Source organism: Cibotium barometz, chromosome 17 (genome assembly GCF_041138505.1).
Source record: "Cibotium barometz isolate CiBa-2024 chromosome 17, ASM4113850v1, whole genome shotgun sequence".
Lineage (NCBI taxonomy): Eukaryota > Viridiplantae > Streptophyta > Polypodiopsida > Cyatheales > Cibotiaceae > Cibotium > Cibotium barometz.
This window is the reverse complement of record NC_141062.1, coordinates 50,575,019-50,680,480: the sequence shown is the minus strand read 5'-3', so window position 1 is coordinate 50,680,480 and position 105,462 is coordinate 50,575,019. Positions and strand designations below refer to the sequence as shown.

At 43.7% G+C, this 105,462-nt stretch overlaps 1 protein-coding gene across 6 annotated transcripts; it reads left to right on the top strand.

Annotated features, from left to right (window-relative positions):
* The first annotated feature begins 34,166 nt into the window (after positions 1–34,166).
* On the top strand, positions 34,167–89,148 carry LOC147630144 (uncharacterized). 6 transcript variants are annotated; one of them, XM_086811766.1, is made up of 6 exons: positions 34,167–34,769; positions 79,622–79,789; positions 80,186–80,428; positions 87,826–87,982; positions 88,383–88,472; positions 88,582–89,148. In XM_086811766.1, the coding sequence occupies exons 1-5, from the start codon at positions 34,282–34,284 to the stop codon at positions 88,434–88,436; spliced, it is 1,110 nt and encodes a 369-aa protein (XP_086667892.1). In that variant the 5' UTR covers positions 34,167–34,281; the 3' UTR covers positions 88,437–88,472; positions 88,582–89,148. The 6 variants fall into 6 exon arrangements, with proteins under 6 accessions (XP_086667892.1, XP_086667891.1, XP_086667893.1 ...); XM_086811770.1 differs by adding an exon at positions 79,049–79,287 and having other exon boundaries at positions 34,547–34,684; positions 88,383–89,148; XM_086811769.1 differs by adding an exon at positions 79,049–79,287 and having other exon boundaries at positions 34,631–34,769; positions 88,383–89,148.
* The last annotated feature ends 16,314 nt before the right edge of the window (positions 89,149–105,462 follow it).

Genomic DNA, 105,462 nt, shown 5'->3' with positions numbered 1-105,462 from the left:
TTTCTAGGTTAAAGATTACTGATGTGGCTAGAAGTACTTGGAGGAATTATGTTGAATCCAACCATCTTAATTAAGACTAGATGTAATAGGAGGACATGCAAAACTACCTTCATCAACGATTTCCCCCTAGGTTTCAAGAAGAAAAGACAAATGAGTTCTTAGAGCTATTCCAGAATGGCAAACCTATTGAAGCATATCACTAGTCTATGCAAGTCTTGTTAGGTATGATCCAGGGTGACGGTACTCTTCTTCATTGGTTCGTCACAAGATTAGATCCTCCATTGGACAAATTGGTGAAGAATCCAAAGCCCTCATCTCTATAGTTGAAGTAGTTAGTATGGTAAAAGATTTTGCATAGTACTTTCCCAAAGAAATGGACAAGCAAAAACCCTTTTTGCCTTCTCCCTTAAATAGAGCTTCTTTAAATCTCGGCGTACCTAAGTCTAGGCGGAATAAAGGTCCAGATTGGAGCCAAATGTCATAAGCTAGTGGACCTAGAGGTTAGGACTCTTTTCCTAAATGATGGCATATTTTAATTCCAACTCAGAAAAGAATGCAAGTGCCATAAATGCTAGCAACTGGGAGAGTTCATGAATGATTAGCCCAATGCTCAGTTGATGTCACCTATCCGGTTCCTTCTACCCCAGGATCTCATTTCCAAAAGCCTGCGATCTCAATCTAGAGTAACTAGGAATCTCCCCCTCAGAATTTGAAATTAGAGGAGGTACATTCAGCCCAACTATCTCTTCCAATGTTGTGAGGTAGCTGACTAGGAGGAAGACGAGAGAGGAAAAATTCATGCCTAGGATTGAGTACCAAGGATAAAACTGCCGGGTCTTAATGATTTAGACCCCTGCAATTTCCAAGGTAAAGATTTTAAGCTTTTGGTTAATTCAGGCAGCAGTCATTCTTTTATTTCACCAAGATGCATGCCTATCTGGTTCCTTCTACCCTAAGATATCATTTTTTGAAGCCTATGATCTCAACCTAGTGTAACTAAGGATCTCCCCCAGTGGAAAATAGAGGAGGCCTGTTCTAGACCAACTAGCTACTTCTAATGCTATGATAGTTATTGGACTAGGAGGAAGAAGAGAGGAAAAAATCATGCACGGTTGAGAACTAAGGAAAAAACTGGCAGTTCTCAATGATTCAAACCCTTGCCAATTTCCAAGGTAAAGGTTTTAAGCTTTTGGTTGATTTAGGTAACAATCATTTTTTTCGCAAGATGCATGCAGAAGTCAGTAATCAATAAGAAGCAGTCTAAACCAATGTAATTGGCAAGTGGAAAAGTTCTTTTCACACACATCGTGAGACAGATATAATTTAGTTTTCCTTGAATCCTAATGTAGATTCAAATCCTTGCCCTTAGATGTGTATGATGATTCCCTTGGAATGGATTGGCTCATGCAAACTCAAGCTAATATTTATTATCACAAAGGGACCATGTTCTTTTTAGATCTCCACGAGAACAAGGTGCAAGGGACAAGAGTAACTAGAACTCCTGCCTTGTGAGATTCCTCCCCAGCCTCTCAAGATGTCCAGCATCTTCCCTTGTAATCAAATCCCTCTTCAGAAATATAAAAGATCTTGTTTCTAGAGAGAGAAAATATTCTAGAGAGAGGTTATTCAGATTTTGAATATTTTTGGATGAAAAAATATATCTTCTTATTAAAATAAGTTCCCTTGAAACAGAAGTTCAAAAAGATTTTCAGAAGGTGCATTAGAAATCAAGTATAATCTGTTCAAGAGGCCTTATCCTAGGGGTCCAGATTTTTTGAAAATTTTAAATTAAGGTTTTGAGGGACCAATCAGATTCATCCAAATGTGTGGAGAAGATAAATAGAAGAAATAAAGAAAATCCTCCCAAAAATGAGTAAATACTCACATAAGATGAAGAGTGGACTAAGGACCAAAGGAAATACTAAAAAAATAGATTTTTGACACCTCACAATGGGAATTCCCCGCTCATGAAGGAGGCGCCTATTTCACATGTGTGGTGGAGTTTTAAATTATCAAAAATTGAGATATTTCATCTCTCCTCTCTCCTAATTCAAGTCTAGTTCCAAAAAGTAAGCTAAACTGACCCAAAAATGGTCAAAAATTGACCAAACTGATCTAGAAAATTCTAGAATCAATTTGCTTGGTTAGGAGCTCATTTTTCCTATAAATAGAAGCCTCCCCCTTTGTTGAAGCTTAATAGTGTTTTATGCACTGTTACTCTACTCCTCCCAAGAGCCAAGAACTGTGAATTTCTTAATATCAAGCCAAAGGAAAGCTCCCAAAATTCATGTAAGTTAGAAATCTTATATTTTTCTTTATTCTTTTAATGGTTTTCTAATTTTTATTTTGTTTGAAATGATAAATGGATGCTATGCCTTGTTGGAAAGGCTTTTCCCCTCTCTCATTCTTAAAATCAGCCCTTCTTTATCCTAGTTAAGTAATCTAATTGTTGGAATTAAACTTTTCATATTGTTTCTTTTTTAAAAGTGAAAATTGATTAGTTTAGAGTGCTTAAAACCATTTGGGGATAATTTTTAGGTAATTTTAAGATAGGAAAAATTGAAAAACGGTCAGGTTATGGCAAATTTTTCTAAAATTTTGTGAAATAAGTTTCATCTTTTATTATTCTAAAAGAATAATTCCTATTGTTTGTGTATTCTAAAAGTGTCATTTTCATTCTATGCATAGAAAAATGCATAGTAGAAATATATTTATTCTAAAAGTGTTATTTCCATTAGATTTAAATTCTATGCATATTGGTTAATTTTTTATTATAAAAGAGTGATTTTCATTAGATATAAATTCTATGCATGGAAAGATGCATATTGGTTATTTTTATTATTATAAAAGAGTGATTTTCATTAGATATAAATTCTATACATATAAAGATGCATATTGGTTATTTTTTTATTATAAAAGAGTGATTTTCATTAGATATAAATTCTATGCATAGAAAGATGCATGTTGATTAATTTTTTAATTATAAAAGTGTTACTTTAATCAATATTGATTTTTATACATAAATAGATGCATAAAAGAATATTTTTTATCATAAAGTATTACTTTCCTTAAAATGTTTTTTTATGTATAAATATATGCACAAAAGAATATTTTTTTATTATAAAAGTATTACTTTCATCAAAATGGATTTTTTTACATAAATAGATGCATAAAAGAATAATTTTTATTATAAAGTGTTACTTTCACCAATATTGATTTTTATGCATAAATAGATGCATAAAAGAATATTTTTTAATTATAAAAGTGTTACTTTCATCAAAATGGATTTTTATGCATAAATAGATGCATAAAAGAATTTCTTTTAAATAAAAGTATTACTTTCATCATTATTGATTTTTATGCATAAAATGATGCATAAAAGATTTTTTTTATAAAAGTGTTACTTTCATCATTATTGATTTTTATGCATAAAATGATGCATAAAAGAATTTTTTATTATAAAAGTATTATTTTCATCATTATTGATTTTTATGCATAAAATGATGCATAAAAGAATTTTTTAAATTATAAAAGTGTTACTTTCATCATTATTGATTTTTATGCATCAAATGATGCATTTTTTTTAAAAAAATTATAAAAGTGTTACTTTCATCATTATTATTATTTATGCATAAAATGATGCATAAAAGAATTTTTTAAATTATAAAAGTGTTACTTTCATCATTATTGATTTTTATGCATAAAATGATGCATAAAAGATTTTTTTTTATTATAAAAGTGTTACATTCATCAAAATGGATTTTTATGCATAAATAGATGCATACAAAATTTTTATATCAAAATAAGAGTTCTATTTAATCCTTGTTTAAATCCCATGAATATGGGTAAATGAATTAAGTAAATACTATGTAAAAGAAAATTTTACCGTTTCATATTCTTTAGGATGGTAATGAGAAAATTCAGAAAAACTATCGAAGTTGGAATTTTAGATAAATGACTAATTTATTCCTCATAGGAATTTGTGTTTAGTTTTGAATTTAGTAAAGTAGTAATTGAATTATTACCTTCGAGAACGATAGATCAGGGAGAACCTTTCCAGACTCAAACCCTGAATCAGACTATGACCAAGACATAACTCCTTCGTCAGTTTCAAGAATAGACGATGTGACCAGTTCAATAATCTACACTCAAATCACCCACCGAATCTGAAACTAAGTTGAGACCTTTGATTTTGATCTGAGGATCAAGAAATCAGAATTCGAGGAATTCTGCTTGGGAATCCAGACCTGTGATCTAGAAGTCTTGGGATACGGAATTAAGATATACTCATTGTATTCAAAAGAAAATCAAAACTGAAAACTTCCATAGAAACCCTGTTTTCTTAAAGGACTGTCTTACGCCAGAATGTTGGAGGGAGCATTTGGTATATGTGTGTTCTAAGGGAAGTTCGGTTGCAACAGTTGGCAGGGAGTGTTCAAAGGACGGCTCACGCGGCAAAAACCTGCCCGGGTCTCGACCAGCCTGGGTATGGTGTACAATGGTGTGCTTCCAGTGTACGATGGGCAAGGGCCGATGAAGTGGTCCCTGAGTGAAGTGCCAGGACACCTAAGGAGGATCCTGGAGAGTTCTGACCAGGAGATGCATGGGCTCGCGGTGCCGAGGACACCCATGCGTATGTCGTGGAAGATATATATGTATGATGACGAGAAACTTATTGTAATCTGTTTTACTGGATCTCGTTGTGCTGACCTGCTGGTCTCAACAGAGAGTCCAGAGTGATACTGTTTTGTGAGAAACAAGGATTGAATAGAAATTTTGAGTTGTGACATTTGTACCCAGTAATTGTTTGTCAATTAATTGTTTTATAAATTAAAGTTTAAAGAGGAGTGTGTGAGTATCTGTATTCTAAAGCAAAAGTTAAGAAAGGCTTTCAATTATGGGTGGGTGAGTACTTGTTTAGTTCTACTATTCCAGTGGTTGGGCGGTGGCTAACCCATGGGCCGGATGGGGTTAGGTTGGAATCAGTAGAGTTTTAATAATAAAATTGATTAATAAGATTACACTTAGTTTTCGAATAGTTAAATAATGACTTGAAGACTTCTCAAATGAATAGATCAACGGATGTGCATAATTCAATTAGGAAAAAAGCGTTGATTCCTTCAAGTTAAGTCTGTTATAGTTTCCCTTCTATTTGGTTTATTCAGATGAAGGTTAGATCAGTCTTGACTTCCTTAGAAAAAATTGTTAAGAAATTCAAAATGGTGGAATCGTCCCCGCTTTCCAGGCATGGGAAATTTTCCTGGTTTCGGTTTTCGGAATGACTACCAGCTTAGTCTCATGCCCAGACATTCGAGGGCGAGGCCTCGAGTGGGAAACCCTGCTCCGCACAAGAGGGAGCTGCTTCCATTGCCAGCAATCGGGAATCCGGTGCGCGGAGGGGGCAGTGGGATCTCACAGTTGGTATTAGAGCGCTGTTGTAAATTTACATAACAGCAGCATAAATTGCTTAAAATTTTTAAAGTAAATCTCGAAAATAATGTTTTCGCTTGTTAATATTATGTTGAAGGAACTTCAAAAATTGAAAACTCATAAATTTATTTGAAAATTTATAGATGGATACCCCGAATCTATCTGGCATTCCTGAACTCTCCCAGAGTTTGGATATGATAGCCTTTGCATTCGTCCACCTCATCAACTTTGCTACAACGCGAGTAAGCAGAGTGAGACGCACGTCATTTTGAGAGTCTTTACTTTCCTGATCCTCTTGAGCAACGTCGGTATATGTGGTTCTATGGAGGGACGATGTATTATTGTCAGTACTACCAGTCAGCATCAGAGGCTCAGGCAAAATATTTTCTTGGCCATGATTCTGATAAGGCTAGGGCTTGTTCAGCATGTGCAACTCTTTGATCATTCACCCAAGAATTTCTGAACTTCATGCCGAGTTTTTTGGCTTCTTAGCCGCTTTATCCCTAGAGATAGAATTTTAGCACCTCTTTCTGTAATGAATCGTGTGTACCATGGCATGTCTCCTTCGCAATTTCGCTTCTTTATGCGTATACGATTGAGGCAATGATTTTGGGAGCCGTGATGCTCTATGTATATATCAAAATTTTTTGATAATAAACGATGTTTTGTAAAAAAATTCTAAATTTTTTTCATGATTATGAACATGGTTAATAAAATTATCAAAGTAAATCTTGTTTTATGATATATGATGAAATAATTATCTATTTAAAGAATAAATCACAAAAATTAAATAATCATAAATCTGTTGTCAAAGTTAAGTTGACGAAAATCTTGTTTTGTCAGAGTCATGAGGCGCACGGCCCGTGCAAGGCAACCAGATCCTCTACTGATGAAGAGTTAGATCTAGATGTTCGAAAAGCCTTGCACAGATCCCAACCTAGTCCCTTCAAGGGTGAAGGGGAACATTTAGGTGAAGTAGTGGAAAAGTGGATTGAGGCAATGGAGGAATACTTTGATGTAACTCGCTACAATGAGAGAAGCAAGATGGCTCTTGCCAGGTTAAAGATTATGGAAACGGCCAGGGTCGCTTGGAGGAATCATTGACCGTCTTGACCGGAATACCCAGACCTAGACCAATCTTAAAGCTTACCGTCAATTCTCCGTCATTCATACTCCAGCTAAGTATCAGGGTAAGCCTTTTAAGTTTTTGATTGATTCAGGCAGTACTCATTCTTTCATTTCCCGTTGATGCTTGCGTTAGTCTTAGATCAGAAATCAGGGAAACCTATGCAAGTTGAATTGGTAAGTGGGAAGATTCTTTTCGCTCAGCTTGAGACAGATCGTATTCAGTTCAATCTAGATGGGAATTTAACTAACTGTCAGTTCGGAGTTATACCTTTGGGAGTTTTCGATGGGATCCTTGAAAAATGGATTGGCTCCACAAAAATCAAGCTGACATTCACTATCATAATGGAACCATTTCCTTCCATGACCTTCACGGAAACAAGGTTCAAGGAACCGGAATTTCAGGATCCCCTAGTCTGCAGTTAGTAAAAGCTTCTAAGTTACTAAAAAGACTTAGAAAGAAGCAGCGCATTTATCTTGTCACCGATAGACTCAAAATTAAAAGCTAAAGAACCTGAATGGTTAAGTGATTATGATGATTTATTCCCAACAGAGCTAACAGAGATGCCTCCAATTCGGGAAGTAGATCATGTGATAGAATTGACCCCTGGAGCTTAGCCCCAGTAGCCTTGCGCATGTACAAAATGCCAGTTCCTAAAGCCATCGAACTCAAGGAACAACTTAGATAGCTCGTGGAACAAGGGTTTGTAAGACCCAGTGTTTCACCTTGGGGTGCGCTAGTTCTCTTTGAGAAAAAGAAAGATGGAACGCTAAGACTCTGTGTGGACTACATAGGCCTTAATCAGCTGACAGTTAAGAATAAGTATCCTATCCCCAGAATTGATGAGCTTCTGGACAGGCTAAGTGGAGCCCTGATCTTCTCAAAGATAGATCTCAAATTAGGATATCATCAGATCAGGATTAATGAGCAAGATATCCCGAAGACAGCCATCAATACTCCGTATGGGCATTATGAATTCACTGTCATGCCGTTTGGATTGGCAAATGCCCCAGCTACATTCAGTCGCTTAATGCAGGACATTCTCAGAGAATACTTGGATGATTTTATTCTTGTTTTCTTTGATGATATTCTGATTTACTCAAAGAATGCAGCTGACCATGAAGCTCATGTCAAAAAAGTTCTTGAGATTCTAAGGAAGCACCAACTCTTTGCAAAAAAGAGCAAATGCACTTTCTCTGCCGACCATGTTAAATACTTGGGCTTTCTGGTATCAAAAGATGGAATTTCTCCAGATTCCACAAAAGTCCAAGTAGTTATCGATTGGCCTGAACCCAAGACAGTGAAAGAAGTCATAGGATTCTTGGGATTGACTGGTTGGTATAGAATTTTTATACCAAAGTATGCTCTCATAGCTTCCCCCCGACAAATCTTCTCAAGAAGAATATCCCGTTTCAATGGTCTGCCAGGTGCCAGAGTGCTTTTGATATGCTAAAGACCGCCTTGGTAACCAATCCCGTTCTAAAGCTGCCAGATTTCTCTCTACCCTTTGAGGTAGTAACTGTTGCCAGTGGTTTTGCCCTGGGAGGTGCACTCATGCAGGAAGGTCATGCAGTGACCTATGAATCTTGAAAACTCTGAACGCATGAGAGGAATTATGCTGTCCACGACCTGGAACTACTTTTAGTAGTATATGCCCTGAAGTTGTGGAGACATTACCTACTGGGTCAAAGATTCACTTTGATGACAGATCATCAAAGCTTAAAGTGGATCTTCACTCAGAAGGATCTCAACATGCGCCAGAGAAGGTGGATGCAGACCCTGCAGGAATTTGATTTTGAAATCAAGTACCACCCAGGCAAAGAAAATGTGGTAGCATATGCCCTCAGCAGAAAAGCCTCCTTGCTTGCAATTACTGTAGTGTCAAGTCCTTTGATTATTGAAGCAAGAGAGAAGATCATGTAGGATAGATTCTTTGGCCCTATTGCTACCCTACTTATGCAGGAAAGCAAAACTCCAGAGGAGTTGAACTGAGTTCAAAGGTACAGCCTGGATGATGGAATTATGTATTATAATCGTAGGCTATGCATTCCTAATGATGAGGGAACTAAGGGTCAAATTCTAAATGAAGCCCATGTCAGCCTTATTGCAGGACATCCAGGTTTCATCAAAACCCACATGTCTGTAAAGAAAAGCTTCTTTTGGCCTGGTCTAAAAAAGGATGTACTTAATCATATACGTCAATGTCTGACCTATCAGAAAGTCAAGGCCGAGAGAGTAAAAATGCCTGGGAAGTTACATCCATTAGACATCTCCCAGATGAAGTGGGAATGCATCAGTATGGATTTTATTACTGAATTACCTTCAGTGCAATCAGGTTACAACTCCATCTTCGTGGTAGTTGATAGACTAAGCAAAGTTGCCCATCTGATTCTAGTACAAGAAACCTACACTGCAGTTGATGTGGCCAACGTGTTCCTCAAAGAAGTCTTCAAATTTCATGGCCTACCCAGAAGAATAGTAAGTGATCGAGATCCCAAATTCACATCAAGATTCTGGACTACATTTTTTGAAGCAGTAGGAACTTTCTTAGATCTCTCAGCACAGCTTACCACCCTGAAACCAATGGTCAAACTGAAAGGGTGAACCAAAGTAATCGAAGATATACTTCGGTCATGCTATGGTAGGGAACCCAAGAAGTGGCTAAGCCATCTGCACCTAGTCGAGTTTGCCTACAATGCTTCTTATCACAGAAGTATTGGGATGAGCCCTTTCAAAGCTCTGTATGGACAAGATTTCTTAACTCCATTAACTTGGTCCGACCCATTGATTAGGATCGAGATGTCCAGATAGATGCTTGACGACATGGAGCAGCAGATGCAGGCAATTTGCAAAGATATAAAAGCTATCCCAGGATAGACAGAAGCGGTATGCAGATAAGAATGGGACAGATAGAAAATTCAAAGAAGCAGATATAGTCTTCATTCGAGTACGCCCCAAAAGAACTTCTCTATCTCTTGGAAAGTACAAGAAGTTATCCCCCAGATATTGTGGGCCATATCTGATTACAAAGAAAGTAGGTGACTTAGCCTACGAGCTTCTTCTACCTCCTCATCTCAAAGTACATAATGTATTTCATGTCAGCCTTCTTAAAAAGTATATACCAAGCCCGAATCATGTGCTTGATAATGAAATCTTAACTTCTTCAAAACCCAAGGGCAGATGGAACTCCAACTTGAAGAAATCCTTGATGTTCGAGAAATAATTCTCAAGAATAAAATTCTAAGAGAACTATTGGTCAAATGGAATTTGGGGATAATTTTTAAGTAATTTTAAGATAGGAAAAATTGAAAAACGGTCAGCCATACAAAGGAGGTTATGGCAAAATTTTCTAAAATTTTGTGAAATAAGTTTCATCTTTTATTATTCTAAAAGAATAATCCCTATTGTTTGTGTATTCTAAAAGTGTCATTTTTATTCTATGCATAGAAAAATGCATAGTAGAAATATATTTATTCTAAAATTGTTATTTCCATTAGATTTAAACTCTATGCATAGAAAGATGCATATTGGTTAATTTTTTTATTATAAAAGAGTGATTGTCATTAGATATAAATTCTATGCATGGAAAGATGCATATTGGATATTTTTTATTATTATAAAAGAGTGATTTTCATTAGATATGAATTCTATGCATAGAATTCATATCTAATGAATATCACTCTTTTATAATAAAAAATATCACTCTTTTATAATAAAAAAATAACCAATATGCATCTTTCCATTATAAAAGAGTGATTTTCATTAGATATAAATTCTATGCATAGAATTCATATCTAATGAATATCACTCTTTTATAATAAAAAATATCACTCTTTTATAATAAAAAAATAACCAATATGCATCATTCTTTTCATCAAAATGGATTTTTATGCATAAATAGATGCATAAAAGAATATTCTTTTATTATAAAAGTATTACTTTCATCAAAATGGATTTTTATGCATAAATAGAAGCATAAAAGAATAATTTTTATTATAACAGTGTTAATTTCATCAATATTGATTTTTATGCATAAATAGATGCATAAAAGAATATTTTTTTATTATAAAGTGTTACTTTCATCAAAATGGATTTTTATGCATAAATAGATGCATAAAAGAATATTTTTTATTATAAAAGTGTTTCATCATTATTGATTTTTATGCATAAAATGATGCATAAAAGAATTTTTTTAATAAAAGTGTTACTTTTATCATTATTGATTTTTATGGATAAAAGAATTTTTTTAATTATAAAAGTGTTACTTTCATCATTATTGATTTTTATGCATAAAAGATTTTTTTTTAATAAAAGTGTTACTTTTTCACATCCATTCACATCATCCCACATCTATGCTTAATGAGAAGTCTATGCTAAATTATTTTGGGCTTTCGTAAAGTAGTAATTGAATTATTACCTTCGAGAAAGATAGATCAGGGAGAACCTTTCCAGACTCAAACCCTGAATCAGACTATGACCAAGACATAACTTCTTAGTGACCAGTTCAGTAATTTACACTCAAATCACCCACTAAATCTTAAACTAAGTTGAGACCTTTGATTTTGATCTGAGGATCAAGAATTCAGAATTCGAGGAATTCTGCTTGGGAATCTAGACCTGTGATCTAGAAGACTTGGGATACGGAATTAAGATATACTCATTGTATTCAAAAGAAAATCAAAACTGAAAACTTGCATAGAAACCCTGTTTTCTTAAAGGACTGTCTTACACCAGAATGCTGGAGGGAGAATTTGGTATATGTGTGTTCTAAGGGAAGTTTGGTTGCAACAGCTGGCGGGGAGTGTTCAAAGGATGGCTCACGCGGCAAAAACCTGTCCAGGTCTTGACCAGCCTGGGTATGGTGTAAAATGGTGTGCTTCTGGTGTACGATGGGCAAGGGCCGATGAAGCGGTCCCTGAGTGAAGTGCCAGGACACCTAAGGAGGATCCTGAAGAGTTCTGACCAAGAGATGCACGGGCTCGCGGTCCCGAGGACACCCATGCGTATGTCATGGAAGATATATATGTATGATGACGAGAAACTAATTATAATCTGTTACTCGATCTTGTTGCTGACCTGCTGGTCTCAACAGAGAGTCCAAAGTGATACTGTTTTGTGAGAAACAAGGATTGAATGGAAATTTTGAGTTGTGACATTTGTACCCAGTAATTGTTTGTCAATGGATTGTTTTATAAATTAAAGTTTAAAGAGAAGTGTGTGAGTATCTGTATTCTAAAGAAAAAGTTAAGAAAGGCTTTCAATTATGGGAGGGTGAGTACTTATTTGGTTCTACTATTCCAGTGGTTGGGCGGTGGCTAGCCCATGGGCCGGATGGGGTTAGGCTGGAATCAGTAGAGTTTTAATAATAAAATTGATTAATAAGATTACGCTTAGTTTTCGAATAGTTAAATAATAACCTGAAGACTTCTCAAATAAATAGATCAATGGATGTGCCTAATTCAATTAGGAAAAAAGCGTTGATTCCTTCAAGTTAAGTCTATTATAGTTTCACTTCTATTTAGTTTATTCAGATGAAGGTTAGATTAGTCTTGACTTCGTTTTAGAAAAATTCGTTTAAGAAATTCAAAATGGTGGAATCGTCCCCGCTTTCCAAGCATGGGAAATTTTCATGGTTTCGATTTTCGGAATGACCACCAGCTTAGTCTCATGCTCGAACATTCAAGGGTGAGGCCCTGAGTGGGAAACCCTGCCCCGCGCAAGAGGGAGCTGCTTCCACTGCCAGCAAATCGGGAATCTGGTGCGCGGAGGGGGCAGTGGGATCTCACATGCCCTACCATTAGAGGAAGGTTGAGATGTTCTAGGGACCCTTTAAGAGGTGTCGTGAAGGTGTTAACTTACTTTGACTCGTCACTCTCATTGTATATTTCTATAGGTATAATAGCTTATGATGTGACTTCTAAACTTATTATTACTTATAAGATATGATTTGTAAGATTCATACTCATCGTTACTTTTTATGTATATCTTAGTCATTTTCATACTTTTTGATAAATTAAAATTCAAATTTAAAACTTTTAAATCCTTTCACCTTGTTTCTTCTCCCTTCTCCCTTCTCCTTCCTCTCCTCCCCCTCCCTCCCTCGCTCCCTCCCCACCCACCCTTCCTCCTCCCCTCTTCCCATCCTACACTTGCTACCCCTCCTCTACATCCTACACTTGCTACCCCTCCTCCTCCCATCCTACACTTGCTACCCCTCCTCTACACGTTTCCCTCATGCATGCTCGTACCCCACAACTACACCTATGCCTCTCCTCTCATCTATATCTTCCACATCACTAACTAAGGCTTTTCCTCGTGCCACATTTCTTCCATTTAATCTGGACACTTTCATGAAGCTTTTTCTTGTGTGATTTCTCTCCTCTATTTTCACATCACTCATCTAAAGCATTTCCTTCCGTAGCTTCTCCTCTTTGCATTTTACATGCTCTCCTAAACTTTTCATGCCATTTTTCATCCCTTGAGACTAATCCCAAGATTCTTATCTCCCTTACTATGCAAAATGCCTCTCCAAAATCTCACTAACAAGCCTCCTAAATTTAGGTTGTATGTAGATCGTGAATATGAGTACACAAGCCTTCGAAGCTAGAGGTGGTCATATTTACACAAATATCGACTTGGAAAGCATGCAAGCAGATAATAGGAAGAGCATTGATTTGTGGACAAATGGTAGGATTTACCCAATGGGTCCTCTGTCAGCTGCTTCATGCCCTTTCAAAATTGCTTCTATGTTTTTTGGGTGATGGCGTCAATGGCCTTCTTGGATACTATCAAAGCCTACATTTCTTTGCTGTAGGTGAAGCCCAAAGAAGGTTACAAGCATAGAATTAAATTCTATTGAATCAGCAAACAATCAAAGTAATGCACATACATGTTGCGGAGATTACTACTAGAATAAAGGCAATGGAAAGAGAACACTATCATGGAGAAAATATTAAAGCATTGGACACTTTGATAAAGTTTAGCTATGTAACAACGTTGCAAAGAGAACAGCCCAAAATCTTCAAAAACACCTAGAAAACTTAAAGAATATGCCAGTGGAATATAGAGAGAGAAAAACAAAGTAGCAAGTGGTAGTACATTCAACATTAAGTGGCACTTGGCAAGTGATCTGAAGACACTGAGGTGCATGCATGGATGTAAATATGGGTCAAACTCAAAATTTGCATGCCTGTATGTTGCCACACTAGAGTTGAAGATGAAAAAGGAGAAAACAAAGTTGATGCAAAGAAGTAGGAAAAGAAAGGAATGAATGTAAAGCAGAAGGGCAAGAAATTGGGGAACACAAAGGCAAGGCAAAGCACATGCACCAAATGGGCAATTGGGATCAAGAGCTACAATCAAAGTGTTACCCCAGATCGACATGCAATTGATAAAGACTAGGACCCAATTCTTGATATCCCTCTTTGTCGTGTCTATCCATGTATGCTACATGCAAGGCTTAGGATACTAGACAAGCTTCTCATGTTGCACGTCAACTATGCATGGAACATGGAGCCAAAAGAGAGACGTGGGGAGTCTATTACCAAACTAGAGGAGATTTTGTCAAAATTGGGCTTGCACGGAAGATCAATTAAATTCAAAAAGGATGCTAAGATGTCTAGGCAAAGACAATATTATGCTTGCATGGGAACATAATGCATATAAGGAATACCCAACACTCATTGTTTGTTAGAATAGTTATTGTAACTCTCAATCCATATCTCACATGGTTCTCAATCATTGAGTTCCATAAAGGTCACCCACCACCATATGGATATCCACCACTCATTGTTTTGTAGAATAGCTACATAAATCTCAATCCATATCTCACATGGTTCTTAATCATTGAGTTCCATAAAGGTCTTCCACACGACCATATGGATATCCATGTCTTAACTAGTTAGGAAGTCCAATACTATGAAGTCTATAACCACCTGAACTTATTTCCCATCTTCATAAACTACCTATCTACTCCCACCTGAACTTATTTCCCATCTTCATAAACTACCTATCTACTCCCACCCATAGATCTTTAGAGTGACTAATTTCATAATGAAAATAGTCAAAATTGAAGTTGTTGACCACCATCAAATGCCCTCAAGGATGATTAGAAATTTAAAGTTTTATTCTAAAATCTCATGTGAAGCATTTTTATAATGCTCTCAATGGAAAGTCTTCTCCAACTCAAGTGGTCATCTCCAACCTAAAAACACCTACAAGTCAAAGTGTTTCCTATGGAGTCTACAAGATACATGAACCAAGCTCCAAGTCTAGAGTTAATATTCCACAGAGATATCTCATTCTTGGCCACAACATATATATTGGAGCAAGAACCTTTGTTCATGTCATCAAGGTTCAAATTTTGAAGTTTCATTTAGAGATTTCATGTATGCGATGCGACAAAAAACATGATAAATGGTGATCACATAATCACTAGAGAAATGTATACTACCATGAAAGCATCTTGTTTTTGCACATCACTATGTAGTAGTATTGTTGGACCACTCTTACACTAATAAGGCATAAACACAAATCTATGGTCATTTACAAATATAAATATTTCAATGGAGGCCACCTTGAAAACCTTTAATGATATCTACACTGTAAGGTTTTCAAAATATTCAAAAAGAAATATACAACCTCGAGTACTTCAAAAAATTCATCTTTGACATAATTGATGGTATGACATAAAATAGAGTATGACATAAAATAGAGTATGTGCATGATAAAATATTTTACACTATGACATGCATGTTAATTAATATCATGCTCTACTAAGTCAAATGGTGTATATGCTGGGTGAAAGAAAATACACTGAACGTGAAACACATAAGAAAAAAGAACTTGATGCAAAACAAAATTTGAAACTAATGTCATCTACCCACTTGTGCTCTCCAACAAGGATATTTAATAGTGATCTATGTAGACTTTAGACAAAGGATGTCATGCACATACAAGGGTGTACAAAATAGTGCAAGTAGATCTAAGCTATTGATGTCAATATGACTAATTAAGACTACCAAACTAGTCTTCACATAGTATAAAGGAGTTATATTGTAGTTCTACAAGTGCTCCATATGGACCAAACAGGCCATATCATTCGAATGGGACATGATCAATATGAGGTCATCTATGCAAAACGCTTTTTTAAATATTTTTAAAGTCTCCCTCAACGGCTGGGGAAAAGAAGCCCATTTGACGCTTTAAATGTTATTTTTTAAAATCTCCCTCACGGCTGGGGAAAAGAAGCCATGTTTTATGGTTTACATAATGCTTTGTGTAATGCATAATGATTTGTATTTAATGAGCTGCATATACATGTTATCCTGCTAGATGGAGCCTCTCAATCTTGAAAAGAGAATAGCGTGTCCATGCATGCGATGTAAGTACCAAATCTTTCTCTCTCCTAGTTGAGGATAATTGTATCTAAGCTAGTGCATCCTTTATTTAAGGTTAATTAGGTACTCGAGTGGCCCCTTGGCTATACAATGGCATGTGTTCCTTAACTGTGGCACCAAAATTTTGTTAGATCAATCATTATGACTGCACAAATGTCTTTCTCAAGGTTTATGGTCACTAGCCACATAGGGAGCTACAATATTATGGTGGTGGGCTAGACAAATCCTAAGATAGTCCATCAAATCTACATGTTCTTCCCGATTCTAACTATCTTGCAAACTCAGGGGATTGGTGAAAGCACCACAACCTCCCTAGTCTTCCACACTTTCTCCATCTATCCACTCTAATTAACAACTATTTTATCCTCGAAATCTTTATGTATGAGTGCTCAATATTCCTAAGAATCCTAGAATTGAGGTCCACTAGAGTTTTTGTTTTGTTTTGTTTTGTTTTTTTTTTGCCTTGCAACAATTTGAGTGAGTGGTGTGAACATGAATCATGATGTGAATGTGAAGGATGATGTGGCATTCACATGTTATAATTTATGATGTGCCACTCATAACTATGAATATAACAATGTGGTGTTCAAGTGAATATAAATGGAGATATGACATTCATAAATGTGAATAAGGTGAACACTCATTACCGGAGTTTGCAATGTAGCACTCATGGAGGAGGGATCACTCTTTTCTCAAAAGGGAGAATCCACCATAGCTAGGATTAGTGAAATTTATAGTGATTAAAAAATGATTAATTTAATTATTATTTTCCATTTTCACTTATATACATGGCTACCTCTTTCAACACTTAAAGTGTCCATGGGCATGGCCAACCTATTCCCTAACTCTTGACTGTTTGACATACCCTTATTCTTGGCCTTGAGCCTAAATAGACATGAGAATTTTCACTTTGTTACAAATCATCCCCACCCATGAGGTTTCATCTTGGAAACCATAGATGTATGTGTGCACTCACATGAATGGAGACTATTAGCAAAGACTCATGTCAAGTTTCAAGCTCGAGCTTGAATCATATATGTGTTGGAGACAAAAGGACATATTTATGGCTCTAAACAACGCATTATTTCCTCCAAACATATCCAAACACATGTATCCTGATACTATATAAGTGTTATAAGTCTTCCATACACTATGCATCCATCTCAAGTGAATATAGGGCTATCCCCAAAGTGCATTACTAGGAAATTCCAGTAAGCTAGTTCACTGTTTTCACTCCCCATTTGAGTTTTCAAATGCATTCAACAACCCTTCATAACCTTCCAATATAGAGGTGGGTTGCCATGAAGCTTCTTCATTAGGTAACCCTCACCATTTGACTAGACATTCCACCAATGTTTGGTTGTGAAGGACCCTTTCTCTTGTGTCCAAAATCATCTCTGGCACATAATTATTTCCTCCTCATTCATTGCAGGTATATCATCACACACAAGCACTTCTGGCCGAAGGGAAGCTTTTAGATCTGATACATGAAACACATCATGGATCTTTGTAGTTGGTATTTCCAATTGATATGCAATTGCACCAACATGCCTCAAAACCTTGTATGACCCATGATATCGGTAAGCTAGCTTGGTATTGGTGTTACCCTTAAGAGAACCATATCTCATCTTTGGGATCCTTAAGAAAACCCAATCCCCTTCCTTGAATTCCAATGATCTCCTATGGGCATTTTCATAGTGCATCATTCTTTCTTGAGCTTAACTCATATTAGCCTTGGATTATTGTAAGAGTGCATCCATGTTTTCCATCTCTTTCTTTACATTAGGATTCACTCCTTCTTCTTTTGAATCATCATTGGCACATTCAATTTATAACCATATAGTGCCTCATAAGGTTACATGCCAATGTTTTCATGATAGAGCAAATTCGGCAAGTGGCAACCATTCATCCCATACACCTTGTGTATCATGGCAATAATGCCTCAAATAAGTCTCCACCCACTTATTAACCCTTTTTGTTTTCCCATTGGTCTCGAGATGATAAGCCATGCTAGGTGTCAAAATAGTCCCCACCATGATCTTAAATAAAGTTTTCCAAAATGAAGTCATGAACTTGACATCACAATCGCTCACAATTTGTTGTGGTACACCATGCAACTTGAACACATGATCCACAAACTACTTTGCAACCATAAATACTGAAAAATTTGACCTTAGAAGGAATGAAGTGTGCTACTTTTGGCATGCAGACCACAACCATGTATATGCTATCCCATTCCCTCCTTGTCTAGGGTAGAGCTTCGTGTGATGAAATCCATAGAAATGTGCATATATTTGCCCTGACGAATAGGCAAAAGGTTGAAGAAAACCACTAGGCTTATGTGTGGAATCCTTGTTTTGTTGGCATGGTAGACAACTAGTCACAAAAGCATGCATATCCTTCCACATACCCTTCCAAATAAAAACCTTTCACACTTTGTTAAAGGTCTTAAATAGCCCCATGTGCCCCGAAAATGAGAAGAGTGCAGTTCTTCCAACACCCTTTTCTTGTAGCTTGATGTAGGCCATTATGAAGCTTGTAATGTGGCAATTCTTCATGGGAACCATACTATAATTTTTGCCATAATGATACCACTTCCTCATCCAAAAGATACTCGTCTTGTATCTCCAAGATCCAATCTTTATACATCATTTGAATTTCCATCAATGAACATGCCCAAATGTGTGACAATGCATCCATCCTTTCCCTTCATGTAAGAGATCTCAAAGTCATAATTTTGTAGAGTGGCTACTCGCCTTCTTTGTTTAAGAGAAATTTTTTTGAAGAACAAGAAGTATTAGAGGAATCTATGATCACTTTGACAAAGAAATGGATCCCATACAAATAATCATGCCATTTATTATTGGCAAGAAGTATTGCCAACATTTCTTGATCATAGACATGCATACCATCTCCTTATCATTTAACTTTCAGTTATCAGATACAATCAATCCATGTTCTTAGAAAAAAATAACCCCAACACCTCTTCCACATGCATTGGCTTGTACCATGAATGGTTTTGTGAAGTTTAGGCATACAAGAAAAGTGGCTGATGTGAGAATTCCTTTGAGCTCCTCAAAGCTCTTGTTGGCAATAGTGTCCCAAAATAAAGCCTCCTTCTTAAGCTCATATGTAATAAGAGGAGCAACAATATATGCATGTCTTGATAAATCTCCTATAGAATGAAGATAAGCACAATACCCTATCGATTGATTATTCTTAGGATCAACCTTTTCTCAAAATATGTCCAAGATATTCAACTTCTTGTGACATGAATGAACATTTACTCTTCTTTGCATACAATTTGTTAGCCCTTAAAGCATCCAAAACACCCCTTACATGTCTCAAGTACTCCTTCTCACTCTTTCTATAGATTAAGAGGCCATCAAAGAACACACGCACCCACTTATAAAAGGAAGGCATGAAGCATTTTGTTCATTAATGCTTGAAATGTGACCAGTGCATTACAAAATCCAAACCGCATGACCAAGTAATGATAAAGGCCTCTTTCGGTATTGAAAGCCATTTTATGCTCATCGCCCTCTTTGAGCCTCAATTGATGATATCTCAACCTCAAGTCAATCTTCGACAAGTAGCATGTACCCTTCAACTCATCAAGTAAATCATCAATTTGTGGTATAGGGAATCTATTCTTGTTTGTTGACTTGTTTAGATCCCTATAATCCACACACATCCAAAAAGTGCCATCTTTCTTCTTGACTAAAAACATGGGAGATGCAAAGGGTGATTAAATAGGAGTGACCCATCCCATATCAATGAGCTCTTGTACTTGCTTTTCCACTTCATCTTTTTCAACCTTTAATAAGGTGGTTTTTTGATGGGCTTAGTATGTGGCTCAAGTTCTATCCCATGATCCACCTCTCTCTTTGCTGGCAAAGCACTTAGGCATTTGGAATATGTCTTCATACTCCTTGAGAAACCTCTTCATATCTTCATGCATTACCTTGCCCTTATCAATATTGTATTATTCCTTACAAAGATGTAACATATATATGCATCCAACAATCTTTAGCTCCCTCTTAAGTTGTGCAAAATTAATCAACTTCATCCTTAGATATGGGTTTCGGTCAATGTGATATCTTCATTCCCATGCATAAAACTCATGTATCCAAGCTATAAATTCATTGTTGTGAAAAACCCAGGAGTAGCCAACAAATTATATCTCAATCTCTAAATTGTTAAATACTCAAGAGTAGCCAATCAATCACATCCCAATACAATATCAATGGAACTCATGTCCAATACAAGTAAATCAGCCTTGCAAGTGTAATCACTTGTGAGTATCAAACTCACATCTTTGCATACCAATGTGCAATCCATCTTTGCCCCATTAGCCACTTGAACTTCATGCCACTATAGGCCGTATTATGAGATTGCTTTTATAGATTTTATGTTGATGTCAATATTTAAATTTTTAGCTACATAAGTTATAGTAATATTTTTAGGCATAGCATAGCCATACATAGCCATACATAGCCATATTTAGCTTTGCACCACATAGCCAGAAAATTCATACTAAAAATGGGGTTATGTGAGCACTACAATTTTAGCTTACAAATTTTCAAGTTCATCTTCTCTAAAATATATGGTTCCAAAAATATATATTGCAATGTCTATCCCTTCCTTAAAAAAAAGTTGCTTCATCATCGTGTTTTCCTCTTTATCACCATCACCACCATTGTCGTCCATAGATTCATGATCATGATGTTGTTAATATTAATTTCTATGATTCTATACATCTTTAACTTCATTTGTTGGCAGCTTCAAGGCAATCCTCATACTCATCCACATCATTTTTTATACCTTTTGGTGAGGATCATGCTTAATTTCATCTTCTTGGATTTAAAACCTTCCAATGATCCTTGTACCATTTGTCACCACACTTGAACACGACCCCTTATTCTTTAAGTTGTTGATACAAACTTCACCAATTACCTTGATCTTGTTGGCTCCTTTAGCATCAACGTGCTTCCTATCAACATTTGAAGGTCTAGGAAGAGATGTACAAAATTTAAAATTTTCTCTCTCGCATCTTCCATAAACGGTAGGGAATCTAGGAGGCCCAGTATGAGGTGCAACACCAATTGAAGGTTTGAACATGGATGGAGTGTTCGAATCAACCCTTGCTCCCAAGCTGCCCTTACATGTGCATATTTTTTCTCATAAATTTTTGCAAGTAGCATGGCCTCCTTTTGATGGTGCCGAGTCTTTTAGCATCCACATCAACTCTAATACTGTTTAACCCTTTTATGAACTTCCTCAATTTAAACACCTCACCCAAGCCTTTCACATGTAGAAAACATTATGAACTTATGCACATAGACCTTTACATTACCCACTTCAGTGAGATCATCCCATTTCTCCACCATCCTATATTTTCTTAGGGGCTGAAATGAATGTACGTCTCATTTCATTCTTGATATCCACCCATGTAGTGATCATGTACCCATGAGCATTTAAGTGCCACCACCATGCATGAGTATATCCCTCCAAAATGAAATGTAGCAAATAACACTTTGGCTCAATCACTAACTAAGCTCGACGTAAAGATCCATCTTGTCGATCCATTCTTCAAATTCTTCATTAGAAGAGCCTTCACCTTTGAACTTTGTATAGGTATTTTTTCTTTTATCCCTTTAAACTCATCCCCATCAACTCTATGATGCTTATGTGATCTTGCATGACTAGCCTTAAACTCATTAAAGTGATGACTAGCCATAGGTGGTACCTTTCATGTTCTATGCACAATTGGCTTATCCCAAGCTAAAACCCTTGCCCTTATTGAGGTTTCTTCCTTGCATCATAGCTTGTTGCATAGGCATTCCATACATGTTTTTCCCACCATGATGTGTTGATTATGAAGGTATTCTTTTTTCCCATGTGTAAAGCCATGATGACTATGGGCAAAAGGCAAACTAGCTTGTAGTGCATTTGATCCATTCATGTGGCTTGCATCCATGAGCTTGTGTCTCGCTAACTTGCATTTTTTTAATTTATAGGCATGCATTATTGGTTCACCCAACATCTCCTTGCCTCTACTCCACTCTTGTTTCAAGTTAGAGACGACTCCATCTTGGATCTCTTTGCCCCATGCATAAAACTTGTCAACCATAAATTGAAATCTTTTCTATTTTAACATTTTTAGAAAAGTCAACTATGCCCATGACCAACCAAATACTAATGGATCAAGGAGTTCAATGACTCTTCTTGATACTCTAAGGTCAACTATGCCCATGACCAACCAAATACTAATGGATCAAGGAGTTCAATGACTCTTCTTGATACTCTAAGGGAGTACTCTCAGGATATGTAAACACTTTGACAAGGTACAAAATAGGCAATGACTAAATTAGGATAGCAAACGGTATCAAAATTAGGGGCTTGATAGCTCTAGACATAGCCCTTAGAGAATACTAAAGCTATATAAACACTCACAAATAAGCCCCAACCATTTTTTAATTGAATTGGGGTTTTGCATTCTTGTAAAACATAGTCAGTGTGCATCCCAATTAAATTTGCCAATATTCCAATGTATTAAAAATGTTATCTAGTAAACTTAGATATGTATTTAAGCAACCCAAACACAATCCATAAGCACCATGTATGTACTATGGAGGAGGAGGGCTCACTCTTCTTCTTCTCAAAAGGGAGAAGCCACCATAGCTAGGATTAGTGAACTATAATTATGATTAGTAAATGATTAGTTTCATTATTATTTTCCATTTTCACTTATATACAACATGGTTACTCCTTTCACACTACACTTAAAAGTGTCCACGGGTATGTGTTGTGCTTGGCAGTGCAGTAGCAGCGGAAGGGTCAGTGGCAGTTGGCGAAGCAGTCAACCCACAATGCACGACGTGAGCACCACATGTGTAGAGTCGATGGACTATAACCAACTTGGAGCCATTACCAAGATCAAGAAGGCACAACTTAAAAGAGTGATCAACTATTACAGAAAAGAGAGATGAATGAGGAGAGTGTACTAGTGTGTTTGTGTGTAGATTCATGGTTCGTGTACTATAGTGTAGCCTTGTAAGCTTATAATGTTAATTGACTGTCATATCATGGAGCTTGTAATGTGTCAGTCTTACAAATGTCTTCTGTCTCACTTTGTAATACGTCTGCAATGGAACAAAAGGCACACTTGTTATTACTCTTCCTTTTTGTGTCAATTGTTACTCTTTAGTGAATGATTATGTTGTGGTTCTGCTTATGTGTACATGCTAAGTGAGAGATGAGTGAGGAAGGAAGTGATGCATGTTCACTGCACTCAAGCCTTCCCACGATAGAGAAGTCCAAAAAAGCATTCCCCCCGCAACCACTTTAAAATTGGTGTTTGAACCCTGAACCTGTGCAGGAGTCTTCATGTCTCCCATGGAATTGCCTAACTAGTCTGCCACACCACCAGACTGCTATCTAGCCATTCCGCTTATAGAGAAATTAGCAAGAAACACCTGGCAATCTTGTTATGGGGAAGTCACAACAAACTTCTCGGTGTAGCAGTCACCATTAGGCAAGGGTAAGAGGGATTTGAAGCAGACACACGGTGAAATCACAGTATGGAGGGAACCTTATGGAAAACTCAACATGAAGAGCTTCTCATCACACAACCCAGCCACATTCAAGCATGCCATCCTCATATCCAAGAAGCTAGAAGAGCTGAAAAGCAATGCCTCCCAAAAGACCCTCTAGGAAGCATGCAGCTGGGAGTACTTCCTCATATCCAAGAAGCTAGAAGAGCTGAAAAGCAATGCCTCCCAAAAGACCCTCTAGGAAGCATGCAGCTGGGAGTACTTCACATCATTAAAAGAAGACAGTGTAGAAATATCCGCTAACCCACACAAGAAAGAGGAAGCTTCAAAACTTAGATACAATTTGGACCAAGAAAAGGAGTGCCAAGAAAGAGAGGCCACACACACTCCTAATTTGGAAAACCCACGAAGGGAGGAGAAACCAAACCAACAAGAAAAACCACAAGTGTACCCTTAGAGAAGTGTCAAGGGAGCCATGGTGTCACTAGCCAAAAATTTCTCGGTGTTTTCAGGCGATAAAGGGGAAGATGCAAACCTGCATGTGAGGAGGTTTGAGGTGGAAAGTGACTAGACCTCGGAATTTAGAAGAACCAGAGTTAAGTGCAATTTGCAGGGATGCCTTCATGAAATACCTTCAAGGACAAAGCAATGGAGTGGGTATCAAGATATCAGGACAACCACTTCTAGACCTATGAAGAAGTCATGATTGCTTTTCTCAGAAGATTCTGCAAGATCAAATCTATAACTCACCTCTATGATCAAATGAGAGAGCTACGTCAAGAGGAAATGGATATGGAAGCTTATGCAACAAAGCTATTGAGCTTGAGGTAGAGAGTGGCAGAGCAGACTTGACCCTCGATGCAAATTATTGCTGACTAGTTTGTCCAAGGGCTTAAGCCGGACATTCATGCAGCGGTTAGCACAAAGCAAGTGGAAACTAAAGAAGAATTTTAGGAATTGGCGGAGTTAGCTAAAAGGGAAGAAAAAAGAAGTCGAGAAAAGAGACAAAAAAGGAAGCCCAGGAAGAGTGTCACCACAAAGAAGATTATTCAAGCGACTCTTCACAAGACACTCGAGTGGCAGTAGCAAAAAAGAAAGACAAAAAGAAGAAGTCCGAAAAGGTACATGCAAGTTCTGGAGAATTAATGCATGGTACAAGAAATGAAAAAGGGTAAAGGAAGGAATTTTCAAAAAAATGTGTTCTGCTCATAATGCAAAAACAAGAAGGCCACCTTAAAGCACGGTACCTCCAACTTGTTCAGTCTATAACATGTACAACCACAGTACATGGAGCTGTAGGTACAACAAGAAAAATGGAGCTCCCATGGTGAATAACATAGAGGGAGCATAAAGAAGACCTCCTAGAAGGGGAAGGTTTGGGAATAGAGGTCGTGGAAATATTTCTACAAGAAGAAACCAAGGAAGTTTCAGAGGAACCACTAATTTCACATGCTGTTATTACCAACATCCCGAACATACCAAAGCGAAATGTGCCATGAAGAAAAAACATGACAAAGAAAGACAAACAGAATTGATGTAGCTCAAGGAGAATCTGCCAAGTGCCAACATGATGCAGGCAAAAGACATGCAATTGGAGGTGCACAACATCTTAGCAGTAAACAAGGGCTAAGGCAAAACGAGTCTAAGGTGGTGATAACTCTAATTGGTGGTCAAGACTCACCAAAAAGCCATAAAAAGGTAGCTGTGGATTGGGAACAATAGGAAAAAGTGAGAACCAAACTGCAAAGGAAATAGAAAAATCTCTAAGCATATCAAGAGACATGACACCTTCCACCGATCTTGCATTTGGTTGTTCCTCATCTTGCATTTGGTTGTTCCTCATCTTTATCTTATCAGTTGACTTGGTTGGATCTACTGCATCTTCTTGTTGCAGCTATGCTCGATTCTTTCCTTTTCTCCTTCTCTAGCCTTTTCTTGGATGCATTTATGTAGTGCCTTGGTTTCCTGCAATAATAACACTTGCCCTTTTTTTTAAAGGCTTATCGCCTTCTTTCTCTACATCCTTACCAAAGGATTCTAATTTTGGCTTATAGCCCACCATGCGAAGAAGCTTTACCTTTGCCTTTTTTATTCGCAACAAAAGCTTGGTCACCAATTTGCATAACACGTCTGTTTTGCCTAGACTGCTTTTCTTGCAAGAGTATCGAAACCAGCTCATCAAATGTAAGGGCATTTGGATTTCCCTTCATCATGAGTCTAAGGGTAAAACTTTGATAAGGGTAGAGGTAAAACTTTGATAAGAATCCAGAAATGCATTGAGAACTGTGGGCACCAATGTACTATCAGGATATATCTCATCCACACTAGTAAGCTGCTCCTTAAAATCTTTGATCTTGGTTAAAAAGTTATCCATTGAGTCTTCCTCATTCATGTGTTCAGACTCCAATTGTTTGCGGAAGATATGCAACACGTGCTTCATTGTGCACCTAGTATAATGCAGCAAGTGCATTCCATGCCTGTTTTGAAGTCTTACATGATCGAATATGAGGAATAATGCCTCGCTTCTTAGAAAGTGCAAGCAATGCATGTGTGTGTGCATCTCTTCCATCCCATCCCATTTGAGCAGCAGTGGGCGGTACTGGTGGTGTATGTGGAGGAGCCACATTTGTATCAGATTCTACTTCAGATGTACTTACAACACTTGGTTGCACTAGTACTTGTGAAACAGGACGAGTTTCACTACCACTGACCACATTCCAAAGGCCTTTAGCAACCAATACATGCCTCATCATATAGGATCACAATGGGTAGTTAGTCCCATCAAGTTTGTCCTTAGTAGACAACATGTTGAATATATCACTACTGCCAGCCATGAATTTCTACCAAATCCAAAATCTTTCAACACACTGCTGTGCAAGTATTTAGCATTCACTGACCTTGGATGGCTACCAACTCTGACTAAATCACCTGCAACGTGTATGAAAAATAACACAAAGTAGAGAATAGAGTGTTATTGGCGAAAGCATGATGGCAGATGTTGTTGAAGACACTGTAGATGCTACTGCACACCAAATCTTTGTCGCTACATAGCCTAAACACCCAAAATCGAGTAGAACCAATCCAAAATGACACCTCTCTAGAACGTCTGCAAAAACCTTGCGGTGCCCATAACGCACCCGAATCACATCGCGAACCCTGAAAACCTTGTATACATCATATACAGATCACTATAATATATACCTTCTTCTCCTAAGAGGGTATCTCAATTGGAGACAGAAAAACAGGGTCGTGAGGAAGGAGGCAGACTACTAGATCAAGTGTCAAGGAAGATAGCTCTAATACCAATTGTTGGAATTATGGTTAGGGTTGCAACAATGCACACACACAAGATAGAGAAGCTTGAGAGCACATAAACTCACTAGATTAGAATGAGCAAATGTGTGCCAGATAGAAAAGATAAGTACACACCCCAAAATGAGTAGATAAGAGGGTGAACATATGCACTGGGGAAAAAATCTCCTAGTGAGGGAAAAAGTGCTCCAGAGTTCCTAAGTGTGTTCTCACACATCACTACCAGATAATGCTACATCTCCATCCTGATAGAGAGAGTCTGGGATGCGGGCACATGGTACACCCTTCTCGCTTCCAAGTTCCTTGATGCATAAGACAACCAGGTAATGCTCTGATTTGGTAGTACCTAGCAAGATGGCAATAGATCCTCCTCTATCCAAGCCCCAGTCATCCATATAAAATCTATCCAACCGTGCAAAGATGCATCCATCCTCCCTTCTACGGTTATGCCATGAGTAAGAAAAGGAATTAGGCCTCCTCTGGAAATCATCCTCTGTCCAAGAATCCCTTCCATAGAAGTAAAGTACAAATCTCTCCCAAGGATGCTCTCTCCAAGGGGTGTGTTCCACCCTCACTGCCTGCCATAGAAACAAAGTACAAATCTCTCCCAAGGAGGCTCTCTTCAAGGGGCATGTTCTACCCTCATGGCCGCCCTTTTTTTTGGCTGCTCAAACATATTGAAGTCTCCTTTAACAATCCAATGATCAGCTAGGGGTAGAAGATCTGTGATGGTGCCCTAGAGGGCCACCCTCTCTCCTCGTACATTAGGCGCATAGATATTCAAGATACCCAGCTTCAGTCCCTCCTGCATAACCATAATCCACTGTACCCTAGCGGGTATGATAACACCATGGCCAATAACAAGAGGCAAAAGTGATGCTGACATTGGGATGCATACCCCACCTTTGGTCCTTTGTGCACACGAGACCAAAAAATGTGTCCAAAGAGGATCTTACCAGTTTTACCACATTGAAACATATCCAATTTGTGCTCCTACAGAAGCAGCACATTCATACGTTCACCTATAATGGTAAGGTGGAGCCGATCCTTAACAAGGTGTTTCCTACTACGCATGGGAAGTCTCCCTAGACCATGCACATTGCATGAGATAATCCTCATGGTAAAGTAAGGTTTTTGGATTCGGACCTAAGCAAACACTTGGCCGGAGTCTAGACCTACCTCTCGTAATGCTGTAGAAGGGGATAATCCTTGGAGCATAGTCCAATGTTAGTATGTTCACTCTGTCATAGACTCTGCACACAGTCTTTGCATACGTGTGCAATGCATGGGTGCCCTACGGGACACCATGACCCGAATCTTGCTACACATCTTACAAGGCCTCATAAGATGGCAACATGTCATGTTGTGTATCCATACCAAGTGCATCCTGCATATTTTCCATTCCAAACAAGGAGGACTCAACATAGTCATTCTACCATGATGTAATATCCTTATGTGAGGATGACTATGCAAACTCATCATTGTGACCCAATACATCATCTCTATGTACATTGTCTTTGTGTGAAGGATCCATCTTGAATTGCCCCAGCATTCCCTCCTGGAGGTTGGATGTGAGAGACGACCCACCACTCCTAGCAAAAAGGATGGCTGAGGTGGAGCAATAGGCTATGTCACTTGGGGAGTGTGTTTGCACCGTCTCTTACGACCCTTAAACCTAGAGCAATCTTGCGCAAAGTGGCCCACCTAGTGGACAGACCCGGATCAGGTCTGCCATACATCTCCATACATTGCTTCAAGGGACCATTAGGTACCAGAAGCAACTCAAAGGGCTCACTGTCACAAGCCAACACCATAACCTTGGGAAGAGTATCAACCAAGGCAAAAGTGGGAAAACTTGGGATGGTGGGCACCTATAAGACCAGCCCAAAGGCTACCCCAATGGCCTCCAACAATGGACAATAAGCATGAGGAAGACCTTAGAATCTGAGTGTGATAGGGTAACGACAGTTCCGATCTTCTTCAACAACAGGGTTGAAGTATCTAGTGTGAGGTAGGAAGAAAATCTTCCTTGGGCCCAAAGGGAAGGGTTTGCCCTTGAGCACTTTCAAGGCTACCTCCTCTGCGTTAAAGTCTACTTGGAAGAATCCTCCCCCAAGTAGCCTCACATCTTTAAAGTGGAGTGCGGAGTTGGAAGGCAACGCCACTAGTACCTAGTCTCATAGGCCTATATACAGGAGGGGTGAGAGCCAAATATTTTTCCAATGAGGGTCATCTTGGGGTCTTTCTCAATTTCGGTGAAGAGGAACTCAAGCTCGTCTTGTGAAAAATGATGGTTCGCCTAGTCGGAGGAGGTTGATTAGCCATGATGCTAATTATACTAAAAGGCCAACTTGAAACCTATTAAAGAAAATTCCGTACTTGAGCACGGTGGAGGAAGGGAAGCACGAAGAGAAAGGGGATGGAGGGGAGGGCAAGAACTGGCAGTGAGACAGTAGCAATGGCGAGTAGTAAAGAGGCAAGCGGAAGAATGGCGGGCAGTAGGGCAGGAGCAAGGTGGTGAAGGAAAGGTTGGATGGGGGGCAAGATGATGGTGAAGGGCAAGGTGAGATGAAGGCATGAAGGAGGAGGGGTGCACAACAAAGAAGGGGATGGTGAGCAGGAGGTGAGGGTAGGCATGATGTGTGTGCACAACAAAGAAGGGGAGGCGGACAAGAGGAGAAGAGAGTAGGGAGGAGGGGAGCGGGAGGTGAGGGTAGGCATGATGTGTGTGCACAACAAAGAAGGGGAGGCAGACAAGAGGAGAAGAGAGTAGGGAGGAGGGGAGCGGGGTGAATGGAAACTAGAGAGGAGGGGAGGTGAAGAGAATAGCAGGCAGTGCACAAGGGGGGCAGTACGGGGAGCTGCAATTCGATTGCACAGTCAAATCGCGTATTCCTTTGTTCAAGTGGTTCTTGACCCATGAGGAAGAACTTAGAAGTGATTTTCATGATTTCTCCCTCTAGATCATTCTAATCATGACCTAGAATGTGAACACCTATGAAAACCACACTTGTGACAAAGAGCAAGCTCAGGTCATCATCGTCCCTCATCCATTGAGGCTACTGACAAGGTCAACTAGATGTCACACTCAAGATGATGATTGATTATATAGAAGAACAGCATTTGGGAGGATTATGATTGATGACACATTGATAATTGGATGGCCATTATCTAAAGACGGTAGCGTATGAAAAACACAAATGATTTCTCCCTCTAGATCATTCTAATCATGATCTAGACTGTGAAAACCTATGTACCACACGTGATCTAGAATGTGAACACCTGTGTACCACACTCATGATGATGAGGAGCAAGCTCAAGTCATCAACATCGTCCCTCGTCTATTGTGGCATTGACAAGGTCAACTAGATGTTGCACTCAAGATGATTATTGATTATTTGGGAGAATAGCATTGGATAGGATTATGATTGATGACATGTGTCATAGAGTATTTATGCCCCAAAGAGCTAGATTTGGACCCTAGGGTGAGGCCATATGTGTCTGGATGGTTAAGAGATTCCTCAAGTAGGTTTGGATCTTGCCAATTAGGGTACATGTAAGTGTGGGATGATATACCCATATTGAACCACACTAAGGGTAAAGGGAGATCCTCTTTAGACAACACACTATCATTAGGTTGAGAAGCTCAAATGGGTGCCCAAATGAACTCAAATGGGTAAGGAGTCTATGTCAAGATCATCAATTCCTTGATAAATCCTCATTTTCCCATCCTCTCATGTAAGTTTTGATACACTTTTTATTAAAAAAAAAATTTGGAGGATGTCATAGCGATGGAACAATCTATCTTAAGTGTGCAAGGTTGTGGATGGACTTTTGTGTGAAATAATGTGTGGTTGGTTGTGGATTGGTGGACTAAATTTTGTTAATAAAGTAGAAAGGAGGTGAATTGACCTCCTCTAGGCTCTCTCTCACACACATTGAATTTTGTCAATACATTACAAAGGAGGTGAATTGACTGTTTTTCCTCCCACCCAATAACTCCAAAGAGACCATGCTCTTGTATACTAAAAGAACTTTTCACTTGAATAGTGAACTTTTGTCACATCAATATATTACAAAGGAGCTCGGGGGGTGCACTACTAGAAAACCCTAGGTATCATGTGCGTTCAAGAGGTATTTAAAAAACCCCTTAACTAAAATTTTCCCCCCAATAAAACAACCCCTCTTTACTTATGAACTAAATGATTTTTTTCTAAAATTGAATTAAAAAACCCCTCCTATTAATGTAATTGTGTTAATTTTTCTCAATGTATCTAATTAAAAAACCCCTCCTGTTAATGTATCTAATTAAAAAACCCCTCCTGTTAATGTAATTTTTCTCAATGTATCTAATTAAAAAACCCCTCCTATTAATGTAATTGTGTTAGTTTTTCTCAATGTATCTAATTAAAAAACCCCTCTTGTTGAACTCACGTGGTACACTAACATTTTTTGAGTTGAGCCCCCGAGCAAAGGAGGTGAATTGATTATTTTCCTCTCACCCAATAAGTCCAAAGAGACTAGGCTCTTGTATACTAAAAGAACTTTTCACTTAAATGGTGAACTTTTGTCAATACATTACAAAGGAGTGAATTGATTGTTTTTCCTCCCACACCCAATAACTCTAAAGAGACTAGGCTTTTGTATACTAAAAGAAATTTTCAATTGAATCGTGAAAAACCTTTAGCTCTAAAAGTTGGAAGCATATTTTAACTATTTTTAATAATTTGAATGTATATAGTTGAAATTTTAAAACAATCAACTCGAAAAATTTAATGCATTTTCTAAATTTAAGAGGTCAGGTTAAACTAAACCGTATTTTTTTTCTCGCACATCGGTTGGCTACTAGGCGCATGCGCGTGAGACCTCTCTTTCATTGACTTTTATCAATAAATTAATGAGGAGGTGATTTGGCTTCTTCAGGACTCAACAAAGAGAGGCGAATTGACTTTTTATGTGTGCCTCTCCTCCTATATCTCTCTCTCTTTAATAAATTAGAAAGGAGGTGAAAAGATCATTCTCTTTCTTCCATGAGCTGATTGAATTTTTCACGAAGTGATGGCTCTCCTTGACTCTCTCTCTCTCTCTCTCTCTCTTTGTGGGCTCTTTGGCTACGACATAAAAACAATTCTTCTTTTCTTTCTTCTAACTCACATGTATGGCCCATGGTGTGTTCACATGGCCTTAGGGTTCATTATTTATTTACATGTCACAGAGCCCATGGCTGATTGCCTAATTAATGTGTTCCATGAGCTGATTGAATTTTTCAAGTCAAGTGACGGTTCTCCTTGAGTCCTTTATAGTCGGCCTTGTGTGTGTGTGTGTGTGTGTGTGTGTGTGTGTGTGTGTGTGTGTGTGTGTGTGTGTGTGTGTGTGTGTGTGCGTGCGCTCTTTGGAGAGTCTCCTATACGGCATAAAAACAATTCTTCTTCTCTTTCTTCTAACTCACGTATATGGCCCATGGTGTGTTCACATGGCCTTAGGGTTCATTATTTATTTACATGTCCGAGAGCCCATGGTGGCTGATTGCCAAATTAATGTGTTCCCCTTTATTACATGAATTGACTTTTTTGTGTGTGCCTCTCCTCTCTCTCTCTCTCTCTCTCTCTCTCTCTCTCTCTCTCTCTCTCTCTCTCTCTCTCTCTCTCTCTCTCTCTCTCTCTCTCTCTCTCTCGTATATGCCCTCGTATTTTTTTTGTCGCACATCGGTTGGCTACTAGGTGCATGCGCGTGAGACCTCTCTTTCATTGACTTTTATTAATAAATTAATGAGGAGGTGAATTGGCTTCTTCAGAACTCAACAAAGAGAGGCGAATTGACTTTTTATGTGTGCCTCTCCTATATCTCTCTCTCTTTAATAAATTAGAAAGGAGGTAAAAAGATCATTCTCTTTCTTTCATGAGCTGATTGAATTTTTCAAGAAGTGATGGTTCTCCTTGACTCTCTCTCTCTCTCTCTCTCTCTCTCTCTCTCTCTCTCTCTCTCTCTCTCTCTCTCTCTCTCTCTGTGGGCTCTTTGGAGAGTCTCCTATGGCATAAAAACAATTCTTCTTCTCTTTCTTCTAACTCACATGTATGGCCCATGGTGTGTTCACATGGCCTTAGGGTTCATTATTTATTTACATGTCACGGAGCCCATGGCTGATTGCCTAATTAATGTGTTCCATGAGTTGATTGAATTTTTCAAGTCAAGTGATGGTTCTCCTTGAGTCCTTTATAGTCGGCCTTCTCTCTCTCTCTCCCTCTCTCTCTCTCTCTCTGTGGGCTCTTTGGAGAGTCTCCTATACGGCATAAAAACAATTCTTCTTCTCTTTCATCTAACTCACGTATATGGCCCATGGTGTGTTCACATGGCCTTAGGGTTCATTATTTATTTACATGTCCGGGAGCCCATGGCTGATTGCCCAATTAATGTGTTCCCCTTTATTACACGAATTGACTTTTTGTGTGTGCCTCTCCTATCTCTCTCTCTCTCTCTCTGTCTCTCTCTCTCGTACATGCCCTCGTGTTGCATTCTACCAACGTTAATACCTCTCTCTCCCGTAGTGTGTGTGTGTGTGTAATAAAAGAGGACCCTCGCACTACCTTTTTTCCACCCACAAGTGGGGTAGATTGGCTAGGCGAGGGCCCTTATAAAGGCCATGATCCACCCGAGTTCAAGTCCCACCGTTGGTCGTATATGCCCTCGTGTTGCATTCTACCGACATTAATACCTCTCTCTCTCTCTCTCTCTCTCTCTCTCTCTCTCTCTCTCAGAAAGGAGGTGAAAAGACGAGCGAATTTTTCAAGAAGTGACGGTTCTCCTCGAGTCCTTTATAGTTGGCATTCAAACAATTCTTCTTTGTTTTCTTATCTCTCAACCTTGCCCACGATGAGCTATGGCTCCCATCCAGTAATTCCAAAGGGACTAGACTCTTGTATACTAAAATAACTTTTCACTTGAATGATGAACTTTTGTTAATACATTACAAAGGAGGTGAATTGACTGTTTTTCCTCCCACCCAATAACCCCAAAGAGACTAGGCTCTTGTATATTAAAAGAACTTTAAATAATTTGAATGTATAAATATACTCAAAATTTTAAAACAATCAACTGTAAAATTTGAATGCAACTTTTAAATTTAAGGGGTTGAGAAAACTAAACCGGTTTTCTTTTTCCTGGCTACTAGGGTGTGTGTGAGACCTCTCTTTCACTAACTTTTATGAGTAAATTACCGAGGAGGTAAATTGACATCTAACAAAGGGATGTGTCAGTATGTCCATTTCCTCAATAAATAAATAAATAAATAAAATCCCTCGCAATAAAAAGTGTGCCTCTCCTATATCTGAATAAAGTGAAGAGACCATTGTCTTTCATCCATCACTGATTGGGTGGTGAGCTGATTTCTCCGTGAGCGTCGACCTTCTTAACCTCTCTGGGTTCTTGTTGACGGTCTTCTTCTCTCTGAACCTTGCCCACGATGAGCTATGGCTCCTTGCTGTTCTCCTCCCCACCGCCCACACCACCACCCCACTTCCCCGACCCAACCACACCCCTGGACTGCGTGGTGGTGGCTCTGATCGCCGTGGGCGGCTTCATGATGCTGCTGGGCAACATCGTCATCCTGTGCAACAAGAACTACCGGCCCATCAAAACGAAGAGCGTGCCGTTGACGCTTCTGAGCTCGCTGGGGGGTCTCATATGGATCGTGGCAACCATTGTTGTGAACGATCACTTCGCCAGGCACCGAGGGTCCGGGCTGGGCGTTTGCCTACTCTGGACCTACTGGCTCCAGGCCTGCCTTGGCTTCGCCCTCTGGCTGAACTGCCTCACCCTCCGCCTCATCATCCTCTACCGCATCTTCATTTGCAAGAGTGACACCCGTAAGTACGATTACCCTCTTCTCGTTCCCTTTCTCCTTCCCGCCATCGTCTTCTGCATCGTCGCCTCTGTCAAGAAGGGAATGAAGTAAGCGCCTCCCCTACTTCGATACAAATTTCTCTTCTTCTTCTTCTTCTTCTTCAAAAAAGAGTTTAATTATTGCTATTATACTGTACTAGAAGAGTTAGGGCTCGATGGATGGCTTGTGAGGGAGAAAAAATTCTGACCTCAAGGAATCTATAGAACAGTGTCTGTCATATAGGTGGTCATTGTAAACTCCTTCCAAACTGTGGTAAACAATACTATGTGTCTGGGCTGTTGCATGGTGTATAGAGGGCTGCTTGGGGCTACCCAAAGGAGGCATGAGCTGATGTTACTAAGATAGCTCCCAAGGGATGCAGGGTGATGGGACTCCATGACACAGCTTTGTTCTAGAGTCTGCGCCGATGTAGAAAGCAAGCAAGGCCTCCTAAACTCGAAGTTGGGCTGGGTGTTCTTTTGGAGTCTGTGGTTGGGGTGCGTGGTATGGACGGGAGGAACAGGATTTACCTTTATTTACATGCTGGGAGACTATAAACTTATATTTCTTTCCTAAAACCAGGCTTGCATCTAGAGTGGGTGGTTTGAACCCATTGACAAGACAATCAATCAAAAAACAAAGGTTTCTCGTTGGCTATCTTTGTCCTCTTGAAGTTGGATTGCTAACTTTCATGAAACTTAGTGACCGTCTCCTTTTCTAATCCTGTATTAAACTTCCAATGCCATATATAATCCGATGGAAGATATCTACTTTTCACCAGCGCTACAAAAATCATTCCAGCTGTATTCTACCTTAGTATTTTTTGCCTATTGTTTCCATGTCACAAATACGGAAGCGTGTACACAGAAAATCTTATCCCATACATAACATCATGGCATAATACATAAGCATCTGACAATACATAATCATGCTTTGAGACCACAGAAACAACAATATGAAAACCTGCACAAGACAGCACTAGGGGCTGAAGCCTAGCTGCTTTTTGGCTTCTCCCTAGCATCATGGGCTGCCCACCTTGAGTAATGGCCAAGTTTCATTAAAAACTAGTCCAATTGATGTGAACACTTTATAAACTGTCCACCCAAACTTAAGTATGTGAACACTTTATAATTTATTTGCCCAAATTTAAGTGTATGTGAACACTTGCACTCATAAACCTTAGTATAATAAAATATAAGCTTTAAATTGAGTTTGGGGTCACTTCCCACTTGCAAAACACATAAGACCAGTGCCTCAGTCCCAAACAGGTGTGTACACATGCGTCCACAGGTTTGCAGGCGTCCCCGGAGCCCATGGACAATCACAAGAAAAAATACCAGGCATTGTCCAGGCAGCTAAGACAAGTCATTCGTGCATGTCAAAACACACACAAATGCTTTATGCACAATATTCTGGATTCCATCTCCCAACTTATTGATCTTGTACAGAACTCGTCTCGGGCACCGCCCTTACAAGTATAAAGCTCACCAGGGTGTCCACCCTTCTATGAGACTTCATCAGCATGCAAGGAACTCTCACCAGGGTATCTACCCTTCCACATGTACTCAGCCATGCCAGGAACTCACATAATATAATATTAGAAGATATTTGTGTGTGTATGTGGAGGATCTCATATGGGTCGTGGCAACCATTGTTGTGAACGACCACTTCGCCAAGCATGGAGGGTCCGGGCTGGGCGTTTGCTCACTATGGACCTACTGGCTCCAGGTCTACCTTGGCTTCGCCCTCTGGCTCAACTGCCTCACCCTCCGTCTCATCATCCCCAACTGCATCTTCATTTGCAAGCGTGACACCTGTAAGTACGATTGCCGTCTTCTCGTTCCCTTTCTCCTGCCCGCCATCGTCTTCTGCATCGTCGCCTCTGTCAAGAAGGAAATGAAGTAAGCACCTCCCCTACTTTGATACATATTTCTCCTTATGTTTTTTCTTTTCAAAAAATAAATGAGTTTAATTAGTACTATTATACTGTACTAGAAGAGTTCGGGTTCGAATCCAAGACTTATAAGTCCACAGGCCGAGGGGGTTACCAGTCGGTCTTTTTTTATTATAAAAAGACTTCAGAGCTCCCTAGTGGATGGCTTGTGAGGGAGAAAAAATTATGACCTCAAGGAAGGATTGGCGATCCATAGAACAATGTGTGTCATATAGGTGGTCATTGTAAACTCCTTCCAAAGTGTGGTAAACAATACTATGTGTTTGGGCTGTTGCATGGTGTATAGGGGGCTGCTTGGGGCTACCCAAAGGAGACATGAGCTGATGTTATTAAGATAGCTCCCAAGGGATGGAGGGTGATGGGACTCGATGACACAGCTTTGTTCTACAGCTTGCGCCATGTAGAAAGCAAGCAAGGCCTCCTAAATTCGGAGTTGGGCTGGGTGTTCTTTTGGAGTTTGTGGTTGGGGTGCGTGGTATGGACGGGAGGAATAGGACTGACCTTTATTTACATGCCGGGAGACTATAAACTTATATTTCTCTCCTAAAACCAAGCTTGCATCTAGAGTGCGTGGTTTGAACCCATTGACAAGACAATCAATCAAAAAACAAAGGTTTCTTGTTGGCTATCTTTGTCCTCTTGAAGTTGGATTGCTAACTTTCATGAAACTTAGTGATTGTCTCCTTTTCTAATCCTGTATTCATCTTCCAATGCCATATACAATCCAACGGAAGATATCTACTTTTCACCAGCGCTACAAAAATCATTCCGGTTGTATTCTACCTTCCTGAGGAGGTGGCATTCTTTGCCTATTGTTTCCACCAGGTGACTGCATAACCCACCTTGTAGATTGAGGCATTGAGTACCTTGGCCTTCTTCGAAGTCTTCACCGTGGTGTAGTAGGATTCAACTTGACCGAGCTAGCTTTCCTCCCCCTCCCTTTCGTGTTGTAGAGAATGTGTGGAAAGTGACATTATCTAAGGAATCATGCAAAGGAGTTCGGTTGTGGATGGGATCCTTGCAACGCATGGTTTTTCAAAAATGCAATTTTACCATGCATGTCTTGTCAGAGGGTCTTGCGGAAGCAATTAATAAAACACACTTAATTAGTGAAAATGAACATTAAGACAGCAATTAACATGCACACGACATCGCACGATGTCCCAATGGCTAGGTCTGCTTCCCCTTCTTGTGAAATATTTGCTTTACTAATATAAGAATAGGAAGCTATTACGTACCTAGTGTTAATCCTCGGGATTAGTGGCCTAATCCGGCAAGGGTAGGACAAAGCATGCTAATACGGATGGCTAAGGTTGTTATTAATAAATCCATGTGTACTGGCTATTCATAACAGGATGGATATTTATAGCAACAATCAGCACTATATAAGTGAAATATGGGTTATTATTGTCATCACCTCACTATTGGTTAGAGTTCAACCAAGACTTTAGCCATGCATGCAGCAGAGCATAGATCAGCATGCCAAAGGCCTCTATGGGGGATAGACTTGCATGGATTTGTGGTAGTTCGAAGCATAGAACCTACGGTTAGGAGGTGAGCTAACCCACACCCCCTCTTAGGGGTTTTGTACTAATCACTTGTGTTCTGTATTTAGGAGATCCGTGGGGTTGTAACACTTGGTATCAGAGCAACCTAAATGCAGAAGGTATCGCGATGCATGGAAGGTTCCCGTAAGCTTTTCTGGCTTGCTTTCCATGGATTCGCAAGAACCAGGTATTCTCTACGCTCAACGCTTGCTAGAGTCCCACCAATTATTGGTACCTCAGCTACTAGGGGCCCAAGCCCAAGCCCAAGCCCAAGCCCAAGCCCAAGCACCACCTTAGTCCAAGCCTAACTCGGACCCTGGGTGCTGGCGGGGGAATATGACCGCTTATTCCCTCAGCAACCTACTGAGAATCATTGGTTATGCACGCAGCATACTCCAGACAAATACGAATCTAACACAGAGACAAACGCAGCACACAGATCACTGAAAACTACTGGACTAACTGCTTAATAAACAGTGCAAGAGCACAATAACTTAATAGATAACTCTAATGATAACTTAACAGATAACTCTAACGACCATAACATATGAAGTGTAAATGAATACACAAAGACGTAACAAGAAGACGAATGTACAAGAGAGAGAGAGAGAGAGAACAAAAAGAATGGTCTTTCTTATATCAACCCAAAAAGGAAAACGATACTATCGGCAGCCAGTCTTTACAAAGCTCAGGATCCATCCTTTTATACTGCCTGCTTGTAGTCTCGTCAGTACTATGATAAGATGTGTCGGTTGGGTGTTAAGGAAGCAATGTTCTTGTAATAAAGTACTTTAGCTACCATTCGGCTGGCCCTTGACATTTGGCGGCGCTGACATGCGACTATTCAGCTGCTAGTGCGGCGCTGGCCGGCGGCTCAGGTTAGCCTACGGCTAACACTTGGCACACCCGGTGGGTCGGATTCCCAATCCAACGACTCGAACCCACAAGGTTGTCGTCTTCTGGATGTTAGATGCCTTTTAGCTTCTAGGTGAGTTCTGATCACAACTAGTGGAGGCGTTGCTGTTGACCTCTGGTTTGACACTTTTAGTGGCCGAATCTTGAATGCTGTGGTAGCAGGCACATCTGGGTTCTTTATGTGGAAGAGTGGATCCGGAAGGCGGAGGATGACGAACGCCTTCCACGAGATGAATTCTGGCGATTGATTCTCGGAAGCAGACTTCCGGAAGAAAAATTACGGGGTAGTACTGGCTTCTTTCCAGCGTGCTTGCCTTGAGTTCCTTGGTGTGGGTGAGGATCTCGATGGTGCCGTGCTTGTCGGTTTGTTGCTTCTCTTTGTAGGGCATTATCATGGTGATTAGCCGGTCATGTAGGTGATCATAGTTCTTCTAGAGAGCCGTGGAATAATCCTTCAGCACCTCCAACAGTTGCAGCCTTCCTATGTTGATAGGTGTCTACGGATTTAGTGGTGGCAGGTTCTGTCGAGATATCGCCTCTTCCGCTGCTTTTGCCGCTTTCCTAACTTCACCACTTACTTCAGAGTGCAAAGTGGTGCTCTGAAGTGAGGATGGCTCTGCCTCTTCTAGTGATATTCCAGCTACATCGGCTAGCAGCGCAGATATGGAGCATTGGCACGCAGCGGTTGAAAATTCTTGATGAGACTGCGTCATGTCACTCAGCACTTGAGGCGAATCTTTCATGATTGTTTGGAGAGGGGCAATGTCATGATGGTGATGGATGCTCAGGTAGTGGATTGGTGGTGCTGTCGCCTTAATGAAGGGATTCAGTGGCATCGGTGCGTGGTAGGGTCACAAGCGGTAGTCGTTGACTGGCTTCTGGAAACGTTTGCCGTTGAGTGTGCCGAGAATGAAGATGCAGTCATAGAATTTTTTGACCATCCAGAATGGTCCTGTTCATCGGAGCTTCAGTTTTTCGGGATGGGGACTAAAATAATAGGACCGGATCTTCTTTCTTGAACATTCGGAACTTGGAGTGGCGGTCGACCCATTTTTTTCTTCTTTTCTGGATGATTGTGGTGACGAAAAAACTCTCGAAGCATGCTTCATCCAGCGCAAGGAGCTGATGCAGGCGACGTTGCAGGGACTCTTCCGGGCTTAACTTTTCAGCAATGGCATTGCGGAGACTTGGTACTAGGTATTCCATTGGTACGACTGCTTTTGTGCCATATACTAGTTTGAATGGGGTCATTCCGGTTGAGATCTTGTAGGCTGTGCGGAATGCCCTTAAAGCGGAATACAACTTTTCATCCCAGTCATTGCGATTTTGATTGACCAACTTTGTGAGGATCTGCCTGAGGATTTTGTTGGTCGACTTAGCTTGACTGTTGGCTTGCGGATAGTACATTGTGGAGCGTTTATGAATGATGAGATGTTGGGTGACCAGTTCTTTGATGACATCATTGTGACAAAGTGCTTGCCTTGGTCACTAATCAACTCGATTGGGCATCCGAAACGAGTGATTATCATCTCATAGAGGAATTTGGCAGTAGATTGTGCTGTATTATTCCGGAGAGCACGGGCTTCTATCCATTTGGTGCTGTAGTCTGTAGCCACCAAGATGTACTTGTGAAACGGGTTGGGGGCTTAAATGGGTCAACAAAGTTGAGGCCCCATTTTTGGAATGGTTCTAGGGGGAGGATTGGGTTGTGTGGCATCCTGTCTTTATTTGTTGGCTGGCCGAGACGTTGGCATACGTCACACTGTTTGGCTCATTTGTAGGCATCACCAAGTATTGTCGGCCACCAGAGTCCTACTTGGAGGATTTTCCTTCCTGTGATTTCTCCGGCGAAGTATCCTCCACTAATTCCATGGTGAGCTTCTTTAAGGACAACTTCCTGCTCTCATGTGGTGGGATACACCTCTGGAGGATTATGTTAATTCCTTTCTTGTATAGCTAGCCGGCTATGACTTGGAAGTGCCGGTTGCGGATTGCAATCTGCTTCCGCTGGAAAGATTATCCTCCATCAGACTTGTCACAACAAATGTTAGCATTTCATCATACCATGTCTGGGGATGGGAATGATTGTGTCAGTTATGAACAGCTCAACATCCGGTAGGTCATTTGCTACTCTGCTTGGGGCTTCTCCGGACTCCAGTCGGGATAGATAATCTACCACTGTATGATTTTCACTTGGGGTGTGCACTATTGTGAACTCAAATTCCTGAAGTATTAGTAGCCATCTATGTAGTTTTCTTGCTAGACTCTGCTTACCCATCAAATACAGCAAGGCGGAGTGATCCACATGAAAGGTAAACTTATTGCCCAGTAAGTAGTGTTGAAATTTGGTGACTGAGTAGATCATGCCAAGGCGGAGTGATCCACATGAAAGGTAAACTTATTGCCCAGTAAGTAGTGTTGAAATTTGGTGACTGAGTAGATCATGCCAAGGGCTTCTCTGTGTGTGGTTGAGTAGTTCCGCTTAGCATTAGAGAGCCTTTGACTGGCGTAGTAGACAGGCCGGAACCATTTCTTGTTGGCCTCTTGCATCAAAACACTACCAATTGCCACATCAGAGGCATCCACAAAGACATGAAAGGGCAGTTCCCAGTTTGGGGGTTGGACAACAGGTGCTTCTGACAGCATGATCTTGAGATGCCGGAACACGATGTCGCATTCCGGTGTCCAGTTGAAATTTGCCTGCCTCAATTGCTTGGTCAGAGGTGTTTTGATCTGCACCATCTTTGATTTAAGAGGGTTGCTACATGGGCGAGGTATCTGCCCATTCGGCTGTGCCATCTGACTTGCCCCAAAATAATCTTCTCAGCTCTCTCTCATTTGTTGGAGTTGGGGCTTTCCGGATCACCTCGACCTTGGCCGGGTCGATTGCTATTCCTTCCTTGGAAATGATGTGATCTAATAGCATTCCGCTTTGGAAAGCAAAGGCACATTTGGCTGGGTTCAGGCTTAATTTGGAGAGTCTGCATTTGGCCAAGCACAGCTATAGGTGCATCAAATGTTGAGATGTTTTGCCAAAAACACTAAAGTCATCAATGAATACCCGCATGAAGGTGTTCCTAGACCATGCATTGAAATGTGGCGGGAGCATTCTTGAGGCCAAAGGTCATGACGTTTGATGCAAAGGCTCCCCATTCTGTGATGAAAACAATTTTCTCCTGATCTCCTGGGGGCATTTGAACTTGATTATATCCACTGAACCCATCTAGGAATGAGTACATCTCATGGCTTGCCACAACATCAAGCATGGAATTTGTGAACGGCAAGGGAAAAGGATCTGAGATGGTTGCTGCATTCAGCTTCCAGTAATCTATACAAACTCTCAACTTTTGGTTTTTCTTGGGCACAATCACGATTGGGGACAACCATGTCGCTTGATCAATCGGATATATGAATCTGACTTGTAGGAGCTTATCTATTTCTTCCTTCACCCTTTTGGCATAGTTTGGGTTCATCCGGTATCTTTGTTGTCGGATGGGGATGGCATCTTCCTTTAGATTGATCCGGTGTTGGTAGAAGCTGGGATCAATCCCTTTTACCTCGGGATAGCTCCATGCAAACACATCTTTGAAGGAAGTGAGCAACACTCGGACTTCCTCTCGGAACTCAGTGTCCATCTTGGCACTGACCCGGACCATCTTGGGGTCATTATTAGTTCCGAGGTTCATTTCCATCAATTCATCCTCTTTGACCCTCTTGGAGTGCTTGAGATCTTTGTCAAAAGTCTTTTCTGTTGCAATGAGTTACTGTAGGCTCGGAGTAGTGCCTTCCTCGGCTAGAGCCTTATAAAAATCTTCTGCTTTATCCGGACTATGTCCTTCTGTCCAAGGAGTGGATTGATCCTTGGGAACCTTATCCTTGTGCAGATTGCTTGGTCGATATCTGTCCATTATCCGGACTACAACCTCAAATAGGCTGATCAAATTAGCATTCTGCTAGAGATACTCCTCCTCATCAAGGTCTAGCCCTTCCAGTATGTTGACTCCTTCGGCTATTTCTGGTAGGGGTGGTTTCTCCACCTTCCACCTACTGGCGACAGAGATCTCTATTTCCACGCCGGATAGTAATCATATCCGTGTCCCAATCTTGTTTGATCCGTGCTTGGCGGAGCCAGGGTTTGCCGAGCAACATTGGATAAGCGCCTTTGATATCCTCCATCCGGAGCATCACAACTGCTATCTGGAAATTGTATCTAGATACCTCCAGTGTGAGCTTGCGGATTAATCCGAGTGGCTGCACTTGCCGCTGATCCGCCATTTCGACAACAAATGGCGCGGGCTCCCATCTGCTCAACCCGAGCATGCGGCATGTTGTATCTGATAGGATATTGACTCTAGAACCACCATCCAGCAGAACTTCTGCTATATCCACTCCGGCCAACTTGACCTAAATCATTGGGATGGCTTCATCGTAAATGGGGGCTTCCCTTGGTGGGGTATTTGCCTTCTCAATATTCAGGGCTTCTAGCGGCTACAAGGGTGGCGTTTCCTCTCCCTGAGGTTTCAAGCGACCTATCAGATGCTCCTTGAAACTCGGCACCAGTGTGAGTAATTGTTCCATCGACATGTGTATTGGCTGCCGCTTCAGATCTTCCAATAGATTGTACGACTGGTGTTTTGCTTCTATGAGCTTTCTTGGGTAATCCATCCACTTCTGTGCTTTCGCACATTCTTCTAGCCCTGGTGTCTCTGCACCTTTCATTGGCCGTTTCATTTTGACTGGCGAGAGGACACTTTGCCTTCTTCTTCCGGGCGCATTTCCAGAAAATTGAATTGTGATTCCGGCCGACAAATTGGCATCTACCTTTCCAGGTTCTTTTTCCATAGCGCCTCTCTGGCCTGCTGCTCCTCCACCCAAGCAGATACTTCCATCCGGACTTTGTGTTGTTCCTGCCGGTGACCTCTTTCTGCTTTCCCTTCTTATCCGAGGTCAGTTCTTGCACCGCCTCCGGAGTCTTGGGTTGCATGGATCTATTGACCGCCATGGTTGATGATTCGGCCGCTTGTGTGATTGGCCAGGGTACTGTTTGCTCGTTCAGAGCTTGGATTTCCACCGCATTGGAAATGGGCGTACTCATACTGAGCAACCCAAAGAGCGGCACTCTTCTGGAGTGTGGGAACGAAGGCACCCTTTTTAAGGTGTTGGTCAATCGGGCGAGGTACATTCACACACCAAGCGGTGTCGAACATCAGGATGTGAGCATCTGCATCATCCGAGGATTTCTCGGAAAATTTGGGGTACTTTACGTTGACAGCTGGTCGTTGCATCATGTTGTGGTTAGCGGAGGCGGCAAGGTTGCGGGGGTGGTGGTGGTGGAGGTGGTATGAACAGTGGTAGTGAGGTCGGGGTAGTAGGGGTGAGTGGTTCTTCTTCTGAGTGGGATGTGGGTTGTTTTGGTTCAGATACAGTGGGTTGGTCTTCAGGGTTGGCGAACAAGAATTGCCGATCTTGGTTGCGCTCCAAGTAGCACCTTTCATAGGTAGCAAGCGAAATGGCAACAACAAGAAACAACAAAAAGCATTGTGGTCGCCGAAGTGTTGGTGGGGGAATATGACTGCTTATTCCTTGAGCAACCTATTGAGAATCACTGGTTATGCATGCAGCATACACCAGAAAAATATAAATCTAACACAGAGACAAATGCAGCACACAGATCACTGAAAACTATTGGATTGACCGCTTAATAAACAGTGCAAGAGCACGATAACTCTAACGGCCATAACATATGAAGCTTAAATGAATACCCAAAGACGTAATAGGAAGACGAATGTACAAGAGAGAGAGAGAGAGCAAAAAGAACGGTCTTGTGCTTTGGTACTTGCGTGGCACTTTGGACTTTGGCATCTTCTATGGCCAAGGGTTCACTCTTCTGGGATGGTTTGATTCAGATTGGGCTGGACATCCGGATACTTGGCGTTTGACCACTGGTTGTGTTTTTTCCTTGGGTCGGGAGCCATTTCATGGAGCAGTAAAAAGCAGTCTACTGTGGCGCTTTCATCTACCGAGGCGGAGTATCATGTAGGTTGTTATGTTGCGTGTGAGGCGATTTGGTGGTGGAGATTATTGGGAGAACTTGGATTTCCTTCTACCGGATCTACTCTTCTTTGGTGTGACAATCAGAGTTGCATTGCCATCGCCAAGAACCCTTTATTTCATGCTTGTACGAAATACATTGAGATTTAGTATCACTATGTTCGTGAACGGGTTCTTGTTGGAGATTTGCGTTTGGAGTAATGTCCTTCAGCAGAGAATGCAACAGGTTTGTTCACCAAGCCGGTGTTTCAGGCTTCCTTGGCTCCTCATCTTCGGCTTCTCGGAGTTTGTTCAACATCTGGTGCTGAGAGGGGGTGTTAGCATATTCATCCCCATATTCTGGCCATATTTGATCCTTTTTATGGCCCTCGGTTGTGGGCTGGCCACCCTTTCCCCCCTATTTCTCCTATTTTTCTTGGTATTTTTCCCAGGTCGGGTGATCATGTCCAGCCGGCCAGCTCCTTATGCTCTAGTCGGCCAGCCCTTCTTACTTATAAATAGGTGGGCTGGCCTTTCCCCTTTTCATTCATGGTGTGTGGTTCATGTGTTGACACACTCTCACCTTTTGTGTCCTTCACTTATGAGACTAGTCTATCTCTTGCTCGGGATTGCTTTCATTGCAATATATTTAGCTTATTAGCTTCATCTCTCTCTCTCTCTCTCTCGCACTCTCAGTTCAGCACACTCTAGTGCTCATCTTGCTTCCGCTCTGTGTACTCTTTCAAGTAGATCTTTGTTTTTGGAGCGGAACAATTTGAGTTTTCCTTCACGATTCCTTCACGATTCCTTCAGGATATTTTCCCTCATGAGGGGGACTCTATGGGCTATACACACCCACGATGGGTAGCCATAGGTGGAAGGAGAGTTTTTTTTTTCTCCCGAGAAAAGATCCTTTCATTAGTTATTAAAAAAAATGCCCACTGGGCTATCAAACCCTCTCCTGCTCATAAGAAGGTAGAGCAGAGAGCCAATCAAGGCAGCTAGGGAGACTCTCCCTAGGTGCAAAAAAGTACAAATAACTGAGAGGCTATATCATACAATAGGAGGGGGGAAAATCCAAACAGGTGGCCTGTAGTGCCAGTGGGGGGTACCCGCGTGTAGAGTATAGAAGGGGCCGCTGCGCCAAGTGGTGTGGAAGGCCTGGCGCCGCAAGATCACTCGATCCGAGTCGCCTCGGATGCGGTCATACTGTCCTCGCAGGGTGTGAATCAACTCCTGCCAGATCCCCCGAACAGTCTCTGCTGGTGGCTCCAGTCTCCCCTCAAAGGCCCTGAAACAACGGGCTCTCCGGGTGAACCATATGGTGAGGCTGCTGAGGAGCTCCCATCGTAGATCCCTCTCGTGTTTCCAGCCGGCGGACGAGAAATCCGGTGAAGGAACAACCATATGGTGAGGTTGCTGAGGAGCTCCCATCATAAATCCCTCTCCTGTGTCCAGCCGGCGGGCGAGGTTGGCCCCTAATGAATCTGATGGCCTGGCTGTCCTGCTCCGTCTCGTATCCCAGAGCAAGCCCTGACGAAGTCGACCAAGCAGCGGCTCCCCACGTATACATGCCCTCTGGAGAGGGGGGCCAAAATGCACAGCATCCTCAGCCAAATCTGTTGCCCCTGTGGACAGTCCCATAGGCAATGTCTCTGTGTCTCCAATGGGTGGCCGCATCGGACGCAGGCCAACGAAAGGCCACTGTAGACAAGCCAGAGCCCCTGTGGGCAACCAGCCACCACTGGAAAGTCGAGATCCTGCATGCCTGTCGGCTAGCCCAGAGCCTGGTCCAAAAATCCTCGAGGAACTCCTGGGAGAGTCCCTGTAGCCGCCAATGCTCCGATGCAGCTGGAGAGACCATCCTCCTCGCAGTCAAAATATGCCTGCCCAACCGAACAGTGTACTGGAAAAAGGTGATCTTTGTGGCCTCGGGGGATGCATAAGGATCATGCCACTTGTACTCGCCAGGGTCCCACTGGAGCCGGGCCAAGGGGCGCGCAGCATATGCCCATATGTGCCAATCAGAGTCCACATCTGCAGGGTCTGGATCAATATGCCACTTCCGAGAAGCGGCGGCCACAACCCGTATCCTCTGAAAGATGCACTCTGCAACCAAAGGCGACTCCGCCTCCACTCTCTGAAGTCTGCCCTCATCCTGTATCTCATAGTAGAGGCATCTACCATCCTCAGTGCAAGCTCTGACAGCAATCAGGATCTCCAACTGTGTAAAGGCTCCCATCCACCGTGGGGCCGCTGGCTCGAAAGGCGTGAACCACTCCTCAGTGAGTGCCTCCTGAATGTCATCCCTCATAATCAGCCCCCCTCTGAAGTGACTCAGCCTCTCCGCCTGGATCTCCTCCGAGAGACTGCAAAAGGCCTGCCAATCTCCAAAACTGTGTGCTGGGCCTGCCGCCAATGGTCCCCAGGCTAGAGGAGGCCGAGAACCCAGCATATGACCCTGCTCTGTGTGTACCGCAGGGCTCCAGATGAGCGGTTGTCTGGCCCGCTCCTCATCACAAGTGGGAGGTCTCTGAGAAAGCCCCGGTCTCAGCAGCTCCCAAGCTCGCAGGATGCTCAAGGCAAATCTGTCCTCCCATCCTCTACTGAGGCCTGTCCTCCTCATCTCTATGAAGATCCACCGTATCTCTAGTGCCCAAGTGCCCCCTGCTGGGGGAGCTGTCACCATTTGGCCACCCAAATGGTTCACTCTTGCTTTCACACTATGTACATATTGGATTGGTGTCCATGGCTTATGGAATATGCCTATGCAGGTGATTGACACGTGTCATGCTGTATAGTTGGATATGATATTCCGCTGGGACTTGATGTTATCATGCCCGGAATATCTGGAGGACTTGGCTTTCCGCTGGGACTTGTGCCTTTGTGTACATGCCCGGAAACGCCTGGAGGACTTGGCTTTCCGGTGGGACTTGTGCCTTTGTGTACATGCCCGGAAACGCCTGGAGGATTGGCTTTTCACTGGGTCTGGTATCGCATATACTTGCCTGGAAACGCCTGGTCTTATATGGTTTCATGAACGGGAATTGCTCATGCCAATGCTGCATTGCATAGCATCTTTATGTGCTTGCCTGCAAATGAAATTGCATGCTGTTTTCATGCCTGCATGACCTATGTGTAGTTCCGGGCTAGGGGACGCCCGCCCGTGAACCGTGCGTGTGAAACTGTCTGCTGACATGGTTGTGTGGCATGTGAACAGGTGGTAAGTATTACCCAATCTAGGCTCAAATAGCCCTTAGGACTTAGCCAATATTTATAAGTGAGTGCGTTCCCACTTCATTAAAGTTTGGGCGCCCAAAAGTCACTTATAAATTATAACCGCTTCCAAGTTCACACTCACTGAAGTCCCGAGGCGGACAAGACTCAATGTCCAGGACCTGATCCTCCCTTTTTACTCATAAATGGGCATCTCCCCATGTCCCTTCACCTGATTGGACCCCAATTCACTTACTTATTAAGAGAAATTCGTGTTTTCTCTTCATGAGGATTTTTGGAGGCTGAAAACTCTGTTTTTCCACCATTTCTCTCCATTTCCAAGCTCTACATAGCCATACCCAACTTGCTAGGGTGTTTTCCAAGCTTCCAAGAGTGTTTCCAAGTGCTAATCACTCTCCTACTCACTCCCAATGACTGAAATTCAGCAAAACAGCTCTCATTTTTGCTGTAATTTCTGGTCTTTTTGCTGAAAACCCTAATTTCAGCCTTCCTTTCTCAAGTTGAACCATAGGGGAAGCTTTCCCAAGGTTCCCTTCATCCTCTTGAAGACTTTTGTCGCGAAGGATTGCGGCAAATCGAAGATATCAACACTTCTAAAGCTTCCAACGCGAAGGCTTCCGCTTGCAACTACTTCTATGAAGACTGGTAAGCTAATTGGACAATGTGTTGTCATTACTTACTCAGTAGAAGGGCAGGACTCCTTGTTTAGCCGCCCTGTGTAGTATTTCTCTTGTCCTATGTGCTCTTGAAGATGTTGCTACCTTGCTTGGTAGAACATAGAGCCAATGGTAGAGAATATGGGCACTGAAGTCGGGCCGGGCATCAAGGCAGCTCCTTGGTGATATACATCGACATACCATTGTTTTCTAAATGCTGAATTTCATATGCATTGGCATGGAGGATTTGGCAATGGATGCCCGTGAAGCTATGTATTGAATTTCTCCAATAGTAATACAATTTACTCAAGGGAGGGGTCGGCCGTTCCGGCTCATTGTGTGCCTCTTGTCAATTCAGCAATTTACTTCTTGTATTTGAGCAAGTGTCCTTCAAATCTTAGTGTATTTAAGTGTATTGATTAGCATTGTGTTCAACCAAGTTACATTGGTATCAGAGCATACGGTTCTCTTTCACTTCTATCGTGAGAGACGATCACCGTGAACACTAGCTATCTCTACACTTAGAACATTATGGACAGCCATACAATGAATGTTGGAGATGCTAATACAAGAGGCAGGGACAATGAAATGCATGCCTCCAATGCTTTACAGGATGAACAAACTCATGTGGTGCACAATAGGGAACATGAATATGTGGGACAGCCGTCTCGTGGCAAAGAGAAGATGCAAGAAGAAGAGTCGATAGTCTTGAGGGCTGAACTTACTCGTATGCAGGCTCTTCTCCAAGCACAACAAGAAGAATTGAATCTCTATCGCCGCGAGGATCCATTGGTACATGACAGTTTGAAGACCAAGAGAGCTGAATCTTATATGGATCATGCAATGGCAATGATTGCTCAAGAGTTGCACATGCAACCAAGGGATGCAGCACGTGCATACTTGGCTCGTACCGAGGATGCCTATGCAGAAAAGGCAACCATCCCACATGTCTTGGAATCCCCACAAGTGCCCGAACAAGAAGTTATGTCTAAGAGGATGAATCTCCATGCTATGGGAGAGGAACAATCAGTGACTTCACGCCATGCAGGAATATCTCATGTAGCCCGTGAAGGATACAATGTTTATGGCAGTGGTCAAAATGTATGTCAAATGCCATTGCCGGCTGAAAATGTACATGCACAACACATGCAACATGGGCTGCAATTTTCTGTTGGTGCAGGTATTCCGCGTATCTCTCATGCCACTCATGCCTTCGAGTGTGCTCGTGAGGGAGAAGCTATGGCTGAAAATGTATCAATGCATGTTGAGGGGCCAGCCATGCCTCATGCTTACAGGGCACATGTATCTATGCCTTATGCATCACCTTTTGGTCCAAAAATGATGCCAGTCACAGGAGTTGTCCCAATGGACAAACATGGGGGAAAACATGTTGAGATGCACACACATGCATCAAAGTCTCGTGACTTCAAAGCCGGAGACAAATCTGTGAAGTTTGACACATATCATGGAGAGTATGATGCATCAAAGGCACTTGCTTTTATTGCCCAGTTTGATATTGCTTTCAGTGATGAGGATTTCACTCAGAAATCCATGATCCGGCATGTAAGCATGTTCATGAAAGGCACTGCTGCCCATTGGTGGCTCACGGAGAAGCTCTCACCGAATCCTGTTAGATCATGGGAAGAGTTCAAGGAGAGGTTCTATGCTCAATTCTTGCCTCCCAATGCATTGAATGAGATAACAATGAAGTGGGATTGGGTAAAGCAAAATGAGGGGGAATCGGTAAATGCATATGTACAAAAGTTTTGGAAAGTGCTCTTGGAGGTGTCTCCATTTATGCATGTCACCGAGGCGGAAAGGAAGAGAAGGTTTCAATCGGGATTGCAATCCGTGTACAAAGCGGGATTACAAATGTATCCTGGTCATACCTTACACCAATTAATCGCAGCCGCCACCGCCACCGAGCAATTGGAACTCAAATTGAGTCGATCCAATAAGGCTAAACCCTCATTTCAAGGCAAAGAGAGGGCTGTCCAAAACCTGCAAAATGATGGACAGCCACCTAAAAGGGACCAAAACTAAGCCAAATCAGGTTCAAAAGCTGAAAATAAGTTTGCTAAAAAGCGCCCTTATAAGCCGGCAAACTTTGGTCTTAGTGCTGAGAAGAAGGAGCAATATATGCGTGAAGGCAAATGCTTTACTTTTGGCAGCACTGAGCACATGGCAAGAGCATGCCCAAATAAGAAGAGCATAAAGCTCATTTGGCTATTGTTTTTGAAGAGCTCCGTAAGCATAAACTCTTCATAAATGCAAAGAAGAGTGAGTTCTTCTTGTCAGAGATACATTATCTTGGGCATATTGTGTCCAAAGATGGAGTGCGAATGGATCCTGCAAAGATTGATGCAATTCGGAATTGGCCCGAATTGAGTTCAGTGCATGAGATCCGCAGTTTTCTTGGATTATGCTCTTACTACCGCAGGTTCATTCGGCACTTTGCATGGATTGCTTCTCCTTTGCATGATTTGACAAAGAAGAAGGCCGTGTTCAAATGGACTAATGTAGAGAGAGATGCATTCCTCAAATTGAAAGATGCAACTACTCATGGTCCAGTGTTGATCGTTCCGGATTTGCAAAAGCCTTTTTGTGTGGAATGTGATGCATCTGGAAATTGCATAGGGGCTGTCTTTAATCAAGAGGGACATGCCGTGGCTTATGAGAGTCGTAGATTGCATGATGCAGAGCTATCTCTTGGCATTTATGAGAAAGAGCTCTTGGCTGTAATTCATGCACTTACTATATGGAAACATTACCTTCTTGGGGCTGATTTCACTGTGAAGACAGATCACCAAAGTTTGAGGTATTTTCTTACTCAAACTAAGTTGTCAGAGAAGCATATGAGGATGGCCAATTTCCTCTCTATGTTTCATTTTCAGATCTTGCACACCCCAGGAAAGAAGAATGTAGTGGCCGATGCATTGTCACGAAAGCCGTATGTAGCAGCTATCTCGGTTGCCTCTCATGGGGACTTGTCTACCATGCGTGATTTGTATCATGCGGATGCTGATTTTGCCATTATTTGGGCTGATTTGATGGCTGGTCATGCACATGCCTCATATGTGATCAAAGAGGGTTATCTCATGAAAGATAATTGCCTATGTGTAGTGTCTGACATGAGGCAAAAGGTTTTGGATGAGTGCCATGCTCCTCCATATGCTGGTCATAGAGGCATAATGCCTACTACGCACATGATTGAGCGGTATTTCTTTTGGCCAGGTATGCGGAAGGACATAGAGGCACATGTACGTGCATGTATCACCTGTCAAAAGGTCAAATTTGACAGGCAAAAGGCACCAGGTTTGCTTCAGCCATTGCCTATTCCCACGCAGCCATGGGAAAGTATTACAATGGATTTCATTATGGACTTGCCACGTACCCAACAGGGTAATGATGCAATTTGGACAATTGTGGACAGGTTTAGCAAGCAAGCTCATTTCTTGCCGGTCAAAAAGACCATCAAAGCTGAGCATATGGTTAAAATATATCTTGCACAAGTGTTCAAACATCATGGAATGCCGAAGTCCATTGTGGGGGATAGAGATCCCAGGACTACAAGTCTCTTTTGGCGGGCCTTATTTGATAATATGGGCACCAAATTGGACTTCTCATCAGCTTATCACCCTCAAACGGATGGGCAAAGTGAGGCTGCAAATTCAGCCGTATTGGATCTCTTGAAATGTTATGTGGCGGATCAGAAGTCTTCTTGGGAGAAGTACTTACCGCTTGTGGAATTTGCATACAACAACACGGTGCATGCATCTACGGGAAAGGCCCCGTTTGAGATTGTTTATGGTAAGGTGGTTTTGCCACCCATCCTTCGCACAAAGGATGAGATATTTGCAGCTGATGAGTATGTAAGAGACTTGGATATTGCTTTTGCTCAAGTGCGGACAGCCATTGCAAGGTCACAAGACAAGCATAAAAAGGCTGCCGACAAGCATAGAAGGCAATTGGATGTTAAAGAGAATGATTGGGTATTGCTGAAATTTGAGAAAGCAAGACTTGCAAAGAGGCCTGGCAAAGAGGGTGCATATCCTAAGCTTGCAACCAGGTACTATGGACCTTTTCGAGTGATCGAGAAGATCAATGAAGTGGCTTTCAGATTGGCATTACCTAGTCATTGGCACATACACAATGCTTTTCATGTGAGTCTCCTTCGCAAGTATGTAGGGCCGGAGCCCAGTGAAATGGTCATTGAGGATCCACCAGAAGTGGATGAGCTTGAAGAGATCTTGCAGCCAGAGCAGATTGTGTATCACAAGGAACGCAAGCTTGCTGCAGGCAAAGTTGTGAGGCGTTACCTTGTGAAGTTTAAGAACTATCTTCCCATTGATGCTAAATGGGTAGATGAAGAGTTCTTCAAAGATTGCCCGCATGTGCTTCAGACATATTTGGATGCATTTCAGTTGCGGACAACTGTTTAGAAGCGGGGGGGAATGTCACCATTTGGCCACCCAAATGGTTCACTCTTGCTTTCACACTATGTACATATTGGATTGGTGTCCATGGCTTATGGAATATGCCTATGCAGGTGATTGACACGTGTCATGCTGTATAGTTGGATATGATATTCCGCTGGGACTTGATGTTATCATGCCCGGAATATCTGGAGGACTTGGCTTTCCGCTGGGACTTGTGCCTTTGTGTACATGCCCGGAAACGCCTGGAGGACTTGGCTTTCCGCTGGGACTTGTGCCTTTGTGTACATGCCCGGAAACGCCTGGAGGATTGGCTTTTCACTGGGTCTGGTATCGCATATACTTGCCTGGAAACGCCTGGTCTTATATGGTTTCATGAACGGGAATTGCTCATGCCAATGCTGCATTGCATAGCATCTTTATGTGCTTGCCTGCAAATGAAATTGCATGCTGTTTTCATGCCTGCATGACCTATGTGTAGTTCCGGGCTAGGGGACGCCCGCCCGTGAACCGTGCGTGTGAAACTGTCTGCTGACATGGTTGTGTGGCATGTGAACAGGTGGTAAGTATTACCCAATCTAGGCTCAAATAGCCCTTAGGACTTAGCCAATATTTATAAGTGAGTGCGTTCCCACTTCATTAAAGTTTGGGCGCCCAAAAGTCACTTATAAATTATGACCGCTTCCAAGTTCACACTCACTGAAGTCCCGAGGCGGACAAGACTCAATGTCCAGGACCTGATCCTCCCTTTTTACTCATAAATGGGCATCTCCCCATGTCCCTTCACCTGATTGGACCCCAATTCACTTACTTATTAAGAGAAATTCGTGTTTTCTCTTCATGAGGATTTTTGGAGGCTGAAAACTCTGTTTTTCCACCATTTCTCTCCATTTCCAAGCTCTACATAGCCATACCCAACTTGCTAGGGTGTTTTCCAAGCTTCCAAGAGTGTTTCCAAGTGCTAATCACTCTCCTACTCACTCCCAATGACTGAAATTCAGCAAAACAGCTCTCATTTTTGCTGTAATTTCTGGTCTTTTTGCTGAAAACCCTAATTTCAGCCTTCCTTTCTCAAGTTGAACCATAGGGGAAGCTTTCCCAAGGTTCCCTTCATCCTCTTGAAGACTTTTGTCGCGAAGGATTGCGGCAAATCGAAGATATCAACACTTCTAAAGCTTCCAACGCGAAGGCTTCCGCTTGCAACAACTTCTATGAAGACTGGTAAGCTAATTGGACAATGTGTTGTCATTACTTACTCAGTAGAAGGGCAGGACTCCTTGTTTAGCCGCCCTGTGTAGTATTTCTCTTGTCCTATGTGCTCTTGAAGATGTTGCTACCTTGCTTGGTAGAACATAGAGCCAATGGTAGAGAATATGGGCACTGAAGTCGGGCCGGGCATCAAGGCAGCTCCTTGGTGATCTACATCGACATACCATTGTTTTCTAAATGCTGAATTTCATATGCATTGGCATGGAGGATTTGGCAATGGATGCCCGTGAAGCTATGTATTGAATTTCTCCAATAGTAATACAATTTACTCAAGGGAGGGGTCGGCCGTTCCGGCTCATTGTGTGCCTCTTGTCAATTCAGCAATTTACTTCTTGTATTTGAGCAAGTGTCCTTCAAATCTTAGTGTATTTAAGTGTATTGATTAGCATTGTGTTCAACCAAGTTTCAGGAGCTCTAGCTTGCACCCGCTGAAATAGAAGCTCCTTCCAAGGCTCAACGCCTGGAAGCAGCCCCCGAACAATAAGCTTCCCCAACAAGGCTCTACTTTGATCAGCTGGATCTATAATGCCCAAGCCCCCCTGGGCCAGCGGAAGAGTAATAACTGCCCAAGCAACCTTAGCCCGGGCTGGCTGACCATCCCGCCCCAGACCAAAGAAAGTTCCTGATCAGCCTTTGTACCTGGCTGATGCAAGAGCTCGAGAAGATCCAGCAAGACGTGATGTACCACATAGTCGCTAAAAGCACCTGATTTGTCACCACCACCCTCCCAGCCAAGGATAGCCGAGCTGTACTCCAATATAAAAGCTTCTTCCGAATGCTCAGAAGAAGCGGGGCAATCTGCTGCTCAGGTGACAAATCAAGTCCAATCTGGCATCCCAGATACCGCACTGCTGTGCCAGGAGGAATCCATCTAAAACCCGGGTCTGGGCTCCATGCCGGAGCGAGAGCGCTACTGATCCAAAAAGTCACTGTCTTGCGCCAATTGATCAATGCTCCCGAAGCCACACCAAAAACTTGTAGCCACTGCTCTGCCCTCTGTAGATTGGCCTCCTGGCCATGCAAAAACAATCCCGTGTCATCAGCAAACTCAGAATCGAGCAGGTCCTCACCTCGTACTGGGAGCTGGAGTCCTCTCAAACCAACCTCCTCTGCTGTCAGATACATGCTCATAGCCTCTGCAAAGAAGAGAAAAAGGAACGGGGCGAGAGGGCATCCTTGACGGACTGGGTCAACTCAAAACTCGGCCCTCGTCCTCCTGCCATCAACACCTGGCTACGAGTTGTGGAATATAGAGCCGCCACTCCTCGAATCCAGTCTGGCTCAAAACCCAAGCGAAGCATAGTGCCCTCTAGGAAACCCCAATCGACTCTATCGTATGCCTTCTCAAAATCGAGAAGCATCACGACCAAGTCCTCACCGAGAAATCTAGCTCGGGCCGTCGCCTCCTAGAAGGTGAAAATGTTGTCAAGGATACTGCGCTCCTTGACGAATCCTGTCTGGGTAGCATGAATCAACTCCCGAAGGAAGGGCTCGATCCTCAAACTCAAGGCCTTTGCTAGGACCTTGTAGACAGTATTGAGGATCGTTATAGGCCTCCAATGCCGAATATCATCTGACACTCCCTCCCCCTTGGGAATAAGAAAGATCAAGCCCTCTGAAAAGCTCTATGGCATCACCCCAGTGTCCAAAACATATTGAAAGCCCCTGCGGAGGCCTGGCCCCAAAAGGTCCCAATAGCGTATAAAAAAGGCAGGCGTCAATCCGTCCTCCCCAGGGCAACTATGACGCGGAAGGACCCTCAAAGCCTCAACAAGCTCATCCTCTGAAAGGGGCTCACCCAAAACTGTGCGCATACGATCTGTGACCCTCCTCTGCACATGGGCCCACACAGTCTGTCTGCAAGCATCACGTGCCTCCGTGGCTGGCTCCACTGAAAGCAGGTCTCTATAAAACTCAGTGGCAATGGCTCTAATCTCCCCGGGCTCAGTGGCTAACGATCCGTCCTGCCTCCTGAGGTGGCGTACTCCTGCTCGAGCATGGCGGGGTCCGGTAATCTCAAAAAACTCTCCAGTCACTCTATCACCAAGCTGCGTCCATTGAGAGGCCTGGCGATGATAGTAGAACTCATGTCTCTGCTCCTCTGCCTCTCTAACCTCCTGGCGTGCCTGGCTCAGCTGGGACGCTGGAGCGAAGCAAGGCTACGTCTCAAGCGACGCTCCCGCTCTCGTGTCTCTCCCAGCCGTGTCAAGGCTGTAGCGTGCAAAAAAGAGCTGAGCTCGATGAGTCCCTGGGCACACTGGCCTACTGCATCCAGGTCAGAGCTCTGGCTATCATGCCATATCCTCTCAATGTCCTCAAAAAGACTGGGATCTGTAAGTATCCTCTCTGGGATCCTCAACTGCAAGCTGGTCTCCCGTGTCCTCTCCTCAAGTGTCAAAGTAACTGGCGCATGGTCTGCAAAAGAGGTGCCAGGAGAATGCCAACGGAGCCACCACGCTCCCCGAACCTATCGCCCACATAGAAGCGATCAATCCGTGATAGATTAGTCCCTCCCTGCCGGCGATCCGACCGAGAAAAACCAAGACTGTCCTGGGAGCGGGAGAAAGTCCATGCTGCCATGCATCAGTGATCCGCAGTGTCATACAAAATCGCTCCCAAGCTGCAAGCTGCGTGCCGTGCACTGTAACATGACGGCCTCCCACACTATCGGCCGGGTCCTCAAGCATGTTGAAGTCTCCCCCGACACACCAATGTGCGGCCTGGGGCAATGCATCTGTAACAAGGGTCTAGAACTCTGCTCTGGCACTAGCATGGTTGGGCGCATAGACATTGAGCACACCAAAGTGCTCATCGTGCATCCTTAGAATAACATACTGTGCTCTACCAGGCACAATGACCCCGCGATCCACAATGGCCTGCCGCCATACATCCGCAATGACCATACATACTCCTCCCTGCCCACCCAAGGGGCCAAAACCTACAGACCAAAATGTGTCCCATCTACCAGGCATCACCGAACCATATCTCCGAATCGTGCTCTCACTCAAATGGTGCTCCTGCATCATCAGAATATCAATACTGCCCCCAACCAGGCATCTCTGAAGCTCCTGCCTCAAGCAACCACGATAACGTACATAGTGTGCGCCGCCAAGGCCATGTACATTCCATGAGATGATCCTCATGGATGACCTGCCGAGGTAGAGGCTGTCTCAGCCATACGGCGGGCCTTTGCAAGCGGCTTGGATGGAGAGTAGTCCCCATCCGAGCGGCTACGAATCTGCCCACCCGGTGTGCTGCAAGAGTCTCGGACCAGGCGCCAGTGGCTGTGTCCCATGGCGACTGCCTCCCGCTCAGAGAGAGAAACCTCATGTATGCATACATAGCCAGGGTCTCGTGCTAGGTCTGCCACTATGCGAACCACCAAATGTCGAATCCCGGAGGCATCCGCACTCCCGGTATCAAAGAAATGTGCCAACTCCCAGAGTCGGCCTATCACGTTTGTCATCTCCAGATCGCTCACATGGTGAGAAAACTCAGAGTCTTCAAAATACTAAGAGCGAGATCCAGAGTCCACTCCCGGTCGCTAGTGCCGCAGAGAGGGAAGGAGAAGGCCACCGCTGAATCAAGTGCCTCCTCCCCTCGGGCCGGAGGTATCACCACATGAACTCTGATGGGTGCTGGCTCATGGGGGCCTCCGCTCCAAAAAGGCATGTGAAGGAGTAGTCGAAAGCCTCCGAGCGCTGTCTAGTGTCGAGACTACTCAGCTGACTGCGAGTGAAGCACGAATCGGCATGGTAGGTCTCCTCTGCGGTGCTCGAGCAAGGTCGGTGTTCAATGCCCGCCGGACTGCAGGTGAGCGCCAGGGTACTGGCAGTGCCTCCCGGGGAGCTGAGGCGAGCGGAGGGGGAGGGAGGGGGGGAGAAGGGGGTGGGGAAGGAGCCGCTGAAAAAGCAGGAGCGGGAGCGGGAACGGGAGGAGGCGAAGGTGGAAGCGAGGCGGGAGGGGGGGACGGGGGAGGGGGGGTGGGGGCGAGGGGGGGGGGTGCTGGCATCTCCTAATCCTCAGTCTGCGCTGGGGTCTCCTCCTGGAGGGGAGCAAAGCTGTTCCTCACTGGAACCCAGTGATGCTGAGGCTGTGACTGCTACTGCGTCGGTCTCTGGGCATGCTGCTGTGGCTGTCTCCCTCTACGGCCCCCCTGTCCAGGCTGCCAATCCAAGGTCTCTGTGGGCTGAGCAGGTGTCCCGGAGGCTGCCTACCGAGCCGCATCTGTGGGCGGGCCATCGGGGGTCCGCTGCTGCGGTGAAGGTCGGGGTCTCCTGCGAGGGCAGGCCTTGGCCAGGTGGCCGACCTGCCTGCATATAAAACACTGGTTCGGGAGCCCCGAAAACTCCACTCTCTGATCGATCCATCCCCCCCCTATCCTGAATGACCTTCGGAAGGGAGGAGATGTCAGGAACCAAAACTTTGACCGAAGGCAGGCCAGCTGCTCTAGCCACCACTGAAGCTGCTGTGGGACTAGTCTCAAGCACCGAGCCCACCAATGATCCTATCCTAGAAAGGAGCGAAAGGTACTCGCGGGCGGAGTCCAGGAAAGCAAACTGTGACATGGAATAGGCGCTCTCCCTGCTCGGTTGCTGCTAGGTCGAAACCATGCTGCCAAGGTCTGAAGAAGGCCCGAGCGCCCCTAATGTCAAGGGGACTCATGGCTAGGACTTGGGCCACGCTCTAGGTTGTCTCGAACTCAATCTGGTAGTGTCCGCGGCCCAGTAACTGAACGTCCAGGATCTTGCCCACATCTGCAAGAAGATCTCGGATCTCCCCTCTGTTGGGGCGAGTGCCAACTATATGGCAGATGGTGGAATGTGCCTGGAGGCGTTCCACCTATGCGGCGAGGCTCGCTTCCTCTTCTGGCGAAAGAGAAAGCCTGATGGGGGTATCCTCAGGGGCGGGCGAGGGGGCTGCGGAAGAGTCCCTCTGAGGTGGGGTGGGAGGAACCTCCATTAGAGTCTGAAGCTGAGTCGAGGGCGAAGCGAAAAACGGAGGGTCTTGCAAGAACCGAGCTGCACAAAAAAGGCGGAGCGGGGAGGGAAAGAGGGGGAGGGGTGGAAGACAGAGGGCAAGGGGCGGAAGACAGAGGGGGGCGGAAGTAACAGAGGGGGAGGGGCAGAAGGCAGAGGCGGAGGAAAAAGGGGGGGCAGCGGGGAACGAAAGGGGGGGGCGGGGAAAGCGCGAAAGGGGGGGGAGGGCTGTCAGAATATGCAGCGGAAATGATAACCAAACTTGGGTAGACAAGAGCAAGTAGACTGTAGAAAATAAACAGCACAAGAAACACAGAGAGATAGGTGTGTAAACTCTTCTCTATACACAAGATCCCGAGAAAACTGAATGAGAAAGTGGTGGGGACAAGGGGCCTATATATACATCTCTGGAAGAGCAGTCGGCCAGCACATGAAGTGCCCACGACTGCTGAAAATGGTCCCACGACTGCATAAATGCAGTCGGCCAGCAGACAGGTGCCCACGACTGAGGAACTCCAGTCGGCCAGCAGCCCAGTAGCCCACGACTGATAAACATGCAGTCGGCCAGCACTGGAGTGCTCCTGGCATCCTCTGGCAACCCTCCCCACCACTAGGAAAAATGGGAAAAAATAGGGAAAAATACGGGGAGTGTGGAAAAATGATAAAACACCTTATACAGGGCGGGCACACCCACAACAGAGGCCCTGGTGTATGAATATAGACAGGAGATGACTTCTAACACCCCCTCTCAGCTCCTGGCTGTGAAACCAACCCAAGGGAGCTGGAGTGCCGCCTGAGCGTAGCCTGAGGTAGAGACTTCGTGAAGAGGTCCGCCGCATTGTCCTCCGTCGAACAATAAAGTAGCAAGATGTCACCAGCCAAGATCTTCTCACGTACAAAGTGATACTGTATCTCTATATGCTTGGTCCGGGCATGGAAAACCGGGTTTCGAGCAATAGCTATACAACTCTGGTTATCGCACTGGATGACTGTGGGCTCCCTCTGTGGAAACCCAATCTCGCCTAGCAGCCTCCGCAGCCATACAACCTCACAAGCAGCACCACAAGCAGCCCGATACTCTACCTCTGTCGAAGAAAGGGAAATAGTTGGCTGCCTCTTGCTGCTCCAAGAAACTGCTCCTGAGCCGAGGGTAAAACTGTATCCTGAAGTAGATCTCCTCGTGTCTGGATCTCCTCCCCAATCTGAGTCACTCCAGCCTTGGAGCTTGACTCCATTCCCTCCTGTGTAAAAGAGTCCCAGATCCTTCGTACTCTGCAGATACCGCAAGATCCGCAATCCTGCGTCCCAATGAGACTTCAATGGCGTCTGCATAAAAGAGCTCAATAGCCCCACGGAGAAGCTCAAGTCCAATTTGGTGTTCAGCAACCAGATCAATGAACCAACCAACTTCCGGTACAGCGAGGCATCAACTGGCTCACAAGGATCTGTAACGGTTAACTTTGTGTTCGGGTCCATCGGTGAGGTAATAGGCTTGCAGTTCTCCATCCCAAAGGCCTCAAGCAACTCATGAATATACTGCTGCTGAGAGACGAAAAACCCCCTCTGGGTTTGCCAGATCTCCAATCCCAAGAAGAAGTGGAGTAAGCCTAAATCGGTCATCTCAAACTCCTTTGACAAGGCAGCCTTCGTCACTCCAATGTGCTCCACATGACCGCCGGTGAGAATGAGATCATCCACATAAAGGATGATAAGTGTGACCATGCCGCGTTCCCGAAAGAGATACAGGTTCGGATCTGCAAAACCGATCTTTGAAATCCAGTCCGAATAAAGAAGGAATCAATCTTCTAATTCCAAGCCCTGGGAGCCTGCTTAAGACCATACAAGGCCTTACGTAACCTGTAAACCATCCCTTCCGATCCTGGAACAATAAAGCCGGGAGGCTGCTCAACGTACACCTCCTCCTGCAGGTCACCATTAAGGAACGCAGATTTTACATCCATCTGATACACGGGCCACCTTTGAGAAGAAGCAAGGGCAAGAACGGTCCGAATCGTGGACATCCGCGCTGTCGGTGCAAAGGTATCCTCGTAGTCGATGCCTGGCCGCTGAGCATAACCTTTAGCCACAAGCCTGGCTTTGTGTTTGTCCACCGATCCATCAGACGCGTATTTGGTCTTAAAGACCCATTTGACACCAATGACTGACCGCTTCGACGGCCTCGGTACCAACTCCCAAGTGTTGTTCTTCTCGATGGCATCAAGTTCCACCTGCATGGCTTTCCTCCAAGTATCCTGTGAAAGGGCTTCCTTTACGGAAGTGGGCTCTTTGTCCCGCATAATACGAGACATCAAGGCATAGTTCACCTGAAGAAGCTCCGCCGTGTTGCTTTTATCTCGGACTCGATGTGATCTTCGAGGGCCGTCCTCTGTGGTCCACTCGGAGGGTAGCTCCGTGACACCTGACTCCCGTAGGGTGTCTAACAACCACCTAGGTACTCGAACAGATCGTGGAGCCTCCTGTGGTCGCGGGGGCTCAATTCCAGCTGCGGGCTCAACCTCCTGTGATGACTGAGGTGGATCAACTGGAATGTAAGACTGGGGATCATCATCAGACTCCTCTGGATCTCCAAGAAGTGGCGGCTCCTCGACAGTGGATGCTGGAACATGCTCGTCAAAGACCACATCCCGGCTGACAACAATCTCGTTCCTCTCTGGATCATACAACCTGTATCCCTTGGAAAGAGAGTTATACCCCACAAATACCAGCTTGCGGGACTTGGAGTCAAGCTTCCCCCTCTGCTTCTTCGGAATATGTACATACGCGTCACTCCCAAAGACACGGAAGTGCGAGACATCAGGTTTCCTGCCAAAGTATGCCTCAAATGGAGTCATATGGGGTACAGAAGTCGTCGGAGAGCGGTTAATGGTATGGACAGCCGTTGCCACAGCCTCACCCCAAAGTGGACGAGGAAGATCACGATGCTCCAGCATGGTCCTCGCCATCTCCACCACAGTCCTGTTCTTACGTTCAACAACTCCATTCTCCGAAGGCGATCCGGTATTGGCCAATTCCCTTTTGATGCCATGATCTGCACAAAACCTGAAAAATACAGTCGAGGAGAATTCACCTCCTTTATCAGCCCTGAGAGTCTTAACCTGATATCCAGACTCTGTCTCCACCATCACGTGCCAATCCTTGAACCGAGCAAAAGCCTGGTCCTTCTGGGAAAGAAAGTAGACCCACGTGAATCTGGTACAATCATCAACAAGCAGCATGAAGTAGAGAGATCCTCCCAAGGATGGTATCTGCTGTGGTCCACACAAGTCAGTGTGAATCAACTCCAATGGTTTCGAAGCCCGCCTGGAAGCCTGCTTCGGAAAGGATTCCCTGTGCTGCTTACCACGTATGCAAGAGCTGCAACGCCCTTGCCTACTACCAACATCTGGCAAGCCAACCACCATCTGGTCTCGGAAGGCGCGCCTCAAAGCATCCACATTTAAGTGGCCAAAACGAAAGTGCCACAAATCTCCGACCTGAGAACCTGTCAATGAGGAGTGCAGAGAGCTTGTAGATGCCATTCTCCACACCGCCTTCCCAAACAACTTTACCAGTCTCACGGTCCCTTAGAGCAAATGAATGCTCCTCAAATTCCACCCGAAAGCCAGTCTTGCATACCTCATGCACTGACAGAAGATGAAAACCCAGAGCAGGGACATAAAGAACACGGGAAGCATGCTTGCCCCCCTTGCTGTCGGGAATAATCTCCTCCGGCCGGTGTTTCACCCCGATGATAATAAAATCAGCAAGGTCATATGACTCCAGAACCGACTCCATCATGACCTTCTAGATGCCGTAATTGGACCCGTCCAACTGACGATCCATTGGGAACGTGGGGAGAGTCGGAATCTTCACGTGCTTCTCAGCCATCTCTAGTAAATCTGCCATCGCGGAGAGTAACCTGAAAAGGGTGGGTGGGTGGGGAAAAAAAAATCTGAAAACTTGCAAGTGGCTGTCCAGCACCTTCGCCCGCCTTCCTCTTGCACCTTCTCTTCCTGTTCAGCCCGAAACAGTCCACCAATCAGCAGCCTAACGCTCCCCCTCTTGCTCAGAAAAACGCCCAAGATCTGTCTAGAGCCTAGGGCTCTGATACCATGTCAGAATATGCAGCGGAAATGATAACCAAACTTGGGTAGACAAGAGCAAGTAGACTGCAGAAAATAAACAGCACAAGAAACACAGAGAGATAGGTGTGTAAACTCTTCTCTATACACAAGATCCCGAGAAAACTGAATGAGAAAGTGGTGGGGGCAAGGGGCCTATATATACATCCCTGGAAGAGCAGTGGCCAGCACATGAAGTGCCCACGACTGCTGAAAATGGTCCCACGACTGCATAAATGCAGTCGGCCAGCAGACAGGTGCCCATGACTGAGGAACTCCAGTCGGCCAGCAGCCCAGTAGCCCACGACGACTGATAAACATGCAGTCGACCAGCACTGGAGTGCTCCTGGCATCCTCTGGCAACCCTCCCCACCGCTAGGAAAAATGGGAAAAAATAGGGAAAAATACGGGGAGTGTGGAAAAATGATAAAACACCTTATACAGGGCGGGCACACCCACAACAGAGGCCCTGGTGTATGAATATAGACAGGAGATGACTTCTAACAAGGGCGGGGGCAGGCGGGGGGGGGGTGTGACGCGGAGGAAGGGGGGGGAGCGGGGGGCGCGAAGGAGACGGGGCAGGCGGGCAGGGGGCGACGGGCGCGAAAGGGAGGGCGGGGGGCGCGAGAAGCATAGGGGCGCGGAGGGGGGGGGTGCGAGCAGGCGGGGAGAGGCAGTCACGAGGGCGGGGAGGGGGGGTGCGAGCAGGCGGCAGCTCGAGCACGCAGGGGGGGGGGGGGGCGCGAAAGCTTCAGCGAGCGATACTAGAGATAGATACTTCACTTCTGCATCAGGTGGAAGGAGAGTTGCTTGAGTATGTAGCGAGAAGTAGATTTCTTGACAGCCTCTTGATTTGTATGTGCTCGTAATGCCTTAGCTGAACAACTTGGACCATAATTCTCCTTGATTATCCAGTATCATGCATAGTCACTGTTTCATCATTTCGAAACCTATGAAACGTTTCTAAATAACCTTGAAACCTCTTGGTCAGGAAGTTTCGGGAAATTTTTTTTTCACATTTTTTTCATCTCTTTTTGTTTTTTTTTCCCACTTTTTTTCCTTGAGTAGATCTTTTTGTAGTAGCAACTTGGTGCCCATGGACCCTTTGCTTCCTCCCCCTCTTCTTCTCCTTCCTCCCTTCTTACACTTTCTCTCCCATAATTTCAATCCCACATTCTACAATTCCTAGCCGAAACAAAAATGACAATACCTGGAATGTGTGGAATAACACTATATTCTAGTGGTTCCGAAAGATATATCTATCTATCTATCTACCTATATATTTGTGTGTGTGCGTGTGTATGTATAAATATATGTATATAATTTTTTTGAAACCTGCGGTTTTTTTAGCGATAGACGGAAAAAACCTCCAAAACCTTCGAAACTTTAGTACATGATATCTGCCAGATTATAGTTTTGGATATTTGAGTGGGTCCAGTTGTACATGGGTGATTTGGTTTTGGGTAAAATCCCTGACCTGTAGAGAAGAATTTATTGAAGAGACCATTGACTTCGGAGACCTGACAGCCTTCTTTGGCTGGTCTTGCCAAGGTAACCTTGAGTTTGTTTAGATGAACTCTTGGATTCTGATGTACTTCGGTGTTTATTCCATGACTCATGTATTGCAAAGTGGGAACTCGCATCTTTTGTGGGGATCCTAGTGATTGCGGACTACTTGGTGTGAACGAGGAGAGGATGCGAAGAATGGATAGCATGACTTCGATAGTGCTATGTATAGTATGCACTTATCTAATTTTATTTGGCCGGCAGAATTGTCATGATCAATAGTTCCTTCTGTTAGAAGTCATCTCCTGTCTTTATCAGACACCAGGGCTGTTGTGGGTGTGCCCGCCCTGTATAGGTGTTTTATCATTTTTCCTCACTCCCCGTATTTTTTCCCCATTTTTCCCTGTTTTTCCAGGGTGTGGGAGGCAGTGTAGGACCTGTCGGATGTACCAGATGCTGGCCGACTGGTCACAGGCAGTCCCAGTTGCTCCGTGCTGTTGGCCGACTGCACACGAGTGATGGCCGACTTTGATATGCTGGCCGACTGCTGTATTTTCAGGTCATGGGCATTTCAGGTCCAGTCGGCTGTCCATCTACTAGCCGACTGCACTCATGGGGCCATATAAATAGGCCCCATTGCCTCCACATTGTATTCATTCGGTTTTCCTCGGGATCTTGTGTATAGAGAAGAGTTATACGCCTATCTCTCTCCTTCTCTTGTGCTGTCTATTTTCTGCACTCTACTTGCTCTTGTGGTCTCAAGTTTGGTTATCATTTTCGCTGCGTATTTTGACATGGTATCAGAGCCCTAGGCTCTTGATAGATCTTGGGAGTTTTCTGAGCCAAAGGGGGATAGTTACGTTGCTGATTGGTGGACTGTTTGGACTGTTCGGGAAGAGAAGTTGCAAGAGGAAGGCGGGCTAAAGTGCTGGACAGCCACTTGCAGGTTTAGAGTTTTTTTTCCCCACCCACCCACCCTTTTCAGTTACATCCCCGCGATGGCATATTTGTTAGAGCTGGCTGAGAAGCATGTGAAGATCCCGACTCTCCCCACGTTCCTAGTGGACCGTCAATTGGACGGGAACAATTACGGCATCTGGAAGGTGATTCTGTGCTGGAGTCATATGACCTTGCTGATTTCATCGTTATCGGGGTTCCAAGGCCGGAAGCAGAGGAAGGGGAGTTACTGTCGATGAAGAAGGACCGAGAGGCACAGGCACAGATGTGGGATCGTGTCAACGCCAGGGTCCGGTCATTTATTTTCCTCAATTGCACACCACAAGTAATCAATCACGTAAAGCACATGACGCTGGCCAGAGGCATATGGCAGCACTTGGCTTCTCTTTATAACAGGGTATCACCCATGAAGAGGATCTCCTTGGAAGTGCAGATGCGGGTTATGAACCTTGCAAAGTCATCGACGATGCGGGAGCACATTAACAAGCTGTAGGCTCTTTAGCAGGAAGTCCTCCAGGCTGGGAAGGAGATATCATCTGAAGACATGGCCATTACTTTGCTGTCCCACTTGCCTGCTCAGTATTCCGCTTTCTACTCCTCTTTGATTACGAGTGGCAGGCTCAGCATCATTACTTGGGAGGAGCTTGTGCCCATGGTCTTGGACCAGAAGGAACGTTTCACGAACCCTCCCCACAGCGGAGGTTCGGAGGCCTTAACTGGCCAACGGTCGAAAGGCCGGAATAACAACAAGGGCAAAGGGAAGGCTTCACCGGAGAAGTCTTCTGAGAAGAAGCCCGACACAGAACGAGAGAAGCTGAAGGCCGAACGATCCTGCAATGATTGTGGCGAGGAAGGCCACTATTGGAGGAAGTGTCCTAAGCGGACTGGGAAGAGTGCTGATTCTTCAGCCTCAGCTGCAAAGACTCCTGCATTTGTGCACTTAGAGATGATGAACTCCGATGCTTCATCGTCTTCGAGCGAGGAGGCAGTTGGCTTCAGCGCGAAGGATACTCGGGAATGGATTCTTGACAGTGGTGCTTCCAAGCGGCACATGACTCCGTCCTGTGATTTCTTTTTGGATCTGAAACGGCAGTCAGGTCGCATTTTTATTGGCGACAACTCCACTATTCCGATACACAGTGAGGGCCGGATGGAGATTATTCCCGACGGCAAGGGGGGCAAGCATGCTTCCTGCGTCCTTGCGCTGGGTTTTCATCTTCTGTCAGTGCATGAAGTATGCAAGACTGGCTTTCGAGTGGAATTTGAGGAGCATTCAGTTGCTCTACGGGACCGTGAGACTGGCCAGGTTGTTTGGGAAGGCGGTGTGGAGAATGGTATCTACAAGCTCTCTGCACTCTCCTCGTTGACAGGTTCTTAGGTCGGAGATCTGTGGCACTTTCGTTTTGGCCACTTAAATGTGGACGCACTGCGGCGAGCTTTGCAGACCAGATGGTGGTTGGCTTGCCAGATGTTGGCAGTAGGCAAGGATGTTGCAGTTCTTGCATACGTGGTAAGTAGCACAGGAAGCAGGCTTCAGGGGGGCTTCGAAACCGTTGGAGTTGATTCACATTGACTTGTGTGGACCTCAGCAGACACCATCATTGGGAGGATCTCTCTATTTTATGCTGCTTGTTGATGACTGTACCAGATTCACGTGGGTCTACTTTCTTTCACAGAAGGACCAAGCTTCTGCGAGAAAGAGTCTAGATTGCAGGTAAAGACTCTCAGGGCTGACAAAGGGGGTGAATTCTCCTCGACTGTATTTCTCAGTTTTTGTGCAGACCATGGCATCAAGAGAGAACTGGCCAATACCGGATCGCCTTCAGAGAATGGAGTTGTAGAACGCAAGAACAGGACTGTGGTGGAGATGGCGAGGACCATGCTGCTGGAGCATCGTGATCTTCCTCGTCCACTTTGGGGAGAGGTTGTGGCAACGGTTGTCCATACCCTCAACCGGTCTCCAACGACTTCAGTACCTAATATGACTCCGTTTGAGGCATACTTTGGCAGGAAACCTGATGTCTCGCACTTCCGTGTTTTTGGGAGTGATGCGTATGTACATATTCCGAAGAAGCAGAGGGGGAAACTTGACTCCAAGTCCCACAAGCTTATATTCGTGGGGTGTAATTCTCTTTCCAAGGGATACAGATTGTATGATCTAGACAGGAATGAGATTGTTGTCAGTCGGGATGTGGTCTTTGATGAGCATGTTCCAGTATCCACTGTCGCGAGGAGCTGCCACTTCTTGGAGATCCAGAAGAGTCTGATGAGATGATTCCCAGACCATTGCTCCAGTTGATCACCCTCAGTCAACACAGGAGGTTGAACCCGCAGATGGAGTAGAGCCCCCGCAACAGCAGGAGGCTCGACGATCTGTTCGAGTACTAGGTGGTTGTTGGGCACCCTTCGGGAGTCAGGTGTCACGGAGTTACCCTCCGAGTGGACCACAGAGGACGGCCCTCGAAGATCACACAGAGTCCGAGACAAAAGCAATACAGCGGAGCTTCTTAAGGTAAACTATGCTCTGATGTCTCGTATTATGCGAGACAAGGAGCCCACTTTTGTCAAGGAAGCCCTCTCACAAGATACTTGGAGGAAAGCCATGCAAGTGGAACTTGATGCCATCGAGAAGAACAACACATGGGAGTTGGTACCGAGGCCGTCGAAACGGTCAGTCATTGGTGTCAAATGGGTCTTTAAGACCAAATATGCGTTAGACGGGTCGGTGGACAAACACAAAGCCAGACTTGTGGCTAAAGGTTATGCTCAGCGGCCAAGCATCGACTACGAGAATACCTTTGCACCGACAGCACGGATGTCCACGATTCGGACCGTTCTTGCCCTTGCTTCTTTCCAGAGGTGGCCCGTTTATCAAATGGATGTAAAATTTGCGTTCCTCAATGGTGACCTGCAGGAGGAGGTGTATGTTGAGCAGCCTCTAGGCTTTGTTGTTCCAGGATCAGAAGGGATGGTTTACAGGTTACATAAGGCCTTGTATGGTCTTATGCAAGCTCCCAGGGCTTGGAATCAGAAGATTGATTCCTTCTTTGTTCGGACTGGATTTCAGAGATCGGTTGCAGATCCTAACCTGTATCTCTTTCAAGAACGCGGCATGGTTACGATTATCATCCTTTATGTGGATGATCTCATTCTCACCGGCGGTCATGTGGAGCACATTAGCGTGACGAAGGCTGCCTTGCCAAAGGAGTTTGAGATGACCGACTTAGGCTTACTCCACTTCTTTTTGGGATTGGAGATCTGGCAGACCCAGAGGGGGTTTTTTGTCTCTCAGCAGCGGTATGTTCATGAGTTGCTTGAGGCCTTTGGGATGGAGAACTGCAAGCCTATTACTTCGCCGATGGACCCAAACACAAAGTTAACCGTTAATGATCCTTGTGAGCCAGTTGATGTCTCGCAGTATCGGAAGTTGGTTGGTTCATTGATCTGGTTGCTGAACACCAGATTGGACTTGAGCTTCTCCGTGGGGCTGTTGAGCTCTTTTATGCAGACGCCATTGAAGTCTCATTAGGACGCAGGATTGCGGATCTTGCGGTATCTGCAAAGTACCAAGGATCTAGGACAGCAGACTCCAAGGTTGGAGTGACTCAGATTGGGGAGGAGATCCAGACACGAGGAGATCTACTTCAGGTTACAGTTTTACCCTCGGCTCAGGAGCAGTTTCTTGGAGCAGTAAGAGGCAGCCAACTATTGCCCTATCTTCGACAGAGGCAGAGTACCGGGCTGCTTGTAGTGCTGCTTGCGAGGTTGTGTGGTTGCGGAGGCTGCTAGGCGAGATTGGGTTTCCACATGAGGCCACAGCCATCCAGTGCGATAACCAGAGTTGTATAGCTATTGCTCGGAACCCGGTCTTCCATGCCCAGACCAAGCACCTAGAGATACAGTATCACTTTGTACGTGAGAAGATCCTGGCTGGTGACATCTTGCTACTTTATTGTTCGACGGAGGACAATGCGGCGGACCTCTTCATGAAGTCTCTACCTCAGGCTATGCTCAGGCGGCACTCCAGCTCCCTTGGGTTGATTTCACAGCTAGGAGCTGAGAGGGGTTGTTAGAAGTCATCTCTTGTCTTTATCAAACACCACGGCCTCTGTTGTGGGTGTGCCCGCCCTGTATAGGTGTTTTATCATTTTTCCTCACTCCCGTATTTTTTTCCAAATTTTTCCCGATTTTTCCAGGGTGTGGGAGGCAGTGTAGGACTTGTCGGCTGTACCAGATGCTGGCTGACTGGTCACAGGCAGTCCTAGTTGCTCCCTGCTGCTTGCCGACTGCACACGAGTGATGGCCGACTTTGATATGCTGGCCGACTGCTGTATTTTCAGGTCGTGGGCATTTCAGGTCCAGTCGGCTGTCCATCTACTGGCCGACTGCACTCATGGGGCCATATAAATAGGCCCCATTGCCCCCACATTGTATTCATTCAGTTTTCCTCGAGATCTTGTGTATAGAGAAGAGTTATACGCCTATCTCTCTCCTTCTCTTGTGCTGTCTATTTTCTGCATTCTACTTGCTCTTATGGTCTCAAGTTTGGTTATCATTTCCGCTGCGTATTTTGACACCTTCGTGCATCCAAGAATAACATTGGTTAGTCGTGGATAGATAGACGTCGATTGGGAAGCCTTGGCGAATGAATTTCGTCAGACATTTGCCAATTCATGTGTGTCACAACCGAGTGCTAGTGACGAGATTTGTGACTACTTATAGTTACTTATTACTTTCCTGTGTGATAATTGCTTTTGGCTATTTTCGAATTACCACCAGGACCCTTTAGATCATGTATTTGATTGAGCACATTTCTTGGATGTAGTGCACAAGATCATAGGAACGGTTTATTCAGTCATCTTTTGATAGAGAGTTTCCCGCTTCAAGCTAGGGATTTATTGTAACTTCATGTGGGTAGTTATTTTTTGATGAGTTCGACTCACGAGGGACCATGGATAACTTATTTTTGTCATTAGTATGGCGAGGATGGGCTGTTGTGCCATATTTTCCTTGACGTGCACTAGGGTTTGTTGGAAATTATTTCATCCCCAGATGGACTTTCCCATGCACATTCATGCTTGTATCAGGCTCCATAGGAAGCCTTGCATATGCATCTAGGCACTACATATTTTTTTGCCTATTTTTAGGCATCATTTCAGCATTTTTATGCATTGTTTGCCAATCCTTTGTTGATTTTCTACTGGCCGACCAGCTCCTCTCCCACCTATATAAAGGTGGCTAGGCTTAGCCTCATTCTTAGATCTTGTTTGAGCTTCTGCAATGATAGGCAACACCTACGGGACCTCCCTCGTGCTGCTCCACGTCATGTACAACCTTTTCATGTGATACTCAGCAGTGATCTTCTTTTCTCTTTTTATGCTTGTTATCCATACATAGTGTTTCAGTTTTTTGCAGTAGTTCTTTGTGGGTATCATTGCATAGTACCCATTCTTTCAGGGTTACCAGTGATGAATGATACGGAAGCAAAGGTCGAGATAACACCTAAAAGAAAATATTTTTTACAGCTAAAAGTGGAGGAGCTAGAAAAGGGAGAAGTAAACCACCTCTATAAGGAGAATGAGCTAGAGGAAACAGTCCTCGAGCTTAAAGACAAACAATGACCTCCGCCAAAAGCTCAAGAAAGTTGAACCGTAGATGGCATCATATGCAAAAAAAGCCACCAAAATTGTTGACCACACTATACAAATGATCAGAAATGTGGAACAAATAATAGAGGCAGATAGTAGTAATGTAACTATTTGGCCCTCCTAGCTCTATTTCACATGATAGAACCCTTGCCTAGACACTAGATAGGTGGAAGAAGGCATGGGAGTCTTGGTCAAAAAAGCAAAAAGTCAAACTATGTTGACCATGAGAGCTGAGGGCACCATTGGAAAGAGGAGACTCAGCTAGATCAAAAATCTAAAAGCCGCTTTTCCAAAAAGCAGCTCCAGGGCCAAAAAGCAAGGCCCTGAAGCTAGAAAAGTATAAATCAAGAACTTTGGGCCGTATTTGATTATTATTGAAATAATAAAAAGACAAAAGACAAAAGCAAAGCAAAAGCAATGTTTAGCAAAAAGCAAGGACCCCTTTCAAGTATAAAAGATGTGTCGACCTCTTTGAATGATATAGATCAATTGTGTGGAGAACAAGGAGAGTATCATCGCCACCATCTTCTTCAGGCCCTCCGACAGCTCCTCCACCGTGTTGCCGTTTTTCAGCGCCTTGATCCGCCATGCGCTGCCTGTCGACGCCTTGCTTTGCCCATTGCCATTGGTTGCATTGCCCAACAGCACCAATGTTGCGTTTTCCTCAGCTGCCCAGCAACGTCGCGCCACTTGCTGCCCGTGAGCGTCGCGCTGCCTACTACTTTGAGCACTGCACCGCCTAGACTTGCTACGCTAGGGTCTAGTGCCCCTCCACGCCATCAAATCTATGCCTGTGTTACCTGGCGTCGCCTCTGTTACGCTTGCCGTCCTTGAGTTTTGCTGCCTACGCTGCCTCTTCCAGCTCAGTCACCAACGCTAGCAGCACTTACGCCACCAGCACCAGTGCCGCTAGCAATGCCTGAGCTTTACCATCTACAGCTAACTTGGCCGCTTCTACAAAGAGCCGCCATCCAGTTTTGAAAGAACCATTTGGAACTAGACTTGGACTTGAGTTTGGAACTGGACTTGGACTTGGAACTAGACTTGGATTTGGATTTGGATTTGGTCTTGGAACTTGGACATTGGATTCGTTGGATTTAGATTTGGATATTGGATCTGGTACTAGCCTGGTGAGAGTTTCTTGTGGGTCCATCCCCGTGGTGTGCTCGGCATCAGAGATCTTGTGTCTCTATATCGACTTGGATTCTACTTCAACATATTTGTTTGTTTTGTATTCATTGATTGTATTGATCTTGGCTAGCGTGCCCGTGGATTGTTCCTGAATAGTTTCCTAAAAGGGGGCGGGGCCTGTTCCCCGCTTAGTGTGGTGTACTGTGCAAGAACCCTATTCCCTTCTCTCTCTCCCCTCTCTCTCTTTATATCTTTATCTCTTGGACACATGGTTGAGTCTGTCACGGCACGCCCCGCTGGGCTTACAAGTAATGCCACCTCTACCTCTTTATTAGTCATTCCTTTGATAAGGACAACTAGCTATTGAAGGCAGAACCATCGAGTGTGCCAAGTATTGAGATTCATAGGATCCACCGTTTCTTGAAGTGCCCTCGGACCTCATGAAGGTCATCGGACCACCACCTAGCCCCTAACAGACTCCGGTATTGCCAATCCGTCCACATGGCCGACTCCATAATGCCACTTGTTTTGGCGTCCGCCCATGTGCCCAGTACCTTATACGTTCAATCTGTTAGGATCTTAGATGTAACCGACATGCACAGATGTATAAGAATGACCTGTGTGGACTTCGATGGGGTTTTTTAGTTAGAGAGAAGCAAATTCTCACTCACTCACAAAGTGTATTTTCAAATAGTATAATGTACATCAATTCTCTTGTAGCGTTGTATTAACAGATAATAGTATAGATATGTATCTACTTTAACTTTGTAACCTTCTTTCACTACATTTGCATAGTCTCTTCAAGTAATCTATCAAATACTTCCATGGGCAGCATAGGGTCATCACTTTTGAGCTTTTGGAAAGGCTTTAATATCTTGAAGTGGACAATGGGCAATTGGCTTTCTTGTAAGTCATTCCTTTGCCCCTTCAATGAAATTAACCAAATCTTAAACACCTAAGGGTGGTGTGATATCACTATTAGAAAGGTATAATAAAGATTTTTCTCCATAGGGAAGACATACTTCCCAAGCTTCTTCATGGTTTTCCTCTCCTCCGTCAGGAGCTAGTTGGATTTGATTATTTGATTGAGGAAGACACTAGATGAGTCACTAGCAATCTATGGTTTGAAATCACTGTGAGCTTCCTAAGAGGGAGGCTACACTTTGCATGAACAAGGAGGTGATCTTCAATCTTACAAATATTATTCCAAGTTTTTGTGGAAGAGTAGTTTGCCAAGATATAAATCCAGTCCACTCGGAGTCATCAGGCTCTGAGAGTAAATTCATACTCCGGGCTCTTTTTACTATTCATCAACTTGTTGACTAAAGCGGTCAATCTATTGTCTGAAACTTCTATCCAAGACCTCGACCCATTGGGTGAGTTTTCCATGTTTTTTCATTCAATTTTAATGTCTAGTCATCCTTGTGGTTGTAGATGTGATCGGTGTCCTAATTAAGAACTAGCCTTGCATCCCTCATATAAAGCCTCCCAAGGATCATATTGTATGACTCTCTTTTCAGGAAGTCCATTACCACGAATGAGTGGTGAAAACACAAACCAAAGGTCTTGATCTTGATGTCTTGGGGATTCCCATATGTTTTAGTGTTCTCATTTGGCAAGTTTTACCATAAGACTTGTGTCTATGAGTGTTCTCGTTAGCAGGTTTTATCACAACGCTTGCGTTTATGAGTGTTCTTGTCGATAATTTTTTTGTATTCTCATCGGTAAGTCTTACCACAAGACTTGCATCTAGTAGTGTCGGTGGTCATCCCCAGGAGAGATCATTTGATTGGTCAGGATCTGCCTATGATAATACTGAATAGGTTATGTTCGATATGGGTGCCAACCAGAGAATTAGAACTAGAAGACGTAGTTCTTTTTTTCTTTTCTTTTTTTTTCTGGGAAAAAGATCCTTCTATTAGTTAATGAAAAAACAGCCACAAAGGGCTAGATACAACCACGAAGGGCTAAATAGAAGATGTAGTTCTAGGTTCAAATAGCCCTAGAAAGAATTGACGTGCGGTACAACCAATTCCAAAGTTGTGCATTTGGTAGAGGATATGGTACATAAGAAGAGTTATATCATGGGTGTTCTGATTTGGACACAGTCTTGATGGGAATACTTTCAAAGGTCATTTATGACGAGAGTGTTCAGATATTTGATAGTTTTGTGGTTCTCGGAGAGGGAGGGTATTTTTTTGAATAGCCCTTGGTATGAGGAATTACCCATTCTTGATAGGATAGGTAATTTGATTACAATTGTCTCTTTGATGTTAGATTATCCAATTTCTCGGGAGTTGGATTGAGTGATTGTTGTGTTCCTCACAACTTTGGTTTGAGTTGGCCTATCTTAATTCCGCTGAGATAGTTGTAGGAACAATGGTTACAGATTTAGTTAGTTCCTGTGGGGGAGCTAGGAGTGGAAAGGGCAGACAAGGTGAACCAGATTATGGAGTCAGTTGTCCGATGTAGCTTGAGTTTCCCATGTTTATTTCCAAGACTGGGAGTGTCTTAGGAGGGGAAGTCCAGTCTTTCATGTTAGTAGATTGAAAGAGGTGCTGGGAGATGAGGATAGCATTGTGACCCCTTGGGAGCTTGGTGAGGTTGAGGACTTGTCTTATGTTCCACATAAACTGGAAACGGTGATTAATTTCAAGGAAAGTTGAATTGTGATGCTTGCTTGGACTATGTAAATGTTAGTCTAGTGGCGTCCGGGACGCTTGTAACTACTAACCATTAGACTGTGTGGGTGAAATTGTCTGTTGACATGTTTTTGGACTGTGAACAGTTGGTAAATATCCCTCAAACACTTAGTTTTATTTGCTAGTAGCATTTTGTGCTGAAATGACTTTGTAGGTCCATACCAGTGTTCAACTGCAAGCGTCTCTTCACAGTTCAGTTCCGTGTTTGTCCATACTTAGAGACCAATGCCTCCGGGTGTCTACGTGTACAAACCCTAATCTACACTCAGATGTAAAAAGCCCACGACTGCCATAAAATACCATAAATGCCATAAAATGGTACAAAATGCTGGTCAGCTGATGTATACATGCTGTCGGCTGCCTCCACAAGCCCCAAATGCTTTGGTCTAGATGGCTAATGTAATTCTACAATGCTGAATCCAACCCATACCATGTGGTACATGCTGAAAACATTCATTTAAATGCCCATAAAATGCCTGATAAATCCTGATGATGTTTATGATGCTAAAATGATGCCATGTCAATGTACACCTGAATGGTGTGCACGTGACATTCCCCGCTGCTAAACTGTTGCTGGGTGGTATACCTGGCAACCTTCGACTCCTCTGGGGATCCTTCTCCTCCGAACCACTGCCTCTTTTGTCTTCTGCTGTCGGGACTGAGGTCGTCTGCAGGGGTGAAATCCTTTGAGCCAAGACTTTATGTACTGCGGGAACTGAATGGCAAATGCTGCTAAAGCTACCTGGAAATACCTGAGCCACCCCTGACCTGCCTGTGGAAACCTTTCACCTACCATCTCCGTCGTTCCTGAAGCTCTGAACCTCGTGAGGCGATGTTGGAGCAAACTTCCGTCTTTTGTGGAAGAGAAACCCCCTGCTGCTGCCAGTTGAAGCCCAAAACTTATGTCCTCCTTTGATGATGGATGTCATTCTTCCCCAGAGAGTTCATGGGCAAACATGTATGCCTTGCAGATGCAAGACGGACTGCTAAGATGACTGCTAAGATGACTACTATGCAAGCCATGTGCAACCCTATATGCTGTGCAAGAATGCAGATGGATGGGTTACTAATGCATACCTAAGGGAAAATCCCTAAGGGTGGCCTGCAAGATTTTGAGAACTGGGTTTAATTGTGCGGAAGCGATTAACATGATGTCTGATTGAATGACTGATGGAATGAACATGATCTAAGGCTGGTTACCCTGTAACGCTCTGATACCAATGTGACATGTGAGGGTTGCACACCTGAGGCTGAGGAAAGAAGATGGTGGACTGTTCTACGCTATGTTAGAATGCTGTAAATGCTTATGAATGCTGTGTTACCTTCACCAGATGACTGCTGCATGTATGGATGATGCATAGAAGGCTGGATACTGATGTAAACTGATGATTAAGGGCTGAGAACTGCTGTGGACAGAAACGCAGACCTGTAGGGATGCTGCTGAACTGAAAACGCAGGTATGCTGCTGCTGGACAGAAACGCTGGCTCTACGGCTGCTGGCTAGTGACACCTATGACTGGGGAGACTGAGGAGAGCTGCTGATACCTCAAGTGTATGGCCTCCTTTTCCCGTTGGTGCTCGAGTTACATACGTTCTCGATCAAGCTCACGTTGGTGTTCCCGAGCAGCGAGTTCAGCCTGACGCCGGTCTTCGTCGATCCCGCGTTGGGCTTCCTCATAGTCCCGTCTTTTTGCTTTTTCTCTTTTCCTTCGGGCCTCGTCCTCTCTCCTTTGTTGTTCCATTGGAAAGAAGAGGGAGATGTAGTCGGGTGCTGCTGGAGGTGTAGAAGGACGTGCTGCTGCTGCCTCCAAGAGTTGGAGACGCTCCATGAGCAGCTGGTTCTGAGCTCTAAGAAGAGCTATGGTGTCTGCTGTAGGCGGAAGAACAAGGTCTCCTTCGGGGGAGACGTCTTCCGGCTGATGAGTACTCTCTCATGTAGACATGATGCTGAAGTCGGTGGTCGTGCCGGAACACAATCTAACCATCCAAGGATGCGATGCCCCCACGCTAGGATACGGTGTGTGTGGACAATCTGAATCTGATACCAATGTGACATGTGAGATCTTTCACCGTCGTAAACACAACCTTAGTCTAACTAAACTGCACTTAATGATGCTTAAGAAAGACAGATAGTGTCAATGCAATGCAATGCAATGCAGCTATATTAGATGATGAATGCGGTTACAATGAGATCCAAATGGATCTATGCTGTCCTAGATGATGTCTACCCCTGGAAGAGAGGGAAACATGCTGAATAATGATGAAGGATGGCTGTCCTGACTCCAATGCTGAGTTCCACCACTTGTATGCTGGTATCCCTCTATGTAGGAGTTGGGAAGATGGCTGAATATGCTGATTACTGATGTAGATGCTGAACTGTATGCGATGCTGGACTGAATGCGATGAAGGGCTGAAACGCTGATGTCAGATGCCCCTTGATGGACTAAAACGCTGATGTGTCTCTATTTATATGGGGGACTGGTGCTGGTCGGCCAGCTCTGCTGCAGTCGGCCAGATGTAAAAAGCCCACGATTGCCATAAAATACCATAAATGCCATAAAATGGTACAAAATGCTGGTCGGCTGATGTATACATGCTGTCGGCTGCCTCCACAAGCCCCAAATGCTTTGGTCTAGATGGCTAATGTGATGCTACAATGCTGAATCCAACCCATACCATGTGGTACATGCTGAAAACATTCATTTAAATGCCCATAAAATGCCTGATAAATCCTGATGATGTTTATGATGCTAAAATGATGCCATGTCACCGTACACCTGAATGGTGTGCATGTGACAAGATTTTAAAATCATCCTAGATTACCCTATACATGTCCTCATGAAGCCATGACACATGCATCTGATGGTTGATGCATGTAACATGATTCCATTGCCTCTTGGGCTATAGGTCAACGGTAGTGCTCATGCCTCCCGGCATCTAATTTTATTACCTACCCTCACATATTAAAAAAACATGACTCCCTTCTAAAGGTGTGAGCTCTATGCCCAAAGAACTGTCTCATATATTGGTGGTTGTCTAAAAGTGAGTTAAAGAGAATTGCACTTTCTGAAAGTGAGACTAAAAGCATTGTATCTCTAGCCATAATAATGATTTCCTCTAGCTAAGTGAGGTTGGGGCGTGTTCCATGGAGGAGTAAATGTAAAGGTATCTTTTGGCTATCCCTTATAACTCGTAATTTTTTATAATCTTGGCCTTACTTTTGCCAAGGTTTACTTTCAAGTCCTTTTGTTGTCAACAGGAGCATAGCCTAGCAGTGAGGGCTTGTGACTTGGGGAGGGGAGGTCCTGAGTTCACATCCGTGGAGGCCCCAGTTGGTATTATGACTGCTTTATGACCACAAGTTGCAATGCCTTCGGTGGGAAGACCAAGCTGCCTCTGGGCTCGTACCAAATTGTGACCACAGAAGGATCTACTCAAGGAATTCGACAAGCTCGTCTATGCCAAACCAGACATGTTACCTGCTTATATAACGTTCTGGTAGCCCTAATGAATTCATGCTTCAATTAACTCTCTCAGTCTGCTTATCCATGGGATATTGTCAAATGGTTTGCGGAAGATTGTATGACAATGGGAAAAGGGAAGAAAGGGGGGTGGGGAGCAAGGACCAAGTAAGATTTGTATCCTCAAATGAGCGAACGTATTAATGTAAGAGACTTTTGAGAGTTTAGTTTCTTGCACCTCAGCTATTATTAAAGGGTGAATGTTTGTATTCTGGCTGAGATTATAGTAAGCTTTCATTTGGACATGTTAGTGATGTTGGATAGGACTGAAGATTGAAATCTCAAGTATCATTTCAATTAAAATGTATCAGGTTTACAGTAGAACCAGCAGCGGCAGCAAGGAGTGATAAAGGAGATTGCCAGTTCGTTGCAGGAAAATGGGCATATGGATTGATTGCTCTGCTGCTTGTTTACTTTCTTATCTTCGTTAGTTTTTCATTCAGACTTAGATTTACTATGGATCAATTTAATGAATACAGGTTGGTAAGCAGAGCATTTCAATGCAATCTAGTATTCTATCTTTTTTTGTGAGTGAGTTACATACATATCTTACATATATACATGCATGCACACACATACATACATACATATACATAACAAACCTACACACACGTACACACAAATACGTAAGTACGCACATATACATAACAAACCTACATACACACAAATATGTAAGTATGCACATACGCACACTGCATGTGTGCATGCATGCATATATCCATACGTACATATTTGTCAGGGTTCGAACTCACATGTCCTTTTGGGCAGTGGAGTGTGATAGCCACTCTGAGAAGGGCCCACCAGTTGAGTATTCTATCTTCTCTCTCACATGTCAATGATATCTAGAATTGAAGTGCATTTGTGTACTTTTGCAGGTTGATTCGAAGAGGGGGCATACTTTCGTTGTTCTTGTTCCTTCTTTGTCTGGTCACAATTCAGACACAAGCATATTATAAACCTCTAGGTCGGTGTTTCTTGTCTGCTGCGGTGGCGATTGCAGTTTTCTACTATTTCTGGGCCAGAAATGGTGGTGTTATCTACAATGTGTTGTTCAATCGAACTAAATATCTGGAGAAGTTTCATGCAGACCTTAGAAGGTTACGCAGCGATCATGAAAGGTATAGTGGACATTTATCTCTCAATTGGCAACGTGTTTACTTTTTTCTTGCTAACGGTTAAGATGTTGACTTCAGCAACATGGTGCTAAACATCAATTCTGAGCGAAATAGTGCATCAGCCCAAGATTTGCCTTTACCAATACTTTTTTGAGAGGCTTATGGGTCCATGAGATCTTCTCCTTGTAATTACCTATAGGTCATTTGCATATGAAGGGAGATGTAACTCGCGGCGGCGGTGCCCGGGGGACTAGGGCCTTTGACACACTTGTCGATACCATCAATGCATATTAAAACATTTAAACATGGCCACAGCCTTAACACATATCCATCATCACTTTGCATAAAACATAAAGCTGGACAAAACATCCACAAATGCTGAAAATGGAGCTTGCACGAGTGACACCGCATAGAGGCTGGAATGGGCGGACCCCCCCCTTGGAGTATTTTATTACCCAAGGAGAATAATATCATGTACAAGCTTTGAGGGCCTTACTCTCCCCACGGGAGATGCCGGATTATCCATATACAAATGCCATAACACAGCCCAACACGAGGCAACCAAGCCGGAACATAGGCTGTAGAAATGCCGAGTCAATAATATAATCCATATACCTCCATGTGGGTACTGATTCTTCCCCAAAAACCACGGGTCTTCATGCAATAGAGCTGGTACAGCAAGTACAACTCTCCATTCAGGCGGTACAGTGGTTGGTACAGTAGGTACAGTGGCTGGTACGTTGGTACAGTGGTTGGTACAATAGGTACAGCAAGTACAAATGCTAGTACAACATGTACAGTGACTAGTACAGTAGGTACAGTGGTTGGTACAGCAAGTACAGTGGCTGATACAGTCGATACGGTGGTTGGTACAGCAGGTACAGCAAGTACAAATGCTAGTACAACAAGTACAATGGCTAGAAATCATAATAAATGATTGAATACCCTTGCCTTCAGTATTTCTTCACGATGGAAGCCTCCAAAACAGTCCCCAACAGCTGGTATTCTTCATGGGCAGCCTTCAAGAGAGAGAGAAAGAGAGTAGCCATCATTAGGGCAGCCTGTAACGGTGGTAGAGGCTAGTGTGCAGCAAGAGAGCCTCTATTAATGAAGAGAGAGGACTCCAATTTATAGATTTGGGCCTCCCATGAGCTAAAATGGCAAGAGAAGGCTACAATGACAAGTGGAGAGCCACACAATAGCTGAAGTGACAAGTGTGAGGCCACTTGTCTCACTTTGATCCACTTTATAACAAGTGTCAGGCCACTTGTCTCACTTTGGTCCACTTGTCTCACTTTATAACAAGTGTCAGGCCACTTGTCTCACTTTGGTCCACTTTCTTGCCACATGTCCCAATCTAAGAGATGGGTTCTTCCATAATCTTTACCTCTAAAAATATCCCGATTGGTAGACATTCTGTCATAGACACTTTGCCAACTGCTCAATTCTAGATGTAATGACGCGAACAGAATTTCCATCGGAGTCAGGCCAAAAATAGCAACTCTCTTAAATTTTAGGAGTGTGGTCCTTTGTATTCTAGGATAATCCCCCATTCCCAAAGCTTGTACTTTCCAAATATTTAGACATCCTGGAGTCCACCAGACTTCTTTCATTCTGGAAAATGTCCAGGCTGGTGACATCCTCCCCAACTTCTTAAAAGTTGTCCGCAACTTTAAGCTTGAAGCCATATATCCAAGATTTTATCATGTCCCATAAGTGGGCGAGACAAGACAGTCTCAAAAATCCAATATAACTGAAGAATCCATGTCCCAAAGAAATGGGTGAGACTAAATAAGTCTCCATAATACCAATATCAAAATCATGTCCCAAAATAAATGGGCGAGAATTCCATGGAAGATATGCTAGACACAGGCACAAGAGCCAATTGTGTCTCAATCACCAATATCAATGAGATAATTATATGCCAGTGAAAATCACCAACCAGGTGCTAAGACACTTAAATAAGTACCATGCACATGAAACTAGTGCCTCACACAGAAACATGTGCTATGCACACAAAGTGGTGCCATTCAAGAGCACAAACCATGGTGACAGAAAAGCTGGTTCTCCATAGTTCTGGCAATCCTTTCTCCCAATCCCAACAGTTCCCATGTTCTCCCATACAATCCCAACTCTGATCAACAAGCATGGTGGGGAAACAATGAAACACTCACTCCACAATCGCAACACGAATCCATGTGTATGGTGGAGTGTTCATTGAATTGCCCTCTTACAATCCCAACATGAATCCACATGCATGGTGAGATGAACAATGAACCTCTTGGCCTCTGTATGGGGAGATAGTGATTCTAATATGGCATAAAGATAAATAAATCTATGTCCCAAATAAATGGGCAAGACAAAACAGTCCCATAAGTCCAGATATCATAATCCAAGCTCAAAGCACACAAACATGTGCCAATCCACATGACCCTTGGCGTACACATAAGTCCCTTGCCAACCAGGTATCATGTCCACTTTACCACTTGCACTCCGTGTTGGTACTCTGACCACACACCTTGGATGAGAGGTGGGCTCGAGTAACAAGATAAAACAATCACTCGCAGGCATAAATAGCCTGGTGTTCCATAAGCATTTCTCCTGCACATAGTTTATAGGCATTTCGGCCACCAACTCACTCTACCCTCTTAAGTGCCCATGTTCCCTTCCATCTGCTCTCTATTGTTCCACCCACACATGGTAGAAACAATCTTCAAGAGAGCACGTAGGACAAGAGAACACTACACAGGGTATGTTGTGCTTGTCACTACCCTTTGAAGTGCCCATGTTCCCTTCCATCTGCTCTCTATTGTTCCTCCCTCACATGGTAGAAACAATCTTCAGGAGAGCACATAGGACAAGAGAACACTACACAGGGTATGTGAACCATGAGTTTCGTAAGTCCAATGCATCCCAAATAAAGGGAGCCAAAAAGAATAATCCATAAACCTAAGGATGGATCCAAATCCCTAGAAAAGAAGTCCAGGAATCCAAAGACCTGGATACCATAATCCTTGTATACCATAACTCTTACCACATACTCCGTGCTAACCACACACCTTGGAGTAGAGGTAGACTTTATTCATAAAAGCATCATATCCATGAGATATCCAAAGATTTCTTCTCTATAAACTCGGACAGATTCGTCCATAGAAATTGCTTGTGAAGCCCAATATCTATATAAATCTCGTCCAAGAAAGAAATCCTCCATAGATATAATCCATCCCAATAAAGGGAGCCATGAAAAGAATTCATCCCATTAAAGAGAGCCATAAACAATGTTTCCTTGAAACCATCTCAAGACAAACAACAACACCTTTCTCCTTGCATAGCTATACAAGGGTTAGTGAACATCAAAAACACTTCATAGCAAAAGCACTAACTTTGCAAACTCAAAGTATACTTAGCTTTTCTTTGCCATGTTGGTCATGAAGCTAGAAGAAATATCTCGTCACCATATCCTTAAGATATCCTAAGATATATCTCCATATAGCTTGCCTGTAAGCTTGATAATATAATCCACAATATCCATATGGAAAGAGTGCTAAACGTGTGCACATAAAGCCAACTCCATACTTCCAAGATAAATTTTGTGAATTCATAAATCCTTAGACCAAGCTGTCTATTGCTCATGCTCTTGCTTCATAGGCTCTGAAAGTGGCTGGCCATGCTTAATAGCAATGATGGTAAGTGTGGTCCCCACTTGAGATCTTTTCTCTTCCTTATTGATAGAAAGAAGCCTCTGCTTCCAAGAAAGCCTATGCTCTGATACCAATGTAACTCGTGGCGGCGGTGCCTGAGGGACTAGGGCCTTTGACACACTTGTTGATACCATCAATGCATATTAAAACATTTAAACATGGCCACAGCCTTAACACATATCCATCATCACTTTGCATAAAACATAAAGCTAGACAAAACATCCACAAATGCTGAAAATGGAGCTTGCACGAGTGACACCGCATAGAGGCCGGAATGGGCCGACCCCCCCCTTGGAGTATTTTATTACCCAAGGAGAATAATATCATGTACAAGCTTTGAGGGCCTTACTCTCCCCACGGGAGATGCTGGATTATCCATATACAAATGCCATAACACAGCCCAACATGAGGCAACCAAGCCGGAACATAGGCTGCTGTAGAAATGCCGAGCCAATAATATAATCCATATACCTTCATGTGGGTACTGATTCTTTCCCAAAAACCACGGGTCTTCATGCAATAGAGCTGGTACAACAAGTACAACTCTCCATTCAGCCGGTACAACAGGTACAATGGTTGGTATAGCCGGTACAGTGGTTGGTACAGTAGGTACAGTGGTTGGTACAGCCGGTACGGTGGCTAGTACAGCAGGTACAGCAAGTATAAATGCTGGTACAGCATGTACAGTGACTAGTATAGCAGGTACAGTGGTTGGTATAGCAAGTACAGTGGTTGGTACAGCAAGTACGGTGGCTGGTACAACAGGTACGGTGGCTACAAATGCTAGTACAACAAGTACAATGCTAGAAATCATAATAAATGATTGAATACCCTTGCCTTCAGTATTTCTTCACAATGGAAGCCTCCAAAACAGTCCCCAACAGCCGGTATTCTTCATGGGCAGCCTTCAAGAGAGAGAGAAAGAGAGTAGTCATCATTAGGGTAGCTTGTATGGTAGAGGCTAGTGTGCAGCAAGAGAGCCTCTATTAATGAAGAGAGAGGACTCCAATTTATAGATTTGGGCCTCCCATGAACTAAAATGGCAAGAGAAGGCTACAATGACAAGTGGAGAGCCACACAATAGCTGAAGTGACAAGTGTGAGGCCACTTGTCTCACTTTGATCCACTTTATAACAAGTGTCAGGCCACTTGTCTCACTTTGGTTCACTTTCTTGCCACATGTCCCAATCTAAGAGATGGGTCCTTCCATAATCTTTACCTCTAAAAATATCCCAATTGGTAGACATTTTGTCATAGGCACTTTGCCAACTGTTGGTATCTGCTCAATTCTAGATGTAATGACGCGAACAGAATTTCCATCGGAGTCAGGCCAAAAATAGCAACTCTCTTAAATTTTAGGAGTGTGGTCCTTTGTATTCTAGGATAATCCCCCATTCCCAAAGCTTGTACTTTCCAAATATTTAGACATCCTGGAGTCCACGAGACTTCTTTCATTCTGGAAAATGTCCAGGCTGGTGATAGGAGAAGCATACGACAAACCCTTGCTTGCTTCAGCCAGTAGTGCACTTTATTAGTTTGCACAACTTGCTTTTTGAGCTGTCTTGAGCTATGAAATAAACCTTCTTAAAGTTGAAAAAGTGCATAATGTTCATAAAACAACCCCTTATCAAACTCACGTGTGAACCAACATAGATATAGTGTCGACAGCTTACCACCAGGAGATCAAGACCCAAGTGATGGTTGTAGCCACTCCAACATGGTGGCCTCCAATGTATGGGAGGCAGGGGTTTGGGTGTAAAGTATGGTCGCAGTAGAGTGCACTTATGAGCCAATGATTCACTTACATAGGCTTGGGCTAATAATAAAGCAACAAAGGGCACTTTTTATAGTTGATTATAGCTTTTAACAGTGTGACCCTTGCCAATAAGCACTTGTAGGTCACTTATTCCCCATGTGTCCCATCTTGAGCCGCCCTAGGTATAAATGTAACGGGTGGGCACACGTTTCGGAATCAGATTAACCTTGAACAAGGTATAAAGCACTAAAGCATGACACAACACAACCACAAATAGAATATGCATAGTACACCACACTAGGGGCCGAAGATGGGCTGACCCTCCCTTTTAGGTTATATTTCCAAAAGGAGTCTGCTTGTGAATACAAGATTATGGGTGCCTGGGATTCACCACCAGTCTGCACTTGATTGCTGCAAGTACATGTGAATGAATACAAAGCAAACAAGAAGCCCAGGTGATTCCAAATTACCCAGACAAAGATACCTCTGTCCACAGGAGCATCCACAAGCCTCAAGATACCCGTCCAACAAGAGCAAGGCAAGCGTGTTCCTTGCTGCATTCCAATCCTCAAAACACCTTTTAGGGTAGATCATGCCAAGCAACTTTTGGAGGCTTCAAGCTCACACCAACTGCCCTGCAGTCAACTGGTACTCCAAAGGTGAAAGAAGGTGCCATAGTAAACAAGTGCTCCCGTCGTGACCACAATTGCCGAACCCAAGTGCCTATCTTATTCTCAAAAGGGATCCTTCTGCTGGTATGTCATAATAACTGATTTTGGAAATCACAAAAAAGCAGGAGGAACAAACACACTTTACATGTGAAAATCTGAAAATAGCGGCGACGAAAAACTTGCCCCTGTTCCGTGTACATCCAAAAAAACGCCCATACTGCTTTTTCTATTTTTTTTATAAAAGGTGCCCCTTCTAGAATCCCCAAAAAGCAGCTATTATCGGCTCTGATACCAAGTGTTACAACCCCATGGATCTCCTAAACACGAAACACAGGGATTAGTACAAAACCCTAAGAGGGGTGGAGGCTAGCTTACCTCCCGACCGTATTAGGTTCTATGCTTTGAACCACCCTCGAACTAGGGGCTAAGGTTTGACTCCCAGAGATCCATGCCAGTTTGCCCCATAGAGGCCTTCGGCATACTGATCTATGCTCTACCACACGTGTGGCGGGAGTCTTGGTCAAACTCTGACCAATAGTGAATCAGATTGTGCATGCATTCCATCTGCATCATTGTTGTTTCAATTAAGTTAATTATCAAGATTGTAGGTGAAGCTTGTTACAGCCAAGCATTAAGTGGAAACAGTTCTTTCCTTAATATCTTGATAGTTACTATATCAAACACCAACACTAGGGCAGAGTCGTAGGGCTAGAGTTGTGTGAAATGGACTTGTGATGAAGAGAGAAGTCTTAACACCTTGAAGAAAGGAGAGTTTGCTTCAATATTTTGGATATCCATGCTAGGCCATGTGTGATACATGGGGAGGTTAGGACAAGGCAGGAGAGTCTATGACACATTTAACTGCTCTATGCCCTTCTTGATGTGTGGCCAGAGAATCTGGATTACCATAGTGCATGGATGTCTCATTCAACTTTTCTATGATAGTCTATTTTGAACCTCAGATGAAGACATTTGTTCCAATTGGGTCTTCGAGAATTTTTGCCTTCAAAGTGAATCACACCAAACAAGCTTGAAGAATTTTTTAATAAACTCTCTAGTTCATTGTATGTTTTCATAAGCTTACATGTGTTTTTGTCCAAGAGAATTTGGCTGGTGAACTTAATAGTTGCTGCATTCTTAAACCTTAGTGCAGTGGTGTCTTTTGGTTCATGCTTCAATTTATACAATTAGAAACAGTATTGTCTCAAGAGTTGGAACTTGTCATAGTAGTTTCCATGTTCTTTATCATTTGCTGGATGTTCTCTTTTTTAGGGAAAAATCCCCAGGTGCTTTTTGGAAGATGGAAACTCGGTTAAAGGAGGTTCGGGAAGAAGTGCTACAGTATCAAGATAGGATAAAGCAGCTCGAAGATCAAGTGGAAGCATTAAAGGTGGATTATTGCGCGTGTCAGCTAAAGACTTCTTTACTTGTAATGCACTCAGGAAACTCTCTTAAGTTGTCTTTCAGCAAGTTCTCAATGTGGCGCACAAGTATCAATACATCCAAAAGTAGCATCATATGCGCACAATTGGGCTCGTACACACACTAGTGCACACGTACACACATGCATGCATGCTCAGATGTAAGGCACATGCACACCCCCACATGCATGCGGACACATGCACACGCGCACACACGTGCACACAGGCATGCATGCACTCTCAGGGGCACAGATATTCATGTTTTGGTGATTTCCTCTGAACGTTTTCATCAAATCTTCCCTTTTGAATGTGTTCTCCATATCTGGCCAGTAAAGAGGCAAAGCAGCAGCTTTTGTCATTTACTTGAAAGCTGAGTGAGTTACAAAGTCCATGATTTGTGTTTTGCAGCCGTCTCCTACTGCAAGTGAAGAAGTTCCTGCAAATCTCAAGGACGCTTGCTAGGCCAGAGAAAAAGTTGTGTACATAGTTATCCATTTTGTAAGTCAGCAAGATCTTCAGTACTTACGTAATGTATACTAAGATTAGTTGTGAACACGTGGGTCTTTCACTACCTTGAAACCTGATGCTGCTCAACAATACTGAACAGACTGAAGGATACCTTACCAGCCACTCTCATCAAATGCTGGCAGTTATATGATGCAAGGATGCTTGGAAAAGATGCCACTCATTCACAGTTTTTTGCCCAAAGCTGCTGTGTAAACTAGACGGATGACAACAAGATCACTTAAAAATGTGGAAGAATCAGTGTGCTGTAAAACTGTGGATTATAATCTTGACAGTCATCCAAATTTGGTCCACAGTATGGGGTGTGGTGTGAATCATTTATTGAATCTCAAATGTGGATCCGTCATCTATCGATTTGCCATTGTCGGATAGATTTCTGCAGTGCAGCTGTTGCATTCTTTGCTGCCACATGGTTGGGTCAAAGGCATTTGCATTCGGGGTGTGGTAATAATGCTTCCTGAAGGCCTGTACTCTGGAAGAATGCCCAATCTTGGAGGATGCTGTCAAAGTTCATCGGTGTTTGTACATGCACAAAGACACGGATACATACATATCAGTCCATTAGAGGGAGTTCTTACATCATCGATGTGGCAATTCTTTCATGTGTAACATTCATTCGTAATCTATTCTTGTAGTAGTGATTTGTTCAGTATGGTTTTTGTTGCTCTTTGGGATACTACCACAAGTGCATGCACACACAGCCCGTCTCTCTCAATCTCTTGAACCTCTCCATTTATATAAGAAGGGTCCTAATTGATACACCAAGTCATGGTCTTAACTCTTTTTTACATATCATCAATTACCCTGCATTACAAATGCCCAAGATTCATTTTCAAACACTTTCAAATATTGACACTAAGAAAATATTGACACTGCAAGCACAAGCTGAACAACCTTGAGGATGATCTTCGCTTCTATTGCAAATCCCATAGCCCATGCATTTATGTGAAGGGCTTGAATGCAGCCGAAACAGCTAAGTACATGACCCAGCCTCAAGCACGGGAGACAAGTAAAACAGAAAGGGACAGAGAGGCTCTTCCTCACTAGCAGGAAGGCTATCTCATACATTTTTATTTTTATTTTTTTTTTTTGGGGGGGGGGGGGGGGGACAACCAAACAGGTGGCCTGTAATGACAAGTGGCCTCATCGTCTTTAACCCTGGGGAAAGGACCGCTACTCTAGATCTGCAGAAAAGCCTCTGAGTGTTTCTGCATACGCTCGGAGCCGCTTCGCAACTTCTCCCATTGGACATGGAGGGGGTGAATAGTGTCCGTCCATATGCTGTGGATGGACTTTGCAGGCGGTGTGTTAATGCCCTCTATGGCCTCGCTGTAGCAAGCACGCCAAATGCGCCATGCTCTCCCACGTCTGACAAGTGCCTGTCGTACTCCTCTCCTTAGGGGTAGTTGAAAACAGGGGTGGCGTGATCCTGCAGTGAGAGAGAAGGGTGAGGTCCTATTTTGTCTCCTCATATGCAAGGGTTGGTGTGTTGACTCAGAGGCCTAGGCAACCGCCCCCAGGTAGTGGTGTAGATGGATGCTTGGTCCATGGTGAAGATGTGGAGGATCCTCTGCCATATCTATTGCGCCTTGGACAATCCCAAAGGCAATGATGCTGAGAGACTCCTGAGGGTGTCCACACCTAGAACAGAGTGTCGAGGGACCTCCAGCTACCAGCCAGGTGTCCATTGCAATTGAGCTATCTGCCGAAGGAACCATGGCTAGAAGCTATCTCACAGCTGTTTCCAAAGATCTCAGAGGAAACACGCGGGGATGTCTTGGATCCACCAATGTACTGTTGTCGATGGGGGAGGGTCAACGTCCACCTGTGGTCTGAAATCCGAGTACTCCCACAGGGGCTGAGGTCCTCAGGCTGAGGTCCTCCGTTTTTTTTTTTTTTTTTTTGGGGGGGGGGGGGGGGGGGGGGGCGGTAATTTGAATGTAAAAGGTCATGAGTGTGCCTCCATCTGTATCATGGACTGCAATCGGGATATCATGCTTGGTAAAAACCTGTACCCACTTAGGGGGAGGCGGGTTGAGGATTGATGCAAGCCACCCCGAGGAATGGACGAGTTGATGTTGAAGATAATCGTTTTTTTTTTTTTGCCTCGGATCCCAGTGAGGCTCCGCTCTCGAGCTTTGTGAGGGAGCGGTCTAAGGTGAGCCACTCTCCAAGAGGGGCCTCGCTCAAAGCCCCCCAAGAGGCTTGCAGGCGTGAGCCTAGCATGTGGCCGCTAGGAAGGGTAATCAAGGGGTTCCAAACTAGAGGCTGACAGAATCTCTCCTCATCCAGGACTAGGGAGATTAGTGAAGAGCAGAACAGATGTGATCCCATGCTTGAAGAAGGCTGGCCGCAAAGTGGTCCTCAAAGGTTGAACTCAGGCTGCAGGTCCTCATCTCAGTAAAAGTCCATTTCGGGCTCAGGGGCCAAGGACCACAAGTGGAGATACGGGCTATGAGAAAGTCCTTTTAGGGCTCACCACCTGGGAGGAGGCCTTTGATGATCTACTTACCTAGTAGTAGATGGATGCTTACTCTTCAATAGGTTTGATTGCAGGTTTGTTCCTTGTATGAGCTTTCCTCTTCTATCCCATATCTTGTAATAAGCGAGAAAGGAAACCCTCTTCTTGCCTCCATCTAAATGCAAATAGAGCTCCTCCTCCACTCTTATGGCTATGGAAGCTTGTTTGTCTCACAACAGAGTAAGAATGCAGATGATGGGCCAGCACACGGGAAGTTGCTTCTTGCTTTTAAGGCAAAGCTCCCATTGTTACTTGTTTTTGCAAAGAAAAGGAAAGCCCTTGTTGACTTGGAACAGTGGGGCTTTTTACGTGAAGAAGTTATTGAGGGGGTTCATTGTTGGTAAGGTTTGGGTTATCAATTAGATTATACCCTAGTGACAACATTGAGAACAACCTGTTATGGTTGCATTTTTCAAGGAAATCCACGTGATGGACCGTACCTTGGAGACCAGGGTTTCACCCACCCTTACCCCCCCCCCAAAAGAAAAGAAAACAGCAAAAGATGTAATAGCAAGGATGTCGATGGTGAGGCTATGGTGTGTATAAACTTTATATAAGTAAATACTTATGTTTAGTCACAAAGGAGCTACCCAGTTAAATTAAAAAAGTCAAGAGGAATAGCTCACTCATTGTTGTGACTAGTTGTGGAAGACTTGGGGCCTTTTTAGATTGTTATTGAGGATGTTCAAGTCAAGAGCTTACCTTACCTTTGTCAAAACAAGTGTCATTGGGAGCTTTGCTTTGGAGCCATAAGAAGCAGGGTCAATCAGCACACAACAAGATGCACATCTACTGGTTGGATGGATCCGGCAATGCTTGAATGCCAATATGAGGGATCGCTAGACGAACAGTGTAGTTTGACACACTGACACACGTGTAGAGAAGTACATAAACACATTGGTGAAAATAACTACGGAGATGTAGTAATCAGGGTTGTATCATTATTTGTAAAACAACAGCACAAGAGGACTGTTGTCCGTAGGGCTTTATCAGATATATTGCTAAAAAGAAATGTTGTGCTGCCTATAAGAAAATACAACAATAATGTAAGTGAGAATTTGTTGCTTCTCACTAACGACCGGGGTCTAGGTCCACACAAGTGGCTTATATATATGAGGTTGTCAGTTAAGTCCAAGATCCTAATGACTTAATGATTACAAGGTAATGTACAAGGTAGCGGATAGCATTATAGAGTCGACGATGTTCCCACAGTCTAATGGCTCTTCAACGTTCATTCGATGGGTTTGCTTCACCAGACAACAGCTAGCATGCCTAGTGTTCTACCTTCAGCAGCATTGGAATAATTGATAGAGAGGTGGAGGTGGTGTGACTACAGTGGAAGGCTTGCATGTCCTTTTCTTTTCTCTAAGTTGCCACTTCATTCCATAGGCTTCTACTATTTCTCCATTGCATCCCAATCCACCTAGGGCTGTAGATCCCCTGATCTGATCAAAAGGTCTTTTTGTGGATGGGTGTAGACTCTGATAAGCAAACACTTGGAAATAAAATTTTACCTCCATTTAAAATTATATCCAAGGGTGTCTGCTCGTCTTCTTCATAGTTGGTTCTCTCTCTCTCTCTCTCTCTCTCTCTCTCTCTCTCTCTCGGTAGGTGCATTTTATGCATCAACTTCTTGCATGTTAAAGAATTATTGGAGAACTATTGATGTCTTGGTAGGAGGAGGATGTGTAGAGAGGGCCTACTTACACATCGGAAAGAGTGGCATTAAGTAAAGAGGGTTGCTTCTCCTTCTGTGCAGTATTATCCTCAAAGTTAAGGTCACTTTTCTACAAAGTCAAGGTTACGACTCACTTATTTAGTTTTCATTTTTGTCTGTATTTGTAGCATCTTCTATTGGAGCTCTTCAATCTGTGCATCACATTGACACTAATTGTGCAAATATACTTTTGCCAGCTTGCTTGCTTTTTGTGTTATATAGATGCTAGCCTTTTGATTTTTTCTCTAGCCTCTAGCAGTTCTACATGCATTGTTCTCTGATTGCGTTCTCCCTTCTCTCTGATTTCTCTCATCGTTCTCTAATTGCTCTCTCTCTCTCTCTCTCTCTCTCTAGTTATTTGATTGCATGAATCATTCTTTGATTGCTCTCTAGTTGCATTGCCTGCATTTTGAGTCTTTGTGCCTTAGTTGCCTGTGTGATTTGTTGTGCTCTCGAGTAGCTGTTGTCTTGATAGCTTCTTCTTCTTAGTGGAGTACCTCTGTTTTGCAGTGCTTTTATCATCCTCACTAGCTCCTTATGAATGATTTCTAGTACTGCAACTCTCCTGACTGTTTGGCTTCATTATTCAGAGCTCTTATCAGCTTCTTCTGAGTTGTGATGGTTTCTGTCTCATCCCTTGTTTTGTTCCCTTTCTTCCTTTCTTACCCTTGGTTTTTGCACGGGTCATTGGTGACTTCACGCCATGTAGTTCCTCCAATTTGTAAATAGCTGAATGTTTGTGGTATTCAGCTCATCCACTCGCTTGAAGGCCTTCTAATTGTGTGCTTGGAGGTTGTCATGCAAAATTTTCATTGATCCTTGAGTTGAGCTTGGAGCTCTTGAAGAGTTTGGCTTTTAACTATGAGATGTTGCTCATTTGTTTGCTTGCCACCAGATCCTCTAGCTCCCTTGGATCCTTCTTGTTGTTGTTGTTGTTGTTGGGTTCTTGCTGCTATTGCTATGTGCCCGATAGACGTTCAACCGATAGTTTGGATCTTTTGGATCCTCCTGCAGCTCCATTCTTGTTCTTTGGTGTGCTGGCATGAGCAATGGCTTACATGTGGAGGGATTTATGATCATCTTCATCAAAGCCTCTCCTTTCCTCTTGAGCTTCTCCAACCTCATCCTTCCATTTCCCATTAGCTTTATCTTAGTTGTATTTTCACTAATTCCATTACTAATCTCATCTTATCCATTCACTCTACTAGAGGCTCAAATTTGTGGAGCTTTCCATTTCTCCTTCTCTTAACCATTACTCACATCCTCTTAGGAGTAGCAAATACACTTCATTGCTAAGCTCCTCATAGATTTATAGCCACTAATTGCTCATATTTAGTGAGTAATAAGGTTAAGAGTGGTTGTTGGAAATTTCGGGCTAATGAAAACAGGCGCCTAAAGAAAGCCTCGGTTCTCAAAAAAAGTGCAAAATTTGGTAAAACTTTCTTCTACAACGTTGTAGAGTACATTGTGTTCTATCAGTCCATAAAATTTGAGTGCAATATGATTTTGGACATAGGAGATATCAACTCTGCAAGGTGTTACAGTTATGCAATAATTTTTAGATTTCATTAATCACTAATGATAGTGATTAATTAGTTAAATTTGAGCTAAACTAGAGCCAAAATTGAAGATTTGGAAACCTACATCATTGTAAGCCTCTCCAACTTCAGTTCATTACATTGTAATCATTTCAAATTACTTGCATTATTTCAACTTCTTAAGCTTGAAAATCACTTGCTAATTCTTATATGAGAGTAGACATTGCCATAGAGACTTGATAAAGCCGCTCGTGGTAAGACCTTCTCAAAAAACAAACAACTGCATGGTATTAAGCATTTAGAAGACCATTTGGGAAGGGTTACACACCTGAGAAATTAAGCACCTCACAAAGCAAAGCATGGATGCATAAAGCACAATCCAAAGCATGCCCAAAGCACAAGTGCATGAGATGTCCATAGTACATAACATGGCATCCACAATAAATGCATCAAAGAGACATAAGGAAATCAAATACAAAGAATCATGAAGCAGAGATTAGACACACCACCAAAATTCTCACCTTCGAGATTGGACTGAGGCTTCCTGCTTCCCGCCTCCTGCTTCCCGCCTCTCAAGCTGCATCGTCGTCTCTCCTTCTCTGCGGGCGGATGCCCTCCCAAGTGCATGGGCACTGAGAGGAGGAGCCCGTCCCTTGTTCGTCCCCAGCTCCCATCACCTGCAAAACCCATTCAAATGCTCAGCAGTCACTTTACCGGTGCTTCTCCCTCTTCATCTCTGCAAGGTCCTAGAACAAACCCGTGGAACCAACTCCCAGACAAACCTTGGGGAGACAGACTCTTTAATAGACTCAGTAATGGAAGAAAACTCCCGTCTCATGCAAGAACTCAAGGAAGCTAAAGAGCAGCTATTATCCACAAAAAGCGGTGATCAACCCAAAGAAGCCCCCATCCCCCCAAAAGGAAGACAGTCAAAACACTAATGGCGCCCAACAGAAAGAAACTAACACCACAGTTGAAAAAGGTAACTCTCAGCCCCTGTCTGTTCAAGTAAGTCTTCCTATTGAGCAGGTCAGGAACAAAGTAGAAGAGTACTCTGAAAGGTGTCTGGTCAGCCTGCTCTTTGGCCCGCGACCGTCCAAGGAAGCAATGAAAGCCTGGATTCGAGACAGCTGGTTACCTCTAGGGGTTGAGGTCACGCTCACGCAAGCCTTGGCCAAAGGATACTACATATTTATGTTCAAAGAGGCCAGCATGGCTATGAAAGTCATCAGCTCGGGGCAATGGATGTTCAGACACCTCCCATTCTGCTTTATGAGGTGGACCAAAGACTTCAACCCGGATGGCCCAAAATCTTCAGTGTACCCTGTGTGGGTAGAGCTCCCTAACTTACCCATTCACCTTACTCCTTGGATCAAAGCCATCCTAGCTCCCATAGGACAAGTTTTAGGCACCAAAGCTTTTACTGACTAAATCCTGCTTGGCACCCCCAAGTCCTCGTTGAGCTGGACTTGTCTCTCCCCCTCCCGGAAGAGATCTCCATTGGTTGTGGGGAGTTCTCTCTCACCCAACCTATTCTCTACAAGCACCTACCAAACTCCTGTTTTCACTGTGGAAAACAGGGACATCTCATTAGGAACTGCCCTATCAAGAACCCTCAAATCATTCTTCCCCACCTAGCTAACAAAGCTCCCCTCCCTCAGCCCTTGGTCCAGTCCCCCCCTCCTCATCTATCCCGCCAACTAGTTTCAAAGAGCCTGATTCTGCATTAGGCAACAGACGCAAACCAGCTTTCAAACCTAAAACCTCTGCGCCTATAATAAAGCCTAACAGGTACTCAATCCTGGCTGCCATTCCAGAACCAGGGGCTACTGAAGAGGAACAGGACTGCGTGGAAAGTACTCCATTAAACAAGCTGAGATTAGAGAAAGAGGTGGATAACCTTGACGATGCAGAAATGGGTACTGTTTCCAGCCCAGCAAAGGAGAACAGAGCAGTTCTACAACCTGCTATACCCAATGATATGGAGATTAGTAAAGAGCTCAAGAGAGGGAGAGCTCAACTCGGTGCCACCCCCCAGTCAGCCACCAAGGGAGGATCAAGCAAACCCCCCAATAAAAGATAATGAAAATAACCAGCTTCAATGTAAAAGGCCTAACTGACTTGAAGAAAGCTCAACTTGAAGAAAGCTTCAATGTAAAAGGCCTAACTGACTTGAAGAAAGCTCAACTTGTCAGACAGTGGCTCAAAACCAAAGGCCTCTTGGACATCATTGTTTTAGTGGAGATTAAGACTACAGGAGAGGAGTTGAACAGAAGGCTCAACACTATTTCTCCCGTCCACTTCTAGTTTCACACCCTGCATTTCACAGGGAAGTGGAGGTTTGGCTGTGGGCATACACCACGACCTTAGCTCTGAGCTGAAGGGATTCCACATCGGATACAACAACCAATGGATAGCAGTCTACCTAAACAACTTCACTCTTGTTGGGATCTACGCCCACGGACCCCAAAAGCAAAGGACTGATACTTGGAACTCTCTCCTCAACCTGCAGGCCCCCACCCTCATCCTGGGAGACTTCAACATGGTAGAATCCCTCCAAGACAGGTTCAAAGCCAAGGGTCAGGCCCTATTTGGAAGAGAAAAGCTAGCATGGGAGAAAGTCAAACGCAAACTCAATCTTCAAGACTTAGGCCAGGAAGGAATATTTTCGTGGCAGAATTATTCAATAGGGGAGCTCACCAGGAAGGCCAGGCTGGACAGAGCCTATGCTAGCAACGAAATTGTTGCAAAACACAACAGATGTGAATGTCTGGTTGACACTACGACTTGCATCTCTGACCACTATCCCATTATCACCACCATAGATAATCAAGACACCAGGCACAAGGTTGGCCGGTTCCACACTGATCCAGCCCTTTTTAAACTACCTCTGGTCAAGGAAGAAATAGTCCAAATCTGGAAATCCTTCTTCTCTTACAACCTCCCCCCGGCTAAAGCTTGGAACCTCGCCATCAAATCCACTCAAAACCTCCTAAAGCAAGTAAGGAAGGAGGTTACAGCCCACAAGACCAGCAGGCTCAGAAATCTCCAATCGCAGCTTCGGATGCAGGAGTCTTCTACCAACCCTGGAAATCTTAACCAGCTCAGAGCTCAAATCAAAAGGGAGGAGGAAATAGCCCTCCAGCAAGCCAAACTCTTCACCAGAGACTGGTGGGCAGGCAAAGCAGATAGACCGAGCAAAGAAATGTTCAAGATGCTAAAAGTGAAACAAAGACAAGAACACCTCCCCCTCCTCTGCTTCAAGAATGGAGTTAAGGCTAGCAACCATGAGGAGAACAAGCAGCTCCTAACTGACTACTACAGGGAAATCTTCCTTGAAGCAGGACCCCCCTCTCAAAGCAAGCTGAAGGCCATGCAGACCATCAAAGTTGCAAGGGAAGCCACTGTTCCACCTAATCTAGCAAAAGTTCTGGAGAGGGACATCTCCCACGAGGAAATAAAAGAGGTAATATTATCTCTCAAACCTAATAAAAGCCCAGGGGAAGACGGCTTGGCTGCTGAATTCTACCAAACCTTCAGCGAGGTATTAGTAGACCCCATCCTCCAAGTGTGGCAAGAAGCGATCAAATACGGAGCATTGCCCACCCAATCTAATCAAGGCCTTATCAAGCTTATTCACAAAAAAGGCCCCAAGGAGGACGTAGGAAACTGGAGACCTCTTACCATGCTTAACAGTGTGTACAAGATCATCGCCAAAGCCCTTGCCCACCGTCTGTCCGAGCACATGAATAGCTGGATAAATAAGGAACAGAAAGGATTCATCAAGGGCAGATACATCCTAGACGCCATCATAGCACTTTGGGAAGGCTTTGAATATGCAGAGAAAACTAATCAAGATTTTCTCTTCTTAAAGATCGACTTTGAAAAAGCATATGACAGAATCCACTGGGACTTCATCCTCCAATCTTTAAGGGATATGGGTTTGGGACCCCATTTCACCCACATGGTCAAAACCCTCTTCGGCAACGCCAAAGCCAAGATAATCTACAACGGAGAGCTCTCTGCCCCCTTCCCGCTTCAAAAGAGCATCAGACAAGGTTGCCCGTTAGCCCCCCTCTTATATGCCATAGCCTCAGACGGCCTCAACTGGCTCATCAAGGACAAGATGAAAAAAGGAGAGATAGTTGGAATAAAGCTCCCTAATGGAGACCAGATGTGCACACAGATGTTTGCTGATGACACTAATTGCTTGATAGCTAATGAAGAAGGAAGTATTAAGGCTCTCTGGGAATGCTTACAAATCTATTGCATGGCCTCAGGTTCTTCAATCAAATATTATAAAACAGGCATCAAATCACTCATAGAACCACCGCCTGACTGGCTTAAGGAAGCAGGCTGCAATCTCATCCAGGACGGTGAGATCTTCAGGCTCCTAGGAATACCTATGGGCTTTAAGGTCTCTCTAAAACAAAGATGGCAGTGGGTCATGGAAAAGTTAGACAACAAGCTTCTGAGATGGAAAAGAAGACAGCTTACTTTGGCAGGGAGGATCATGGTTCTCAACCACTTTATTCTGCCCTATACCATCTATTTTATCAGCTGCTAGAGGCCACCAGATTCTGACCTCAACAACTTTACCAAGCTGTGTAGGAACTTTCTCTGGGGCGGCGATCCTTGGAACAAGAGCGTACCCAAAGTCAAGTGGGACATCTGCACCACCCCTAAAGCAAAGGGAGGGCTAGGTATTCAGGATATCAGGATCACTGCCAATAGAATGGCAGCCAAGTGGATCATAAGAGCATGTGCTAACCCCTCTGAAGACTGGGCTCAACTTCTCCTCAAGGATACCCCCAGGTTTGTCATCACGGGCTTCAATAAATGGAATAACCTACCCCTCTCAACCATAGTCATCTCCAAGTTCCCCATCTCTCCCAAAGGCAGTCAACTAGTGTCCTCAATATGGAAAGCTTGGAACAACATCAAAATGTTCCTAAACCCAGCCCCAAACCTTCGCATTTCAAAAGGCGCTCTGGCCGGGGACTCCTGCTGGTGGTCCAGTCTCCCTTTCCCCCCCTTCAACCAGAGGAAGCCCAATTAGCGCTAAACCTTCACAAGAGAGGCATTGTAACCTTGGCAGATCTCAGAGATCAACAGCTCGGAACCTGGCTTTCAAGAGCTGAACTGGTGGCTAAATTCGACTGCAGGACCCCCGGAGCTGGACCTCGTGCAAAGCAGAACCTCGAAATGGGATCAGCAGGAGACCTGGAAGCTAAACAACCCCTCTGCCTTCAACATCTGTGCTTACCAATGGACAGGCAACAAACCTCTTCTCCCCATCCCTAAGATGACTAAATCTCCACCCATCCACCTACCCCTCAACCGTAGATGGAACACTCAGTGGGACCGGAAAAAATGGTACAACATCCTCAAGAACCTCTGGAACCCCCACACTGACCCCAAGAAGTCATGCCTAGCATGGCTCATTGCTTATAGAGCCCTATGGACCCAAGTCAAGGCAGCTAAATTCAATGTGTCATCTAATCAATGTGCTAGATGTGGACTCCCAGAAGATGATATACACATTTTCCTACAGTGCCAGCACATCTCTCAATCTTTCAAAGTACTTCAAAACATAGTATCTAAATGGGGCAAAGCTTTAACCTGGAAACAGATTTTACTGGGAGAAGCCTTAGGATGTTCAGATACGCTATGGAACGTCATTAGAAGCGAATATTTATGGCATGCATGGATGCTTAGAATAGCAGCAACGTTCAACAATCCAGAAATCAAAGGACCTCCGCTTTCAGTTAGCCTAAGCACATCATGCAGCAGATGCTGGTCTAAAAGATTGCCTTCTCTAATCAGCTCTGAGAAAAAGCTAGAAATCAAATACAACAAGAAAGCCTCAGACTTTACCAAGTACAAACTGGACTCAATCAGAGAAAAAATCAGTCTAGTCATGACCAAAGACAGATCACTAATTGACTTAATCTGTAGTCTGTAAAGACGTTCTACATGCAGTTATCATGTCTCTAATCAGTATTTTCAATGCGAACCCCCACAGCAGGTTACAATAGATGCCTGAATCAGGACACTTTCAAAGTACAATATAAATGCCAACCAGATCCCTGCAAGAAGACAGAGACAATGAGGGATAAGCCTCGGAAAGTGACCTGCAGGACAGACATGCCAATGCCAGACCATGCCCCAATAGGAAAACCCCGTCTTCCATCTGCTTTGAGCCTCCTCTCAGGCGGCAAAATCGCATCACGAGAGGTACCTGCCCTCAAAATCTCCTTCGACTTCAAGCCTCTCCATAATCGAGATCAAAACACCATAACATGAAGTTGCAGCTACCCGCGAAGTCTTCTCTACCTTCTGCAAGAACGGTGGGAAAGCATTAGAACAGAGAAGCTGTGATCAAGGTCAATCAATACCTTAGCGGGGAGGAGACTGCACCTTCACCATCTGAGTGGAAGTGCATACAAAAAAGGCTCATCAAATCTAGATGGCAATGACGAGTAGGACAGCGGCACTTCTTCTGGTAAGGGGATTTAGCGGCACTTCTTCCAGCAAAGGAGTTAATAACAACCAAAGAGATACAAGCTGCTGCATGATATCAAGGCAGAATTACCTGAATGTAAAAGCAGACCTGACTCAAGCCCGCAAGGAGGAAACACAAAAGAGAATACCAAACAAGGAAGATGAAGGACTCCAGCCCCACGGGGAGAGGCCTCCTTCAGCCTCTCCGGGTCACCACCAAAATGGTAGACCGTTCAATAGCAAGGATGAGCACTGCACCAAGCCTCCCGCCTATCCTCTGCGCATCGAAAAGGGCAGAGCTTTCTGCAAGATTGACTGATCGGAAGAGAAGGAAGCATGCAGAATGGAGTAGGAGTCGAAAAGATTGGTAGCCAATAGGAGCCTGCACCGCATGTGCCGACACATGTAAGCACATGCATAGACACGTGTTGGTCATTGCCTCTGGCCACGTGTCCACTGCATGTTGGACACGTGGCCCATGTATCTCGGATTCCTTTTCTAATCAATCCTGCCTTTTTTTGAAAAAAAAAGAATCATGAAGCACTAATGAAACTCGAGACCACATTAAAGGAGCTGCCAAAATGCCAAGTGAAACCAAAGAGCAAAAACCAAGAGCCAAGAAGCAACCGTCAAGAAGAAGCAATAGCATCGAACACAAGAACCAATGAGAACAAGAGTCTACACCAAAGGCAGCATGAAGATGGAGACAAAGCCAAAAGGTGGACAAGAAGATCTCAAGCCAGCGGTAGCACTAAGCAAGGTCGAGCTACCAACCACTACTCTAACAAAAAACAATTCATGCCAAATTCAAATGTTGTAAGTCACCAAATGAGTAGGCAAATTTATGTGTCTTTTTTTTGGCACACTTGACTACCTTAAGAGTAGCCATAGAGCACCTAAGGGAAATGATGTGATGTAATCAATCCTGAACACCTAAGAGTAGCTAGTCAAGCACCTAGGGGGGATGATGTTTATCCACCTACCACCTACATTAAGGGGCCACTTATCTATTGAAGGGAGGGTATCGAAAAATGATCAATGCCAGTTGCCCACGTGGCAAGGGCTTATCTCATATATGCTAATAAATGTGGTTGCTAAGTGTTTATAAGGCTCGAGTGCACTCTTATGTGGGCGCAGGGGATACAATGTGGGGGAGCCCAATTGGTGGGCATCAAGTCTTTGTGCACCTTGTTCCCTATAATAGGCTATTTGGATAGCCCAACTACTTCCTCCCTTTTGAGATCTGTGTGGAGTTTTTTCCATCTGTGGGTCTTTCCATTAGTGCAGGTAGCTATTTTTTTATCCTAATAAGTCATGTTATTATTGGTGATCTTTTTCAATATCCACAAGAGCACTTGATTGACTCTGCTTGTGTTTGACAATTGCACTATGGATGATCTTTTTTACCATTGCACTGTGGATGATCTTTTTTATCATTGTAAGTCATGTTCTTATTGATGATCTTTAATATCCACAATATTGTGGACTTCTTGTGGATTATCATATGCTTACTTGTTGTCAGCTCTTCCATTATGTCATTTTGAAAATGTCCCCCCTAGTAGGACAGATTCCACTCGGCATCCAAATCATGTCATGATGCTCTTATTCAGAAACTTTGCCATTTAATTGGATGAGCTATCCTTGAGGGCCTTTTCCTCTACCCACTTGGTGTAGTAGTGTGTTGCAACCAAGATATCTGAGTTTCACATCTGGAGGATGCACTTTGCGAATGAAATCCAATCCCTACTTCATGAATGGTCATGTTACAAAATTGGGTCACTCATGACGCATTCTATTTGTTGCAGCAGTCGGCTATAGCCTCGTATATATATCACATTGTTTTAAAAATTACCATGTATCTTATAGTATTGTGGGCCACCACCGCCTAAAATATCTTATGGCCTCCATAGATGCGTGATGTGCTTCTAGTAGTATGGCTTGCTACTCATGATCCAGGACTTGTGAGTTAGTTTGCTACCACCAAATACATCATGCTTCTTAGTGCTAGCTTCTTTTATTAATCCTTGGTCATGCCATTCGAAAATGTTCATGTTATTAAAAATGTTAGCATGTCATAGTACAACTTCTAGCTATTGCATGTCGATGGTCAATCCAACGAGCAAGATAGTACCACTAGCTAGAAGTAATTCTCTATGAGAATCGTGTTTGGAAAGCATTAGATATCTTACGGGAAAATCAACTTTATGCTCAAAAAAGCCAGTGCGCATTCTTTTCCAATAAGCTTACTTGGGTTTTGTGATTACTAAGAAGGAATCCCTTGTTGAAATTAGGGCATTGTGATGAGCTATGGTGGATCAAACACTAGAATCAACATCATTAACAAAGTGATTAGTAAATAATTAAGATGTAATTAGTGGGTAATTAATAAATAGATTAATGTAAGCATGGATACTAAAAAACCAGCAAATTCTCATTAGGGCAATGCCTCAATTTATAGAGTTTACATCAAGCATCTAATCCCACTGATTTCTCCTTGATTCACTCCACCTCTTTTCCCTGATTCTCTCCACCTCTTCACTTTTCCCAGAATATCTCCACACTTCCCAGAATATCTCCACACTTCCTAAATCTTCTCATGCTACCCTTTATTCTCTCCCAGTAGATTCTTCTCACCTTTTCACAGGTTCTTTCACATTTACATCTTCTCTTTTACAGCCTCTAACCAAGGCCTTGTTCCCGCACACACCCTATTCACTTGTATTTTCAACACCTCCCCTCGAGTGAATACTCCTAGTACACCTCCCCTCGAGTGAATACTCCTAGTACACCTAGACCCTATACCAAGTTTGCCTCCCATTACTTGATAGTCCGCGACTAGTGCCTAGCACACCTCCCCTCAAGTTAACTTAGCACACCTGGACCCTGTACCAAGTTTTTCTCTTACTTGATAGCCCGCGACCAGTGCCTCAAGTCCCTAAACTCCATAGTCCTTGACACTCTCTCTCTCTATGTGTCCAAGGCTACTATAAGTACCCGCGACCTTGACTAAAGTGCTCACACATACATCTATCTACCATGTGGCCTACATCATCGGTGGCTCAGAGGTGGTTTTACTTTGTTGGGGCAGGTTACATTGGGTTGTGGAGTCTCTCTCTCTCTCTCTCTCTCTCAGAGATTTTCACATGGCTCCTCACTCTTTGGAGCCTCACATCTTCTCTTGTCTTCAGTCTTCTTGTCGTGTGGCAGCTTCTCTCCACGCGTCCGTCTCTTCTTTCAGTCTTCTTGGGGCAGCTTCTCTTCTTGTGGCAGCGTCTCTCCACGCGTCCGTCTCTTCTTTCAGTCTTCTTGGGGCAGCTTCTCTTCTTGTGTCCATGTCTTCCTTCAATTCTTCCTTTAAATCTTCTTGGTGTGGATCTTCTTCTTGGAAAGAGATGTTCTTCTTCTTTCATGGCTGGGGCCATGAGCTTGTCCGTCAGGTATTCTTGCTCCATGTGAGCAGCATGTTTAAATGTTTTGCTGACAGTTTCTTTGGGCTTTTGATGTTCATCTTGTGTCATTATGCAATGCAAACCCAAATTTATGTGGGAGGTCTTACCTCTTGCCTTATTCTGGACAAGGGCAGTGTCTGATCCCATTTTTACATTGATGCAATGTGCCCAATACATAATGCATATAGCATTCATTCTAATGCACATTCCAAATGCAACTCTGGCTGTGAATAATCTTGAATTTGAGTGAGATTTATAGGCATTAACCAAGGGTTAAATGCAAAATGATGATTATCACAAATTTATCAGCATAATTTTTCCAGAAATTACATTAAATCAAGGGTAACCAATTTGTACGGAATGGTTGGAGTATCAAACCAACTCCGAATTGCAATCTAAAGTTATAGGGATCTGTATCAGATACCTAATGGTTAATTTGAACCCTCAATTGCACCAAAATACAGTGATTAGCATTGATTAATCACTCATTAGCAAATTAATCCATTGTTTTGTATGCAAAAAAAGGAGTATGCGAGGAGTCCAGATCTAGTGCCTTAGACTTCAAATGGGCTCAAATGCTTTCAAAGGCATCAATAGCAATGAGCCTAGTAGAGGATTGAGCCAAGAAACACAAGATTTGACCAAATATTGAAAGCTTAATCTCTGTTTTACCAAAGTCACCTCTGCAGATTTGATGAAGAGCTTGGATCTCACTGTAGACTTGATGAAACTGAATTCTGTCTTCACCAGCTTGTAGAGCATGCTTGAAAACACCTTGGGCTAAGAGGAATTAGAGAACTTTGATTTGGTGAAGTAGTAATGTCAAAAATAGCTCAGAAAAATGGCGCCCCTTAATTTGCGAAAATCGATGCTTCGGCGGTTTGGTGCGATTCTTGCATAGGCTAGAGCCCAATGATGTTGGCTAGCTATGGCTGGAAGGATTTGGCCTAATGTGATGTGTGCAAGGAGAGGGAGCTCCTCCGCTGGCTGGGGGTGCAGAAACTAGTTGAAAAAAGAGGGAAAATTATAATTTTCTACTAATCCTAATTAGCCAAATAATTAGCAAGATAATTGGCTCCCAAATTAGCATGGCTCTGATACCATGTTGAAATTAGGGCATTGTGATGTGATATGGTGGATCAAACACTAGAATCAACATCATTATTAACAAAGTGATTAGTAAATAATTAAGACATAATTAGTGGGTAATTAACAAATAGATTAATGTAGGCAT

Excerpts from the sequence above, each read along its gene's own strand:
- LOC147630144 (XM_086811766.1), top strand. The coding sequence starts at position 34,282 with ATGAGCTATGGCTCCTTGCTGTTCTCCTCCCCACCGCCCACACCACCA. Across the intron at positions 34,770-79,621 it reads TCTGTCAAGAAGGGAATGAA|GTTTACAGTAGAACCAGCAG; the intron begins GTAAGCGCCTCC and ends AAAATGTATCAG. Across the intron at positions 80,429-87,825 it reads TTACGCAGCGATCATGAAAG|GGAAAAATCCCCAGGTGCTT; the intron begins GTATAGTGGACA and ends TCTCTTTTTTAG.